General features: G+C 34.7%; 6 protein-coding genes across 7 annotated transcripts; 4 read left to right on the forward strand and 2 right to left on the reverse strand.

Moving 5' to 3' along the window:
• The first annotated feature begins 5,345 nt into the window (after positions 1-5,345).
• LOC128215082 (zinc finger protein 596-like) lies at positions 5,346-6,425 on the forward strand. Its single transcript, XM_052921807.1, has one exon. The coding sequence runs from the start codon at positions 5,346-5,348 to the stop codon at positions 6,423-6,425; it is 1,080 nt and encodes a 359-aa protein (XP_052777767.1).
• Positions 6,426-9,046: 2,621 nt separating this feature from the next.
• On the forward strand, positions 9,047-14,213 carry LOC128213003 (ATP synthase subunit delta, mitochondrial-like). Its single transcript, XM_052918459.1, has 4 exons — positions 9,047-9,235; positions 12,127-12,280; positions 13,084-13,172; positions 13,761-14,213. Exons 1-4 carry the CDS (start codon positions 9,095-9,097, stop codon positions 13,881-13,883), a joined length of 507 nt encoding a protein of 168 aa, XP_052774419.1. The 5' UTR covers positions 9,047-9,094; the 3' UTR covers positions 13,884-14,213.
• A 5,488-nt stretch (positions 14,214-19,701) lies between these two features.
• On the reverse strand, positions 19,702-24,287 carry LOC128212915 (diisopropyl-fluorophosphatase-like). The gene is made up of 5 exons (XM_052918308.1): positions 24,111-24,287; positions 23,726-23,866; positions 23,275-23,406; positions 22,768-22,984; positions 19,702-21,934 (listed from the first exon to the last, which is right to left on the reverse strand). The coding sequence occupies exons 1-5, from the start codon at positions 24,285-24,287 to the stop codon at positions 21,669-21,671; spliced, it is 933 nt and encodes a 310-aa protein (XP_052774268.1). The 3' UTR covers positions 19,702-21,668.
• Positions 24,288-24,474: 187 nt separating this feature from the next.
• LOC128213844 (rapamycin-insensitive companion of mTOR-like) lies at positions 24,475-55,971 on the forward strand. Of its 2 annotated transcripts, none has more exons than XM_052919904.1 (34): positions 24,475-24,556; positions 24,648-24,695; positions 26,943-27,102; positions 27,503-27,634; positions 28,490-28,680; positions 31,536-31,708; positions 33,439-33,503; positions 34,251-34,401; positions 34,962-35,049; positions 36,146-36,236; positions 36,543-36,609; positions 37,263-37,343; positions 37,687-37,787; positions 38,074-38,248; positions 38,566-38,676; positions 38,876-38,922; positions 39,695-39,830; positions 40,099-40,158; positions 41,288-41,436; positions 41,980-42,106; positions 42,657-42,821; positions 43,091-43,246; positions 43,698-43,804; positions 44,321-44,408; positions 45,534-45,626; positions 47,024-47,130; positions 47,377-49,104; positions 49,539-49,695; positions 50,325-50,502; positions 51,067-51,201; positions 51,508-51,621; positions 52,224-52,347; positions 52,626-52,764; positions 53,085-55,971. In XM_052919904.1, the coding sequence occupies exons 1-34, from the start codon at positions 24,496-24,498 to the stop codon at positions 53,190-53,192; spliced, it is 5,613 nt and encodes a 1,870-aa protein (XP_052775864.1). In that variant the 5' UTR covers positions 24,475-24,495; the 3' UTR covers positions 53,193-55,971. The 2 variants fall into 2 exon arrangements, with proteins under 2 accessions (XP_052775864.1, XP_052775865.1); XM_052919905.1 differs by having other exon boundaries at positions 51,070-51,201.
• A 1,753-nt stretch (positions 55,972-57,724) lies between these two features.
• On the reverse strand, positions 57,725-72,039 carry LOC128214444 (WD repeat-containing protein 36-like). The gene is made up of 20 exons (XM_052920919.1): positions 71,747-72,039; positions 69,153-69,180; positions 68,566-68,666; positions 67,997-68,114; positions 67,552-67,739; positions 66,299-66,431; positions 66,011-66,186; positions 65,588-65,708; positions 64,901-65,050; positions 64,157-64,317; positions 63,430-63,544; positions 62,884-63,049; positions 62,430-62,538; positions 62,040-62,119; positions 60,046-60,254; positions 59,485-59,633; positions 59,219-59,335; positions 58,821-58,902; positions 58,476-58,663; positions 57,725-58,133 (listed from the first exon to the last, which is right to left on the reverse strand). The coding sequence occupies exons 1-20, from the start codon at positions 71,888-71,890 to the stop codon at positions 57,984-57,986; spliced, it is 2,685 nt and encodes an 894-aa protein (XP_052776879.1). The 5' UTR covers positions 71,891-72,039; the 3' UTR covers positions 57,725-57,983.
• Positions 72,040-72,082: 43 nt separating this feature from the next.
• On the forward strand, positions 72,083-76,992 carry LOC128214445 (uncharacterized). The gene is made up of 6 exons (XM_052920920.1): positions 72,083-72,590; positions 73,255-73,418; positions 73,698-73,874; positions 74,330-74,682; positions 75,272-75,465; positions 75,901-76,992. Exons 1-6 carry the CDS (start codon positions 72,388-72,390, stop codon positions 76,079-76,081), a joined length of 1,272 nt encoding a protein of 423 aa, XP_052776880.1. The 5' UTR covers positions 72,083-72,387; the 3' UTR covers positions 76,082-76,992.
• The last annotated feature ends 67,187 nt before the right edge of the window (positions 76,993-144,179 follow it).

Genomic DNA, 144,179 nt, shown 5'->3' on the forward strand with positions numbered 1-144,179 from the left:
AGGGTTAACTTAAGAGAACCATAAATATAAAAAAACTGGTCCCAACTTCTGCACGTGCTGGGATGCTGAGCTATCTTCAACACAAAGTACCCCATTGTAAGGAATGGGATTTTGGCGCCGTATAGGAGGAAATGACGCAGGTACGTCAGAGATGAGCCGACGGTCGCGTTACGTAGGGAATCGATATACCTAAACAACAAGACCGGTCCCGACCTCCCTGCATTCGTGGTACCTGAGATAGTTTCGACATTAACTCCTAGTCCTGGTTGCGTTACGTATGGTTTAAAGAACCCTTAATAACAAAACTGGTCCCAACTCCGCCCATTCTTAATCTTTGAAATGTTACTTCATGACATTTAACTATTACTTGGAATACAACCTAGTATTGCTTCATGTCATCATACTGTCTTACAATACTACTACTACTACTTCTTCTACTACTACTACTACTACTACTGTAGCGGTCCGCTGTAGGCGGATGTGCGTTCTTAATATTCCGTATAAAGTACGTTCGTAGTACGTATGTTAACTTGGTATTATGCAAATTAGCAAAGTCCGGGATCTGTAAGAATAGAGAAGTTAGCGTATATAAAGACCAGTGGACCCCTTCAGGGTCGAGCATGCTTTTCCCTGAAGAGATCTGTTGGTGTTTGTTTCATTACGCCAGAAAGCTCGGCTATCTGGTGTTTGTTTGTTTGACGGCGCACGTTACAATTGGTGGCAGCGGTGGGATAATGACAACTGCCGGAACGGAGTTGCCTTACCAATTAGATTCCCAGTCTAAGACTCGGGACGAGTCTTCTCGGAGGGGAAAGTAACGTAACGGTCCGCTGTAGGCGGATGTGTGTTCTTAATATTCCGTATAAAACGGAAGTACGTTCGTAGTACGTATGTTAACTTGGTAATATGCAAATTAGCAAAGCCCGTGATCTGTAAGAAAGAGAAGTCAGTGTATATAAAGACCAGTGGATCCCTTCAGGGTCGAGCATTCTCTTTGAAGGGATCTGTTGGTGTTTGTTTCTTTACGCCAAGTTTCCAAGTTTCCAAGTTTATTTCGTATAACTCATGTCACAAAACATGACAAAAAGAGTATTGAAATATATATATATATAATTATATATATATACAACTATGTAAAGAACGAGAATAGTCTCAACATTTTAAGACATAATCTATAAGAATAAATAAATTCAATCAGTGTCATCCAATATTAACATTATACCTTTATAATGGAGGAGGCATTTAAAGGGAAACAAAATGCATCAATGTATGTATCATTATGAGAATCGAACCATTATCTCTTTAATAAGCTTACATAGTTTTTCAAAATGTATACCTGAATCAGGTCTTATTTGCATTACTTGTTTAAATTTAATAATATTTGGATGTGTAATATATTTATTATCAAGACAACTTTTTCTTTTACCAACAAATTCTTGACATTCCAACAAATAATGATATTCATCTCCTATGCTATTATCGTTACAAAATAAACATTTTCTGTCGTTGTATTCTACATTATTCCAACTTCCAATTTCCACAGGTAATTTGGTATTTCTAGTTCTAAATTTTATCATATATCGCAAGAGTTTGTAAGGTGTCTGTACAAGATAATTTTCAAATTCAAACTTTTCTTTATACAACCTATAATTTATACATTTTCTAGAAGTATTTATAGTAGAAAACCATTCATTAATAAAGAGATCGGACAATTTTTGATAAACAGTTTTCTTTAACCATGATCTGTTTAAAAAATCATGACTCTGCCAAATGTTAATATGCCCGCATTTAATCAATATTTCCTTAATATTACGAATCCATTGGAAATGGGACTGTCGTGGATTTTCGGAAAACATAAATCTACTTAGGACAATATTATATAAAGATACAGTAAGTTTAGGTAACGGCGGGGTTATTAATTTTGACCAAAAGTCAATCAAACGTGTATTAATGTCAATATTTAGAGGTTTAACACCAGTTTCGCCATATACAATACAGTTTGGTGTACTGATCTTGACACCTAACACATATTTCAAATACTTTAGTTGCACTTTCTCGAGAATATTAATATTACCATAACCCCAACATTCACATCCATATAACAAAATAGGTTTGACAACTTTGTGAAATAAATCAATTTGCAATTCAATAGAAAGACAATGATATCTAGCTTTCTTCAACAAAACAAACATAGCTTTAGTGGCTTGCTTTGCGATATATTCTTTTGCTTTGAAAAACGAACCACTTCTACTAAATAACACACCTAAATATTTATATTCGTTTATTTCTAATTTATCATCGCATAGAAGGAATTCGTGTTCAAACGTCTTCCCTTCGAAAAATAAGCACTTTTGTTTTAGTGGTGTTAACAGTAAGTTGCCATCTTTTACAATAATTTTCATATATGTTTAGAGCATATTGCAGATCTGTATATGATTCTGCCAATATGACTGTGTCATCTGCATAGAGCAATACAAATAACTTTTAAAAATCTATCAAACGAACATCATCATCATGTCTATACACAATTGTACCCTTAACAATATTACTATTTGCAAAGAAGCTATGTAAATCGTTCATAAACATAGAAAATAACAACGGAGAAAGGCTCTCGCCCTGCCTTACACCTATAGTACAAGGGAAATAGTTTGACTTTACACCATTAACACGTACACAACTTTTAGCATTTTCATATATTTTTTTTATAATTTGTATAAATTTCCCTGCTATACACATTTTATCCACAAGTAGCTTCTATTTATGGTATCAAATGCTCCTTTAAGATCTATGAATGCACAAAATAACTTTTTCTTTGAATTATGAAGAAGGTCTATTAACATATTTATGACAAACATATTGTCCACTGTTGAATATCCTTGTCTAAAACCTGATTGATATTCACTTAACAAATCATGATTCTTGGCAAATTTTTGAAATCTGTTATTCAGTATTAAGGTAAACAATTTACCAAAACAACTAAGTAAAGTGATTGGTCTATAATTTACAGGATCAGATGTATCACCTTTATTTTTATAAATTGGATGTATAATACCAACGGTCCAGTTTTGTGGTACGAGACCTTTATCAAACATAATGTTAAAAAGTTTAATATAAACTTCTTTGAAACAACAATAAGAATATTTGATATGTTCATTTAAAATATTATCTTCACCACACGCTTTATTGTTCTTTAATTGTTTAATCGCTTTTTCAATTCATCATATGTATCATCATTGGTATATTTTACTCATTTCCGTCAATATCAATATTTTCCATAGTATCGTCGTTCAGGTCAATATTATTAGAATTAGCGTTGGAGTTAATATTTTTGAAATGAGTATACACATCTTCTAAAGATGCATTGACATTACTAGACTGTTTAGATTTTAAAACTTTCCAAAATTCCAGAAAGCTCGGCTACCTGGTGTTTGTTAGTTTGGCTAGCACGTTACACTTCTATACATATACTTGACTCAATTGGCACACTAGAAATATATATGGAAAAGCATTGGCAAAATCTGGTCTGCCTAATTTCTGGCCTTATTTTATTCTGAACACGCGGAAAAGATCATTTTTATAACTGATTTTTTTTTCAATGACTTGCTTTGTAAACATAGTCATTTAATTGACTTTTTTGTTTAAAATACATTTTTTTTTCCTTTTGAAAACCAGGTAGTGTATATCGATAAAATTATGCAACACCCGCCATAGGCAGACAATTTTAAAAAGTGAATTAAACTTGAAATTTTAAAGTGAATTTCAGGACTGCAGTATTATGATATTAATGGGTTTTATTATCATTTAATTGATAGCCTCAAAAAAATTCTGCTTTTATCGGTAAAAATGCAGTTAGTAAAAAAATCGATATTTTCTTCCCATGTTGCTATTTAAGTAGTTCTCTCTCTCTCTTATATTACAATTTATTATATATATAATAAAATATTATATATAATAGATAAATATCATAAAGCAAAATAGCGAAAAAAAGCGTTTAAATATGCACTTCCCCTATATTTACACTTTATATTAATACAAAATACACTTTAAAACACTACACTATATTAGTACTTCTAGTTAAGATTTTACGAACTACTTCTACTGATGTACCAGCATACATCCGAGGTAGTTTTTGGTGGATAATTGCCAAAGTGTTCCGAATAGTGAATAAAAAGGCTTCCTTGCTGCGCTTGCTTCTCCCTTTCTGAATTAATACGATTTAACCATATATTTATATTTTCACCATCACGCACATTGGCGTCAAACAAGGTATCACATGTGTTTCCGCCATTTATTTCAGTTCATGTAAGAATTTATAAAAGCTATTTAAGTTTAACTAGCCCGCATTTTTTCCTTTTGTGCCTCATGAGCTTCAGGTTGCGTGGATGTTTTACATTGTTTAGGCAGTCTGAAAAGTCATTGTCACAGTAACATAACGCAAAGGCACACTTTTTGCAGCTCCTTCAGGTAGAGGAAGAATTGTATTTTTATAAAAGCATGCATAAAACCATTTATTTTAGACAACATTAAAAAGACAAGACATCCCTTGGAAAGAAACTCATTTTATGTTGTAGCATTATCATGAATTTTAACCTATACCTAATAATATGTTCCCAACTATGGGCCCAAATTTCTCGAACAAGCTTAAGTTCCTTATAACAGGATCACGCTTATTCTTGTGTTGGTATAAATGCATTATAGGTTATACTGATAGCTTATAACAACGAATTTCATTATGACCTGTATAATTGTTATATACAATTTTGTATCATTGGATTTTATAACCCTTTTGTTTAAATGTATAAACCTACTATATCTTAACTATGTTAATGTTGAGTTCAGTTTTAGAAAGAGTCCTATGATGACGAGGAGGAGGTTTATCACACCCTGATCGGGGCCTCACGTACGCTAATAGGGCTTTGATCATACTGGAAAAACATAGTACATGTATAAAAGGCGAAGGGATTAAGATCAATCAGTGTAATCAGTTTAATTACTGCAATACTTTTACTGCAATATATTCATACTATCTTATCTATCTTAACTTGGTATCTGCTGGATTTTTCAGAACTTCTTTAAAGGAGTTCTCTCAAAACATTGCAGGAGTTCTTTCCAATACAATAAGGAAGCAGCAACAAATACTCTATTTTATCACTAAGCGTTAAAACTGAAATGTAATGATGTAATATTATACTATCATTTGACTGGATTCTATGATTCTGACCTTTTTCAAAAACGGTATAATTTGTTTTAAATGTTTGAATTCAATTGTTTGGTCATCATATAAAACATATTGATAATATTGCATTCACTAAAAAAGATATGTTATCATTCGTTGTGTTGTGCAGATGGAGGCCCTGATGTCACAAATCATGATGAACGCCGCTTACCGGGTGCAGTGGAAGACACACAACCTGCCCCTAGATCTCTCCAACTTCAAGCTTTTGAATCACACATGTGATTCTCTCGTCAACCAGGAAGATCTGCGCAGCGAGACGCTTGATATTGCCTCATCGTCGCCCATCGTCCGTCGGTATGCGCCGAGTGCCGAGCCTGATGTGGTATCAGATTCTTCCGTGACCGAGAGCAGCGGACAAGTATCTGGTTTAAGCGACGACAACATTCACACCAACAGGGAGTTCGAGACACCTTCACCGCAGCTGCTTGTGGCAAATGCTCATCCGTTTTCTATTGAAGCGCTTCTTGCCGACGTACCGAATATTTCTGCTGACACACCTTCCGCTCCGGCCATCATAACCAGTGCGTTAATCCCGGCCCCGGCTTTCGTGCAACACTTCATACAGGTGACCGGGCAACCAAAGAACGAGCCATCCTTCCGATTTTACAAAGATGCAGACACATTTTGGTGTCACGCATGTAATGCCATTTGTGTTGACAACCGAGACGCACAGAACCATCAGCGTATCCACCAACTCCAGGACGTCCCGAGCGGTCTCCGAAAGTCGCTGTTCTCCATTTACGGCTATGTCACGCGACACATCCGGTTGAACGATGAGCGTTTCCAATGCGGCATTTGCGACAAAGTGGTTGCGCATTGTTTCTTCACGAAGCATCAGCGACTGCACGACGGCCACTTCTGCGAGCTTTGCAAGAAGGAGTTCAGCACCAACAGCCGCCTTCGCGATCACATGAATGTCCACTCCGGAAACACGCCGTTCATGTGCCCTATCTGCAACCGGAAGTTCTCCAAACGATCCTCGCTCACCCAACACTACCGCTACCACCGCGATCACCGCAGCTTCAAGTGCGGATACTGCGCAAATGTTTTCAACAGCAAGTACGCCTGCGCGGTTCACGAGCGTCTGCACACCGGGGAAAACCCCTTCCGGTGTACGGTACCCGGATGTGACAACGCGTACCCACAGAAGATTCAGCTGAAACTGCACATGTGTTCTCACAAAATGTGACCTTGGACTTGCTGTTTGATTTATTTGAAGGGCAACTTGTGATTGACTTGATCCTGGAGAATATATTGCAAGCCACAGTGTTGTTATGTTGTTAGCGTTATGTTGTTTTCTCGTATTCATTGTTTACAAAACATGTCAAATTATAAACGATTTAATAAATTGTTAAACAAATATGTTTTCAATGCATAAATATTACAAATTATTTGAAATCGTAGAAACTCCAGGGAATCTCGGAAGCACAAACGCTTTACGATCTCTGTTAACCACGAATATACATAACTTTTAAATTTGAGATAGAAGCTTTTACAAGAAATCACAAACAGTTTCACTTCGTAAATATACATGAACTAGTTCTAAAATGATACTGGAACAGGCTATGGCATCACGGAACTGTCAAAGCGTTATTTTTATTTTGGATCACTTGTTTTCGGAGGTATCAGCAGCCTAATTTATGTATCCTGCGTTACTATACAACTTTGACTCGTTGAGGTTCCATAGCTACTCTGGTGTTCACCAACATACTGAGACTGAATGTCGTATGAATGACCGGAAAAGTTGGCCATTTTGACTAGCTTCGCTGTTCGGTGTCATTCGGAACTCCTCGGCCATTTTTATCGAAAACAACCTCGGATGCCGGTACATCAGTTGAATTAGTTCGTTTTTTTTTAATTACATCATAAATTAAATAAAGTGTTTTAGAGTTGTATTTATCGATCTAAGTTTAAATTGATTGCCAGTGAAGTGCATCATTGCAAACATAATTAAGATTCCCAAGAATTAAGACATAAAGTTTAACTGCTAAATAAAATTACTACGCGATCTACTTGCATCGGACTAAAGCGTACCACTTTTCGAGGTTGCTTTCGATAAAAATGGCCGAGGAGTTCCGAATGGTTCGGTGCCTGCACGTACAGAGCGGAGTATTGTGGATACGGTCCCGTACTGTACCCTGCCTGAGAGAACGTCGGGGGTGTGCCGTAATTGAGATGAGGCTGTCCTCCGAGTCTCAAATTAAAATTCTAAGGTGTGAGTGAAAATGCACTTAATGTAATCAAATGGTATTCAAGAAATAGGAATAAATGTGTTAAACTAGGTAACTTTAAACATATTTATAAGGGAGTGCCACAGGGCTCTATCCTTGGGCTTGTCTTGATTAGTATTTTCATTCCGAAGTTTGGTCAACGCATGGAACGGACAGAGTTGTTGGTGCTCTTGTTGCGCTCCTTGTAGTTAAACCTTCCCTTTATTTTTGTATTGTCCCTGGCTGTGTGTTTTCCTTCTGTCATGCGTTGCTTTGCCGTGCTTTTTAGTTTAGTTATGCTTAGTATCCATTATTCTGTATTGCATCAATCATATCTATTTCGAACGATTGTTTTTATTATGAATATCCTTTGCCTTAACTTTTGCTTTGAATTGTTTTATGTGCTTGCATGCTCACTGCATAAATGTGTGTTGCAGTTTCTGAGAAGCTGGTGCTAATCAGGTCATCTTGAATCTTATTCAAGCTGATATGTGTTTTAGTATCATTTTAAGTAATGCACGCTTGTGCTACTTTTCCATTCAGTTTTTTTACTATGTTCATCTTAAGATCTTTTTTGACAACGGTCAAGATAAGCGCGAGCATCCCAGTTTTTTAAATGTGTATATTGTATTTGACATAATTTATGTATTCATGTTTTAATCATGTGCTGATTCCTTATTTAATTTAGGTAAATTTTAACACTTAAATGTGCTTACTTTTGCTGTCATACTCGTTTGTGTGTTAAATATGCTTGTTAAAATATGTTGTCGGTCAATAGCTTTTCATTGCTAATGTTTCTCGGTCATGTCATACAGACTGAAAAACCCTGGCATGTCATACCGACTGAAATAAAAATTTGATTGGATTTGGTAAAGCAAATGTTTCGGTGCGGAAGGTCTGGGTTTTCAAACCCTGGCTGTTCAAACTGAAAACCGTAAAAATATTGTACCAGAAGGTCTCTTGTTTAGCGATTGGCATTTACTGGGTAGTTCTAGTGTAACGGTCCGCTGTAGGCGGTGGATGTGCGTTCATTATAATGTAACGGTCCGCTGTAAGCGGTGGATGTGCGTTCATAATAACGTAACGGTCAGCTGTAGGCGGCGGATGTGCGTTCATAGTATAACATTCGTTAAAGACGAAAGAAGTACGTTCATAGTACGTATGTTTACTTGGGTGGTAATATGGCAAATTAGCAAAGCCCGGGTTTTGTGTGGATTGAGAATTTACTGTATATAAAGACCAGTCGACCCCTTCAGGGTCGAGCATGCTTTTCTCTTAAGGTATCTGTTGGCCTTGTTAGGCTCGCACGTTACACCATGACAATGGTGTACATAGTAATGGTTTAACCCAGAAAGTTGTATCTTGCGTATCGGTGCTTTAAAGCTGGAATCCGTTTTCGTTAAATAACAGAAGAATGTTTGTATCCAGGTACCTCAAACTTGGTATCCTGTCGAATTGCATCGGCTTTCTTTTATTCCTGTTTCAAATATTCGCGGCGTCTTTGTTGCTTTTATCAAAATTAGTATTAAAGTATTATTGGTCTTTCTGTTGTGTGCTCCGCGACCGTTTCTAAAATAAACGTTTTAACTATCTGATGATGAGTTAACTCCCTTGCGAATGCCCTTGCTCCATTTTGTTTAGAGCGAACATGTCTCTTAGCCGGCACTTTTTACGAGCCCCTAGGCTGTTGAGCCAATGCCAAAGGCTCGCGGTCGCCAGCCAGCAAAGATGCAATGCTTCAGAAGGGGTCAAAACTGAAATGGCATTTACATTTGCATCGCCATCAGATGTAAGTTGATAATAAAATTCCGTTTTGCAAATTTGAGTTTGATTATTAAATCTACCAAACTTTAGACCTTTATCTTATAGTTTTGAATAGCATTACATTTAAAGTTTATTCTTTTCAAATTTTGTTTTGAAGCCAAAAGAGTCTGTAAACTGTAACAGCCTGTTACATGGAAACTAGTCTAAAATAATAGACGTGTTATACGGGATTCTTCCCATCCCTAACGTCTAGTCCACCTAAATGGTCGTCAACCAGTCTTTTGACGATTTTTAGACTATGGCAGACTGGTGACGTCCACCATCCCAGCAAAAAGTAGCAAACGGGCCTTGCGCAGAGGATCCTCGCGGCCACAATTTTTAAATTATCTTTGTTATAAATTCAAATTTCTACGAAAATATCATTGCCTACTATCAAACACACATTTATTTATGTCATTATGCCGAAAAAACATGTTCAGATACCATAATGCACTTACATGCATCGATTGTATCCATTAATCTGTAAATCTAGGACAAATCTGACCGGTTGTGTACATGTATGAAACGGGGTAGAGGATTTCGAATATTTTGGTCGTTAATAGGCTCGGTTAAATAACACTATTAAAAATGCAACCATTTCAATGCGCTGAACGCTAACGTGTTTGATGGGTCAAGATGGGAGAAGTTGATGATGATGATGTTCGTGATGATGATGATGATGATGATGATGATGATGATGATTAGGTATCACCATTTTTGAACACTGTTGCGTTGCTCTGCACAATACATAGAAAAGCGAGGATAACTGTGACTGCGCACAGGGTTAACAATCATTGACGGATGGGTACAAATTTATTCGATAAAAATCAACATGTATAAAAAATGGTGGACTGCTACGCTCATTTCGTGACCCAGAGTATATTTATGTGAAAATAACAACTCTAACGACAAATCCAACCCAGTTAAGATCACTTTCAGGTACATTTCGAACAATTATATCATTATTATTCAACATCGATGCATAATATTACTATATATTCTTTCGCACAGTGTTAAATGGTAGAGAGTTGTAGCGTTACAGGGATACACGTATGAAATGTCAAAATAATAAAAAAGTATTCCTGATCGCTCATTATTGTAGCTACCCTAACGTCTAAACGGGAATATGCAAAAAACGGGGGTGTTTTAAAAATATTGAAATTGTTTTAAGTGAAGTATTTTATAGTTGAAATTGATCATAAAGAGTTCAATTCATATTTTACCATGTAAGTGAAATGTTATTTTGCACTAAACAAGCATTTAATGCATTAAAACAAGTTGTTTACCTTTCCAATAAAACGAAAGTTGACTGACACAGATAACAATTATGCAAAGGGGAGCAACTCGATACAATCGTAATAACTTGGCCTCCTCCGACAAAGCTTCGAGATAGACCTCGCTATACAATCGTTACAACTCGGCCATGGCCGAAATGTTCCGAGCGATTTAAAACTGTGCCCTGAAGCCTTGCAGGTGCCCTTCATGTATATATCGTTATGTTTTGACAGAATGAAAAGAAGAAAAGCCGTCAAACTCATAATTATAAGTTGAATATTTTTTGTGTGCGTACGGAACTAATATAAAATAACATTATCTGGTAATATTTCTTGTTTTTATGATATTTTATAGACGCTATATGCTTTAACCCGGAATCCTGATCGGAACAACTACCCACTTTTGATACTAAACAATTTGTATGTGAAGGATTTGCCATATCAAAAATCTAAAAAAAATCCGTCAACGTACAATTATTTGGACTACATGGAAACAATCCACTTTGGTAGCTTTCTATGGAACAGCAGACTTCAGACTAGTCCATATAAACAGCCGCTTCAGAGTCTTTGACGATTTTTGTTTTGGCGACTCTCCACGTCCATATACCACTTATTGTTTTCCTAGCCAAGAATGACAGATCCCAGCGCTAAGCATATTGAGCGGAAAGATAACAGGCACAGGTCTGCTAGATGGTTTCAAAATGGCGATGCTGTATTGACAGAAGTCGATCTAAATTAAACTAATTATTTGTGGTTCATAAAACACTTAAGTGTAATAAGTAAAAGGTATTGGCTAAATAATTAAAGTGTAACTAAGTGTAATAAGTAAAAGGTATTGGCTAAATAATTAAAGTGTAACTTTTGTGTTTTAATTTAACATTAAAGTGCTAAGTATTGTGGAGTAATAGTTGAAGAATATATTTTACATTGGTACTGCTCAGTTTACTTGTGGCATTTAGGGAACAAAATGAATATCCAAATGTTAAGAAGGTTCCCTAAATGCGCATTATTGTGGCTAACTTCAGACTTGATTGGCGGTTGTTGCTTGTATTACCTTTCAATCATATAGCCTTCCACTCTGTGCTAAATTGTCAATTTATTTAGGCCATATCGACTCCATACCCTATAGCGCATGTCCTTAAAACCGCTGAAAAAACTATTCAGACATGATTATCATGACAATTAGTAGATCAAGGTATTCATATACCATAAAATTTGGTATGCATGTTGCCAGCGACAATATAACTCTGAATTTAATATACTTGTCAAAGTTATGCCACTTGTTTGACAAAAGAGAAATAAAGCAAGCGTTTTTTTATAAGTATTATTTTAGAATAACTCTTATTACATACCTGTATTGGGGTTCTGTAATAATGACACTTAGTCTGTTTAAAGCTGATTATATATACAATGTAAATATAATTATGTATCCTTTGAAGACCAATCCTTCAAGACTAATGTGCAAGTAAATTTGTAACAAATATGGTCAAACATTAATGAAAAACTGGCCTATTCATCCACGTTTCTATGGCCAAAAACTTTGTCAGATCTGTGCTCTTTGATGTTCATAAGGATTTTGAGACATAACTTCTTGGCCTTCCAGGTTTATTATCAGTCCTCCGAGGTACGGCAAGTGGATGTTCCAAGCTTGTCAGGGTCATTTGGCGTTCTTGTAAACCATGTGCCAACCATTGCTGCCCTCATGCCTGGTGTCGTGACTGTGACAGAACTGGATGGCTCAGCAAAAAAATTCTTCGGTATGTTTGATTGTTTAGTGTGTCACACTACGAACCACATGTTTTTTTATATAACATGTTGCCGTCACGGCAGAGATTGCGCCATATTCTGCAGATATATTCTGCAGAAGCCAACGCTGTGGTAAGCATATCACCGTGTTAACCTGCTGCTACCACAAATGACTCAGAAAACATTTATTTAGCACTTTGGTGCAGGTACCATTTCACTTTTTGCAACATCCAAAAGTATGTGTTTTTTACACTCCTTTAAGTAACTGATATTTCTATAAAACACTGTGATCACTGATTAGTATATATATATATCATATACAAATATGATTCACTTGCATAGAAAAATATTTTATAGGAAAAAATACATATATTTGAGACATATTTAATAGGCTTACCTTCCTATTACAAAATGTATGTTGATAGAAAAATGGGCTAACTAGTATAAGAAATGATGACTTTCTGTCAGCTTCAAAACCATGCAACACATGTGTCTTCTGATTTATTTCACACCATTAGTTGATGATCCAATGAAGCTTGATAGATAGAAGAGAGGGCATTTCTTGATAACATAGTGATAAAATCAACTCTCTGATAAAACAAGGATACCAACACGAATTTGTAAAAAAGAGGAATCCAGTATGAAATAAGAGGACATATGCTAGTATCATGGATGGGATAAATTTGCTTATGGCAACAGTGCACTCCTTAAAGATATTCCACAATGTATTATTGGATCTAGAAGCGCTGTAAGCCTGAAAGAAAAAAACAATTTCTAATAATGTATCATGTAATTGTTTTTCTCCTTGATACAGTGAGTAGTGGAGCAATCACAGTGAACAGTGACTCCACAGTACAGCTGCTGGCAGAGGAGGCCCACCCACTGGATAGGTTTGACGTCCAGGTAAACTCTCTGACATTTCTATTCAAAGCATCATGTGTATGGTGGGTTGTGTTAATGTGTTGTAAGCTTGTCTGTCAAAAGAGTTCATGTCTTCACCCTGGTCTTGTTTGTGGTCAGCATCATGCAAAAAGTTAAACCCTGGGCCATTACTATAAGTGATCTAGAAAAATAACATGGAGCTACATAGGAGAGACAAATATTATTAAACTTGGTACACACATAACTTAGTACACACACATTTTCAATGTAATTTTTCTTCAGTTGTACTCCTTGGCTATCTGAGAAAATACAAAACAGTGTTGGAATACATATTTCTCCTACAAAGATATTAAGATTCTTAATCTCTATTAAATCCCACTAAAAATATTTTAATTTTTATGATGTAAATGGTTTCATTTGTAATCCTTGAATAAACTGTCTGAATAACAACATAACCTTTTCAATCCTACTTAAGTTGAAAGCAAAGTGTTAAATTTCTACTTTTTTTATACTTCCCGGACTTGCAGTATATTGTGCTGCATGTTCTAATCATTTTGAATATTTAATAAGTATGTTATGACCATATGTATTAATGTTGGTATTTTGCAGACTGTTTCAAGCAATCTGAACAAGGCCAACAGTGAAGTGTTGGCTGCTCGGTCTGAGGAGGAGAAGGCTGAGGCCCAGATCATGGTTGACTGTCTTACCACCCTCCAGAACGCTCTCAGATAAACACCATGATATTCTAGGGACTTGATTTACTATCATTCAGTGAAGAAGAACTTGTGTGATTTATTTGTTTTGTGATGGATTTGTAGTTTGTTGATCTTGTTTCATTTTCCAAGACTCTTGAATAGATTATAACAAGTAAATGTTGTCATTATCGAAATGTCATCTTCTCGAAAAACAAAAAGGCAAATAGTTTTTAATGTTTGAGATCAGTAACTTTCTCATATCAATATATTAAAATTGTGTGATTTGACCAATGTTTGGTATTTTCATGTGGTGTAGACATGTTCATGTATGTATTGGCTATTTAAGAAAATTAAAATTCAAACAGTTTGTTTAACTTTGAATTAAGAACTATAATACTCCAAAGAATATGCAATGAAACCTATACAGTTAAACACAATAAGCTCATTTGATATTCATCATAAATAACACTAATAATTGTAGCCATTTTGCTAAATGTTTATTTTTGGGTAAACATTTGTAGAATATTGCTTCAAAATATTTATACATAAAAGGAGGTGCCAAGGATTGTTTCTTCCCATCATTTATACATGAAGGCAGATGCCAAAGATATTAGAAATTATACTTGTTTAATGTAACACATGTTGCTAGAGACACAACACAAGGCCAATAACTCTGGCTTAAATGATTGTTGAGTTATGGCCTTTTTCGACTGATAAACAATAACAGATGATCATCTTGGTCATTTTTATACCCCTGAAGGTGGGCATATTAAAATTGATCTTCCATCCGTGTGTGTACAGCTAGATTTCCCGTGTCTGGACTGTAACTTTTCAAGGTCACACTTTATATTTGTTTTAATTTAACTTTTTAATCACAAAATCAATTAAACATTGAAAAAAGTGCTCAATAAAGCTCTTAATTTGGAAATAGTACGATTACTGAAACATTCTTTTTCCAAAAAGAGATTGTACGATACATGCGTTGATAAGGGTTAATTTTCCTGACTTTGAAGCTAACTGATACTTTTGCCTATCTGACAAGCTCAGTGTAAAAATGATGGAAGTTGAGGCAGAGTTGCTGTACTTGCCAAGAAAACTGCATATACTCAGTGTACAGCTTGTCATTCAGAACATTTACTACAAACCCTTACCTGTCAACTTGTAATGACATCAAGGTAAACAATTTATGTGATTGCAGTGTACAACTTGCCCATATCAGAAAATACACATGTGCACTTGGAAACTGTTGCGCTTGATCAAATAAACCAGACACAGATCAAAGTAAGTTGAACATCAATTGTTATAACTGGTGATTTCAACCAAAATGCTATTGCCCATCCAATAATATGCCTGACGCTCACTGAAAAAGGATTTCACTAGTTTTCTCACACCAACTTGCCAACTTGGGTATATGTGTTACTGCTTCAGTAAGAGTTGAGTTATGGCCTTTGACGTAGTTGAATATAAAGTTTGAAATCATGTGTCACCCCTCGTTAAATATATGAGCAGGAGACATGAAACTTAAGAGGAATGTTTACCAACATGACCGCTCTGTACCTAGGAAGTTGTTTGTGGCTGTGCTAAGCAGTAATATTAAAATTAGTCATATAAAGCCAGTGGTCGAAATTAACACAAGCCCGCAAGCCCTGCACTGGGCTTGTTCAAAAATTTGAAGTCAAGCTTTAGTATATGAATTCGGGCTTGTTCATCCAAAAGTCTAATTTCAATGATTGTAAAGCACGGAATTAAGTTTTACATTGATAAAAAAAAAGTGTTAATAGTAAGAATGGTTAACATTTCCAAAGAAGTCTGCATGGGTTGTTAGTTGTGTGCCTGGCGTCATGGTCAATGTTACTTAAAATAGAACATGGGGTTTCTGATTCATATTCATTGTACAAATTAAAGTACTCCCCGGTACATGTATAGGTATATTTCGAGGATTACCTTTGTATGCCACTCTTTCAATGTGCAACTAGTAATTTGATGCACATTCATCAACTATGTGCAGAATAATAGCATATGCTTATGTGACAAAGACAGGAAGTGAGGACATAGTTCTTCTCAATTCATAAGCTTTGTTCTTAACTTTTAATAACGACTTCATTTCAATTCACACACAAAATAAGCACATTAACAAATACATTATCATCTGATACTTTCAACTTACGACTAATATCTTGCAGTGGGCCCTTTGGTCTGATGTGCATCTCTTCATGGTGAACCTCTGTGCCAAGTTCTTTTAAAATCCTTCATGGTTCATACAGACTTGTCATCATCAAATTCCAGGACTTTTCCAGGACTTAAAAATATTTTTTCCAGGAGTGTATACCTTGTTCGATATAAAGGTGCTAGTGTTGGTTACTTACCCTGCCTAACATTGTTTAAGAGCTGAAACATTGTTATTTTGATCCCTCGACATGTTATTTACATGCTTATCTCCCTTCGCATGCGATTTCAGTGCAGCTTCTCCCATATTTGATATGTCAAACAGCTTATCGCAAACAATACAAAGCGCTTTTGTCTTGTCGGCCTTAAATGGACGAAGCCATCGTCTATAGTTTTCATTCGCCTCCTATTCACTTCTAAACACATTTTCCTCGCGAAGACATTTTTATCGGATTATCGGAAGTAAACAACCGGAAACATGCTATTCTGCGTGCGGCACTATAAAGGCAGTGTTGAAAAACGGGTTTAAGACCGGGAAATTACGGCGCTTTTTACGGCGTCTATTTCGTCGATGAAATTTGACATCCGATGGTCAGCAATGTAAATATTCATGATTATTTTGAATAGACAGAGTTTGTCCGACCAATTTCAAGGAGAATTATAAATTTTCATGGGAAATTTTTATTATTCAAGGACATTTCAAGGATATTTTTGACAATGTCATTTTCAAGGAGTTTTCCAGGACTGATGCCAAATTCAAGGAGTTTTCCAGGACTTTTCCTATCCTGTACAGACCTTGTCCTTTGCCCCCATGCATGATCATGTTAAAGTCTGCTTAAGTAAAATCAATTTCTGTTGACCTCCAAAGGTAACGTTATCTTTGATCTGAGTCTTGCCTGTGACATTGCCTTTACATTGTGAACATGTTTGTTTAGTTACATATAGTTTCATTTCAGTTTTTCCATAAGCCTCATGCATGATCAATTAATAGAATGGCATTGTGGCAGCTGTCAAGCTCTATGGCTGTATTTCACACTGACCCACTGGTCCCACCTCTTCAATTAGAAGATAAATTATTATGCTGAAAGGGAAATTTACCACCATCAGTGGTTGGGGTATACATCTTAAAATGACTTTAATTGTAACTCCAACTAGAAATGTGTCCATAGGACACGAATGCCCCCACTTCGATTTTTTGTCACAGAAAATAAGCCATAATGATTATTCAGGATAATCTGAGGGCCCTAACTCCTAAATGATTAAAGCGATTTCCATGGCTATCGAACTTGATAAAGATATTATGGTCACAAACATGTGTTAAAAGTTTGGTGAGGATTGGACAAACAGTTTTCAAGAATTAGATCGGAAACAATCTTCGGGACGTATTTTTCAAGTCTTTTTTTGCAAATAAAGGGCCGTAACTCCTAAATGACAAAAGCGATTTCCATGGCTATCGAACTTGATCAAGATATTATGGTCACAATCATGTATGTAAAGTTTGGTGAGGATTGGACACATACTTTTCAAGAATTAGATTGGAAACATATTTTTGAAGTATTTTTGGCAAAAAAGGGCCGTAATTCCTAAATGACTAAAGCGATTTCCATGACTATCGAACTTGATTAAGATATTATGGTCACAAACATGTGTTTAAAGTTTGGTGAGGATTGGACAAACGGTTTTCAAGAATTAGATCGGAAACAATCTTCGGGAATTTTTGGCAAAAAAGGGCCGTAACTCCTAAATGACTAAAGCGATTTCCATGACTATCGAACTTGATCAAGATATTATGGTCACAAACATGTGTTTAAAGTTTGGTGAGGATTGGACAAACGGTTTTCAAGAATTAGATCGGAAACAATCTTCGGGACGTACGTACGTACGTAAGTAAGTACGTACGTACGTACGTACGTACGGACAAGGGCAACCCTATATGCCGCCACTTTGTGGGGGCATAAAAATTTATCATACATTATTAGACACCCATTTTAGAGTAATTCCAGTCAAGCCTCCTTCAGCTGCTAACAATATAATCACCACATCTTCCCAGAGGAGCCCATGAAATCTTAACCCCATATGCCTGCGGAGATGTAGTATATCCAATAATTGCAATAAAAGACACCCTACATGGCTCACCCGAGTACACTGCGTTTTAAGCTGAATAGAAATAATGCGTCAATAAATAATTATAGGTTACTTCAAAACTCTAGTTCGCATTATTACTTACAGTCAAGATAAAACCACTTATACACTATGTTTAATATGATAATTGATTTCTTTCATATGTGACCCTGCCCTTCAAAATTGCTTGTGTAAAATTTAATTCCACAAATTGAACATTATTTAGAAATGTGGCCCTGTATGACAAACTGTTCAGGTAAGGTAGTGGAAGGTATCGCAGCGGATAAAGTAACAGAGAGCAAGATGACTATTTGCTACCTTTCATGATTGTGCATGCATTTTGATTATTTTTCTTTCGCAAAGATTGGATTAAACAAGAAATTTTTACCAATTACCCTTGAACGGACCTTGACTGGTGACATATATATTACATTCGGGTCTTGCACGCATCACATCATCATTTGTACCAAATTATTTCAATTCCCCAAAGTAATTGCCATGCTACAGCCAGGACAAATTAAAATACAAGGAATTTTGACCAATAACCATTGATGTGACCTTGACCTTTGCCTTACAGATTTGGGTCTTGCACGCAACACATCGTCTTCTAATGGTAAACATTTGTGCCAAGTTATTTAAAAATGCATTTCTAGTCCACAATCTAATAATAATATTATTTTAATATTCCAAAAAGGATGAATTAATGTCGAAAACAATGGTTCTTATGAAGGATACCGAGTATAATTTGAAAGAAATGTGCATGAAACACGGTATTTCTACCTTATGAGACTATAGTAGACTACAGTTAATCTTTTAGCATTCACCAATCATTTAATATTTTTGCTTTTTCTACTATTAAATACACATTTACAATTTTTCTATCAGTAATTAATATTTTCCATAAATGCATTATTCAGTAAGAAGTTATCAGTCAAAATTGATGTTTGTTATACATGTGTATGTATTGATTTTAAATAAGAGTGTCACATTCAAAGTCCCCTGATGCATAGCCAAGTTACAATTCAGATCACAAGCCATAATCAGACCCTTGTATTCAAAATTGTCTGAATTTCCACCAATACAATCATAATGACAAAGTTTTAGACTGATACAAATTGTGGCTCTAGAAAAAAAACACCAACTGTTTCAGATTTACCTTGTGTACTGTAACCAACTTTATATCCAAGATGTTCAAAATTTACCAAGGTTTCATCAGGACATCCATTCTGACTAGATTTTGCGTGATCAGCTGAACAAAATCAGTCTCTTATACCACAGGATTTGACTTAGTGACCTAGTTTATGACCCCACAAGATCCATACACATGATCTTGATTGAACCCTCCATTAAGATATATGTGTAAACAAGTATTTTTATATCGCCACCTGTGTAGCATGGCAGACATAATAAGGATCGCATTATCTGGCATTGTTTTCATCTGTGTCATCGTCATCACAATTTCTTGTCAGACTTTTACCAAATTGAAATTACTAATGTCTCATACATCACCACATCCCAACAGCTAACCTGGTGTAACTTGTGCTTAGGTGAGCTAAACATGAGAAACATTTATCTTGGTTACATTTAATCAACCATTCATTCGGTATAATCATATTCTTGTAAAAATAAGGTAAATACATCACAAATAATTTTCAATTTGTGTAAATCACAATTTGTAAAAGTTCATCACAATATAATTTTCATAATACTAATGTCAACGATGTAACAACATATGTAATATAATCAACATAATTAAATGTACATGTATAAGCTCTGGGACAATTCTGGCAGTTTTGAGCAACTGTATATCACAGTGTATTCAATGAAATGGCACATTTTGTGATATCATAATTGTAGAAGTACAATTTTCATTTCGAAGGCAGGTGCATACACAAACAGTAAAACAAATATGTGATATTTCAAAGTCAACTGTCCTCCAATTATGAATTTTCATAAGTACAAATTTCATCAATTTCAAGTTGATGATACAATACAATAATGAAATAAAGTGCGAGTAGAGTATATCTTTAGTATTTAATAATATTTTTCTGTAATAATGTTTTTTTTCAATATATAGCTTTAAATAAATTCATCGCTAGTATTCTGTTTAGATTAATATTTTGAAAGGTGAATAATTCTACAAATTTATTACTTTTGGCGTTACATAATAAACCTTGCGTATGTATGTTTTACTAATAGCAGCAAAAGTACATTCCGGTTCAAAATGATACTCATCTTCAAGCGCATTACACAAATGACATTTTCTTTCTGTAAAATGAAATTGTTACTGGCTAATGACATCTACCTGCCTCTACTTGTAATCTTTGTGTGATACTCTTGACAAAGCAATTCTATATTTAGCGATATTTACATTGATTAAGTAGAACTGAAACATAAAATTTGATATTCACACATATGTTCTAGACTGCTAATTCTGAGCTTCAGTTTTGAATAAAAATTAAGTAACTGCCTGCTTAAAAACATGTAAAAATATATTAATATATTCAACCCCTCAATTTAACCATGTATCATTAAATACCTAAAATTTACTTTTTGTGTGCCTATCTAAGTCTATACACATTTTATTACTCATAATTCAAACATATTCAATAGTTTGCACATTCACTATTTTCAGCCATTATGAAACGAGTCTGAGTACCACATCTGCAAAAAGAACACCAAATGTTCTCAATGGTAAATACATCGGCATAAATCTGTCCCTGAACAGCCTTGTGTCAGCTTATTGACTGCTTAAAAACATGTAATTATATATCAATATTTTCAACACCTTGATTTAACCATATATAATTAAAAACCTAAAATTTACTATTTCTGTGCCTATACACATTTTGTTATACATTATTCAAACATATTCAATAGTTTGCATATTCACTAATTTCAGCAAATAACATCTACAGTACGTTTACCAAACAATGAAAGTCTACCTAGCTTACCATAAACAAACTAATTCTGAATAGGAGTTCTTACTCCTAGTAAATCTATACAAAAATATGTAATTAACTCTTTCTATTTGCTGACTATTAGAAAGACTCAACACTTCAGAACTTGCATTATACATATATATATTATACTGGATATAATTGACTTACAACATAGTGTATTCATTACAATTATTTACGTTCAACTAAAATAAATTATTTGTACTGTTTAAACTTTAAACAGAAATATAGAGTTGATTTAATTCAAATGCTTTTTGTTTTATCATAAATATACATACATCATTTTAGTTTTTGGTTGACACATGAATTTATCTAAATCAATTACACTTATGTGATTCTGAAGTGAAGTTTGTTAATCTAGATAGCACATAGTATGTGCCACATACTATATACTGTATTGATTAGCCATAAAACAGACTGCTGAATATAATTATAATGATACAAATCCCTAATCCAAAAACAGATTATCTATTAAATCAATATTTTACCTAAACACAGACATGACTAATGACTAGTATAAAGTGAACAATTGTCTGGACTCTCGTAAAAACTAATCAAACCCAAAGTATGACAGTCTACTTGGTTTCACAATATTGTTTCATGCCCTTGCATTTCCAATCAAACCTCCACAGTCCATGAAACTGATGTTCAGTAACATATACAGTGTTGGATCCAGGCTGGAAGTGCACATTACTTGGCTTGCTGAACGGACACTGGATGCGAGCTTTGGGGTCCCCTCCATTGGAGGAGAACACTTCAAGATGACCACCACCCCAGTTGGCTACCAGCAGGTTACCTTGTTCATCGAAGTCCATCCCATCAGGACCACCCTCATGGTCACCTGCAAACAAGCTTTCGTTAGACCAAATAGAGCAGATATTTCTGTCAGGGAATTGAGCTAAGTGTTTCAAGTTTTTGAAGCATTGAATGATCATGGTTTTAACTATGCCTCAAACCATCAAGTGAATTTTCAATTGAAGTGCAACATCTGTAGCCTGAAAATTGGCCACAGACATCAAAGAAACCTACTGCCACATTCATCATTTTGACATTTACTTTTATGTTTCAAATGAAACAAACAACTTAAGAGGCTGGCTCATACACCAAAAGCATCCATATATGTACAGTTTTTGTCAAAATCAAAAGTTGTGCTGAAAAGTGATGCAGTGACAAAAAATCTTTAAAGTGTTTGAAACTGACAGTTCCAAGCTGCCGTTGGGGTGGTAAAATTCACCATTTCAATGTTGCAAAATGGCATTACATTCCTGGTTTGTTTAACTGATGCATGTTTCGCTTAGTTTACTTGCAAACAGTAGTATAACAATGTAATATTTTGTTAACAATTAATGTCCGTTTGAAGATAAAAGATTGAACTAAGTTAAACAACAGCAATGTCAGCGGATGCCAAAGCCAGTCTATTTTTTTGTGGTACAAATGAATAATTATTTTAGCAAAAGTTATGACACTTGATACACCTGATCATTTTGTTGCGTTTACATGTGCATTGTTTCTGTGTTGTTTTTTTTACTTTTATGGCCAAGCACAAACTCCTTTTTTAAGAAATTTTATAGCATTGAAAAACAAATAATACGAAAATATCTTTCAAAAAAAAAATTATGTCAAAGAATGATTTTTAATTATTCATGGATTTTATGTCAACTCTATCAACAGTACCTGGTAATTTTCCCCAAACAGTTCTCTTGCCAACTTTGGCAGGCCCCTCAATGTCATATTGCCAGAGAAGCTTGGTTGGGGTCTCTGCCACAATCAGCTTGCTGGGACGGCCATCAGCTGCATGCTGGACGGCGATACCATTGGGAAATCTCAGGTCTCCATCAATACGTATCAAAGTTTGGTCCTTAGTAAGGCAGTACACTGATCCAAATGGCTCCTAAATGACATAGTTGAGACATAACATTATTATTTCAAAACATGAACCTGTCATTGACACTGTAAAAAAAAGCCAATGTTATATTACAGAAAAGACGATAAATGTGATTTTAATGATAGCTATTGATAAGACACTTCCCCAGCAAAACATTATTAGATAATGAACAGAATTGATGCAATCTGTTGGAAAGAAAAGAAAAAAACATGTCAAACTTTAATTTAGCTCAGTTATGACTACCTGGCAGTGCTTTCTGATTTCATACTTCAATAAAACATGAATTTTAAGATCACCTCGAAGGAGCGGGCATATGGTGCAGGTGCAATATTGCCTGCAGGGGCTGTCACCCATAGGTTACCCTCGTAGTCAAATGCACAGTCATTGCAGCCCTGCATTATACGATCAGTGCTGTCCTTCTTGAAAAGCTGCAACAAGATAACACATTATAGGTGTTTACAAAAGTAAATGCGCATGTTTACCATTATTTTTTTGTTTCATAATATAAAAGTATTAATAATTGTGTTAATAATATAGGACAATTTTTAACATTACACTCTGCTGTAAACTAGCAACTTGGGGGGGGGGGGATTTCAGCAAGAGAAACAGCTTGAATCTCAAAGGAAACACGTGAACATCAGCTTTATTCCTCTGAGTAAGTGAGGAAATTGGGTTTAACTCATCAGTGTACTGGACATGTTATAAATGAGAATCAGGACCAATAGTAGAGTAAAATAAATTAAAAACCTGTGAGTATTTTCCTTCAGAATCCATGCGAAGAATACCAAGCCTCATGTCAGCTATCAAGATGTTGTTATCATGGTCACACTGACACCCAGCAGGTATTCCGCCATCGCATCCATCACGTGGACTGCACATAACTGTCAACTTTCAAAATAAAGATAATAATTGGATTACACTAAATATCATTCTGAATATCTTTGGTATCTTAATAAAAATATATATCAAAATGGGAATGAGATATATCAGTCAATTAACGTGTAGTGTAAACACCTGATGACCAAAATGAAAAAAGCCCTCAGCTAGGTGTCTGTCCCCTTAAAAAATATTCTGAATTAGTTATTGTCAACCTTAAATTATGGTAGTATGTAACCTGACACAGTATCCATACCATTGCGTTATCTAAATTGACTTTGACAACATCGCCTGCAGCATTGTTTGACTCATCAGTTCTTTCCGGTGCAACCATGTAAAAGGTTCCATTCCTGTCAAATACTGGGCCCTCTGCACCAGCAATATTTTCAACAATTTTAGTAAATTGTGGGGTAATCACTTCCGGGTTGGCCATTTCTTTGCCGTAAATTAATTTCCAGTGTCGCGAAAAATTATATACAGAAAAGACGATCCCTTTTCAACCAAAAGTGAATGTAATTTCTATTTTTGTTTCATTGAACTATTATATTGGATAAATAGGGGTTCTCACGAGATAAATGTATTCTTTTAACTAATCTAGATATTTTACGACTTGCCATAGTCCAACTGTCATATTGCCGAACATGGCGTCGGCTATGGCCCGACAGCAAAGTGGGACAAGATTTCGAAGTAGTAGATTTAGAGGTTAGTTTTACTTGGTCATATACTGCTATCTGAATTGTTTAATTATTGTTTGTCATCGGTGTCTTAATCGATGTCGCCATTTTCTTTTCAGGAAGACACGGAAGTGGTGAAGAAAATGTTCATTTGAATCCCAAGAAAGGTATAATAAATCTGATTACTTCCACATAATAGCAGTTTATTCGGATATTATTTGGACATTGTGGATATTTTGCCTGCTGTCTGTAAGGCTTATTCAGGACAGTTTTATCCTACACAGGACAGTATAGATATAACGCAAAAACATTCACAATTTGCATAAAAAAATTTTTTTTTTCAATTTACGCCAGACAAATATAAATGAAGTAAATTAAACCAAACATGTTTATTGTTTGAAGGAAACTTTAACCTTTATGTATTCTCATTCAATTTCACATGACATCTCAAGTGAGAAAGTATGCTAGTGTCAAAACACTAATTGACTGAGAGCTATAGATTGCAAGGCGGTTTTAATAAATTTAAACCACTGTTGTTATGCTTACGGACATGGTTTGCCTCGGAAAGGAGGTTTTCTTTTATAAATTGAGACATCTTAAACAAATTCAAATAAAATTTCACAGGAGGTAGTTGGGCTCCTGATCTAAAAGTCAAAGTCCCCGCTATTCCCCGGACCGGGGGGGGGGGGGCTGTGGTTACAATTGACTGGTGCATTAGTAAATTGTAGTTACTCAAAACATCTAAATAAATGTTACCAATAGACAACAAATAGTTAATTATTTCTATTTTCTATCAAATAAAACATCTTGCTCTGTTTAAACAAGTATTTTGGGTGAAATATTGTCTATTTTTATGAATGGCAATTTGCAAAAAATCAATAATCCACGTTTGAAGAAATATGGTTGATGTTAAAAATATTGTGCAAATGCAGATTACACAGAGTAATATTGGATAACTTTTTGGTAGTCTGAATACCTTAAAACAAAACAAATAAAGTACTACATCCACGAATAAGAACACCTTATGTTCCAAATTGTAAATAAATCTGCATAAATCTGTCCTGGAAGACCCATGTGTAAGCTACAGCAGAGAATGCCAACAAAGCTCCAACGGTTTGAAAAGAAACCTTGCTAGCTGTCCCTGGGATATTACACAGTACAGAGCTACTAATCATTAGTCAGACAAATAGTTGAGTACCACATGTATGCAAACCAACATCAACCCAATTGAGGCTGTTCAATGGGGGGCTGCAGAGGTTGACAAGTGTCATAACAGGACAAGAAGTAGCACCAGCGCAGTGATCTTGGCCAGCTTACTATCCAAGAATGTAGCTCACACTCAAAGCTGGTTACTGCAATCTTAACATCTGCAGGCACTCCTTCTTTCCCTCAGGCACGCAACTGTGGAACAGCCTACCAGAGCACACTTTCACTTTCAACTGACTAGCAGCCTTCAAGGAAGAGCAGGCCAAAATACACACTGATTTTATGTGTTATACTATGAGCCTTGATATACACCAAATTTGTATGAGAGTGCCCCAGAGTGGAAATTAATGTATGATAATTGAAGATAAAGAGAATATTATTGGCTGGATTGATATATGTTTATGTGAGAAGAATTCATAACTGTTTGTGGATATAAAACTTAATGATACTTGATATGTTTGGCATGGGATTTACAGTTGGAAGTTGTGGCATTACAGGGTCGAGTGAAAATTGCAACTGGTAAGCCCGATGGCCAGTGACAGTAATTAATATTAAAATCAACATATTGTTAGAAATTGAGATTTTTTTTATATATGAAGCTGATAAAAAAAACATGAAAAATTTACCTATGCACCAGCTATGACAAGACCTGCTTAATGTTGTACAATCTGCTGTTCAATTACTTGGAATACTTTTTTTATCTTTATCTCAACTATCTACATTGTATGACGTAAGCATAACATGGCGGCACTGTCAAAATCTGTTTTTTCTTTGCCTGAACAAGACCATTGGTTTTAAAAAAAAATGAGAGTTAAATATTTGATTAAGGATTGGTCACACTTTTTTGTGCGCTTATTTTCTATGAATGCTGTAGTGCATGTGAGTAATTTCCATGAAGCATTTATATATACTAGTACGGTAATTGTTTTCTTACCAGGGAACAGACTCAAGCTTGATGATATGAGCTTTGAGTCTAGTGCTAACTGGTTCATAATCAAACTAAAATAGATTAGTGTAGACTAAAGAAGCTTGAATAATTATTTATTTACAGAGGTTTTATTGATTTAATTATGAAATCAGAGTTTTGTTGCTGGCAAATTATGGTTATATAACTTAAAAATAATATATTGATCGGTTATTTTGTACCTCCTTATGTACAAAATATAGCTTTTCTTGTTATTTTTTTCTGGTATTAATTTTTTTTTCAGATCCAGCAGAAAATGTTAAGGAAGTACTGACGTATGCAGTGAAACAATCTTCCTATTCTAAAGCCAAAAAGCTAGGGTATTTAAATGCATTTGTTCGGCTTATTGACAAGTGTGGGGACAACGAAAAGCTTGGATTGCCTCTGCATGATATATTTATTTGGTAAGTTTATATAATGTATACTGTAGGTATGGATTTTTTTATATCATTATTATGTGGTGAGGATTCAAGCAGTTTCAATTTCATTATTTACACAGTGGTCAAAATTAGCACAAGCTAAGATTCTAGTAAGGCATTGTTCAATTTCTGAATGTTATAATTTCTAAGGGCTAGTTACATATTTGTTCCTGTTTGTTGATCCAAATGTCTATTTTCTATGACAGTTTACACCTTAACCTCAGCCAGTATAATTATTTGACCACCTGCGTTTGGACTATCATATAAATTATGTCAAAAGCTATATATTTAAAAAAAAAAAAAATTGAATTTTATGATTCTTTTTTTCAATGTCTATACTAAATGTGAACATTTTTAGTTTATGGTCCCTTCCTTGTATTTTAAGTTTAAGTGTGAACTTGATCCATGCTCCAAAAGAGGTGCGTGCAGGAACATTGCGGGTCATTAAACACTTAATCACAGATGAGACCTCACTACAAGTATTGACAGATCTGCACCTAGATGTATACATGGCTAGGTACATCATACATGTAGTTATTGTTTCTTTGGTTTTAACATGATTTTAAACACTTATTGTATCATCATCTTGTTTTTAAGTCCAAAAAAGAGTTATTGATTAATAAAGGGCTTCCATTAGTTTGGAAGTATATTACTCCCTAGAAATGGATTAAAACTTCCAAAATTGATTCCTTGGAAGTACAAAAACTTCCATAATTTTAAAGAAAACTTCCAAAGTAGAAAGCTTGGAAGTTCAAAATATCAAAACTTTGTGTCAATATTAATTTTATGGTCACAGTTTCAATCAGTCTTTAAGAAAAATGAATTATTATAATAAAAGTCCTTAAATTTGGCAAGTTAAAGTTGCAAATTACTTGATTTTTAACATATTAGTTGAAAAATAGTGGAAAAAGATATTGTATTCGGTACAATTAAACTTCCACATTTCAGTGAAAAACTTACAAAATTTATGGACAGGAAGTTCATACTTCCAGTTTCAAATTCTTAATGGAAGCCCTGTTAATATTTTGACTCTCTTGACAATTAAGTTGTGACTGAGTTCATATTATGAATTCATTAATTTATTGAAAACATGTTTGAAAGGAATATATAGTAATATGTATGTTGTTGGTACTCGTAAATTTAAGTATCATTGAAAAATGAGAAAAAATCTGATTTACTGATGCATAGCATGTACATTTTATTAAAATTATTAAATGCACTGTCTTCAAGATAAATCATCCTTAACCATCAGATAAATGTGAAATGTAATAAAAATATGCTTATTTGATGTATTAAAAAGCTGTTTTACATGCATATGCCATTAATGTATATTAGAGCATATGTTCAAGCCTGAATTGATTTTTTTATCTAGAGCTCTTGACATATGTCTGGAGAATGAGGTTGAGAGAATTCATGCACAGAAGCTTGTCCGGAAGCTGGTGGTCACGGTGGCGAGCAAGGTTCCACGCTCTCTGATCCACCCCCTCGTTGCCATTGGCAGCGATGGTAACAGTGAGAGGGACAGGATGGTCAGAGCATCAATGGCATGCCTCTGTGAGCTCAGTAAGTTGAAAATGAAGATTCATAGAGAATTTACAACAACATTGAAGTGCTTTGCACTTGGAATATCACATTGTTTTGAATATGTGTGGTTTGAATAACAATCATATATTGCATATCAATTGTTAAATTAATATAAATGTGGTTACTATTGAAGTAATGTAATGACATAAAATATGTCTGAAAAGCTGATGGTCGTTTTGTGTTAAAAGTTATTCTTTTTATGCCCCCGAAAGTGGGCATATTAAAATCGCACGGTCCGTCCGTCCGTCTGGCTCAGTAACTTTCCCTTGTATGGACAGATTTTAAAATAACTTGCCACATGTGTTCCACATACCAAGACGACGTGTGGCGTGCAAGACTCGTGTCCCTACCTCAAAGGTCAAGGTCACACTAAGTGTTTATTCACAATGGAGTGCTGCATATAAGGACATAGAGTATAGGTTGTCGTGTCCGGGCTGTTACTTTCCCTTGTATGGACAGATTTTAAAATAACTTGCCAAATGTGTTCCACATACCAAGACGACGTGTCGCATGCAAAACCCTTGTCCCTATCCAAAGGTCAAGGTCACACTTAGTGTTTATTCACAATGGAGTGCTGCATATAAGGACATAGAGTATAGGTTGTCGTGTCCGGGCTGTAACTTTCTCTTGTATGGACAGATTTTAAAATAACTTGCCACATGTGTTCCACATACCAAGACGACTAGTCGCGTGCAAGACCCGTGTCCCTACCTCAAAGGTCAAGGTCAAACTTATTGTTTATTCACAATGGAGTGCTGCATATAAGGACATAGAGTATAGGTTGTCCTGTCCGGGCTGTAACTTTCCCTTGTATGGACAGATTTTAAAATGTGTTCCACATACCAAGACGACGTGTCGCATGCAAAACCCGTGTCCCTACCTCAAAGGTCAAGGTCACACTTAGTGTTTATTCACAATGGAGTGCTGCATATAAGGACATAGAGTATAGGTTGTCGTGTCCGGGCTGTAACTTTCTCTTGTATGGACAGATTTTAAAATAACTTGCCACATGTGTACCACATACCAAGACGACGTGTCGCGTGCAAGACCCGTGTCCCTACCTCAAAGGTCAAGGTCACACTTAGTGTTTATTCACAATGGAGTACTGCATATAAGGACATAGAGTATAGGTTGTCATGTCCGGGCTGTAACTTTCCCTTGTATGGACAGATTTTAAAATAACTTGCCACATGTGTTCCACATACCAAGACGACGTGTCGGGTGCAAGACCCGTGTCCCTACCTCAAAGGTCAAGGTCACACTTAGTGTTTATTCACAATGGAGTGCTACATATAAGGACATTGAGTATAGGTTGTTGTGTCCGGGCTGTAACTTTCTCTTGTATGGACAGATTTTAAAATAACTTGCCACATGTGTTCCACATACCAAGACGACGTGTCGCGTGCAAGACCCGTGTCCCTACCTCAAAGGTCAAGGTCACACTTAGTGTTTATTCACAATGGAGTGCTGCATATAAGGACTTAGGTTGTCGTGTCCGGGCTGTAACTTTCTCTTGTATGGACAGATTTTAAAATAACTTGCCACATGTGTTCCACATACCAAGACGATGTGTTGCGTGAAAGACCCGTGTCCCTACCTCAAAGGTCAAGGTCACACTTAGTGTTTATTTTCAATGGAGTGCTGCATATAAGGACATAGAGTATAGGTTGTCGTGTCTGGGCAGTAACTTTCCCTTGTATGGACAGATTTTAAAATAACTTGCCAAATGTGTTTCACATACCAAGACGACGTGTCGCGTGCAAAACCCGTGTCCCTACCTCAAAGGTCAAGGTCACACTTAGTGTTTATTTACAATGGAGTGCTGCATATAAGGACATAGAGTATAGGTTGTCGTGTCCGGGCTGTAACTTTCTCTTGTATGGACAGATTTTAAAATAACTTGCCACATGTGTTCCACATACCAAGACGACGTGTCGCGTGCAAGACCCGTGTCCCTACCTCAAAGGTCAAGGTCCCACTTAGTGTTTATTCACAATGGAGTGCTGCATATAAGGACATAGAGTATAGGTTGTCGTGTCCGGACTGTAACTTTCTCTTGTATGGACAGATTTTAAAATAACTTGCCAAATGTGTTCCACATACCAAGACGACTAGTCGCGTGCAAGACCCGTGTCCCTACCTCAAAGGTCAAGGTCACACATAGTGTTTATTCACAATGGAGTGCTGCATATAAGGACATAGAGTATAGGTTGTCGTGTCCGGGCTGTAACTTTCCCTTGTATGGACAGATTTTAAAATAACTTGCCACATGTGTTCCACATACCAAGACAACGTGTCCTGTGCAAGACCCGTGTCCCTACCTCAAAGGTCAAGTTCACACTTAGTGTTTATTCACAATTGAGTGCTGCATATAAAGACATTGAGTATAGGTTGTCGTGTCAGGGCTGTTACTTTCCCTTGTATGGACAGATTTTAAAATCACTTGCTGCATGTGTTCCACATATGAAGACGATGTGTCGTGTGCAAGACCCATGTCCCTACCTCTAAGGTGAAAGATACACTAAGTGTTTATTCACAAGGGAATTCTGAATATAAGGACATAACAGTGTAGGTTGTCAAGTATGGGTGGTATTTTTTTATGTTCAGAGGCAATTTAAAATAACTTGCCATATGTACTTGACACGTAAAGGCAAGATCAACTTTTCATGTACTGTCCTTGTTCGTAGGTCAATGTCACATTCGGGGGCATTCGTCACATACTGTGACAGCTCTTGTTATTCATATTTCCCTAAACATGTACAACTTGAATTGTATTATATGACTCTATTCAATTTTTTTGTCTATTCTGTTTACTCTTTGTTAATCTTCTTCAGCGTACTCAAACCCTGATCTAGTTGCCCACTGTGGGGGAATCAGCATGCTGCTACGAAAGATCCTTGACTGTCCCCAGTACCCGCGCATCAACGAGTCGATCGTGGCCACCATACTTCACCTAATCAACTATCCTGCCACACGACACTTTGTGCGCTTCAGTACAGATCTTGAGGTGCGACCTGATTACATGTTGTAATAAATAAATGTTAGAGGGAAGCTCCTGTAGTATATATTTTAGTTGTTTTGTGGTCTAGTGATTTAAGGTGTTCATCAGTCATAATTTTAAGCCCCCGTGGAGCAATTTTGCATGGCCTCTCAAAAATGAAACCAATACTGGTACCTACCTTGAAAATCAGACTCAAATGTGATTCTATAAGTTATCATGATTCATCCAAAATCAGGCTGAAAATAATTTGTAATAATGCTATTAATTAAACCATGGAAAAGGTTATTTTCTATTTTCGTTTTATATCACTAGCTTAAGATACATTTTTACTTCTTTAAATCAGTCATTATTCATTAGCTCGACTATTCGAAGAATAGGTGAGCTATACTACTCGCCCCAGCGTCAGCGTCGGTGTCCGGTTAAAGTTTTAGAGCAAGTTGGGATTTTCACTTATAAATCCAATACCCTACATTCAATTGACTTAATACTTAACACAGTTGTTCAGGGCCATCACATGATGAGGTTAGATAACTCCATATTATCTTTTATACAAATTATGGCCCCTGATTGACTATGGAACTTGGGTTAAAGTTTTAGGGCAAGTTGGAATATTTATTAATAACTTCTATATCCTTTGTTTAATTGACTTAATACTTCACACAGTTGTTCAGGACCATCCCACAATGAGGTTACATAGCTCCATATTATCCTAAATACAAGTTATGGCCCCTGATTGACTTAGGTTAAAGTTTTAGGGCAGGTTAAAGTTTTAGGGCAAGTTGGGATTTTCACTTAAAACTCCAATACTATTCATTCAATTGACTGAATACTTCACACAGATGTTCAGAGCCATCCCATAATGAGGTTAGATAACTCCATATTATCTTTTATACAAATTATGGCCCCTGATTGACTATGGAACTTAGGTTAAAGTTTTAAGGCAGGTTGGGATATTGTTTAATAACTTCTATACCCTTCATTCAATTGACTTAATACTTCACACTAATGTTCAGGACCATCACCCAATGAGGTTACATAACTCCATATCTTTAATACAAGTTATAGCCCCTGATTGACTTAGGTTAAAGTTTTAGGCAAGTAAAAGTTAAGGGCAAGTTGGGATTTTAATAAAAAAAACTTCTATACTGTTCATTAAATGCACTTAATAAAATTCAAAATTATTTACGACCATCTTACAACAAGAAAAATAACTCCGTTTTAAGCCTAAATACAAGTTATGGCCCTTGATTTTTTTAAAAAATTTCCTTTGAAAGGCATATTTGTATAATCTTAACCACATTTTCATAATGGGAAATCAAGTCATTTGAATGACTTGCGTCATTGTTTGGGCGGGCTGGTTGGAGGGCAGCATCAAAGTCACCTTATGTATCAAATAATTTTAGTTAGGTTTGACATAAAGAGACCAAACTTGGTATTATTACATTGTTATTGTATTCTAAGTCAAAGCGGCGTAGTCGAGCGCACTGTCTTATGATGGCTCTTGTTTTGTTATTGTAATGACTAATTTCAAACAGAAACGTCTTTGATATTGGGATATTTTTATTTACTATATATACATTGTAGCTTCATGTAGCTATTCTTTACTGTGACGTCTTTATGCTACTTGAACATTTTTTTTACTTTATCCCAGTCTTCGATATTGGCCTCACATATGATTGCTCTTTTATGTTGGACCATAATGTGTGGAGACTTAGTTTCTGTTTTCACCGTTTCAGCAACTGATAGCACCATTTACAGACTGCCATTTTAGCTACACAGGAGAGGCAACAGACCAAACAAAGTATTGCGTAACATACTATTACAAATAATATTCAAAATCTTAAAGCACAGTTTATTGCCATTAATAATCAAATTGAAAATTTGTATGGGAGATGTTTATATAACTGTGAGTTGCCCAAAAAAGTATATAACTTCTCAGTTGAAATTTGCAGTTAATTCTTGTACTGATGTTCAAACTAAAAAGTTGTTATAAATAAATTAATTGGCACACATGTCTACAGTTACAAGTGAATTCTTCTTAAGTAAATGTGAATGTTACATTTTAAGCTCGAATATTTGAAGAATAAGGAGGGGTATACTACTCGCCCCAGTGTCAGCATCCATTTAAAGTTTGAGGGCAAGTTGGCATTTTCGCTTGTAACTCCATTTCCCTTCCCATGCTTGTTCAGGTTATCACTCCGTTAGGTTACATAACTCCATATCATCTTTACAACAAATTATGGCTCCTGATAAGTGATTGATTAGGAAATGTAAGTTAAGTTTTAGGGCGTATTGTGTCTGGTTAAGATTTAGGGCAACTTGGGGTTTTAACTCGGGTCTCAAATACCATTCATTCATTGTGCTTCATACTGCACACAGTTGTTCACGGCCATCACATAATAAGGTTACATAACTCCATATTATCCTAACCTAGGCACATATTACATCATTTAATACATTTATTTTTAAAACAAAGAGGCGTTTATTTGAGTGCACTGTCCTTTACAGCTTTTGTTATAGTTGCAAGTTTATTTCTGTCTTGTTGCAGGGAGGATCGGGAGAGCAGGTTTGCGGCCAGTCGTATGGCGATTGTTACAGTGATGAGGTCCTGGCCAGGCATTATCCGCTTCTGTCGGCCTGACGGGGCAGGCCTCCAGTCCCTTGTGGGCATCCTGTACCTGCCCTTTCAGGAAATCAGAGTATGGCTAGAGAATAGAACCTGCTCATCTTTAACCTAAAGTATTGCACCAACACTCATGAGGAGTGTTGGTCATCAGGAGTTGTTGCGTGCCTGCCATTTCTTTCAGTTTTCAATGGGTCTTAAAAGAGTAATGGCCATTAAATTTTGTTACATGTAGAGCTTAAAAGTATAACACTCATGAAACTTCATAGGAATGCAAGTCAGCATGGGCTTTGGTGTACTTGCCATTTGCGACTTATTTTGACATTTCCATGGCTAATGCCACTACTCTACATTAAATCATTCCTGTGTCCAAGATGTGTCTGGGGGCATTCATCAACATTGTGATAGGTTTAGTTTGTTCTAGATCTAGAGAATACATGAAATAGATGTTGTGGAACTTATCTGACTTAATTATAGATGTCATCCCACAAGATTTGTTATTGGTCAAGAAAAATTGATTAAATTTACATGTACATGTTCCTATCAGATGCTTAAATAGCTGTCTGGAAATGTATATCATGCATCATATATTCTACCATGCATTTCCCTAACATTTTCAATGTGTCCTACTTTCAGCAAGCAGTTGTTGAGCTGATATTTGAGTTATTTCGACTACCTTTGCCGGACTGGACAGAAGATTTCACCGAGGCCCTTATCAGTATTGGTATGTAATAAGTGTATGCATGATTGTGTTAAAATGGTCTGCTGTATTTGCAATAAATTTTGTGTTATAGGACCGAGTATCAAATGAAATTATCGATATGATATTTGTATCGATACAAAATGACCGATATCTGATATATCATACAATATTTTGTCTAGAATTAAAATTTATAATAAGTGAAGATTGTATGATGAACTATCAACAGCTTGACCTTTTTATTCGCATACTATGATATTAGGCAACACAGGTGAACAAAAACTGAACATATGATCACATAAGGGCCATTGGTTGCATTTTGGTTGGTAAAAGCCGTGCCGATGTGTACATTTAATTTATTTTAACCTGACGCAGTGAGCTCCCCAGTCATTGCAACTTTAAGTGAGCTGTACGATCTAGAAATCGTACATGCTGAAAGTCAAGCGATACAAATTCAATATTCTCGTCCCACTTCATTGATATTTATATCTAGAGTAACCTCAAAATGATTGTATTGACTTTGTAATATTGTTTGTTACAACTTTCAATAATTTAATACACGCCATTTTAGGTAAAGTTGGACATATTTTGTTAATGAATTATAACAGATGAATAGGGATTTAAAGTTTGAAAACAATTTCTTTTTAGTTTAAAATGTAAAAGTGTTGTAGTTTCAAGAATGTTTTGTATCAAGTTCTGAAGTTAAGGCACCTTATATACTTTCATTTATTTTCACGGACCTGTTGGGGACGAAACTGCCAGCATTACCGTACTAGATACGGCACAATATTGTGGAAAACCAATAATGTGGGACGCATGGATGAAAATGATACAAAATAAATAATGAAAACAAATGTTTTTCAAGCTTTTATTTGATCGATATTTTGACTGATACGCGGACGTGTGATACGATATATCAACCAAACGTCTAATACTGGTATTCGATTTGATACTAGAACTGGTTCTCATAGATAGGTACACAATGCACATGATGTACATGTAGGTTGTTCTGAGCTCTATTGAACATGTCATCTAAACCCATGGCTTGTTACTATAGTACTGGTATTGTTATTGTGGACTTAAGTGAAGAGTTAAGTATTTCTCTAACCATTGTTTACAGATCCATCCAAAATGCGGGAAAATTGGCATCTAACTGAAGGTTTTGTGGCCAATGAAGGAAAGTCCATATTGCCAAATACAGCATCAATCAGGTACTGCAGACAAATACTGAAGATGAATTGATGAAGTTATTGACTGCCGTGAATCAGTTATATTTGCAATTATGGACCAATTATTATTTGGGAAAGTATAAAGTCTTTTTTGAACAAACTTAGTTTATAATTTTTGATAATGCCTGATGTTGAATAGAATATCTTAGGCCTGTTTTGAACAAACATCGTTAGTCATAATGGGCAATCCTGTAATTTTATAATAATGTACATAAATATGCCTTTAGATAAAGTCAACTGTTATTGTGAAAATACCTGTTATCATTGTCTGTACCATGTTTTCAACAGGCCCAACCTGGTAGACAATCATATAGCCCTGTTGTTAGCAGCCTGGATTGGAGCTGGAGTCCTTGATGTGAGTAAATTATATTGCAAATCTTTTTTTATTGAAGTTATTTTGAACATTTAGTTGAATTTGTGTCATCTGCAATTGATACCCAGTCACTGGCAGTAGCATGTGTACCGTAAATGACTGGTTATAAGACGCACTTTTTTCCTCAGATTTCAAACTAAAAAAATACCTGCGTCTTACAAACAGAAACAAGCATTTGACTTTTTTTTTCTGAAGTTGATTTCAGGCCGAATTTGGCTTTTCAGAGAAATAAATAAGGAAAAACTGGTTTGTTTACGTTTTTAGAAAGGGATATAACTCAATTAAACTGGATTGAGTTTAACCAGGTTAAAACGGCAGTTGAAGATCGGGATACGGGAGGGGGATTAAAACGTTTCTTATTTTAAAATTTCATTATTGTACGATTCAAATTATTCGATATAATTTTGTACTTTTTCAGGAGTTTTTTTGCCTGCGTCTTATAACGCCTATCATCTTATATCCAGTCATTTACAGTACATTATTCTGTTCATGATTTACATGTTTATTTTTATATGCATAGCCATTTGTTCCCTTAAAAATATTGTTGCATTCCGCCATACTCATGTATATGCAAGGATATGAAAGTGTTATTGAAAGTCACAAGGTCTTGTTTTACCTATCAACATTGATTTCAGGCCTTGGTTGAAGTGATCATAACTGAGACAAATGAACTGTTTGTCAGAGCTGTCATACTGCTGGGGGAACTTTTATACATGGTAAATTTTGAATTATCTGTCTTCATGTTTACTTATCTATACATGTTGATTTACATTGATTTATTGTATATGTGAAAGACATGTTCATCAGTATTTTTGAATATAATATCTATTTTGCTCTATTGATATAATTTGCAGCCTATTTGTATTGCTTGTTACAAAGAATATGGCCGTTTAATATGACTGCTATATTAACGTCAGTATTTCTTATGTCATCACTTAATTTTAGTTAAATTATTGCATTTCCTGAATTGTCAGACCAGTTATTACTGAAAGAAGTCCATTACTTGCTGGCAGAAAAAAACAACAAAAAACATTAGCTAAGTTGTTATTTTGTTTGCAGGCGAACCAGTTGATGCCAGCAGAATGCAGCAACCACAGTCACTACCTGCCCACCCTGATGGCACTAGCATCCTCCTTTGACATAGACAACTCTCAAAGATTGCAAGTTCCATACTTATACTGAAGTTGATGTTTCTTACTGGCCTGATATTGCCTCATATATGTTCATTTTCACCCCATTTTAACTGTTTATAGAGCTATCAAAGAAGTTACAGCTTGTCAGAAAAGATCAGCATATACAACAATGATTTAATGAAAAGACAGTGTATTTACTCAACAAAAACTAAAAACTTCAAATAAACTTTTTTTTTTGATGAAAAAGATTATTCAATGATCAGCTCCAGTTATATGTATTTTGATGTTAATACTTGTCATACAACTCCTTCAGGCAAGCAAGTATAGCTGTGAGTTACCTAGAGCGTATGCACACCCTGAAGAAGCGCGGTCCAATACCCTGTAGCCTCTATCTGGAGCAGATAGTCCGCCAGTCTTTACTGTTCAAGGATAGGTCTCTCTCTCTCAACATGCAGAAGAATAAGCTACTTGATATGCATGTTAGGAAGGTTTGTAAAAGCTCTTTAGTTTCCTCCGAATTGTAAAATAAAATACAAAGTATCTTTGCTGTTTCCTACACATACACTTAATAGTGATAAACAGATTTTCGCCAGTTCTTGAGATTAACTTAAGAAAAAAACCTTTTTAGAGTCCACTTGCATTTGTTCACTTCCTAAAAATAACTTCCTAAAAATAAAATGGAGTCTATTTGAAGTATTGTTTTGAACATACTCTTCAATATTAAGGTACCATCTTTGACATATCAGTAAGATGATTTTACCTGTCAAATATTTCACTTATTCCAATGTATGTGTTTGTGTTTTAGAGGGCCTCGTCCTCGGAGGAAATCTGTATGCAGACATTGCGGGACACCCAGGTGCTCTTCACAAAGGTGGCCAAGAATTGGGACTGGGACCTCATAGAATATGTCCTCAAGGTAACTGTCAGTCTGTTCAAATGATGGCTTTACAATTCCTTGTGTACGAACAGACAATAATGGAGGTACATTTATTTCAATAACAAGTACTCAGGTTCCGATTTTTGTTTGAAAAAGATACATGTAGCATCTTGTTTCTATTTGAAAGTTTTCAACCATATTTATTTCAATACTATTGCAAAACGTTTTCTTCTTTCAGTGGCCAGATGAAAAACTTCGGAAACTTGAAGACCAGATATATCTGAGGTAATCTACAGTGTCAACTGTCTATAGTAGTATTCAGTTGTATATCAAAAGCATACATACAATACTTCTGCACTTTGGGATTTTTTCTCATTGAGTTTTGATTTCGAACAAGCATGTTTGGGACTGTCATAGGCTATGACTCAAATATAAAGGAAATAAAATTCTTTATTTATAACGGATTAATTTTAGGTAGATACATCAACAAATACACATCAAATATTGCAATGTCTCATTTTGTAACTTTAAGTCTTGAATCGAGGGACACAATAACAAAACAAGCTTTGTATTGCTCCTTAAAATAAAAACTTAAACTTCAAATCAAAGCGTCACGGAAACACTCCTATTTTTGAGATTTTTGTTCCATATTTTTCAAAGCGATTACAAAACTGAAATAATAGCAGTGGCCAAAAATAAATTGCATACACTTCATTGGAGTCCGTTACTAGCACCTTAAGGGTTTAATTACGGCAAAGAAGATATTTTAATGAAATAATTTTGTACAGCTTTAATACTAATTCTGCCATTTAAATTACATCGACATTGGTTACTGCTTCTACAAACTAACATTTCTCAATCTTCCGGCAACTTATATCCACAGAAAACTTATTTGCTACGGATTCATTTTGTTACACGACTTTTGTATGTATTAACAATATGTGTATGACCTACATGAACAAATGAAATTGAAAACACAGAAGCTTACATACTGCCTTAATGTTCCACTTGTACTGCTGTGATTCAACTTTCATCATTCATTTCTATCTTCATGTAGATTTCTGAAGCGGCTGTTTTTCTACTTCTCGCCAACCAACCACGAGTTTTCCCGCTTAGAGGCAGACCATGAGATGGGGAGCAAAATTGCCCTCGTTGGATGTCAGCTCATTGACTTCATTGTCAAAGCAGACCAGGTATCATGAAAATTCTCACTGGTAGATAGTCTTCAATGTTGGTGTAAACAGCAACTATGTGTTGCTGCAAAATATAAACTTTATTTGTATGCTGTTTTTTATTCTTTGATACTGTCTTCGTATATTTAACATGATTAAAGGATGCATAGCAGTTTTTTGTTTTTCATTTTTGTCCTGCATATTACATTTTTAGCATAATACTGTTGAATTTACAAACTGTATATGCTCAACAATCAGACTTTCTGGAAAAAAATACCTTGTTTTTCAGGAAGAAGGTGTGAAGCTAATGAGAGAATTCCTCACAGACATCTCCCTGTGCTTGTCAGAGGTATAAAGATGGTTTTGTGTAGACTTTTGTTGACTTGATAGATAGCAAATGTTTTAACCTTTGTAAATGTTTTAACCTTGTAATTACATATTTATAAGTTTTCTGATCTTATAACTTATATGTTTTGCTTGTAAATTGCTTCAAGTATGAACAAGCATTAAATTGATTTATACACTCAATGTATTTACTCTAATACTCATACAGATATACATATGTGCCATATATTCAAATGTGAAATTTGATTTCAGCTACTGGCAGATTTTAGAAATATGGTTTCAATTTTCATGTACCATGTTACATGTATTTTACACAGAGATCAATCTGGCTATGGATTAAAGGATTATATACTCTGATTTCCCCATTGTCAGTGTTGCCATTCTTGTGATTGTAAGGCCATGCCAAGTTGATTCTATGTTTAGCATTATAGGGCGGGTAGGTTTTTACCCTAGAGAATTGGAACAAAAACAAAACATTAACCAAAATCTAATTTATGCAGAGATTTGAGTGAAGAAGTATATCGTGTACAGAGCAAAGTTAATTTTCTTGATGTATGAACCTGCAAATTTATATGGTGATTTGTATATAGATTTCATTTGTGAAATCTGCTGTCAAGGTAGTTTGTTGTAAAGGAAATAAGATTTTTATACTTTTGTTTTTTCTATTGCACTTTGTTTGTGTTTTCCTGCCGGTTAGGTAAGTTTTAAAGTTAGAACCTGGCATAGCTAAACATAGAATCAGTTTGGTATGGACTAAGTTGTCCTACCTTCCCTCCTTGTATTCAGTATCAAAGAAATAAAACCATTATGCAGTGTGTAATTGACAAAAACAATTTGGTTGAAATTGCTAGTGTGCTGATTATGCACACAATTTATGCTGATGAACATGTACATTGCTGACATTATTATTGCTTTAATATGTTCATCCTTATAGTATGTGTAATTTATATCATGATATAACATACTTTGTGTAGGAGATATTTATTACATGTATCTTAAATTTGGTAGAAGCCTGTAGCTTTATTTGTCCAAGAGACTCAATATCTGTTTCCCATGTTGTTAAGTTTGAGTGAATACTAGCATAACACTTCTACTGAAATAACAACTTACTGATGATCTACATCACTATATAGGTAGCCCTGCGAAGAATAGCCCCTGAGTCTGTTCTCAGCCCGGGTAACGTGATCAACACTCTGTCCCACTACTATTTCCTGTTTGTGGGCCGGTTCTCTGTCAATACACGGGGAGATAGACATGTCGAGAAGGCTGGGATTTATCAGCAGTAAGGACCTTATATCAATGATCTTTCCTACATGTACATTTAAGATGATTCATTCTTACTCGTGTGCATAAATGTTTATAAAATAATGTCAAAGGATTTTCTTGATTGGCAACTGGAAATTCAGAAACGGCCACCATTTAATTTTAAAGTCGGTATTAAAACGTTAATATTTTTTAAAATAAATTTAGTGTTTAAACTTTGAATCCTTTAAGTGCATGAAGTTATTTAATAAAATTGCCTTCGGCCACGTGCCAATACGACTGCCTTGGCAAATAACAGGGCAAATATCAAATCACTTACTTATTTACATATAATATTCACTCGTTCTGGTGTGTTAAAATGGTTTGCTACTCTCAAGAACCTGTGCATATGTTGTCATATAAATTCAATAACATATCCACGTTAACTTTTGAACTTTGTCTTGTCTTTTGGGCCAATATTAATACTCTTTCAAGCAGTGCAAGTACTTAAGAAAAGAAATGGTAATACTTTCTCATTACAAATATTGATACAATTATGATATTTGTACACAATATGTTACAGTTTTCTGGACATCATATCTGCAGCCCCGCAGGACAGCTATGTGAAGCTGATCACGTCCAGCCTACACTATGGAAGAGAGGGGAACAGTAGGGCTGTACTGACAAAGGCACTCTGTGCTGGACCAGAGGTGAGTCACATCTATGAAACTAGTGTTTCACCCGTGAAATTTGTTGTACCAAGTGTACAGATATGTTTATAGTTAATGAGGTAATATAGGAGTTATGAGTATAGAATTTCTTCAGAATTTGTTTTTGTACATGTACCTAACATAATTTACAAGCCAAGATGACAAGAAAACATTTTTTAGTATTCTTTTGTCTACCTAAATAATGAAAGTGAAAACACAAAGATTATGTTTGTGGATAACCCTTTGACTACTTACTGAATAATCATTAATGCATTTATGGAAAATATTAATTACTGATAACAAGATTATAACCGTGTATTTAATAACAGAAAGCGCAAATATATTAATGATTGGTGAATTCTAAAAGATTTACTGTGCTTTACTATAGTCCCATGAGGTAGAAATACCTTGTTTTATTCTTATTTCTTTCAAATTAAACTCTGTATCCTTCATAAGATCCATTGTTTTCAATATTTTTTTTGGAATATAAAAAAAACATCTGGGAGTAAGAGTGCATCTTCAAGTAATGAGGAATTAATGAATATTTCAGTCTGGTCGTATGTATGCAACAAAGCTGATGAGAGTGTTGTTGCGGGCGAAGGTCCAGGGATTCTCGTTGTGGGGGATTGAGAGTCTTGTCAACCAGCTGTATGACCAGAGTCTCGGTGTTGCCATGACATCTCTAAGTATCCTGGAGGAGGCCTGTGAACTCAAGGTTAGAAACATGAGGAATTTAACCTGATAGAATTATGCTGGTTTTTTCTCTTTCAACATATTTACATTTACAATCCAAGTTAATATTTGTTAAAAAAATTAACCTTACATATACTGAACCTTTGGCAGTTGTGTAATAAAAGCAAGCAATATGGCAGAGGGTAAATTAGATAATGGCAAACCAGAACATTTGTAACCTTACTCCCTAACTATGTGAAAGCTGAGCGGTTTTAAATATATGTACAATTGAATCCCCTCTCATACCTACAGGAGAACCTGGATGCAGTGATAAAGTTGAAGCCTAACTTCCTGCACCTTGGTGAGAAGGGCCAGATGATCCTGTGTCGCTACATGTCCACCCAGTCAGGCTTCCGCTTCCTCACAGAGGCAAACTACACCATGAATGAACTCAAGAAGTGGCACACGGTATGGCCTGTAGTTTGTTTTAAGTTTCCTGTTTAAGATTTTTTTCATTTTAGTAAAAGGAAATGACAGGCTTCATTTTATTGCCATTGAAGTCTCAATTATGTTTCGCAAATGTCAATTGTAAAATCAGCTGTGTTTGCAGAACCAACAGGGAAAGCTTTAAGTTGTGTTCTTAACACTGTTTTGTAAGTAAATGTAATTTAGAGCAAGTTTGCATTTTCACTTAAAACTCCAATCACCTTCATTCAATTAACTTAATACTTCACATAGTTGTGCAGGACCATCACATTATGAGGTTACATAATTCATTATTATCCTAAATACAAATTATGACCCCTGATTGACTGAAAACCTTGCTAAAACACTTAAGTTACAATGAATTTTGATCAAATATCCAAATTTGTATCAACTTCCTTTTCAATAGATTTGAAACAAAAAGTCTTATTTTCAGTCCTTCAATACCTGCTATGTAAGAATAGTTGAAGAGCTTCTTAATTGTGCTTTAACTACGTATGAAAAGACCTACCAAGGCTCGTACACGAGGCGCTCCAGCAAGAAGTAAGTAATATTAGATTACAAAAAGTTTGACTGTTTTCATCAAATAATTTATAATGCATTTTTGAACAAGTTCCGTGATTTAAATAAATTTGTATTTTGAATGTAATGTTGTTTGCTTTTTGTTTGGAAGGTACGTGTACAATGCATGTATAAAATGTATTGATTTACATTTCATTTCCTAAATTAAATTATAGTTACTGCTCCCATATTTATTAAAACAATACATAAAGTGTGAATTGTATAATTTTAGTCACAAGGATATTTGGTGTAGTAACTGTTTTGTACATAATGTCAAGGACAATGTTAAATAAGTAACCTACATACAAGGGTAAATTATTGTAAATTATCTGCACGGTTAGACCTCTCTCTACTGTCTTCCATTCTGATATGAGATGTCATAAATGAAAACATAGAAAACGCTTTTAAATGACAATATGGTACAAATCTATTTGAAGGATTTTACAGTTATCTTGATATAAAACCATAGTGAGAAGTTTGTGATACTTTATTGATAAGGCGACAGAAGAGGGATGTGTACCTGCCCTTCCATCTGTATGGTGAGCTGGTCCAACACAAAGAGGGATTCCAGCTACTTAGACAGCAGGTCTGAATTGTATTATTTAAGCATCTTAAGAACATTTTAAAACATTTTAACCTAAGTGTAAAAATGAATTGGTATTTTTCTTGAATATATATATATATATATATATATATATTATATATATGGCAACGAGTAGTAAAATTGGTACTCGAGACCTCGGACAATCTTTCGATGGAGTATTCGGGTAGTCGATTACTCAGAAAAAATGAATTCGTTTTTGGGAAAGACAAGATGGTGTATACATGTATCATTCATGGCGTATATTGTGTGTGGTCTTATTACTATTGGTCATTTTCATCTTTAAATTAGACTTTCATTATGTACTTTAACAGAAAACTAAATAAAAGGAAAACAAATGTTGTTTCATGCTTTTAATTTTGTCTTCACTTTCACTTTAATGATTTTATATATAAGTATGCACTGCAAATTAGCTACAATATAGCTGGAAAGTTAAACCCGGATTTTATTCGAGCATCTAGATAGTCTAGATTTATAATGAACATCAATCAGAATTACAATGAACAAAAATTAATAGCATGCATAAAAATAATGAGCGAAATACTTTGTACTGTATTATTGTTGTTTACCTCATTGATATTCATAATTCTTGATTTAAACTATCAACCAATCAATTGTGATAATCATTGCAAAAATAGTTAAAATATGCCTATTAAGAAATCAATGCTCGTAACGGTATCGTCCATTGTTTGGTGAAAGGTCTTTCATTGGTAAACAATAAAATTGTGTAGGTGAAAGTTCCGCTATCAAAACTTCGCTAATTGACATCAGTGCTAATTGGAAATAGGGGCCCTTTGTTGACAGTTTGCAACTCTCAACAAATTTATTAGGGTCAATTGTGTACACAGCGGGGATTAGAGGGACCGTAAATTGTCCTTTTGGCAACTAACCAGATCTGTTACTTCATCTGTAAATCGTAAATTTGTGATTTTTATAAAAAAAAATCCGAGTACTCGAGTAGTGATTTGGTACTCGACTACTCGGACGTTCGATCGAGTACTCAAGTGCTCGGGTACTTGTTGCCATCCCTAATATATATGCAAACATGTGTTAGACAACTGATTATTTCTGTATAACATCGAAGCCATACGCATTTTCCTCGCCTTCCAGACATATCTTGAGGGCTACTTTGACTGCATTCGTACCTTTGAGCCCCAAACTGAGAGTGAAGTCCTGCAGCTCAAAACAGCACTATGGGCTGTGGTGAGTAAACAATTTACTTTGAGAAATCAATTGAGGAAAATTTACTTTTTACATGTATTATTATGTTTTCATGTCACTTACAAGTCATGTTCTGAAAAAAGTTTTCAGACTAAGCTTGTATCTTTGTATAATCAAATAACATCAATCATGGTGTAGATACATCTTTCATTACTTGAACTACTGATTTTTAAATAGATAAGACGAGAGGCAAGGGAGAAAATGTATTATTATCACAACCCATATAGTGTTTCTCAGAGCAAAATAACAATTTCTGTAACATGGTTATGATTAAAAAATACACTTGAGTATTCTTTAGTGCATGTGCCCATCTGGTTTAGGCCTTTCAGACTGTAACTTAACCATGCATAAGGGATTTTTTAACCTAGTTCTTATTTTAACTATGAGAAAATGGCCTGTCAAGTACAGAACCTATGACCTTATCAATAGGTCAAAGGTCAAGGTCACACTTCAGGTAATTGGTTAAAATTCCTTGTACACTGGCTTATCCGGGTAGTAACTTGTCCATGCTTTGGGGATTTTAACATAACTTGGCACAAATGTTCACAAGACCCATGTCTACAGGTCAAAGGTCACACTCATAAGTCATTGATCAACATTCATTTTATTTTGGCTTGTCAAGGCAGTAAATAGGCCATGCATTGTGATACTTCAAAATTACTTGGCACAAATGTTCAACAAAGAAAGAAAATTCAAAGTGTGGTGTGCCCATGTCTGTTTGTCAAAAGTCAAGGTCACGCTCAAGAGTCATTGGTCAAAATTTCTTGCTTTTTGGTGCTTGAGTGTAGGTTAGCCATGCTATTGGGGATTTTAAAATAACTTGGTACATTTGCTCACCTTTGAAAGACGACATGTTGCGTGACATTGGCAGGCTTGACATTGTTGGCATTTCGCTGACATGCTTATTAGTATTTAACAAAAATATTCATACTTATTTTTGGACTGTATCATATTCTTATGACCTACCCTGAGTTTTTATCAGACACTTATAATTGTTCAATAATTACAGAGGGGGGATATGGCAGTCTCTGACTGCTTCTTGTCCAATTTGCACTTCTCTTGCTATTTTATTCCACAAATGATATGAACCACTTAGATTCACTCTCAACATAGAACTGAATTGATGATGATCAAGCTTCTGAACATAACTAACTACTTTGCCACATGTTTAACTGGTAGTTTAAAAAAACAACTGACTTGAGAAGTAATATTTTCACAATTTGTACGCTGACAGGGGCTAACATCGTTGCCAGTGATAGCCTTGTAATTGTACATAAGGTACATCTGTCGTATATGTATGTATTTGGTATGTTAGATACAAAGAACTGTTTTCAATGCAGATTTCAGGCAAAAAAACCTATTTCTTGCCCATTTCACAGGGTCACATCAGCATGTCATCATGGGGTGTGAGCTGGCTTCAGGATGAAAAGATTGTCCCTGAAATAATCCGCAAGGCTGAGGAATCTAGCGTATATTCCATAAGAGGGTAGGCTCTCATATTTAAGTATTGTTTCAGTATCTTTTTATGCATGAGCACAAGCATTTTTATTGCTGATGGATATGTCTATATAAACTTACTGCAGTGTAAATTGTTAGCAACTGACAGTTGTCTCCCCTGCAACTATAAATAGACATTTGAAAAATATATGCAATGACCTTCTTTGATCATAGTGTAACATGCCGTTATATAATTACAATTGAACACACATGTACACCTTTTTTACTTATTCAGGACAGCCTTCTTTGTGTTGGGGATGATATCCACAACGAGGGAAGGGGCCGAACACCTGTCTCAGTATGGCTGGGAGTCACGTTGGAACACACGGGCTGAACGCTGGCCACTTGTGGAGGACCACTCTTCACTCCTAGATGAATCTATGGATGAAATGCAGTCGGAGATGGGGTTTTCCATGGGTGCCTCTCGACTAGAGCTGGGCAGTCCTGTGAGCAACCTGGATTTTATTGCTGAAGAGCATTTTAAACTTGGGGCTACGGGGAGGTCGTTACCAAATGGTGATGAAGATGAAGATGTTGATTGTGATGAAGACGAACAGGGGCTAAATATGCCTTTGTTTAGACAAACATCATTGACTTACAGCCCTGAGTTAAGGCATAAAGGTGTGCGATTAAAACACAGGACATTACCCCTGCCTGGAAAAGGCAATAGAAGTCAGACTGTACCATCCCGGTCACTCACTATACGTAGTCAGGCCTTCAGCGAGGGTGTGTCAGACAGGACTCGTAGTGTGGAGCACATATCAGCTGGGAGAAGGGATTTTAAAATATCTAGTGAACAAAGGAGTCGATCATTTAATTTAGATGATAAATTCAGGAATTATTCCAAAAATAGTGCCAAAGCTGTGATAGACAGTGATGGAAATTCTTATGAACATAAGAATGAAAATAACAATATTAATAGTCAGTCTGATGTTATATCTAAATCTTCCACGGATAAAGATAGTGATGAAACATGTAAATGTGATTCAGATATCGAAACTATATGTGTTCAGAGTGATTGTTCATTAACTTCGACATCTCCAAATAATGCCAAAGACAACCCTGACAATCAGTCAGAACAGTCATTATTAACAGGCTCAGCACAAAACCAGCCAAGTTTAAAACCAACAGAACAAAGTGATGTATTAATAAGTGTCACAGACACGGATCAGGTCACAAAAGAACAAAAGGATGAATCTGATATTAGTGAGTCATCTAAGAGAAAGATTCATGATGATGAAGCAGCATTCAAAGCAGATAAGAGCAATAATGAGGATGTTGCAGTAAACCATGAGGGAACTGATGTGGTTCAAAATGACAGCTCAGCTTTAATTGTAGAGGGTAATGAAGGTTCTTCTGAAAAAGGGCTTAAAGCAACAGATTCAGATGAAATGTTCAGAAGACCGTTGCTTAAAGCATCAAAGGAAGAACAGAGTAGCAGCAGTGAAAGTGGCAGAACTACCAGTAGTAAAAGTCGCGCTGATAGTTTTAACACTGACACGAACACTAGTGGTATAGGTTCTTACGATTCTGGTCACCATGGTGTAATGGAGTCTCACTCCCTTAGTCCGATAGCCAGTACAAACTCTCTTGAAATAGGGGAAGTTCAGATGAGACATAAGGATAGAAAGGATTCTCGTGAAAGCAACATGCATCATTCAGTGATGATGCGACGTATGTCGAACCTTACCCGTGTTCCGAGTGTAAGACGTCAGTCTAGTCCAGGGATAGGTATTTTGCCAGCTTCCAAATATTTTGACTTTTCTGAGAACGCCATTATGTACACCACAGCTCGGGATGCGATGGGATATGCGACTCTCAGAAACTTGATGAAGAGCAGACAGATCAGCCTGGATATGGAGTCGGACTATGGAATTACCAACCTGTATGACAGTTTTGGGAGCTCTTCAAGCTTAAACAGAACCTCAAGTATAGACAGCACTGCATTACAGAGGCCAACCAGGTATATTTTGTGATTTACCACTCCTATTTATTGCATGTTACATCTATAACTAGGTCATCTAAGTAATAATTACTGTACTCTTAACCAGAGTTATTAAAATAGTGATATCAATTATAAGGGAAGTGGGTGAAGTACTTGTTTGTACTGCGTTGTCAAGGACAACATTCAATAACCAGCATGTGTGTATAAGTAAACAGCGTTGTAATTTATCTGATGATAGTCATAGCATTGATAAGCTCCGCCTTCTTGTTACTGTTCAGATGAAAACAAAAAATCACTATCCAACATGGTATGAAAGAAAATAAATATTATGTATAAAAAAGGTTCAAACTCAAAAGAATGATATTAAAGGATGAAATGCCTAAATGGAAATAGATGCAAATCTGTATTTTACTCATTTTATCTTTATTTATACAATACTGTTGTGTTTGCAGCTTAATGACTTACAATCTAAGTGGTATTTCCCTGAGTGAAATGGACGCTTCAGGGAGTTACCCTCCGAAGGCGCGGCTCTACCAGCAGCGCCCCCACACTGGACAGGCAGAGTTCAGGGGACTCACCCTCCCTGTAGACATACACATGATGTTTGAGGTATGCTGGCTGTCTCTTTTGTATCAATTATCCAAGTTTGGTGAGCAGACATGTTTGTGAATTTTTGTTGAAAAGTGAATAATTATGATTTTTAGCTGGACTATTCGAAGAATAAGGAGAGCTATACTACTCACCCAAGCATCGTGGTCGGCGTCACACCTTGGTAAAGGTTTTGCATGCAAGCACCTTTAAGTCATTATCACAGTAAATACATCATGTATTGCATTGAAACTTTAGATATGTATTCCCAACTATCTAACCTACTAAATTAATGAAGTTAGATAACACTTATTTGAATTTAATGCAAATAATGGGCCTTTATTATTTGACTTAGAAATTCTGGTTAAGGTTTTGCATGTAAGCACACAGAGGTTAATATCTCAGCAACTACTTGATGTATTGCATTGAGACTTTATACAATGGTACTCAACCATCCAACCTTCCTAATAAACCAAGTAATATAACTCTAGTTTGTGTTTAATGTAAATAATGACCCTTTATTATTCGACTTAGAAAATCTGGTTAAGGTTTTGCATGTTTAATCTTAAACCAATCAGTATTTTTCTGTACATTTTTTCTGTACAGGCCAGTGAGACAGATCTTAAACCAATCAGTATTTTTCTGTACAGGCCAGTGAGACAGATGACAAAGAGGGCTGTATTCTGGGAGAAAACATTTCCCGCCAAGTGTCTTTCATGCAACAGTCTGAATCTGGAGGAAGCTTGTTTGTAGACAGCACAGAGGGGGGTAAACTGCCGAAGAGTGAGAGCGGTCAGGATATGGGGGCTGTCCGGCAGGAAATTGAGGGTTAGGCTTATATTTAGTTATTTTGATGTTCGTGTATGGCAAACTTGTTTATCTGAGGTGAATATTCCTTATTTGGTGATTTTTGTAGTAATCAAAAATGACTGGCATTTTGCGACTTTGAAATTCTTTTGTGGAGGATTCTTAAGTTTAGAAAGCAGAATGTTGTGGTCGAAATTAACATGAGCCCCCTAGTCCTGCACTGGTAAAATATCTTTCGAGCTTGCTGAATTTTTGAATTTTATTTAGCAGGGTTGTTAAAAAATCAAATGCCAAGCAATAGTATAAGAAATCGGGCTTGTTCATCCAAAAGTCTAATTTCAATGACTAAACTGAGTTTAGAACAAATTGTGACAGAATGCAAGAGATTGGTAATCGTCCTTTATTCAATCCCATGTATTGGAACCTTCTCATGGTCTCTCATAATGGACATACATGTTAACTATGGCCAAGAAATGGGCACTCGTATGATTGGTATCCACACAAAGCTGTCTGTACAATTCAGCTAAAATAAATATTCTAAAGCATGAAGATCATACCAATTAAAAATATTGTTTGACCTTCCAGCAGCACGGGGTTCCCGTTCCCGAGCAACATCGAATGTGGATGTGACACCTCAGCCCCTGTCCAGTGAACACCTTGTGGACTACTGTGTGCTATGTAGGGGCCGTCGCAGTAACAGCAACATGCACACCACGGATGGTAGGCTGGGTTGAACTGTAATAAAGCTATGAAGATATGTTGGTTTTATTGAAAAAAGGAATTCATAGAGAACAAACAAGTTCACACACAAAGATGTAAATTTTTGTTTTTATAACAAGTATAATGTATTATATTTATACTTGAATATTAAAAGTTCAGAGGAAAATATATTTTTTGTTGTTTCATAAAATATGCATGTATACCTTGCACAAAATAGATTTTCTTCCTCTTGATTACATTTGAATACTGGTACTGATAATTTTCTTTGACATTTTAAATTATACTCTACATGTATGTATTTTTCAGAGGGTGATGTAGGTGAGGTGGGTGGGGCTGGACGTGGTAGGGGCCGGTCTAGCAGCGTGAATGAGGCCCTGGTAGACACCTCCAGTAGCCTCAATAGTACCGGGTCTGACTCGTGTAAGTAGCTTCTCGGTGTGAAATGACCTACAAGTGAACATGTTTTAGTAGAAGTAAATGCATTTGGCTCCTTTAATTAGGACTTGCGATTCCTTTGGACATTATACTGGGCAGTCCAGTTTTTTGAGAAGTAAATGTGATTGGCTCTGTCCATTACCAGAAATACAGGTAATTGGCTGATGATTCAGGACATTGGTAATTAACATCATTTCTTATTTTAAACGTGAACTTTTTGATGATGTGCTTATATATTGAAATAAAACGAGCACAGCTGAAAATTGTTTGTAATCTTGTTAAAAATACTGCAGATCACAAGTGTATCCATTGTTAACATTACCAAAGTTCTGAACAATCATAAGTGTAATAATTTCGTGTGTGTTTACTGGTCCATGTAACTAATACATGTGTAGATGAACTTCTTTGGATACTTTTTCCACCAAAGAAAATCATTGTACATGTTCATGAAGTTTCAAAGCTTCTTCAGTTACAATATCAAGCACAATGTTTGCAGTCTATGCTATGGCCTACACTATCATATTGGAAGAAATGCACATTTAATATATACGCTATAGATAATAACATTTTAACTTTTTTGCTTTCAGCTGCCTCCAAGATGAGTTATGACACGCCAATGGGGAGGACGCTTGTTCGTAAAGAGATGTTACGATTTGTCATCAACCTCAGCAGCTCTGTGGGAGTGAAGGGAGCGGAACAGGGATTGCTGGCGTAAGTTGTCTCCAGCTTCTCAATCTTTATAAACTCTAAGGACTTGACAGGATGCAAGATGTAAGGTACATTAATGATTCCAGTAGTCATCATTCCAGTCTTGACAAGAGCTACATGTATATTAAACAGATTTAATACTTATTCGGTACACATACATGTACTGAAGAAAGATAAATGTGGGCAATGTTCAAGATTTAGTGAATATTGAGGCAAACCTTTAAGGCAAATATTGAGATGTGGTAATGCCATATTTAAAAGATGACTCGACCATGTTGCAGATTGAAGCAAAAGTTCCCTAAGGCGTTCCAGGATCTGTGTTTCTACTCAGACGTGTCCCATCTGTTGGGAACCTGTTCATTTCGCCTCACGGCTCGCAGATTTGTACAGGAACTATTTGAGGAACTCAATATAACAAAGGTAATTGTAAATATAAATTGAAATTTTATGTGAGTCTTTTTAGGTATTTGTTCACTTACATGTTTTTATTCAATGGCAGTATTTATAAAAAAAATAACCAATGATCAAATTTCGATCAAATTGGACAGCTGCCTGCTGCTGTAAAAAATTCACAACATGCTGATAAAGGATGATTTTCATATTGCTGATGATACCGGTAGTATTAATTTTATTCTTCTTCATTCAATGCATTTCTGATCTTTAATCTTAAATCATTATCAAGATACATGTAAAGTAAATCAGCAGAAAATATTTCTCACACCTCTTCTTCTTTCACCCAGTTGTTGGATGAGGCGTGTGACATTCTGGGTATAGATGATACAGCAGAAAAATCTGTCGTCGACAACACCCTCCCAGAACAGTTCGATGGTTTCGATGACTTCAGTTGACACCGACTTACAAAATGCGAGACTTGTCGAATTTACCAGGTTTATATGATTGGCCTAATGAACTTTGTATATGCCAGTCTGGTTAGCATTGGCTTGGTTTCAAATTCCAGCCAGGGCTTATGTGATGTTGGTAACCAAGTTGTATCACTTCCTCCAAATTCTTATGTATTCCTTTTGGTTTTAAGACCACAGTCATTGTGCCAATTAATATTGTGTCCAGATTATAACGTTGTAACAGGATTGTAAACATGATACATACGATACAGGTAATTCCTGTCTAGGAAATCTATTATTATGCAGTGGCAATGGTGTTCAGATTATCAAGATTAATCGAACAGTTTGCTTATACACAAATTAATATACATATGTACATGGTGATTAAAATCAGAATTTTGGATAAACACGTCCAAATTCTTACATAACTGCTTGGCATCAAAAGTCATACCAAGCCCTGTATATGAAATCAAAAATTTGTTCAAGCCTTACACTCATTTAACCAGTGTAGGGCTTGAGGGCTTGAGCTTATTTGCAAATCACTTATGTATGTGTTACTGTATATGCAATTAATTTTCAATGTGAGTCATCCCATACAGTCCACTGTTTTAATTATGTTAAAGATGGACATTAAATGCGTTTGTCTGTATTGCTGCTTTTATCTTGAGATGAAGAAACTACCTGTATGCAGTCTGTACACCAAGAATGTGGTCATTATTTCTCATAAACATATCCAAGCTTTATCATTGTAGTTAATGTTTACACTTGCAAGTGGACTCCTTTGTGATGAATGGTTACTGAAAGATGTATTTTTGTAATTATATACTCAAGAATTGTTGACTTATTTATTAAATTGTTGAGATTCATGGTATATTGTACATTGATGTATATTTATCCTGATCTAGGGTACAATTTGTTGCTTGTTAAGCGATTGTAATGTTTTGTTGTTTTGAATGTTAAAGATTTATTCCAAAGTCTGTTGTACGAAAACCGTTACCAGGTAATTTTGTTCTATTTTACATATTTATAACCATTGTTAACTATATGATTTGTATATATATATATGTATGTTAATTGGATCGGGATGAAACTGATAGAATAATATTTTTATACACTTCTTTTTAACTCTTTGAATTGATTAAAATTTTATGCTTAAGGGAAGGCCTATTGTAATAACAACATGATAAAAAGACATGCTTGTGTCCGTCCAGTGCTGATGAGTTTTAACTTAAAAGGTTAACTATCAGTGGGTTAAGTGAATCTGCAAAGGTTCAAGTTAAGTTTATTAAGTCTGCAGCAAAAGATTGCAGATAAAATGATGAAAATGCCATTTTCTTGTGGATAATTTCACCCGGCAAGTGGTATTGAATGAATACTCCCATGAAGTCATTATGCCCCCTTCAGACTCTACTGTGAGTGTGTTTTCCTTTAACTTGGTTCTTTATTTCACTTTGTAGATGTTGGAACAAAATGCTTTTATTCACCACTTTTGGTTGCAGACTACAAAAACCTGACTTGAACCTACGTAGATTCACTTTAACATTGATCCACACAAGCTGTCCACCTCAACTTTAAATGCTATTGTCTTAAACTTCCTTACCTCAAGCGAATCTTTGTCACGATAACCCATAAATGTTCAAAAAGATGGTTAATTTTTTGTCTGTCTATCTCCTAGGATTGATAAGGTCCTACACTTGATATGCATACATCATTCTCTGTCATAGCCTAAGTCAAACTGTAGATTTGCTATATTTAGGGAGGGATAAATGATATAATATGGAAGCAATCCATATGTCCATGTCAAGGTGAAAGATTAACTCACAGAATTGGTCTAAACACAAAGACCCTAAAAAATCCCTTGTGAATTAAAGCTGTCTAAAGTAATCAATGATTATTCCTGAAAATCATATTTGTTTACGTTATCTTTTATTATTGGTAGATTAATCGGGCAGTTTTGTTACGTTCCTGTAATTCAATAGACTGATCACATCAGTGCTGATGAACCATTTTGATTCAAATGGACACATGGAAGTGGAAACAATTACTTAAACCACTGGTTAGATGATTAACATTATATATTAAATATAGGTGGTGTGTAAGCTTATTTATATTCGCACTCGGGCAACGCCAGTTTGGCGATTACTCCGATAAGATTGTTAGTCATTTTACGTTTTTGGAGCATAGTGTACAGACAGAATGTAACCCTGGTTGGAGCTACCCTAGTTATTTAATGTGCACCAGCCTGTAGCACTGTCACACTGGACCCCCATTTAAGGTCCCTCCTGGAAGACTATTAGTATTATTTATATTGTTGCGACGGAGAATCAAACCTGCAACCCCTGGATTAACAGTCAAGTGTGTTACCATTAGACCATGGAGCCAACACACATTATATATACATTGTATTTAATTGATTTTTGCATTTTCTTTGGTCAGTGTTATTAGTCGTGCAATAAACAGATTCTAAATGTATCGAGTTTCTAAAAGCACATACTGGGTTAAAAGCAAAACCAAATGAGCTACATGTATGTTTATAAATTCAGAGTTAATGTCTGACCATGACTTTTAAGTACAATAGAATATTGTTGACGCCAAGTTCACTCACCAATATAGAGTTGTGTCTATTGTTTACATGGTGTTTTTGGTTGTGTCATTTAACCAGTTTTCAACTCCATTTATTGTTGTAGCTAATATCATTTGTTTTAATTATTTATTATAAACAGTATATCCATCTTATAATACAAGTGTGCAAAAAGACTATAAATGAAATAAATGAAAAAATATTCATATTTTGTCATATCTTCCTATACATTGTTGTTCATATATCAAACTGTCTCTATCTGTCAATCAGACTGACAGACACATCTGAAATGGAAGATAGACATATTAAACGAGGTGTTTGTATACATTATGCCCACGTGACTGTGATCTTTGGTGACGATGAAACAAATTAGCATAATCTATTGGTCTAGTACTAGCTATGAGTAAAGAAGCATGGTCCAAAGTTCACTGTCCTAAGGTTTTATGCCAACTGACTTGGAAACAATAGGAGTCATCTACCTATGAAATACAGCAGCATTTCAAGGGCCGTAATTCAGTCATGCATTGGCAGATCTGGCTGATTTAAGACAAGAACCGAGCTCTCATGGACATCTAACAACTATATAAGTTTGATATCAATTGTTTACAGACGCACAGACACTGCCTCAACCCATTTGGCCAGTCAAGCTAAAAAACAGGGGTCATCTTCTGGTCATGTTCAACTCACTACTGAAGTTTCATGGTCCTAGGGAGGAGTGCAGTGTGTGTGGGGAAATACATCTAACCTCTTTGTTGTGTCGCCTGTAAAGCATGGCAGCGGTTGTTTGAGGTGATATTTCACTACTTTATGAAGTAAACCTCTGGGTGTCCACATAATGCTTCCATAGTTTCTTTCTACGAAACATATTTTAATCCGATCAAACAATTGTTATTTTATGGTTTACATAAGATATTTCAGCTTCAATGAGTTTGTAACAATAGCTGATAGGTTGACCCAGTTTCAAGTTTTGACCTCTGAAGTATGACCTTGACCTATCTAGTTGAGGGTTGGGTAATGCAAGTTCAATACCCCCAAAATACAGATGCACTTTTGTAAGCATGTTTAACATTCATGTTCTTCTTACTGCAAGTAAGGCTTTCTAGGCCTAAGAACACCTCAACACATGGCATACTATAAATGTCCTATTAAATGCACCAGGCATGCGTCTTTTTGTGAATCCTGCGCACTAAGCAAGAACTTATTTGCCTCATACAGCAAACTTTAAAATCCGCTATATTCAATGAAGAGTCAGGCATAGAGTAAAAAAATGAAATACTGATTACACTTGTCACAATTACCCATCATCTAGATGGTAGGCGGAGTCGAAAGTCTCTGAATAACTAATCAGCAAAGTGGCACTCTGGGGTGTAAATCAATCAATTGGTCCCCTGAGTATGTGTCTTCAATATATAAATAAACAACTTTTGGCAGAAATGAGGGATGCTTGTTTGTTGTCAGAGGCAGAAAATGTTGCAAGTTCAAGACAAAAAACATGAATTTAATGTAACAATCACGTATTTTGTGGAGAAAATTGCAGAGAACCTTCAAATTTTGAACTTTTTATTTCATTTAAATATCAAACTGACTCTAATTTATCCCGCAATTACTTAGATCGGTGGCACATAAAACAACTTTGTTTAGTTGTCACCTTTTATGCTGCCTGGAACTCACCACATGACAAATTCATTATCACATGACTTCTATCGTCTACTCCTGTCATTGGGTAAGGCTTTACCATATATGCATGACATAAGTAGCCTGAGCAGGTACTCTATAATGGCGCAGATTTGAAGCTTTTTATCAGATCAAATTGAACATTTTGGAGTTTAAGAGTAAAAGTTAGCCTTGTGCATGTCACAGAATCGGAAAATAAGACTCACAAAAGACCCCTGGCGTGTCTACTAGGGCATGTGTGATTACTAGGACATTTATGGAATCAGGAAAACACAAGACTAAGTAATTTTCATTATTTATTCTATAACACTGAATGTATGTGTATTGAAGTGTAATATTTATACAAATCAATCAATTACAAAACATTCTGTACTCCTTTCATTCAAGAGAAAATTCCATCATTGAACACATGTGACAATTCTGGCTCAACAATGTCATGCCAAAATACTTAATAATTTCTCACGATTGCTACAATGTCCTGCCCTGTTAGTAAGCAGAGCATGCAAGCACTGTCCAGTATTTAAAATGTCTCCCCATTCCGTTCACAGTACAGCAGTTCGTAGGTAGTTGACGAGACACAGTGTTTGGTTAAGTGAGTCCTGCACAGAACTCCACGACGTGGCCTGTATTCCTGCCAAGGCCTCCAGGTCAGGAACCAGGTCCTTCTGGCTGGACAACTCATCCCCATGCACCTGGGAAAAAGGGAAATAATGAGTTTGGTATGTGTGAAGATTTAACAGATATTCAAGGACTGCAGAAAAATGTGAATAATTGTTACACTGAAGATGACTGTGTAATTTTGTTAATCTCACAAAATAACAGATGTTGACTGAAAGCGTGAATAAGGTTTGAGGACAGTCAATTACCATTTAAAGAAGTTACCTCATTCCTTGATAGACCAATTATTAAAACTGATTTTTATTATATATGTATACTGCCTTGTGAGTATCTGACTTGTTTTTTATCTATTTGTCATTTAACAAGGCTTCCCTTGTAGCTGCAATCACATTTCAACCTTTCTTTCATGTCCCTACCTTCAAGAAAAGTCCCAAGTAAGCCTGTATTATCTCGAAGTTCCTGTTGGTCTCAAGTGTGGCCTTGGCAAACTGTATGAATGCCCGCAGTACATCCAGCGAGCCGCCCATGTCAGGATCCAGGGAGCGAATTTCAACATCCACTGCTGATGGGCTTAATGATTTAATGTAGTCCAGGACAGGAGTGTCTGAAGTTAAACAAACCATTGAAGATGTCATCCTTGAGTATTTTTTATTTTTTTAAATACTGTGATGTGCTTAGCTTTCAAAAGAAGAATAAATATCTGATACAAAAGATCTGACACAAATCATTATGGAAATATATATCATTAAAACTTCACTCACAGTTGTGTGTGTTGGCGGCCTCCAGCAGTAGTTTACCCAGGGTACACAGGGGCATCAGACTGCCTGCAGCTACCTTACTGGTCTGAAAATAGCAGACTATATAGGTGTTTGCAGTTCACAAGAAACAGGCAATATATTAGATACAGTACAAGTTTTTCTTCAAAAGTGTCCTCTTACAGACGTAAGAAGCCATTTTGCTAGGCCGAACACCAATTTTGTCCGAGGTGAGTACTTCTGTACTTTTAAATTTATCATGCCAATCAAGGATTTAAGGCACCGGCCTTGACATCAAAGTATATAAAGTTTGCCATTCGTCTGCATCCCTAATCGAACTGATCAGAAATGTGTTTATCTGAAAAGGCATTATAAGTAATTTAAGCAATCAACTAGCCACATACCTTGCCTGACGTTTGGTTCTCTGGAAGGGCAAACTTGGGTTCAAGCCCCGCCACAGTGGGCAGGAAAAATGGAGCTGCTTTAGGGGCCTTCGGTGGCTGCTTAGGTCTGTTCCTTTGCTGTAAAGCACCAAAAACATACACATTATCAACATCAGTGCATGTACACAGTATCTAGATACACCAGTGGGCTTTTCTCAGAACTATCCAATCCGACATTAAAATTTGCAAGTTAATAGTACCGGTATACCAGTAACAGTGATTCTGACCTTAACAATATCCAGATGTAGGAGATTCTGCCATCGTGAGTTTGGCAGTAGGGACAGTGTGACAAGTTCACTGCTGATCTGTTCCGGGGACTTGAACTCTGACCTCACAAACTCTTCCTCAGCCCCGTCCGCATCCTGGTCGGACTCTCCTGGGAAATTAAATGTACATGTAAGTGGCTAAAGTTTATCCATCTTTGCAATTCATTTGAATATCACCAAATATCAATTATCCGTAAATAACCATTTAGGTTCTTTTAGTTCCTTATTAAGTGTCCAGTGTATTTCTTCTTTCTATTAAAACTGTTTGATAAACATTTTGATTTTCAGATTTATTTTGTATTAACAGCTAAAATTGACTATGAATTTCATAACATTTCCTTCATTAATTGGCAAACATGGACAAACTTAGAATTCATTTCTGTTCAAATATTTAAAAAAGAAATGTTTAACTGATTTAATCACTTGTTGTAATCAACTGCAATATATGTCAGCAAATATCTCATTTGCCTAGTAGCCATATCTGTTGAAGGTACAATTTGTTCCAAGGTTCCAAGATCCTACCTGGTGTTTGCCTGCCAGTGGAAGGCAGGTCCACCAGCTGGGGTTCATAGTTCTCGGGCAGGGCTTTGAGGGCGACATGTGAGAAGAGAGTCTTGTTGGACCAGAGGTAGACCCCACAGTCGTCCAAGTGCGAGGTAACCAGGAAGTCAGAGGTTGGGGACAAGGTCAGGGAGGTCACTGCACTGTCCACCAGGAAACAGTCTATCAACCTGCCAAGGGAGATAAACTCAATTCTGTTAATTGAAGAAAATTCAACTCTTTATGCTTGGAAAGTGAGCTCATAACTGGACACAAGCTGAAAAGAACTATTGCCCAACTAAACAGTATTTAGCTATAATTTTTTTTGGAATTCATACTTTTCTGAGAATACAATCATCACACTTTATTTTACTTCAAGCATGCCAACCAAATTAGGCTGTAACTTCATGATTAAATTTCATAATTAAATATTAATAAAAATTGTAATGTCAAGTAGTCTGTCAAACAATTGGAAAATAATTGCTACCAGTAGTTAAAATAACTACTTAATGTTATCCTTTGCAAGTATATTAATTTGTTAAATCCAATGAATATGTTTACCTTGTGGACCATACATAAACTTTATCAATAATTTTATTTCGCAGTGACACTGATTAATGAAATAAAACGTTTTATAGGTGTGCATGCTGAGAGCCATTCCCTGGGTCCATCAAGTTGATGTAACCAAAACGGTAATAAAACTATAAGGAAGTCATTTCTGGGCTATTTTGGGCTAACATAGTAAAAAACTAGGGATGGCAACGAGTAGTAAAATTGGTACTCGAGTACTCGGACAATCTTTCGATCGAGTACTCGGGTACTCAATTACTCGGAAAAAATGAATTCGTTTTTGGGAAAGACAAGATCGTGTATACATGTATCGTCATGGCGTATATTGTGCGTTGGTCGTATTATTGGTCATTTTCATCTTTAAATAAGACTTTCATTATGTACTTTAACAGAAAATTAAATAAAAGGAAAACAAATGCTGTTTCATGCTTTTAATTTTGTCTTTTTCATTTCACTTTAATGATTTTATATATAAGTATGCACTGCAAATTAGCTACAATATAGCTGGAAAGTTAAACCCGAGTTTTATTTGAGCGTCTAGAGTCGAGATGCATAATGAACATCAATCAGAATTACAATGAACGAATATCAATTGCATACATAAAAATAATGAACAAAATACTTTGTACTGTATTATTGTTGTTTACCTCATTAATATTCATAATTCTTGATTTAAACTATCAACCAATCAATTGTGATAATCATTGCAAAAATAGTTCAAATACGCCCATTAAGAAATCAATGCTCGTAACGGTAGCGTCCATTGTTTGGTGAAAGGTCTCTAATTGGTAAACAATAGAATTGTGTAGGTGAAAGTTCATCAAAACTTCGCTAATTGACATCAGTGCTTATTGGAAATAGGGACCCTTTGTTGACAGTTTGCAACTCTCAACTAATTTAAAATTAGGGTCAATTGTGTACACAGCGGGGATTAGAGGGACTGTAAATTGTCCTCTTTGGCAACTAACCAGATCTGTTACTTCGTCTGTAAATCGTGTATTTTGTGATTTTTTTTTTAATTGATTTTTTTCCGAGTACTCGAGTAGTGATTTGGTACTCGAGTACTCGATCGAGTACTCTGGTACTCGTTGCCATCCCTATAAAAAACATTTAATTCCATATCAACTATTTCGATGTAAAGAAGGTCAACACTTTGGTGCCATTGGAAGATAAAGCATTCTGGATAAGTTGATATTGTTTGCATGTGTGTTTTTTTGCAAAATTAAGTTCTTTTAAAAAGAGCTTAAACCAGATCCAAGAACAGTTCGTTTCTTGTATCATATGTGGCTGGAATGATGATAATTGACTTTGACATATAGAAAAAATAACATTTAATTCTAGAAAAAGGTGTTACTGCACTTAACAATGGGCTTCATTTTCAATGCTGAGTAATATAAAACAAGCACCTGCCAGTCGGAAGGTCCCAGACTCGGAGTGAACAGTCCATGGCTGCTGTGACCAACCACCGCGCATCACTGCTGAATGCCTAGTGACAGGTAATAGCAAGATTAATTTCTCTACACTTGAAAAATTTGACATTTTTTTTACCAAAATCAGATCATGTATTTAAAAACAGGACAAAACCTATCAATAATGGCTGAATAATGGTCATTGTATTGAACACCATTTTTTTATTAACAGGTTTATGCTTATATGTCTAAATACATAATTACAATTTCATGTCCTGCCAGTTTTTTGATGAAGGAAACATGTCAATATCAAAAGGCACCCTTATGGAAGCAGATATGTGACAAAAATGCTGGCTATAAGCCAGTACAAAGTTCATAAGTCCTTGCCATGTCTGTTATCCTGTTTTCATGGCCAGTAAACTTCCTGACCACCTTCTGGCCGTCTACATCGACAATGTTCACATGGAAATCATCACGGGCAACTGCCAGCATTGCACTGAATAGAAAAAATGAAGGATAGAATGAAATCAACTTTTTACATAACCTTAAAACAATAGGACTTAATACCTTAATGCATGCAAAGAAATGTTAATAGGAGAACATAAAATGTCTTGTATTTTCTTAACTTCTCATGATGTACGAAATCAATTGAGAATATCAACATAAACATAATATACACAGGTACTTTCAAATTTCACTTCACTCTTTCAATTGTTATATCCTGCAACTCATATTTTCTTATAATGTTTCATTAAAAAACAACCCACTATCAAACAACAACACCATTTTTTTATTCTATAACGTCTACATCATACAGCAGAAAATTTTCAGCAGTCCCTACCTCTCCCTATGAAGCAGTATACTGGAGACAGGAGACTCCAATTTCACCGTCTCGAGGAGTTTTTTTTGTTTAAAGCTCCAGAACTTCAAATCCCCGTCCCGCCCCGATGTCAAGGTAACCTGGTTTAGCCCATCAACCACCACACCCTGTACACTGCTACTGTGGGCTGTCATAGTAAATAAATGGACTTCTTTAGACAGATCTCCTAGTCAAGGAATTTTGTGAAAAACACAGAATATAATTTATGGTATTTTATCTGCACAGTTTGGTGGAATACGCTGATGGTTATTAAGAAGTAGAAATCTATTTTGATTTTTGTTTTCAAATACAAGTTTTAAATCTGTACCACCGTCCCTAAACTGTTTAATAAAGAGTTTTATTCCAGGCCATAGGCTGTTCAACTACCGGTAATTACAGACATTTGGACTTTGCCCAATAACATATTCAAAAGAAACTTCGATATAAAACAAAACAAATCTGTTAAATAGCTAACTGAATTATCAACATTGATTTAAACAAACAATCTATGGGACACTACATCCCTACCTCTGTCCTCTCCATAGCTGCCCCTTTGCAGGCCGGATTGCAGGTTGTACACGTCCACGTGGCCAGAGCTGTAGCCAATCAGGCCAAAGTTTCCACATGATGTTATCTCCACACACTGGAATAGGAGAGTCACTGACATTAATCACTGTACATGTTTATTTGCTGAAATGACAAACAATACTAAATCTCACCCACAAATAGTTTAATGAATGAAACCAACAATATCAAAACAAAAATATGTTGTTTTTTTTAATTTTATAACATAATTTTACTGGGTCAATGTAAAATCAGTTATTGTCAAGTTACATTGAAGTAAAACTGTGACATGTTCTTTAGACAAACCCGACCTGTTGTTTAGACTGACCTGTTGTTTAGACAGACCTGTTGTTTAGACTGACCTGTTGTTTAGACAGACCTGTTGTTTAGACCGACCAGTTGTTTAGACCAACCTGTTGTTTAGACCGATCTGCTGTTTAGACAGACCTGTTGTTAAGACCGACCTGTTGTTTAGACAGACCTTTTGTTTAGACAGACATGTTAGTTAGACAGACCTGTTGTTTAGACAGATCTGTTGTTTAGACATGTTTAGACAGACCTGTTGTTTAGACAGGCCTGTTGTTTAGACAGATCTGTTGTTTGGACAGACCTGTTGTTTAGACAGACCTGTTGTTTGGACAGACCTGTTGTTTAGAAAGAGCAAACATGGCAAAAAGGAGACTACAGAAACCTGAGCCACAGTGTTCCTGTGATTTGCGGCATCCTCAGTGAACCTCTGATGAAGGAACTTGTGTTCTCCCATGGTGGAGCGCTGGTAGTTCCAGGTCGTCACCAGATTAAGGCCGCGATGGTACGCCAGGATGTTGTCCCAGTCACTCTGACGAGATGGCTCTGTGGGACAAGGTGGTATTAATGTTAACAAAATGGATTTATCATTGACGTACATGTTAGCAGATCATAATGGGACGTATTTAGTTGTGTGAGCTTAGCCCTTTCATGAAATATCAACAATCATGATAGGAATTATTGTAACTGTTTTCAGTGGGTTAATGTTGCTCCAAACATATGATGGTTAAGGTTAAGGTTCAGTTAAAAAGAAATGCCATTTATATAAAATGCTTTTAAAAGTAAATCACACACTCAAAAAATGTTAGCTCAGGAGCAATTAATGATGAATGATGAAACTCCCGCAGTTGAGGGTAAAATCCCCTGAATTTCTGAGCAAAGGTCTTCCATAAATATGGCATGCATGCATGCAACATATAGGCACAAATTATAATTGAGGCTGAATTTATCAACATTGCAGCAAAAGTAGATGACAGTCAAATGTTAATACTTTACACATGAATTGAACATCTTTTTTGTCAACTTTTTTGCTATCAGGCACAAGGATAAAAAGAAACACTTTTAACCAGCAGCGTTTCCCCAGGATCCTTATTCAAACACAAAAAGTGTCCAGAACAAGCAACCATACCTGCCACAAAGTTGACGATGTAAGGCATTCTGTGTTGGTCGTACTTCAGGGTCTTCTTCTTTGTCTGGCTTTTATGATACGAGGCTCGGCCCAAACTTTTGTTGTGTCTCTCATGAATGGTTGAGAAGGATCGTAGAGTACTGTCTTGGCCTTCAAAACAAATTGAAAACAGTTATATTAAAGGTAAGGCTTATGTCATGTTTTAATGATGAACAAGTCCCATTTAGCTTTTATAGCAACAATACAGTGGTAAAATCTGCTTAATGCATGCGAATTGGAACCACTTACCATTCCTGCTCATCACTGGACAAGCTCTGAGCAATATTTGGGAACATTATTACGTGTAGATTTAGTTAAATACCTAAATAATTGTTTGTTTATTTTGCTAAGCACAGGGTAAGAATGAGATAAACAGTTGCAATTGTAAAGCTAAAGGGTTTACCAAAAGCACCATTACTGTAACAGAATGATTTATATATTAACTGTCCCTACATACAATATATATTGCGGTTATTTGTTATATTTTACTGAAACAAATATTTGGAAATAATAATCAGGTGGTCTCTATTATTTAAAAGTGTACTAAACATCTACATCTTGTTTATTGCCATGTAATATTCATAGTATATAACAGTATGGCGAGCCCACATGGACTTGGCATAATCCAAACAAATAAAAACATCTAACCTGCAGACAGAATATTTCTGCCATCATTGCCATAATGACGAAGCTTGTTGACTGGAGCAGAGTGACCTGATCTCTCCCTTAACAGACGACCACCTCCGTCCGGCATGTCAAATATCCACACCTGCAAGGGGGAATAACATTAATATTCTAATATAAGTTTACATTTACTTTAACAGTAATATTACCAGGTAGTTTTATATGTAAAAGTGATCGGTTTCCATGACTATTTATCTTTTAAGTTTTGACAGAAGTGTACATCAAGGCATCAGTGGTAAATAATAAATTAAGGCTATAAAACTTTTCCTGCATTAAAGTTTATTTAAAATATAATATTAAAAGCCTTTTTGATTGTCTGCTTTGGAAATATTTGCTTGAACTTCTCAATCAATGCAGCAATACAGAAAGAACAGCAGCCCCTCCCACCTTCAGAGTGTTATCAGCTGCAGATGTGACCATGAGTGGCTCGGAGGGGAGACACTGCATCCCCGTAACTGCACCTGCGTGTGCCTCCCTCATCTGGCTGCGTAGCTTTCTTTCTTCAAGGTCCCATAGGGCAATGTGACCACTTGCACTTCCTGTTGCCATTATCGGGTGCCCATCTAAAACATAAAGGCAATTAAGATTATATGACAAGAATAATATTTTGTTCCAAAGTTCAAAGTCTTATTGACCTATTCAAAGAGAAAACTATTTAATTTTCATTGTTCTCACCAGTTCTGAATGAGATTGAAGTGACCGGTCCCCAGTCCTGCAGGAACTTGGTGATTGTCTCATCCACCTTGAGGTTGTGCAGGATTATCTGCCCATTCTCCAACCCCACAGCAACCACATCCAGAGCTGGGGCCTGATTATAACATACATTATAATAACATGACATATTATCCCTACTTGAGGTTGTGAATGGCCAATATCAACTATAATAAATCAAATATCTTTTAGAATAGAACTGATGCAATTTGATTATGAATATGAAAGTGTCTACATATACATGTAAACAACAGGTTTAAATATTTTATTTTTAGAAAGGATTTTACAGCATTTTAGAATTTGGTGATCTCTAAATATTTTAAGTTCAATGTGTTTAAGTATCTTATTTCATTTAGCAAAACAAACATAAAAATGGCCTACGAAAAGGCCAAAATTTTAATGAACCGAAGAAAGAAAAGTGAAATTAATTTTACAAGTAATGACACGCATCCGTGTTGCAGAGGAGTGTTACTGGGAACTGTTTTTTACAAGTTTACAGGAACTTTACATCCAGTCAAGGCCAATAGCAGTGACAAGGAAGTGTTCTGTTAAAAAGTTTTTCTTTAAATACTTATTCTGCTAAGAAATGCTAATTATAACAGCAAAATGGCTAGGGTCATATGAACAAGCTTTTCAGTCTCCTGCGAATAAGGAAATTATTAAATATTAGTTTCTTTTCCTTTCAAAGGACCTAAAACGGCTGAAATATCAATCCTTAGGGTGTAAATATGTATTGCAATAAATCATAATATTTCATACTGATCTCTGAATGTGATGAACATCAATGATTTCTGAGTTCAATTATCAAAAAAAACTTTACATCATATAATTTATTAGGATGTTGAAAATGAACCAGTAACACATGTAAAAAGACTTTCATAATTTTTTTATTTTTTTTTACTTTTGATTGGGATTTTTTTCTGAAGATTGGGAAAAATATCTTATATTTTGGTTTGGGAATGTGTCCGATAGTCAGACATGTGGGTACTATAGAAAAAGCCCTGAATTATAATGATGCTTGACCAATAAAAATTATATTTTGTCAATAAATAAAAGCACAGTGTTATATAATCCAATCGATAACTTTGACCACTTCTGACAAATAGCCTCTGACAAGTGACCAGGCAGAGCTATACCCCATTCCTGGCCCATATATGGTAGACCATCTGACTGAAATTGGACATGTACATTTTTTGAGCCTGTGACACACAAGTTACCTGTGTAAGTACAGTGACAGGCTGTCCCCAGCCCTGGAATGTATATACGAGCTTGTTGGCCTTGACATTCCACAATTGCAGTTCTCCTTGCCGGCTCCCTAGCACCACCTTGTTCATGTACGTACTGGGGTGCAACAATGATGTCACTTCAAAGCTTCCATTATTGAATTGCAGCTCCAGGTACTGGTCTGCAGGTATACATTAAGAGTTGAGGAAAATGGAGATATTGGAAGCAAACCAAATTATATCAATGAAATATACAGTAAAAACAGTTTAAATAGCAAAACTGGGAAAATAGCCACGTACCTAAAGTCATATAGTATTGCTTAAACTTTCATAATAAATGCAGAGAAATAAACACACTATAGTCATTATAAAATATGTCTGTAATTATTAAATTCACATGTAACTAGCAACTTAGTACCTTGTGACTGTATGTTAGTACCTTGTGACTGTATGTCCCAGATGATAACAGTACTTTCCCTGTCCACGGAGATCAGGTGCTGACCAAAGGGTAGCAACAAGTGGACATCATGTTTGTGACCCTCGTATGTGTACTTTACCTTGAAAGTTATTTAATGACTTCTTTGAGTTTGTGGCAATAACTTTTATTCATTGTTCACTTTTAAAAAGAGGATTGTAAAAGTACAGTGTACAATAACCAATACATTTAGAAAACAAATTCTTAAAATACATAGCAAAATGATATATAATGTATAACCAGGTATACAATCTGTAGTGGCACATATAATTTATTAGCTAGCTTTTACAGCAGTAACAAAGTCGAGTATCCCTATTCGCACCAGATGCATAGTCTGAATAGTCCATTGTGGCACATTGCTGCCTCGGTATAAGCTAGCTATTACAAGAGTTATGATGTAGAGTATCCTGATTCCTGATTCCAACCAGATACACTTAGTTTGAGCAGTCCACATATTGTGTAAAAGAATAGAAGATTGAACAAGCAAAAACACCGGTATTATATTTCGCATCAAATGTATATAATCATCAAACCTGTTTTCCCCTTGTAAAGGCTCGCACCACATTTCTACAAGCTGTGAATGTGAGGGCCCGATCTACACCAAGCACACTTATCTCCTCTGGGTGGCTATCGCCTGGTATAAAATAAGTGAGAATGAAATTTATCCTAAGTAAAATAAAGGAACTATTACTGTCAGAGACATATTTCTAAACTTCCAAACCAACATTAAGGAGTGTATACCCATTTTTAAGAGTATATATTATTACACACATTCAAGGTTGTATACCCACATCGAGGAATGTATACCCACATTGAAGGGGTGAATACAACACTGAGGTGTGCATACCCTCATTGAAGGATGAATATTCACACTGAGGGTGTATGGCACCATAAGTTTTTGACTGCGCTTCTAGGTAAAAGCAAATAAAATGCACTAACTAGTATCCCTTTGAAGCTAGATATATGGTACCATGAACATGTTACTTTCCCTAGTAATAGTACATTGATACATATTTAGGAGTTTATGAATTATATTTTTGTTATTAATGGTAAGGTATTTCAAATGTTCAGAATACATATTAATGTGATATTATACAACAATATATAAAAACACACTTACTGACGCTTACAATACCGAGCTTTGAACACTGTAAAATAGAAAATACATACTTCACAGATATTCAACTCCAACCAAACACTGAGTCAATTTATTTTTTATCAACTAGTGATAGCCATAAGGTCAATATGATTGTTCAGCTTGACATGACTTGACCAATCACATACACATACCATTATGTTTCAGATTAAATTTATTTAACATCTTCGATTATGAGTTCTTACTACACTATACAGATATTATGTGATACTACAACATACAACATGTACAATCTCACAAATGAAAATATAAACTCAAAAATTCACATTATCTGACATAACATTACATCCAAAATGTCCTTAATTTAGCCAGCAGTCAATCTTTTAACGTTCACCAAAAGCTGTATCAAGGATATAGAAAGTTTAGGAACACTACATATTCCTTAAGCAAACAGTAGAAGCTCAAACAGTCATAGCACTGGTTCATAACAATCATGACATTTTCTTCTCCTTAAGTATATGCATGTATTGTAAACAAAAACATTAAAAGAACAATTTTAACATTGACTGAGATGTGTGCAACTGTTTTAACATTTACCACTTAATCTGAAATTAGTCAGGCCAACCCCTGCTATAAATATATCAAATGTTTTACTAGTCAAAGCTCATGTCCAGCATTAGGACCAAAAAAAGAAGATACAATAATGAGCAATAAGGGATATTTTTGCATTGACATTTTTTATGAATCTTTGTCTCAAGTCTGCAATAGTAAAAAAAAATGTCAAAAGACTCGTTGATAGCCATTTAGGTGGATAACAAAAAAAATAATGAAAAAGGCCAATTTAAAAAAGAGAAGCTAAGCAACATACACTGACAAATCACGATGAGCTTTCTGTAAATGTAATCGACTGTGATGACTTTAGGTCCTAGACTGTTAGACTTAAATCAACCAATTTTTCTTAGTAATACAAATTTTAATTGACATTTGTATTACAAAGGCTGAAAAGATCAATATTTGCACTAGCTGTGTAGAAGCTTAGTCCACCTAAGTGGCCGTCAACGAGTCTTTTGACGATTTTTTACTACGGCAGACTCGTGACGTCCACTATCCCTGCAAAAAGTAGCAGATGGTCCTTGCGCAGAGAATCCTCGCGACCACAATTTTGGAATTATCTCAGATATAAATTCAAATTTCTAATTTTTAAAATATTATTGCCTACTATTAAACACATATTTATTTATGTCATTATGCCAAAAAAATGTTCAGATATATCATAAAACACTTTCGATTGTGTTGATTGTTTATTAAGTATCCCTATATCTGTAAATCTTAGACAAATCTGACAGGTTGTGTACAAAAAGGGTATTTGTGACCCAGAATATATTTATGTGGAAATAACGACTCTAAGGCCTAAAAAAATAAATTGTGTGGTTCGGGTAACATGGTCCCCAAGAATAGGTAGGGTAGGTCGGGATTTTTATTTTTTTATTTTTTTTAGTTTGGTACAGGTTTGCTTTGTTTTTGTCCTTTTTCAGCAGAATTTCAGTTATATAAGGACATTGCTGAGCATCGCTGCAGTTAGGTGGCGTGTCATTGCTAGTTTTGTTGCCATTCGTCACACACCTTTCGAAAGCAAAACATATTGATAATTAAATGTGACAATACTGACCTGCTTCAGCATCTCAAAAACATTTCTCTGCCATTCTCCAAGAAGTAAAGTTAGGAATAATTTATAAACTGTACAAATGGCAACAGACCCAGGTTTCAGTCCCAGTTTAAAAGAAAGTCACATTTTGTCAGGCACTAGCCTATGTCAGAACTACTCCCAGTATTTTATAATTCCTTTCTATATAGATACTAGTAGTATGTTTGCCCTGCTGCTGTTTTATTTAAACTATTTTTTTATGATTGCATCTGACAACATGACTAGTGAAAAGGGTCATGCCTTGTCCTGCAGTGGTGGTGGGGTATATTAAAATTAGACCGGCATTCAATCTTATGTGTGGGAAAACTTATCCTCTTATCCACAGACATTTTGTCCCATTGTATATACCTTACTCTGAAGAGCGAAAAGTCCGAGAATTTCCCGATAAATTATACGACAGGAATATCGTACAGTTGTTCTTCATACAAACAGGTCCATGGCCCCTTGTCGGATGTTGACATGTCAATCTCGGATGCAGATCCCGGCTCGAACAAAAACATTATCTCTACATCTTCGAAACTAATCTTGGTTGTTATGAGCTTAAACTCCTGACGTTCTGGAGTGTGTGTTTTTTCGCAGGTCGCTCCAAAAAAACAGTAGGGTTGGCGATATTTTCCAGGTAGGGTCGGTGACCCGAACCACACCATTTTTTTTTTTTAGGCCTAGTGACAAATTCAATCTAGATAATATCACTGTCAGGTATATATTGAACAATTTTGTCATTATCATTCAACATCGATGCATAATATAAGTATGTTTTCTTTCGCCTGGTCTTAAATGGTAGAGAGTTGTAGCGCTACAGGGATATATAAGAAATGTCAAAATAATAAAAAATAGTATCTCTGATAGCTCATTTTTGTAGCTAGGTAGAAGCTAGAAGTATGACTTTTGATGTTTACATTCAACAACTTACATTATATGTATGGAATGCCTTTCCAACGGCTGTCACTACATAATTCTCCTTGTGTTTTTGATGATACCTAACTGCCAGTGGTACTCCACTGCTGACAAAACCAAGTGCTCTGTAACCTGCAAATATTTTACTTGCTTCTGACATCTCGGCGTTCAGTATAAACAATTACGGTTAAGGAATGTTAGCAAGACCGTTTTCGCTCATTTTAAAGCCAGTTTGAAGTAAGGATTTCAATATATCTGGAAGTAAACAACAGTTTGTCGAACAACACGTGTGAAATATTAACCGGAAGTGTCAAGCGTTTTGTTTGACTAAGATTGCAAGCTCCTGCTAATACAGACGCTTATGTCACAACAAGTCACAAACAAACGGTTTTTTAAGTGAAATACATGATTAAAACATTTTTAAATCATTGAGCTGTTTAGACTTGTTTCTTAACATTCTAAAACATGATGATTAAAGATAAAATTAAGATGTAGACAATTGGCTTCAGAATGTTGTGACATGCAATATTTCGGATAAATAACATCTTTCGGATAAATAATACATACACCAACTAACAACGACAGAATAGTACTTATTGTAATAATCATCTGATTTTGGTTAATTGTTATTATATTGGACATTTTGGAAGAGGAAACATGGATGGCTTTTGTAAAAAGTGTTGTTTGAAGTCTTGTAAAATACCTGATGGAAATTTGGATAGCCGTATAGAAGTAAAGACAGTATTGCCTGAAGCAAATAAGTTCTCAGAAATGAAGCAGAAAATGCTTGTGAAATGGAAACTCAATGGTGAAGCTGAATTTCATAAAAAGTGTTGGGAAGAAATTCTCATTCTTATGCGGTAATTGTATATTAGAAATGAAATTACAAGACTATTATTCTTTAAATGAATCACTGCTTAAATGGGAATACTGTTTCATAAACTTTACTAAAAGATTATTTTATAAATTTTTTAGCTTGTTTATTACAGGCACATGTACCATGGAATGCAAACAGTTCACTTCCTTTGCTATTTAGTCTAACATGAATATTATTAGAGATGAGGTTTTTGGTAGAGAGATTTTGTTACTACGAGAATAAAGCCAGTTTAAAAACAGGAGATACACTCTGACACTAAATTTGAACCCAAAGTGCACTGAAATTTATAATATAACAGTCATCGAAATTAGACTTTTGGATCAACAAGCCCGAATTATTATACTCTTGCTTGGCATCAAATTTTTTAACATGCCCTGCTATATAAAATTCAGAATTTGAGCTACTAAGCCTGAAAGACATTTTACCAGTGCAGGGCTTGCGGGCTTGTGCTAATTTCAACGACTGATATAATATATATCTGTCTATAAAAATAATAATAATAATAATATAAATATAAAGGCATGTTCATTATTGTACAAACATTATTTTGTCGATGGTAGTAATACATCTAAATACTCAATGTATCACAGTCATCGAAATTAGACTTTTGGATGAACAAGCCCGAAATCTTATACTATTGTTTTCAGGAAGAGGAACAAAACACAGCCTGTGATGACCAGTGATGAAAAGAAAATGGTTAAAATTGCATCCGAATCAGAAGAGCAGTTTGACAGTGAAACATTAATCAAAGATGAGGCCAGGCAGGCAGCACAGTGGATCAAATCTGCTAAGCACCTTGTGGCATTTACAGGTAATTATTCACATACTTGCATGTACATTATTTTATCTAATTGTAGACATTTAAAGCATACATGTGAATTTATTTTGTCTGGCATGTACCCCATTACTGGCTGGTTTCCATGAATAATAATATTTTTATAAGCAAAGAATTATGATGGACAACTTTATTTTGAAATTAGGTCAAACTTAAAGTTTTGTTCCAATAGGTTTTGTTGTGGCATTAAAGATAAGAAAAAAATATAATGCAGGAAGAAGTTTTATCATATATTTTATAATTCTGTACAAATAGGAGCTGGGATATCAACATCAGCTGGCATTGGTGATTACAGAGGCAAGGCTGGTAAATGGACAGAGGAAGACCAGGCTGTTGCCAGGGCAACCACATCTGAAGAACCAGCAAAGAAGAAGAGTAGAACACAGGAGGCATTGGAACCAAAATCTGAAAAACAGAATGAAACATCTGATGGTACAATTTAGATTATCTCAATTATTATTGGAATATTTCCTGCGGTCATTATTAATTGCTTGGATTTGCACAATGACTGTCAGTCATACACATATTATTACTTTTATTTATACATGCATGTTTAATGTGATCAAAATAGTTTTTCATTTTTATCAATGACTGTTAATGGATTTAGTGCATATGTAAACCTTATAAAATATTATGTATTGGCAGTCCCATCATCTCATGTATTTGTTGGAAAGTGATGCATAATAATATTATGATGTTTGTATTTTGTTGCAGCCCTGTATGGCCTGACATTTAATTTTGAATGGAGAACAGCCTATATTAAACTGTCAAATTGATATTTTCGCTGAAAGTGTGAAATATCAAGATATAATTAACAAATAAATCGCTATAATCAACTGGAAAGCGTTTAATAAGCATGTTTAATTATCATCATTTCCTACTCCCAGATGGTGTTCCTTATGAGAAGTTGCGTCCAACCTACACCCACGAGGCTCTTAATAAACTGCGTGAGGATGGCTTCCTTAAGTTTATAGTCAGTCAAAATGGCGACGGTCTTCACAGACTGTCTGGAATACCAGTTGACGGCATTGCAGAGCTGCATGGAAATGTGTTCATAGAGTACTGTGAAAAGTGTGGGAAAAAGTATGAAAGGTGTTCCTATGTACTCGATGATGAGTCCAGCCAGTACTATGAGGAGTTGGAGGATTATGGTGAGACCAAGGCAAAGAAGAGGAAATACGCTGCACAATGTGAGCTCTGTGGTCTTAGCCATAGGACTGGGAGAAAGTGTGATGTTAAAGTAGGTAAACATTTTGGGCAGTTATGTTTTCAAAATATTTATATAATATGCTTTAGATGTCATCTTAAATTCATAATAAAACATTTCATGATGTCAGATTGCATGATACTCAAAATAATTATTACAGGGTACCATAACTGTGGTCTATCAATTGTCATTTACTGTCTGAATGTATTTTTTAAGTTTTTAATCCAATCTAAGTATATCTCATGAACATTTAAGATTGCATTTTTTAAAAACAGTATAATCCTATTTGTAAAGTGACTCAATACTAATATTGTTGTAGGTGGAAAAGATGTTTACCTCATTTGATTCGTATTCTACATGTTTCTGCCCTTAGGGCTGTTGCGGACTCCTCAGGGACATAATAATCAACTATTCTGGAACCAAGTCATCCTAAAAGTAATATATACAAATTGTCAAACAGCTCATACCCCACATTTTGCGAGCTCCCAGGGCTTTTACAGACTCCTTAGGTACACAATAATCAACACTTCCGGAACCAGTCCACCTAAAAGTCAAATATACAAAATGCAAATCTTATGAACAAAGCACTACAAACTTATAATCCACCTTTTGCTGCTCCTAGGGCTGTAGAGGTAACCTCAGGGACACAATAATCAACTTCCGTGACAATCTGGAGGTGGAGATCTTAGGGGAGGCAGAGGAGATGTGTGCTTCATGTGACGTGATGCTGTGTCTGGGCACAACCCTGATGGTGACCCCTGCTTGTGACCTTGTTAAGAACATGACATCCAGGGATAAACTCATCATCTGTAACAGGTTACTTTACTTTGCTGTTAAAAGATCATTGAATTGATGTCTTGTATTATGGACAGTTTGTGACGTCTCAACATTTCCAAATTTCATGAAATAAAGATCTTGTGTCGCCTGAAAAGGTGACATGATATAAGTACTACCTCTTGCGTAAGCGTCAGCATTGACTGTATCAGCTAATCATTTTAGACAATTTTTGAATCGATTTTTACCCAATCATGATGAAATACCGTGACAGTGTTTATAGGCATAATGTATAGGTCAATTTCCGGCTGTCAATTTCGATAGTTGGCTCCGTAACTCTAAAGCTCAACCCTTTTTACACCATAAAATAATAGGTTTATAAATTGTGCAGACAATACTTGAGTATTTGTTATCCAACCAAAATGCAAAATTTGTGACATCTGAATAGCTGCTAAATAGTCTTCCATATATTTGCAGGCAGGAGACCCCTCTAGATAAGCAGTTCACTGGGAAGAGGCGTCGAGGGTGTCGTGTGTTTGGTGACTGTGATATGTTTATGCGTGAGGTGATGCACAACATCTATGAGCCGGAGGATATTGCTATTTGGGAGAGTGACAGGAAACGCAGGATGGACCTATACAACAAACTCAGGGAATAAACAAAGCTGTGTTAGCTTGATAGGGAAAGCAGGGAAACAAACTCAGGAAAATAGAGAAGGAGTTGGAGATTTATTTCATGTAAACAATCAATTGCTTGTTTAAATTCGTCCAAAACTTAGATGTGCTTGATTGGACTACATGTACACAGGTTATTTTACACAAATGTTTTAACAATTAAATCATGCACATGTTTGTAAATCAATATTAATATGCTTAAATCATGACACAGGCTGCTATATTTTACCTCCTCTGTACATTTTAATGTACACTGTACATAACACAGACAATCTTAATTAACATTTACCATGTTAGAAATAAAATCCTAAGATTTTGTAACTAATTGATATGCTCATCAGAATGTTAAACAGACAAAGAGTGGTGATGCTTTCATTTAATGCTGCATCCAAGGAAACAGTGCTAAACTTGATTTAAAAGGTTTAAGGCCTTGCAAATATAGACATCTGTAAAGGGAGCCCACATACTTCTGTATTAAAAGTTATAAAAGATATGAGTGAATTCACCATCTCTTTATTACAAAGGATATTAGGTAAAAATATCAATCATGTGATATTTTAATTTACATGTAACTTAATATTACAATTGTGAATTTTTATGTTCTTTTGTATTTACCAATGGCAATATTTTGATAATCGTGTAATTTGTGTTGCCTTGTTACTCAGTGTCTCTCGTTTATAGTAAATTTGGCCTTTATTCTTGTGCCTTTTATCAAGATCTTGGTTACATTGTAGAGTACTGGTTTTGTCCATGTGTTTACCATTGTTCTCCTTATCCTTCTTGTCTTCTGTGGTCATACTTTTCACTGTGATATATTTTAAATGCATATGATATATATGTATATATAAATATATAGATATACACATTGTATGCGATTTTATAACACGTTCATGAATAAAATGAGTGATTAAACATTTTTGTATTCATTATTTACATTGTATCCTACAGGGAAACCATTATTCTTATCATTAAAAGTCTGAATCGTCCACCATGATGGGGCCCATCTCTGATTATGAAGCCATTATTTAAATATTCATTGTAGAGGACTTCTAGGCAAGATGTTGTGCTAAATGCGTACAGGCCTGTGTGGTTTCAGACAGGAATAAGTTTAAAGTTTAATTTCAATAAAATCTCATAGGCAGACAAATAAGCACTGGTGTGCGGCATAGCTTGATGTTTGGTGCATGATATGAGCGACACTATGGTAGAGGAATACCAGGCAATCGTTCATACAAAAAACCTTATCCACACGCCTTTTGACTCAACAATATTTTCAGCTTGGATAAATAACACATTTGACAGGGATTTGAGGCATGCTAAAATTCAACTCTTGTGACTGCGAGGATGGTCCATGTATTAAAAATGTTGCTCTAAAATCGACTACCATGTTTATTTGAGTTTATCAAGGTCTGCCCGCGCCCACTGACTGCATTATGGCTTGACCCCGCCGTGACGCCATCACGACTTAAATTGTGTTTAAATGTGACATGAGATGGAAGTGACAGCAATTCGCAGTCAAATCCAGACATTGGAAGACTTGAAGAAACAGAATGAGATACAAGAGATCCGGGTGCGATACCCTAGTTCTTTGGGAACAGGCCTCTTGGCTCGGTGTAAAGCACCGATACGCGGGATACAGCTTTCCTGGGATGAACCAGTACTCAGTACTCCACTTTTCTATTAGACACTACCTTTTAAATGCCAAGCGCCTGGCAAGGGCGCTACTTGTACCAACTTTTAACGTTTTTCGGTATGACGCGGCCAGGGATCGAACCCACGACCGCCCGGTCCGTAGGCGGACGCCTTACCACTAGGTCACGAAGACGGTAAACGACAATCCTGTTCTCGGATAAACTTTTATTTAATTATATACAAATTTCTTATATAAAGTAAACATTTGTGAATATTAACCGAACAGGTTTGATTTTCAACCCGGAGGCATGCTTAAAGGTATATTTCAAAGAAGTTAAGTTATTGCACTTCATACAAGCTTTTCAATCTGTTGATAGCGATCTAATATTGATATATGTTGTGGGTTTTTTGCTAACAAATGATAAATGTCAAGGAAGTTAACGGTTTGAAATATGGATCACAGAATTATTTTTCTTCAAATGGGTACAAATACATTTTGCGATCATAATTTTCATCAAACAAACCTGTTTGTCAAGAGGGGCAATTTGGAATCAAATGGATAGTTATGTTTCGTGCACAGTCAATATTACCATTAAACAATCATTCAATTTTACTGTTCACTTGAAAATCACATTCTTTTCATATCTAAGGCGGCAATTTGGTAAAACTAGAACCAGGAGTTATTGTTTTTGTACCAAACACACAATATCACATTGCCATGTACTGATACATTAAAGTCATTCAATTTCATCCAAACTTATTTCAAATTCTTATTAAAATAAATTCATTTGCTTCATTTTATGTCCAGGGAGGAAATTTACGAACAGTAGGCCACAGAGTAATGGTTGTTTAATGTACACAAGTGAAACATATATTCCATTCATCAATACATGTATATCAATTTCCAATAACCATTTTAATTATAAATTAATTTCCTCAAACACTTTATGGAGGCAACTTTGGAACAAAAAATGGTCATAAAGTTATGCTTCTTGAAATATGCATGTTAAAGCTATATTTCCATTTTAACATATTTCAGTTACTTTCCTTTTTTAAACATTTATTGTGCATTTAAAGCTGCAATCTCACAGATTGACCATTATAACTCTTTATTTTTTGTCTTGGAACGAGCCGATTTTTGCGAAAATCCATGGAACCAGTCATATAAGACGGCTGATAAAAAAATAGATCGCAGATTTTTATGTGATATAGTGTGCCTTAACTATTATGTCAACATAATTCAATAACACAGCCATGCACACTATGATACTCTTTTTAAAAAAATACTGTAAATGCACTATCATCCTATTATTATTACATACATGACTAACCTTAATCACATTCTCAACCCAACTAATAGGCAAAAACGAAACATTAGAAGTGTTTATAGGGTATAGCTATGTCGGTCTTAGTGCTGTTTTGGATACCATTTTTTATGCATGGAAATCTTTTTACATGGAAATCTTTTAACATACGATTGCACGTAGACTGTTAACTCACTAGTTATCTATACTTGAACATATGTTGTTGTTTTTTTCAATATATATTTTCGATATATACAGCTGTGTTTTTGAGAATTTTGCATTTTCAGAATCTAACATAGAAACTGCCTTAAACATGCTTGTTCTCTCCCTATGCTATAGTAATTCTTAATAGATTTACATCGTAATTTTATAGTCAATTGAATAAGAAAACCTATGGACGGATAGACCCATAATGCCTTGATTTTTTTACAAAAGGGTATAATTGAAACAAATATTTTGCAAGCATGATCAAAGTCATTGCTCATAATCCCATCCACGTATAGGTACTAGGACCAGGTATACATTTTATATCGCATACGTTATGATTAATTTGTGAAACGTTTTCGCAAATTGTGCAAACTGATACGACGGACGACATATTTCATAGAGTTTTATCTTTGCATTTTTCAAATTTTCCAGTTTGTAGTTATATGAATCTAGATAGTGTGTTAATGCTTAATTGTTGTTATAATTTATATCGCTGATTTCCAGAAACAATTGACGACATGGACCAGTTTCTATCGTTTACTTCTTGAATGCAACTAAATTGTAATTAAAATAAATGGTTTAATTAAAGACGAAAATTGGCTCCACTGTTTTGAATGGCGATCTAATAAAATTTGTTGATTTTATCCATAAAAATCCATGCATTTCAGTATTTACTGAGCCCATTTACATTTTAGTTACGAAAATTTCGGCTCTCTGGGAGAAAACGTTGGTAGGGAAAGAAGGCTTCGCATGGAAGGTGCTCGATGTAACGGACTCACTGGCCACAGCGCGGGTGTGCACCTACATGTCTACACACAATACATGTTCAAGATAATAAATAATACAGAAATTAGTTTAAGATGTCAAACATTAGTAAGAACAATTTAACAATTAAAAATGTCCTACACAAAACTCAAAATATTATTTCAATCAATCAATCAATCAATCAATCAATCAATCAATCAATCAATCAATCAATCAACCAACCAATTAATCAATCTATCTATCTATCAATCAATCTATCTATCTGTCAATGTGTACCTAGACATGTATGGTCTGCATGATGAAATTTATGTTCATTATGGAAAATGGATGATTTAATCACATATAAATCTTAACATTGAGTTTTTTTCAATTGAACAGATTCAACAGACCTTCTGTCTATCGGGCGGACAGCACAGAAAGGTAATCAACCACTTGCGTCGATATGATTTATTGGTTGCTGTAAGCTGTTTACGGTGGCATTTCAACATGCTAATTAACAATCAGTGATATAGATTTTCCGCTATATAATACAAATCGTTACAGTCTGTCATGAAAACAAGAACAGGTAAAAATATAAATCGTTATTTCTTAATATATGGTCTTTGAATGATAACATCTCATCCTGCTCTTATGACGTTTCAATTAAATTTCGCGAAATGATGTCAATAAACTACATTTGTAGATCATTTGTCGGATTGGTTTCAAACCCAGATAAATCGCAACATTGTTAAATAATTATTCGTGAATCCATAAATAAACAGGACAAAACTCTATATCCATTCAATTTAGAATGAAATAATCGTTGGCCGAAAAATGGCAGCGACGGCAACAAAATTCATATATATATATATATATATATATATATATATATATATATATATATATATATATATATATATATATATATATATATATATATATATATATATATAATTAAGAACAGAAATACATAAAAACGTCGCGGCCAAAAACATGAAAAGAAATACGTATACATGCAATATAAAAAAGGTAGGGGACGATGTGGGGGTATTTTTGAAAGTCATATAAAAAACGTCCTCACGTGACTTAACAAAACGGAGCTGATAATCGCATGGGTGACTGTGCAGAAAAAGCAGTGCCATATAACTAGACCATTTCAAGATGAAATGTACTGAACTGTGACTAAGCATTCGGGTTCAAATGTGTTCCAGATTTTGTAACGCTTACGGAACCATGGAAATAAGTGTAGCCCTTCTTCTGACCGTGGGCACTGTATCTTAGATAAAAATAAATTTATAATGTCAATTGAAATACACCATTATTACCAAAATGAGTCTGCAAACAGATACCTCATTCAAAACCGTTCCGGGACAAAACACATAACAGTACATGTATACGAAACAGTATTTAAGAATGAAAAAGAACTAAATAAATACGTATATTTTACTCTATTCTATCATGATTAAAAACAAATGAGCTACATTATTTTATGGATGCTGCTTTTAATAAAATCATGTTATGTTTCTTTTCCCGACACTGTTCTTTTGTGGGCCTTAACTTTACAATTAATTATTTTATAAAGTTCAAAATTGTTTTTAACAATGATTGTGCTTTGCTTAAAACATCGCTACTGCTAAAATTCATAGTTCTTAACTCGTAATAAATTCATGACAGAAAACAACATAACAAATACTCGATAAATAATCTTGAAACTGCAAGTGTAAGTATAACAATATATGGATTTTGGGATTATATTTTATGATATGCTTTTCAGTGGTTTATAGACATTTATCAGTGAAATAAAAATAATAATTCACTGTTTGAAACATCGAAATAACAATTTGATATTTTCACTGTTTTCAAAGTTAAATTTATTTCACCTCGTGAACATCAAACGTCAATATTTAACGCGTGGCTATGCCACTCGTGCAATATAGCTTTTGGTGCCGATCGGTGAAATATATTGTGATCTTACACTAAAGCAAACCATTCTCCTCTGTTAAGTGTATGATTTCCGCCGGTTTATCAGTTTCAAACCGTGAAAAATGTGACACAATTTCAACGTTGTCATTTTCGAAATGGCATTATAGTCACATACGATTTGGCGTGCCTTTCTGAAGACTATATAATTAACTGTTCAGGATAATTGTTTGTTTTAGTGCAAGATTGAAATACTTTCGTACGTACGGTACGCCAGATTTTACTAATAGAGCATAGATGACAGTAACACGAATGACTTCTGTATACAATGTTTAAATATATCATAGATATGGCACCGTATTGTTAGAATATATAAACTATTACAAAGCGGGCAAATTCTTTGTTCCAAAACTGTATTATTCCACCTACCAACTTCAATATTTAATCGATGCGACGTTAATCTGAACTGGCTTAAAGCAATTCTGAATTTCTGTACATTAACAGACAGACAGACAGACAGACAGACAGACAGACAGACAGACAGACAGACAGTTTATTTCGACTTGTACAATGTACATCGTCAACAACACATATATTTTTATAATTATCAATGTCAACGTGTATGCATAGTAACAAACAATATAGTACACACGAGTATACATGTATATACAAAAAATAAAAAGTTACAATAAATTGGTTAACTATTGTAATATTAAAATCCAATCTAAATCAGGGGATGAACAATTTTTACCATATTAAGTTCTAACATTTATTAAAGAGGATCTTACTTTAAGAGAGTCTTTAACAAACATACATAGTTTAATAAACTCAGTTCTATTATTTGATTGCAGCAATTGTAAATATTTAAATACAGACGGTCTTAAATAATAGCATTTCTTAATATATAGCTTTCTCATATCATTAAAAGATGGACACACACAGACAAAATGAAATTTATCTTCAATATCGTTGAAATTACAACATAGACAATATCTTTGATTGCGTACAATATTATTTCTGGCGTATCTACCGGTTTGAATACGAAGTGGGTGCACAGATAGTCGTAGTCTACAAAAGAAAAATCGTAAACTTTTTGGCAGAATGTCCAGATAACTTTCATATTCAAGACAAGTTTTAAAATGTCTATACATATCTAACACTGTGCTGTTTTCTAGAGTACCATACCAATCTTGTTTAAAGGCATCGTATATTCTACACCTGAAGACCGTCATAAATGTATAAACATTAATATTGTTAATATCATCATAAACGTAGCTAAAATCATAATCATTTAGCATTTTTCTAATGTTATACACCCAATTACGACAACCTTTATTACAATCATACTTTGCTTGTAAATAAACAGTTTTAATAATAATATTATCAGTGGTAGCAACCTTAAACCAATATGACAACATACGTACATATCGTTGAATATATAGCGGGTATCTACCTAATTCTCCATAAACAGTCGCATTGCAAGTATTGGTTTTGACTCTTAATACTCTTTTGCAAAACTTAAGATGAATTCTTTCTAATTCCTTAGATTTGGTGTACCCCCATACCACCGCTGAATAATTTAAAATTGAACCAACAAATGCGTCAAATAACTGACACAATATTTTTGGTTTTAAGTCATACTCTTGACATTTACAAAATAAAACATTCATTGCCTTAAGGGCTTTACCAATCAAGTGTTCCTGGTTAAGGGTAAAATTGCCAGTATAATTAAACACCACACCTAAATAGTTAAAGTCGTTAACAACGTGAATATCCTGGCCATCATAAGTCCATTTTTCATTGGGCAATAACCCGCCTCTTTTACGAAACACCATAATTTTGGTTTTATCGGTATTAACTTTTAATCCCCAAGTGTTGCAGTAATTTGCTAAATTGTCCAAATGGGTTTGAATTTCATCAGGAGATTTACGTACAATGGCCATGTCATCGGCAAATATTAATAGAAGAAGAAGAAAGTTTATTCAAAAGCAACATACAACACACTACATATTTGAAATAGGCCAATATGACCCTTGATCAAATTATTACATAACATAATACAATAGCTTATGTATACATGTATGGCGAAGCATATTTAATTATTTATAAATAGGTTTATCTATATCGCAATGTTAACAACTGTATCTGTATGATTCAATATACTTTTCTAAGTACATTAACTTTGAAATATTTTCTCTGTTGTATACCCATTATAGGGAATACTTCCGCTTGTATATACATATTTAATTACGAGCAGATGGTCCATGATCGAAATTAAGAAAAATAAATAAAATCAATGAAATTCTTAAACAAATGGACAGATCATAAGACAACAACTGTATTCAGCATACCAATATGATAATAATATAATGTTTATAACCTTAATAGTGAATAAAGATTTTGATGAAACTGGTTAAATATCTTGGTCGAGCAGCATTAAGAAAAAGAAAAAAAAAAAAAAGAAAAAAAACAACAAAAAAAAAACAACAACAACAATTTAGGTCTCCTTTAATTGTCCTGGATTAGGGTGTGTGTCTTTCTTATTTCAAAAGCATTAAAGATAAATACAGCTAATTTCCTCACAACATTTGCGTTGTTGGATTTTAACAACTGAATAGTTTTGAACATACTTGGTCTTTCTCTATAGTAACGCTTGATATATTTACATCGTATATCATTATACAATATGCATTCAAATAAGAAGTGATATTCGTCTTCTAACTTATTACACGTAGCGCATAACCGTTCTGCTCTTGGCACGTTTCTCCATCGACCAGTCTCAATACCGAGCCGGTGTGAAGACGAACGTAATTTTGTAAGTGCTATTCTATACTTCTGAATATTGACTTGGTTAAGATATGACTGCATTTCAAAATTTGCGAATACTTTATAAAAAGTTGCTCTAGTTGAGTTTTCTAATCTGCTATACCAAGTTTGAATAAAAGTATCCTTAACTGGACGTTTAAATATGCTAAGAAAATTATTATCGTTACCAACACCCTGTGCAATCCAAACGTCTTGAAACCCGAATGTGCATAACATGTTTTTCACCATAACCGCCCAGTTGTTTTTACCAGGATTATTTTCAATTTCAATTAACATGCTTTTATATATAATACTTATGTATTTTCGTTCACTACAGTGTAATATCTTAAACCAATATTTCAATATAACTGTTAATCTCATCGAATAAAAATCAATCCTGCCTAGGTTTCCATATATAAAATCGTTTTGTGTAGAAGTTTTAACACCAAGTAAATTCTTGCAAAACATAGTATGTATTCTTTCTACGTTGTTCGCACGGGAAAATCCCCAAACTTCACATCCATAGAATAAAATAGGCTTAACTAGTTTATCAAATAAATCTAAAACATGTTCAGTCGATATGTTAACAAAGCCTTGAAGGTATTTTTTCATTTTAAAAATTGCCTTATTTGCTTGTCCTGACAATGTTTTCATGCATTCAATAAACGAGCCTCCAGACGTAAACACAATTCCCAAATAACAATATTTTGGTACAATTTCAATTTCTGAACCACCATAATGAAAATGAATATTTTGTGCTAATCTACCGCCTTTTCTGAAAACAACAATTTTAGTCTTATCTCTATTTACAGAAAGCTTCCATCTTCTACAGTAGTTTTCTAAAATGTTAAGATTAGTTTGCATTTCAACACTGGTCTTTGCAAAAATTACGATGTCATCTGCATACATCAATAAAAAGAGTTTAACCATGTTTAGATCAATACCTTTGTCTCCATTTAGAAACAACTCGTCTTCTAAATCATTAGGATACATAGAAAATATAAAAGGGCTTAAACACTCCCCTTGCCGGACACCGAGAAAACTTTCAAACATTTCACCAGTTTCACCATGAAGTTTAACTTGTGTTTTAACACTGTTATATATGCCTTTTATAACACTAAACAATTTCTCTCTTAGGCCTAATTTATATAATTTAAACCATATATTCGGCCTAACCAAATAGTCAAAGGCTTTAGAATAATCCACAAATAAACAATACAGTTGTTCATTCATATTTAAAACCTAATTTATCAAACTATGCAAGACAAATATATTGTCAGTTGTTCCCATTTTGGAGCGAAAACCTGCTTGAGCTTCAACATATATGTAATTAGTTTCGGCCCACATTGCCAAACGTTCATTTATACATCGTGTAAATACTTTGCCTAATACACTCAACAATGTAATACCTCTAAAAATTTTAACATCCGATAGGCTACCCTTTTTATGAATAGGAACTAAATACCCATCGCTCCATAATTCAGGAAAATGGCCTAATGTTAACAGTTTGTTGAACAATAATGATAAAACCGGTGAAAATGTGTCTTTTCCATAATACAAAAACTCATTTATTACTTTATCTGGGCCTGCACTACGACCAAGATTTAAATTTTTGATGTTTCTGCTAATATCTTCGACAGTGAAAGGTACATCCAATTCATTAAACATAATCTTCATCTCGCTATCTAAAATTGCTTCATTAAAATATATGACATCTTCATCCGCCTGAAAAAAAACTGTCATCTGGATTGTTAATCGCTTTAAAATAATCCGTGAAAGAATTTAAAGAAATATTTTGAGGTGAGTTAACACCAGAAGATTCTTTTAATAATCGCCAATACAACTTTGCATTCTTAAAACGTGCATGTAACAACGTATTTGTTTTAGTTTTTGCCTTTTCATAATTAAAGGTCCGTACGCTTTTCTTATAAATGCTCCTAGCTCGCACCATTTCTAACCTATTTAATTCAATATTATCTTGCCTAAATAAATTAAGCTTATAGTAAAAATCCTGTCTTTTATCCCGCACAACATCATCAAAAATTCCCGAGGCGTTTTTATTGACATAACTAGAGTTTTCGCTCGTCGCCGATTGACCACTGATCCGTTGGCAATAAAATCAATACAATATCATCTATGTGTAATCCTGAATTAATATCACTTTGCAAATATAACTCAATATCTTCTACGAATAGGGAAAACAATAAAGGGGACATAACTTCCCCTTGCCGTAAGCCTACAGCATAACTAAAATAATCAGAATATGATGACAATGATTTAACACATGATTTAACTTTTTGATACATGTCCCGAACAATTCTAAGTATTTTTCCTTGTATTCCACATTTATACATTTTCAGCCATAATGCATTTCTATAAATAGTATCAAAACATTTCATCATGTCGACAAAAATAATATATAGCCTTTTATTTTCAAACAAATAATTTTGTATCAGAGATAACAGTATAAATATAGCATCTGTTGTAGAGCGACCCTTTCGAAATCCGAATTGGGCATCCGAAATAATATCATGTTGTTCACAAAAAGTTTCAACACGCTTATTTATAACGGTAGTAAATAATTTTGATAAACAGCTAACCAAAGTAATTCCCCTGTAATTATTAACATCTGTTTCTGAACCTTTTTTATGAATGGGGATTATAATACCTTCAGTCCATTGTTCGGGATAATAACCCGAATTCAATATATTGTTAAACAAATCACATAAATGCGAAGATAAAATATCTACAGTTTCAATAAAATATTCGTTCAACATAGATTCACTACCATAGGGTTTACATCGTTTCAATGACTTAACAGCATTTATAATTTCTTGAAGTGATATCGGTTCATCCAGTTCAGGTAAGGAATTATTTGGTTCATTAAAATCATTATTATTATTAAAATCATCTGCCTCGTGATTAATACCACCAAAAGTGTTATTACTGAGGGTTTCAAAATATTCTCGAAATTCATTTAGTGGTATTTTGTTTGATTTATTAGAAGACTTAGACTTAAAATGTTTCCAAAACTCTCTAGGTCTGCTCTTTCTTTAGTTTTCACACTTAAAGTATGGTTGGAATTTATAATTAGAATTATTTCTTTAAAATAACGCTCTTAAACATAAACGTCTTGTATTCTTTGCTTTAAAAATGACATAAAACTTGAAATATCACGAACTCATTGTGCAAGCCACACGAGATGAAACCCCATATTACTCAATATTGATTTAACATTTACTGCCCTGTTTTTTTTTTATTTTGGAAATTTTACAACATCATCAAGCATTACATTGTAGATAATTTTTACAAATTTATCATTCGGCATACTTAAAACTTAAAGCCAGTATTTAATAATATTGATATTGCAATGCGACAGTAGATCTGGTATGCCCGTCTCTGCATTCTCTTCTGTTGTTTTAACCGATAGTACACACTTTATTAATTGGGTTTGTATCCTTTCAATTGGTAATCGGTTTGAAAATCCCCAAACTTCTGAACCATTTTATTTAATAGGTCTAATAAGTTTGTCAAAAGGTTCCAATTGATGTTCGGGTGTTAAACTAGTAAATTTATTCAAGTATTTGAAAATTGCTTTATGTGCTTAACCAGATAACGTTTTGGTAGCATGCATAAGTAATCTACCTGAGCTAAAGACTTTACCTAAACATGTAAAGTTATTGACTAACTCCAATGGTGACCCCTGATAGATAAATTGAAGATTTAAAGTTAACCGCTTTCCTAAAAAAAAGTATCTTAGTTTTGACTTTATTAACCTTAAGTTTCCACTGGTAACAAGCTTTCAATATTCCTCTAATATATTAAAATGAGTATTCGCGTGCACTTCTTCTGCTGAATTAGCAAAAATAACAATATCGTCTGCATATAAGAGTAGAAAGAAATTAGCTGCATATTCATCATAAAACAAAAGATATAACCTCAGTGTAACATCCAAATCACTTATATGATAATATGCATGGATTTTAAATGTTTAAAAAGAAAGAACTCTACAGAAATAAACTGAACTTGTTCATTAAGAAATAGGAAAAAAGTATTGGCAAAATATTTTTAACCTGGCGCGCCTTTAAAGAACTTTTGAACTTACTAGTCAGCTCCCAATTTACCTTTACCCAATTTTTGGCCAACTTGTGAATTTTGAATATTTATTTCCAAAGTTTTCCATAAATATTATTATTCAGTAACTTCATCAATAACGTGGTTCTATCAACACTGTCGAACGCCTTACAATAGACAATAAATAAACAGTAAATTCGTTTGTTTTTTGATAAGTGAAAAGTCTACCAACATTTTGAGATAACTATGATCAATAGTACCATTCTTTGCACGAACACCTGCTTGTACCTCAATTAGCAGGTTTGGATCTTCTAAAAAGCAATATATTATATCACTTATGACTAAACTAACAATTTCCCAAAACAACTTAATTGTGTTATCCCTCTAACTGTATGTATCATCAGAAGTATCCTAACTGTTATAAATTTGAGGATGATTCCAATACACCAAGAATCTGAAACTTGACCCGAATCTAATAATGAATTAAATAACTTACAACATATAAGAAGCGTTTCCTGTTTCTCGTACTTTATATATTTATCGCGTACTTTATATATTTATTTAAGATATGAGTCGAAATAACCCTTTGGTATTTATTTTGACTTTCACGATATGTTTTTGTTAAACTAACAAGCATTAGCAAATCATGGTCTTGAAAAATGCTTCTTTTTATTATCAGGTCGAACCTTATTACGCGTAAGATTGCAATTACATGCATCGTCTGTTAAAATGACTCAAATGCTCTTATTTATATCGTTGACAAATTTGTTACATATTAATGTAATCATTAGCATATCAATCTCAGTACATATTCGACTTAACTCATCAAGATGAATACTTTCCATAAAACATATCAATGTACCTTATGGCCCCATATATAATTTGGAGCCCTATTAGCATCAGTTTTAACTAGGGATGGAAGCGAGTATCCGGATATCCGGATATCACGCAAGTATTCGGATACCAAAATGGGTATTAAAATTACAATGAAATAGCTTAGTAGAGACATAGCAATTGTTATAAAACTTTTCAGATGAAATATTTCAGGTGATTAACAGTGTCTGTCGCGAAGCGGGTATGTGTCACAAATCGTCTGCTAATTGGGTGTTTGCACAAGGCGTGATATTGTGTCCTTGTGCAGAACCCTCTGAAGTTCTATGACCTTGTTTACAATGACAAGTGTTGTTTTATGATCTCAGATGTGCTTAATTGACACTAATTGGCACTAGTTGATATTAAACGGATTGATCATTGATCCGTAGGAATTGATCGTCCAATCACAAAATAAGGGTCGTGCAATCAAAGCTATTAATGACGAATCGTATTTTTGATGAATATGCATGAAGAAATTATTGCTATCTGAACAATAAATACAAAAACGGCCTCAACAGTAACATGGTGGAAGCTATCTTGTTTCTGAACAAGAACATGCATTCGATTAAGTGCGACATCGAATGAAAACTGTTGTGAAGTATTCGAACATTTCGGACTTGAAAGTAGTGAGTGTATAGTGTTTAATTAAATTATCAAAAATATAAATTATTTATTTCCTATTTAATATTTATTCACGTTTTATTTTGTGTAGTGTCTATTATTTTTCATACGATATGTAAACATGTTACGTTTATTGATAAATAGAAAAAGTACACGCATGTAAATAAAGAAAAATCAGATCGTCTTTTTGTCTTCTTATCTTTTCCGCAATTATATCCTTCATTTCAAAACACCGCAGATATTGTAGGTATTGCATTAAATCAAATAATGTTGTGAAATAAAAATACAATCGACTATCAAATAATCATAACATAACATAACACTAGCATTCTTACATGTGGTATTGTCGATGAATACATCATTGCCTAATGCACCATTTATAGTGTGAACATCAAGGGTTTTGCATAAGTCAATGAAAAGATACCCATATATATTTCAAACATTATCTTTTTAGTGACAAACTGTCACAAAGCCTTATACAATATTATTCATATTCAATTCACATTGGGTCTGATAGTCAAAATAATTATCAGTTATAATATCATCTACTAAGACAAAATCAGATATATGTCCTGTACGAGCATTTTAATCAACAAGATGACATATGCTTTAACCCTCAACTGAAATCATGACTAGATTTTACATCAATTTGAGATGAAATAACATGGCTATTGTCTATGACTTATTAGTGGCATCGTCAGATATGTTGTGTGAGGTAACACACGGGACAGAGTTTATAGCGTTCACAACGTCATCGTTTTGGAGTATCTTTGTTGATTGACTGGGCCGCATTAACGATAGCCAATTACAACCTCCTTCGTTCTTAACGACATTATGAAACCTGATGTTTTCCTCCCGAGAGTATTGCTCATTGATCACGTCCATCTTGCTTTATATGAATTCTAATTTAGCGTCCATCTCCTCTGCTGACAGTTTATTTTGCCATTCACCTGGGGCCGTATTCAATATGTATCTTAGATTGGTTTCATCCTTGGATTGGTCGTTTTGTTCTTAGATTCTCCCTCAGTGCTACCAGAATCAAAGAATTGGACTTAGTAGTTGCAAAAATCTGAGATGGAATCCAGCGAACCTAGCCTCGGAATACGGAATGCCTTCTTATTTGACCCGGCACACTAAATAGTGTGTGTGTGTGCGTGCGTGCGTGCGTGTTTTTTGGGTGAAACACCCTCTTAATTCCCTTTATACCATTCAAAGCTGTAGGTAATAGGGTTGTTTTCAGCTGAAGTCGAATGTACGAAAATTTAATATTTATAGTTGTTCGCATGCTATTTTTGGCCAGTTTGCACATTTAAGTGGTTTGATTTGATGATAATTATTGGATAAAATATTGGTCAATAAATAAACGAGTGAACCAGATTTATACAATTGTCTGCCGGTCTTTAAATATTTAGCCACCGTTTGAAGTTCATTTCATGTATAACGTAAATATTGTGTTGCCATGGCCACAAGTGCCGAAATGACTCAAGTTTTTTGACACTATTTTGTCTATGAATAATGAATATGGAGCCAGTTATATTACGTGTGAGACAGAACTTTGTAGGGTCGTCTTTTTATGATGGTGGTTCAAATATATTCAAATTAAGAACTTTCTAGTCATGGAAAAATCTCCAAGTCATATTATCGTAATCCCAAGGGAACAGTAATTACCTAAAGAGAGATATTTGCATGTTCATAAATACAAAAAGCGTTCCTTCATAGTGTATATGATGTGCACACGCTATTTCAGTCATTGATATACAAGACTATTGTGTGGCTGAAATATCTTGTCGTATGCACTATCGCATTTCCTGATTCGATTGTGGGCGATTTAAAAGTACAAATCAATGGTTTCTGATTTTGATTAACAGTATCCACTAGACTGTTCCCGGAGTAACAAGTCGGAAAGTTTGTAGATATAACTATTACTTACGAGAAACACGCGTTGTCACAATGTTGCGGGTACTAGACGTTGTTTTGAAGCGTTCCAAGCGTTATCAGGCCACACAGACGGCACCAGAAGACAGTCTAGACGGTCCTGTCTCTAACTGGGTCAACGTCAAGCTCAAACTGAAGCCCTGGCAAAAGGACGACATCAAAATAATTTTACAGGTACTTTTCATTATTTTAATAGTAACAATATAATTGATGTTAATGTTCATGACATCCTTTAATCAGTTTCGTATATTCAGTCTTAAAATCGCAAAACGTATCGATCGCCATTTACTATTTAGAGATCAATATATGATCGCGTGATGCCAATGTGATCGGCCGATACTTCGGGCCATTATCTGCCGATACTCGTGGCCATTATCGGTATAAACTTACTAATAGCCATATACAGCCGATGATAAAATCATTATCGGTCGACACGAAGGATCTGTCAATACTGAAGGCGAATATAGGTCGACTCTAAGGGCAATTATTGGCGGATAATAATGGCAATTATCAGCCTATTCTGATTGCCATTATCGGCCGATACTGAGGGCCATTGTCGACCGATATTGAGGGCAATTATCGGCCATTAGGTGCTGTAATCTCTTATTGACACAGAGACAATCTCAATACACATGTGCATATTTCTTCAAGGTCTATCTGTGAAAAGTCGGGAGGTATTTACTATATCTTTTGCATGTTTAAGTTTATTACCGCACCTTTAAACGTAAATTTGATAAACGCAAAGGTGCTCAAAGGTGAACTATTTTTAACGTCAGTGTACATTCCACTGGCTTTTAATGAGGGTATAGTGATATGTTCGGGAGGAATATTTATCTTGATTTAATGTTACTATATGTATTAGTACGATTGAATGTTGCTCTTTGGTAGGTGCCTCCATAACCTCGGCGCATGGCTCAAATTCTGACACGTCGGTGTGTGTTGCCATTGTTGTTTGACTTCCCTTGCAGATATCTTGTTCCAACATATATACAATCAATACCTCATATTGTTCAAGTGTTTGTTAATTCAAAACACACTAGTATTAATGCTAATGGTTAATTTTATAATGAATTAGTGCGAAATATTAATACGTGCCATTTATAATTTGAATCGGTTTAGATTACATGAACTGCTCCTTAATAACTACACGCAAACAATACTTACACCGCCTGCATGAATTGACCCTAAATACCTACACGCAAACAATACTTACACCGCCTGCGTGAATTGACCCTAAATACCTGCACGCAAACAATACTTACACCGCCTGCATGAATCGACCCTAAAAAACTACACGCGCACAATACTTACACCGCCTGCATGAATCGACCCTAAAAAACTACACGCGCACAATATTTACACCGCCTGCATGAATCGACCCTAAATACCTACACGCAATCAATACTTACACCGCCTACATGAATTTACCCTAAAAAACTACACGCGCACAATATGTTCACCGCCTGCATGAATCGACCCTAAAAAACTACACGCAAACAATACTTACACCGCCTGCATGAATTAACCCTAAAAAACTACACGCGCACAATATTTTCACCGCCTGCATGAATCGACCCTAAAAACTACACGCAAACAATACTTACACCGCCTGCATGAATCGACCCTAAAAATCTACACGTGCACAATACTTACACCGCCTGCATGAATCGACCCTAAAAAACTACACGCAAACAATACTCACACCGCCTTCATGAGTCGACCCTAAATAACTACAAGCAAACAATACTCACACCGCCTGCATGAATCGGCCCTAAAAAAACTACACGCAAACAATACTCACACCGCCTGCATGAATCGACTCTTAATAATTACACACAAACAATATTAACACCGTCTGCATAAATCGACCCTAAATAACTACACCCGAACAATACTTACATCGCCTGCATGAATTGACCCTAAACACCTACACGCAAACAATACTCACACCACCTGCATGAATCGACCCTAAAAACCTTCACGCAAACAATACTCACACCGCCTTCATGAATCGATCCTAAATAACTACACGCAAACAATACTTACATCGTCTGCATGAATCGACCCTAAATAACTACACGCAAACAATATTTACACCACCTGCATGAATCGACCCTAAATAACTACACGCAAACAATACTTACACCGCCTGCATGAATCGGCCCTAAATAACTACACGCAACCAATACTCACACCGCCTGCATGAATCGGCCCTAAAAAACTACACGCAAACAATACTCAAACCGCCTGCATGAATCGACCCTAAATAACTTCACGCAAGTAATACTCAAACCGCCTGCATGAATTGACCCTAAATAACTTCACGCAAACAATACTCACACCGCCTGCATGAATCAGCCCTAAAAAACTTCACGCAAACAATACTTAAACCGCCTGCATGAATCGACCCTAAAAACCTTCACGCACCCTAAAAACATTCACGCAGACAATACTTACACCGCCTGCATGAATCGACCCTAAAAACCTTAACGCAAACAATTCTTACACCGCCTGCATGAATCGACCCTAAAAACCTTCACGCAAACAATACTTTCACCGCCTTCATGAATTGACCATTAATAACTACACGCAAACAATATAAACATCGCACGAATCGACCTTAAAAACCTTCACGCAAACAATACTTACACCGCCTGCATGAATTGACCCTAAATAACTACACGCAGACAATATTTACACCGCCTTCATGAATCGACCCTAAATAACTACACGCAAACAATACTCACACCGCCTGCATGAATCAACCCTCAATAACTACAAGCAAACGATACTTACACTGCCTGCATGATTTGACCCTAAAAACCTTCACGCAAACAATACTTACACCGCCTTTATGAATCGACCCTAAATAACTACACGCAAACAATACTTACACCGCCTGCATGAATCGACCCTTAATAACTAAACGCAAACAATATTAACACCGTCTGCATGAATTGACCCTAAATAACTACACCCGAACAATACTTATACCATTTGCATGAATCGACCCTAAATAACTACACGCAAACAATACTTACACCGCCTGCATGAATCGACCCTAAAAAACTACACGCGCACAATATTTACACCGCCTGCATGAATCGACCCTAAATACCTACACGCAATCAATACTTACACCGCCTACATGAATTGACCCTAAAAAACTACACGCGCACAATATGTTCACCGCCTGCATGAATCGACCCTAAAAAACTACACGCAAACAATACTTACACCGCCTGCATGAATTAACCCTAAAAAACTACACGCGCACAATACTTACACCGCCTGCATGAATCGACCCTAAAAATCTACACGTGCACAATACTTACACCGCCTGCATGAATCGACCCTAAAAAACTACACGCAAAAAATACTCACACCGCCTTCATGAGTCGACCCTAAATAACTACAAGCAAACAATACTCACACCGCCTTCATGAATCCACCATAAATAACTACACGCAAACAATACTTACACCGCCTGCATGAATCGACCCTTAATAACTACACGCAAACAGTACCTACAACGCCTCCATGAATTGACCCTAAATAATTAACCGCGAACAATACCTACACCGTCTGCATGAGTTGCCGCCAAATACAACCTGCAAACAATACTTACGCCACCTGCATGAATTGCCGCTAAATAATACACGTAAATAATACTGAGACAGACAGACAGACAGACAATTTATTTTGACTTGTACAATGTACATCGTCAACAACACATAATGATATAACATATAATGTCAACGTGTATATAAAGTAACAGATAATGCAAACAAATGAGTATATATAAACAAATATATATGTACAAAAGTATTCAATACTTCTAAGTAATTAAATTAAATAAACTAATATATATATATATCAGAGGATGAACATTAAATAGAATTATGTTCTAACATTAATCAAAGCGGATCTTTCTTTGAGAGCATTTTTAACAAACAGACATAAGTTAATCAGTTCAGCTCTATTGTTAGATTTCAACAGCTGCATATATTTAAATACAGAAGGTCTTATAAAGTAACAATTGTTGATATATTTCTTTCTTAAATTGCTAAAGGATTTACAAACACAAATAAAATGATATTCATCTTCGATGTCATTAGAGTTACAACACAAACAATATCTTTGGTTGCGTACAACGTTATTTCTATTGTATCTACCAGTTTGAATATGGAGTGGGTGCACGGACAGCCGTAGTCTACAAAAGAAAAAACGTAAGCTCTTTGGTAAAATATCTAAATAAGGTTCATATTCCAGACAGGTTTTAAAATGTCTATACACATCTAACACCGTGCTATTTTCTATAGTACTATACCAATCTTGTTTAAAAGTATCGATAATTCTACATTTGAATTTTTTTATGAATGATTTAACATCAATATTGTAATTATCACCAAACACATAACTAAAACCATAATCATTTAATATCTTTTTAACATTATACACCCAATTACGGCAACCTTTATTACTATCACTCTTAGCCTGTTTGTATACAGATTTTATGATAATATTATCACTGTTAGCAACCTTAAACCAATAAGACAATATACGCACATATCTATGAATATATAATGGATATCTACCCAACTCTCCGTAAACAGTGGCATTGCAAGTGTTTGTTTTAACGTTCAATAATCTTTTACAAAATTTCAAATGAATTCTTTCTAATTCCTTTGATTTAGTATACCCCCAAACCTCTGCTGAATAATTTAAAATAGAACCAACAAATGCGTCAAATAACTGACACATAATTTTGGGTTTTAGGTCATAATCTTGACATTTACAAAATAATACGTTCATTGCCTTAAGTGCTTTGCCATTCAAATGTTCTTGGTTCAGGTTAAAATTTCCAGTATAATTAAAAACAACACCCAAATAATTAAAATCATCAACAACTTGTATATCATGGCCATTGTAAGTCCATCTTTCATTGGGAAATAATCCGCCTCTTTTACGAAACACCATGATTTTCGTCTTATCAATATTCAACTTTAATCCCCAGGTATTACAGTAATTTGACAAATTGTCCAAATGGGTTTGAATTTCTTCAGGAGATTTTCCTACAATGGCCATATCATCAGCAAATAATAGCATAATTATGACAATATCATCTATTTGTAATCCTGAATTAATATCATTTTGTAAATACAATTCAATATCTTCCACAAATAAAGAAAATAACAAAGGGGACATAACTTCACCCTGACGCAACCCGACAGCATAGCTAAAGTATTCAGAATATGATGACAACGATTTTACACAAGATTTAACCTTCATATACATATCACGCACTATTCTAAGTATTTTTCCCTGTATTCCACATTTATACATTTTCAGCCATAGGGCATTTCTATAAATAGTATCAAAACATTTCATCATATCAACATATATAACATAAAGCCTTTTGTTTTCAAACAAATAATTTTGAATAAGAGATAACAATATAAATATAGCATCAGTGGTAGAGCGCCCTTTTCTGAATCCGAATTGGGCATCCGAAATAATATCATGTTGTTCACAAAACTTTTCAACACGCTTATTTATAACAGTGGTAAATAATTTCGATAAACAACTAACTAAAGTAATTCCCCTATAATTATTTACATCAGAATATGATCCTTTTTTATGTAAGGGGATTATAATCCCTTCAGTCCATTGTTCGGGAAAATAACCCGAATTTAATATATTGTTAAACAAATCACATAGATGTGATGCTAAAATGTCTATAGTTTCAATAAAATATTCATTCAACATATTATCAGTACCATAGGCTTTACAACGTTTTAATGCCTTAGTAGCATTTATTATTTCTTGTACAGATATTGCCTCGTCAAGTTCTGGAAAACAATTATTTGGTGCATTAAAATCATAATTAATATTAAAATCCTCTGCGTCATGATTAAGGCTGCCAAAGACAGAGGTACTGAGATTTGCGAAATATTCTCGAAAATTATCGAGTGGAATTTTAATTTGAATTGTTTGTAGTTTTAGACTTAAAATGTTTCCAGAATTCTCTAGGCTTACTCTTTCTCAAATTTTCAATATCTTCCATTCTCTTTCTATAATCAATATTCTTTCTCTTACGAACTATATTCTTGTACTGTTTTTTCGCATTACATAATAACAATCTATTTGCATCTGACCTATCAGTATTAAAAATTCTAAGAGCATCTAAATACAAATCACGTGCTACAGTACAATCATGATCGAACCAATTCTTATTGTTATGGGTATAATTCTCAAAATATACATGATCTGAATAAAAACATTCTTTTGAAAACAATGGTTCAGCTACACTCTGAATAGTGTTTGTGAAGGAATGTAGCATATTGTTAACTGCGTCTCTGTTTGAGCAATCAACATTATGAAAAATATTATTGAAAACAGGTAAATTAGAAATAATCCTGGAGCGAAATTGCTCCCGAAAAGAGACATCCCATTTAAATTTAAGCTCCGAGTACTTTGTAGTATTAGGTTCAATAGTATTGCATAGCAATGAAATATGTAACGGAGCGTGGTCACTCCATTCATTGAAAGATTTAATAGTAAATTCTTTAATCTGTGAAAAATTACGCTCGCTTGACAATAAATAATCAATCATAGAACAACCGTTATGTGACAAAAATGTATACTGATCAGTGTTACCAATACGACCATTAACAATACGAATACTTGACCCTTTACATATATCTAATAATTTTATCCCATGGCTATTACTTGATTTGTCGATAGAGGCCCTATCGGGGATACAGTCAAAGTCATAATCAGGGCTGTCAATATTACAATTATATTTATCATGTATTACATAGTCCTTTTTATTACTCGTTCTACTATTAAAATCACCACATACATATACACTACCAAGACTGTCATATAAAGACAAATCATGTTCTAAAATATCAAACAAATCAACATTAACAGTGTTATATATAGGTGAATCTTCGCCCCAAATATATGCACCACATAAATATATATCCTCAACTGTGTTAAAAAAATTGTGGTCAAACTTAAGCCATATAATTGTGTCAAAGTGGTTTCTAATAATTTCAATTCCCTCGCTTAAACAATCTTTATAATACAAAACAATACCCCCACTATTTCTTTTAGCGTTCCTATGCTGAAATTTACGATAAAAATTATGCGATTTATACCCCTTTAATTCAATATTGCTAGAAGAATCACACCATGATTCATCCAAAAATAAATGTCATATTTATCTAAGATATTTACAAAGTCGCTGCTCTCCTTTTTGTCCCTAGTGAGACCGTGGACGTTCCACGAGAGAACTGACAGTTCACCCCCGTCGTGTCCCTACGTCCGCACCGGTTTGCCGTCCACGTACAGGGTGTCAAAGATGATCCACGCACGCTTACCCTCCTTCCTGGCGTCCTTCATCTTGGGCACTAAACGTCGTCGTTTGTCCATCACTTCCGGCGGAAACTGTTCATACATTTGGCAACCGGAGCCAGCCAACTGCTTCCACTCGCGACGTACAAGTTCCCTGTCCTTAAAAAACGTGAATTTAGCTATGACGTTGCGAATTCGCCCTTGTACCGGATGTCCTGGAGAACGGTGGATGCACTCGAAGCGAATGGACTCAGCCGTCTCCTTCGCCAGCTTGAGCTTCTCTTGTAGGTGCTGTCGTAGTTTAGATTCCGTAACATCGGCTGGTTCGTTCCCGGAAGTATTATCCTCTGGGATGTTAGTAAAAACTAAATTGTTTCTCATAGATTGAGACTTTAAGTATGCTAAGTCATCCCGTAGATCATCACGCTGCTTTTCCAACCTGCTGACCCTCTCAGTCATCAGCGCCGCCTCCACGTCGTGCGTCTCGATCCGGTCTACAAGGCCGTCCAACTTCGCGTCTGTACATTTTATACGATCCTCAATAGCTACCCACATCTTGTTGAGTTCCTTCTCAAAACTAGTAACCTTCTTTTCAAGAATGTCTAAGGAGTTCAGCTTTTTCTCCATAGTAGAAAGCTTATCCCCCATGGCCTTCATACAATCCAGCAGATCCTTGTTGGTGGGTTCGCGGCTGCTTTCCGCCATGCTGTTACTGTTTTCCGCCCCACAGAATACTTCACCAACAGTGTCCTTGTGCTCTGAGTTGTTTACATCCGGGAATAAAACAGCCGAAGCCTTACCCAAGATTTCGCTGATGGAAAAACAATCGTCAGAGTCATCAGACGGGCCTCTCTGTTTCGTTTGTTTACACTTGTTCCTATTGTCCGAATTATTCCCACTGCTGTTTCGATCTTTTCTCTTTTTAGTCATTATTTATTAAACACATATTTAATCCGTATTAATGCGTATGATAAAATGTAATTAAGTTCACTTGTTTTAAAGTAAATCCAAGCTCAATTGTTGAATTATAACCAAAAAACACAATTTTTTATCCCGATTCAAAAAACGCGTCCATTACCCGCCATATCACGTGACCTATTACTGAGCAAGCTTGTTTGACCCAATATTTTACAATTTGTCAAACAAATCATTGTTTAACATTATCTTTGTTCATTCCATTGTGTTCGACAATCGCAATGCGTTATTTCAAATTAAAAGCAAAACATTAACACGAACTTAATTCTGTAGTTTCATATTGATTATCTGTAAATGTGGTAAACTTGGGACCTTCAGAACCACTATTATTACTATTATTATTATTTCTAAACGATTAAGCCCGCAGACCGGGTGCGAGCATTTTTCTGAATAACACATTTGATAAAACAAATCAATGACTAAATGAAAATTTGACGGTTGTAATCTGCTTAATGGACTTTTGTTTGTCAGACCTCTTCTAAATGATTAAATATGAAGCTGTCTGGTGGTCACACTGGCAGCGACATGAATCTAAACAATAAGTGGTATTACTTTTCATCAGTAGGTCCATTCAGCTTTAAAAATTGAAGTCATCTTTTTAGAATCGTAGTTTGCAGTCGATAGCGCCACTGTACGTGTTTATCGGCAATTGAATGCATATTTAGTTCATTTAATTAAAAGAAATAAATATTCCATGTAACTTGTAAAAGAGTTAAAGGAATGCTGGGTGCGAAGCTTCTTTAATTACTATGCAATTTTATCCCCCCCCCCCCCAACACACACTCTAGATCGTTAACACTTATGACAATATCATTGTTAAAATTAATGAAATATACCAAAATACACAGGTTTGGACTGCTGATGCTAATAGCCAATTATTTCTTGGGACTCTCCCCCATCATTTAAACGATTAAATCCGGATCTGGGTAGATTTCTCATGTCAGCATGCGTAAACTGGTCCCTTTTAACGTAAAATCTTGGACCCGTCCGTGAAATTTGCACCCGCTATCAAAGACATTGCCACAATGGGTCAAGTTGAAGAGAAACATAAACAATAACAAGGTGAATTTTAAGTCTTTTTAAGATTTAATCTTTAGAATGCATACATGTTAAGTTGCTTGGAGTGCTAAGCAAAGTTGAAGAACGATAAAATGAATAGTTTAATGTGCCATTATGCTCGACACTATACAAACAAGAATGTCATGTGGCTTAGCTGGGATTGCTTCTTCGTTTTACAAATACATTTGCAGTATGTAACATTCACCAAGAAATCACACGACAATGTTGTTTGGTAGTATAGATTGAACATTTTGGCACAAAACATTCCTATTGTTAAAATAATTTCCGTTGTATTGTAAATCTTTAAATAGGATATTCCTGTATAAGTGAAAAGCAATGCGCTCAACTCCTTAAAACACCAGTACATGTTGTAACGGATATATATTTTACCCATGTGATCATTGTGCCTGATTCAAGTCCAAAGTTTATTTTCTGCTTATTATTATTGTTATTATCATCATTACATGTATTCATTATTATTATTATTATTATTATTATTATTATTATTATTATTATTATTATTATTATTATTACATTTTTTAAATATACCAATGTCGACTAAGTCGATGCATAGTGTTGCGACCACGTCGGAGGCGTTCAGTATGATAAACCGTATTACACCGCAGCTTGGTATGCTTTGGCACCCCCGACTTTGGTACTCGATCTGCAACACCTCTCGTCGGGATTAAAAACAAAAATGTTATCACGAGTGAGCAGTCACTGAATATTTATTTTTTAACCATGGGCAAAATGCTCAATATATATGTTATGTTTTCTCTATTTCATTCCATTACATGCCAAACATTAACAATTTAGTATTTACCTTAAGAATAATAACACACAATGAACACATATATAGTTGTGCCACATACGGGATACTGTATTCGGGCTTGTGATTGACAGCACCTATCTATTGCACATAGTTTTAAAGCGCAATAAGTCAATATTGCATGAAAAATACAATAATGGAAGTGGTCAGAAGAAACCCAGTTTATGTCATTCAAGAAATACACGTAATTTCTTTTTAAAGGTGAGTACGTCAGATCAATATCTCATTCAAATTGTCCACAAATGAAACATTGCGCTTAATCGGCAATCAAATTAACACCCGCTCACAAAGATATGCTAGGCCAGAGAAAAAACAGAGTTCAATCTTCAGCCCATTTTTTGAAATGTAAACGGCTCTGGAAAGCTGTACCCACCACACATTGCAACGAGAATGAACAAATAATGCACTTATCCCGTGTGTGTTCAATATTCACATATACAGAGCGACATCAAATTTAATGCACGTTTATAAAAATTGTCCATAAATATTTTTGAACTATCTATGTTTAAGTACAAACGAACACTTGAAAGGTTGAAATGCGCAAACGAAGTGCTAAATCATGGTAATTGATGTCCCTTGATGTATGAGATGTCTGTGACTTTTAGCGTAAAATCTGACGTCGCACACTTCGTCCGAACACGAAAGTTTCCGTCAATAAGGTAATGTCAACTTGGAATGATTGCTTCAATTGAAACGAATCTATTTTAACCATTAAAACACTTGTTATGGTCGTCTTCCTCGGCATTATCAACTGGTCCCCTACAAATGTTAGATAACACCCGCAATAATGTTAAAATAAATGCCAAAACTGAAAAGATTAATATACATGAGACTGAATTCAAACATTCAAACACGGGGTTTAGCCACTGACCGATAACAACTACTTAAGAAAAAAACAAAACAATAACTCTTTTTCAAACTATTGAAAAACAATCATGTAACTCATCGTAACTATTGTCACCGCATAACTCTGATCGGATTTCGTCGATTTTTGAGGTTGAACTTCGAAAATTTCGATGTAACCGATTTAACCGGTTGTAAGCAATGTAACCGCGTAACCCGGTATTTGGAACAAAAAGACCCCCAACTGTTTTCATTTTTTTAAATATCTGCTGTAACTCATTGTTACTATTGTAACCGTATATTTTTGATCGGACGTCGTCCTGAAAACTGATGTTTGAGGTTAACATTTGCAACTTTTGTTCAATGTATAAATTGTGCTAGGAATTTTTGCCTGTAACCCGTGTTACCATAATGGTGTGTGGGATGGGTTACACAATTCGAAGCTCTCATTTTATGGGCCGATTATGGGCACTAATTGTTTCATTCTAAAGAAAACTGGCGGGATCATGCTTCCAGAAGAGGCATGTAAAGTAGTGCGCTCCCTGTCTCACAGTTAAGTAGTAGGTGTGCCACATCGCACATTAATGTAGCATCTTCCGAGAAAATAACAATGCAAAAGAAGGATCAGTAAAAATAACACAAAACACAATTGATGATGAAACAAGTAAAACAAAGGAAACCGTAAAAACTACACACTCAAAAGATCTTTTAGGATACTGATACAAATATTTTCTTGAGCAGTGAACAAACACAAAAAGGGATCCCCGTGGTAGGCGCTGGTCCAAGTCATTTAAAGGAGCATAATTGAGCTGTGCAACAAAAACCCTACATGCCCATGCCTACAGGCAATTTTCTTGTTCAAAAACAATATTTATACCAAGCCAAACAACTTTAATACTTTATAAAAACAGCAGCAAGCAAACGCCAGGTATAAGCGACGATATGCTCAACTGGGCGAAGAATGAGTAGGACATGCAAGGCATTTCGGATGATAGCAGAAATGGTGGCTTGTTTTTTTTTTACGTAATGGCCATCCAGTATGATATACAAATAAGCAAGGAAGGGGATGTGATTGTGACTGGTTGGTTTTACGGACAACGGCGAAATGTATCTATAAATGCATTTTATGCGACATTTTCAGTTTGTTTTATTGCACCCTCAACTCAGTTATTTAAACTAGCAATGTGTGTGTCTGGTGGAAGAAAACTTCTGCAATACTGAGGGTAAGGGCAAGATAACAAGTTTGCACCAATCTGTCAATGCCATGTTCAATAGCTCTCATGCACTAAACCTGACTAGCATTGCCAATTGGACCACCCCATAGTTATTGAAGATTTCTCATTTTAACTTTTTGTATAATGTCAGCAGCATATCGTGTGTATATCCGGCAGCATGTTAGATCCAAGGCGGGGTTATATTATATTTACTATATTTACCGATATTAAAGATATTTTAACCGAACAAAGACATTTTTATGAAAATTAATACTAATTCAGACGCAAAACAAAAGTAAAATTAACTTTTGATGCTCCTCTTAAAACATTAGACAATGAAGAAAAACTAAAATGTGACGGGGTGTAAACTGAATCCGAATGCACAGATGCATTAAAAGAAATGAGCTGAATTAAAAGTCCTGGCTCAGATGGGTTACCAATCGAATTTCATAATGCATTTTGGGATATATTAAAAAGCATTTCGTAAAATCTATAAACTTCTCATTTGAAACTCAAACACTAACTGAGCTACAAAAACAAGGTCTTATTTCGCCTATACCTGAGCCAGGTAAATATCTTAAATTAGTTTCAAATTGGCGTCCAATACGTCTTCTCAATATAGCCTATAAAACTGCAACTAAAGCCATTGCAAATAGAGTGAAAAAATAATAGATGCAATAATATCACCTAATCAAACCGGTTTTACCAAAGGAAGATATAATTGGAAAATATGAGACTATTATGCACCAGTCAATTGTAACCACGGCCCCCAGGTCCGGGGAATAGCGGGGACTTTGACATCCAGGGGACGAACTGATGGTAATATCCCCGCCAAATACCCCCGCACCTAAGGGACCCTTGGTAAGGCCCATTCCCCGCTATATTTTGCGCGAAGACAAAACCACCGCATTCACCCGGCACTGCGGGGCCACCTGAAAGGTAAAAACACGGCTCATTTCCCCGGCTATCCCCCCGGACCTGAGGGGGGGGGGGTAGGGCGTGGTTGCAATTGACTGGTGCATTACAAGAAGTAATTGAATATTTAAATACATGTAACACAAACAAACCAGGACTGCTGATATTTGTCGATTTTGAGAAGGCTTTTAACAACATTGATCACGAATTCATAATAAGATGTCTTCATTAACTCAATTTTGGAAATGAAGTAATTAACTGGATAAAATTATTTCACAGTGCTACTTTTCTAAATAATTGTCACGTTTCTGAAAGTTTTGCAAAACAACGAGGAGTACGACGATGATGCCCATTGTCTTCATTTTTGTTTCTCATGTGTATCGAAATACTCAAATTACATTGATTATTGCCTAGAAATCGAAAGAACCTTTGTAAAAATCATTCAAATAAAACAAACCTTATTTGCAGAGGATACTATATTTTTCAAGAAGTTAAAACATTCAATTAACTAGTATGGAATGACGTCGGGCTTAAAACTTAATGAATCCAAAACAGTTGTATTTCAAGTCAGAAAATATAAAAGAAAAAAGGAAAGACAAATCAGTGATAGAAATCGTTTTGCATGGACCTGTACATCAGCAAAAACAGTAGGAATCACATTTACAAACAATAAATCATTTTAGCCAATAATATTATACCTAAATGGCCAGAATTAAAAAAAAATCAAAAGCAGTGGCAACATAGAAACTTAACCCTGCTTGGAAAGGTCTCCGTTGGTAAAACTTTCGCTCTTCCAAAATTAGTTTTCCCTTTCACTGTGCTATCAAATTCACCAGATCAAATGATAGACGATATCACAAAATATATCTTTGCCTTCATTTGAGATAATACACCTGATAAATCCAACGAGAACAAATATATTGCTCCAATAAACGGTGGACTTAACCTTCCAAATGTTAGACACTTCTTATATGCTATTAAAGCAAGCTGGGTAAAAAGACTCACTGATGAAAATAACCAAGGTTAATGGAACATATTTGTCAACAAGGAAGTTTTCTATACTTAAATGTAAACTTGAAGAAAATGACATAAAATCACATGCGGTCATAACGTTTTCATTCACAACATCTTGCACTCATGGAACAAACAATATTGATATCAGAAAATTCATCATCTGGAACAATTAATCTATACAATTCTATAATAAAACTTTATGTTATAAAGAACGGCATGAAAAGGGAACTATACCTCGAACACATATTCGACTTAAGAGGAACTAAATCCTACTCATTTGATAACATGCAAAGACTATACAAATTCCTAACGGTGAAAACATTCACAATTGATTTATAATATACCACAATAAATGAAAAATGATCTAAAGTCTTCAAAAATTACAATTTAAGTAGAATATACGTCAATGCTTAAAATAAAATCTATAAAAAATATATCAAAATTTCAATATAATACACAGATTACAAATAATAATATAGAATCAAATCACAAACCAAAATTGGATTTAAAGGAGTTAAATTGGGAGGAAACATTAAGTCAGATGATATTTGAAAATATTGTGTGTGTTTTTCTTCTGTTTATGATGTACCATGTTTTGTATTGATATTGCTGTTGTCTACATATGAATAAAAAAAAAGATATCCAAGGCGGGGTTTCCCGATTCCATTCATGAACTCGATCACTTCTGTTCGAGTGTTGATATAGCACCGATGAGAGTTGACGTCAAGTAAGCCAGAACTTGACTTTGACCGAGATTGTGCGACACACATCGCTATACCGACTTGAATATATCTCGACATTCATTCTCCATTCTAAATTTAATTTGAAAAAGCGCTTTTTGAATAAATAATACTGGCATTGTTATGCAGTTGGTATCCAGGGCTCCCATAATACTTAAAATTTAAGGGATATGCTCTATATCTGTTCAGAGTTCATGGCAGGGAATCCACGTGACCAAATGGTTGGTTTCAGTGCAAGATGGCGTCACCAAAACGCTCGACTCGAGCCAAAAATAAAGGTAATACATATAATTATAATAGTTTCTTGAATTCTAAACATAGCCTATCATATGCTCACCTACCTAGTGTGTATTAGCATATCCATGTTGTACTTGAATGAGAAAACAGAAACGTGTTGACGTGTTGACGTATATCATGGAATTTGCCCGTGTAGTTCGGCCTTATTTGTTACTACATGTCTACAAACTTAAGTACCGCAAATTGAAATCAGGTACTGTCAGATCTACTTTTTGACATGTCATATGAAAATAATTAATGCGTCGGGCCTACAACCTTTCAGCGCTTTCAACACTTTTTTTGTTCTGTTCGTTCCTAAGCGGTTACATTAATATGTTGTAATGAAGACATGTTGATGCATACATTTAGTCTGTCTTCGTTGTTCAAGACTTTGCGTTTCTGTTCTTTACTGTCAGAAAAGCCTTAATCACGTGTCTCTAAACAATATCTTCGATCTTATTGCATTAACCACGTGTTTCATTAATTATTTTCCTTTTTGACTTTAAACTTTCTCAAATCAACGGTTACTGACATCCAAAGTTGTTTATACAACATTCGGATTGTTTCTTTTTGCATCAGAAAGGTTTGAAATCAGCGTGACCTTATGCAGGCGTTATCTGGAACATTTCCTTCAACAGCCTTAACGTTTAGCACTTAATATCTTCGTCGTTCGTATCACGCTGTAAAAGCATCAGGCATTGAATATTTGAACAATGTGGAAAGATATATGAGCCATATTTTATAACGGGACTTGTAGAGGTCTTAATTGCAATGCATTAGCAAAGTCATATTAATTTCATCATTCATTTCATATTATAAAACCCATTTGGATGCTAAAGGATTGGTTGTGATTAACGTGTTATAGCGTGACATGTTCTAGATGTTTTACAGTTTGTAAATAACATCTTAATACGACGGTGGTTGCTACATTTTTTCAACTATAATTAAAAGACAATGTGTGATAACAAATGTATCATCGGAGATACTAAGAAAAATTTAATATCAAAATCACGCTCAGAAACTATGATAGAAACCAACGGTCGTTCAAGACTGAGAACTGCTCTAAATGGTTTAAAAGTGGTGTCATTCTTAAGAAAGAACTTCAATAACTCGCGTGCTGATACTGATGACCTCCCTGACGCTAATACCATAAACATGGAAGCCAGCTCGTGCAGTATACTTGACAGTCCCTTTCTCATAATAAAGGTAGGATACATATTAGTATAAGTACGTGTAAATAGTAAAAACTATGTATAAGCAGAGTAGAAAGATATTGCATACATTGAAAATAAAGTTTCGTTGAGCGTGTGCAGGTGGTAACATGTGCGTGACAATTGGCGATGCGCTAACACTCTGCGCGTGTTGTCTTTTTAAGTTGCTTGTCTATACTGACTTCAACGGTGACTTATTTTGTAATACCGCAAGAATATGAGTACAAGTATTTGCGGTGCTGTTTACTTTGCAGACGAAACCAGCTCTCTCTCTCTCTCTCTCTCTCTCTCTGTGTGTCTCTCTCAATGTTCTAGGCAACAGTTTATCCATACGATGTTAATATATCAGCGTATTACAAGTATACAGAAAAAGGGATTTAACAGATACGTTAGTGCTATATTAAGACTTCTCTCCCTTTTCTTTGGTTTAAACAGTATTCTGTAATAGTTTTTTACGTTGATATTTTAGTGTGAGCTTCATATATTGCCAATGAATATCATTGCTAGCAGACAGAAATAATATCCATCAGAATCCAGAAGACGTAACGAAAGCTTTTTTTGTATAAAACAGTTTGAGAAGTTGTGTTTTCATGCATTGATTGTTGGTTTAACTGTCGTTGTGCCATCTGCCTTGTTGGAATACGGGCTTCATCCACTGTTACCCGACTGTTGTGATGTTTGATTTTTTTTTGTGAAAGCTCGCTGCTGATTATTCTTATGAAGTACCTCAATGTGCAAATAAATTCAAAATTACTTCAAGAATACGACAGAGTAGCGTAAAGTACACCACTTCTATGAATATATGTTTCTTTTATAAAAATTATGTTTGAAAAAGTGCAAGTATGATATAGGTTTATAGCAAATAAATAAAAATATTAATAATATATAATTTACACCTACTGTCGAGACTATCACGATGAGTTACTTAAGTTTATGATAAATACATACTGAAATAAAACAAGCACACTTTTTGGTTTACAGGTCTAGCTCTGTTCTGGAAACCTTAAACAAAGGGAAAGGCAAATAGTACTTATGTTTTTGTTTATCATGTACATAAATATAGTGCGTATGCTTTACATCATACAAGTTTAGCGTTCGTGTATTATTTCAATAACTTGAGTAATAGATACAGTAAATATTACATACAAAACATCAAAATAAAGGATATAAGGTATTAAATACACGCCCCTTTCAAACGTTTCATGTTTGTCCCTATCCAGGAAATGTGTACACGTAATGTGGATGAAGGCATGTCTTGTTATTTCAACATATCTAGTCCTTCATATATTTTGTATTTTTTGTAAATTAAACTGAAACATGTAACCATTGAAAAAAGATTTTAACAAACTTGACCACATTTAAATCGTAGGTGTTGTTTTCATGAAAAACGTATTGAATTGTTGATAACATATTCAAACTATTAAAGGTCAGTGTCATAATAATATTATTTTGAATTTTTAAATATTGTGTTATCATTGTTAAAGAAGTATGGCACTGTCATCTTCGATCTACCATTTTTTTGCGATTAAACCAAGAAATTCAACATGTAGAAATGCGATCATACTTAATTTATATATCAAATATTTTATAACAATGCCAACAATATTGAATCGATAAGTCAAATATCATGAAAATACTTACATCCCTCTGATTCGAAAATAGTTTATCATTCAAAAACGTAACGTAAATAAAAAAATATGTTTAATCAACACACTCTACTTTCCTGCCATATTCTTAATTGGAAAATTCTTTTTACAAGACAAGATGGATTCAAGAGTTTTCCCATTTTTTTCAGTAACGAAACGTTTATTTCGTACATCTGTTTATCAAATGAATGATTGTTTTCTTGATCTCTGACCATATATAAATATAAATTTTAGTCTATCGTTGCTCGTCGTTCCAAGTCCCACCCGAACTATTTTCAAGCCTTTCTTTCTTTCAAAGCACAACATGAAAATTATTACGGATTACCTTGCGAAAACTATCTCTGATTATTGACCGTGAACTGAACTGGCTATTATTGCAAACTTGTTTAAACTGAAATGGTATTCAGGATTATATAGATTTTGAAACTCATACCTTCAATGATATGAATTCGCTGTATATGTACATTTTCTTTTAGCATTCAAGCACAGTTTGATGTAGTACAAAGATACTCACGCAGGTGGGGCTCAAAATAAAAGCCAGGAAAACTATAATATGTATTTTTAAAAAAGGAATAACAATGAAGAGTTATGTTTGGTATATTTATGATGTACCTGTTGAAATTGCTGACAGATTTAAAACCCCAATAAATTTACATTTTACAGACCGTTCAAAGGCGGTACCAAACAATCCTTGATAAACATACCTAGTTTTTTATATAGTATATATGCGCTGTGCTATTTGTGGAGTTTTGTGCTGTTATTCCATGATTCTTGTTTGTGTGTGTGTGTGTGTGTGGGGGTGTGTGTTTTTTTGTGTGTTCTATGTCTTTGGCGTTTACCCTGTGACATTAAACAGGGTTTATGTTTTAACTTTTGACTACTGAGCTTGTTTCTGTAGCTTTTCACATAAGTATTGTTATTTGTATGCACAATTCAATCAGAATGTGAGTGTGATAAATGCTGTAAAGGCGTCTAGCTTTGAAAGCAAAAAAAACAACCTTTTATCAATTTTCATTAGAGTTAAACTCAATGTAAAGACCATTTTGTTACTGTTCGACTCTACGATTGCTCCTATTTTTTTCTTTGCTTGTGAAGTTTGAAATGAAAAAGGTAGATAAACTTCACCTTAGATTGTGTCAACTTGTTCTAGGCGTTCGTTCTCAAACTTCAAATGCGGCGGTACAGGGTAAGCTAGTACGGTTTCAATCAATTGTTGTGCCAATGAAAATTTCCCCAAACTCGCTTATAAATACAATCTTTTGCAAACAAATTAATGATATCAGCTTATTTTTTAGACTCCGTTGGCTTTTAGCTGTCTGGTATTGTGTTCACACTGAATATTTATGTTCTGCATTTTAAAACAACGACTTTATGACGCTTTGCAATCAAATTAATATTTAGCTTCACTAATTGCAAGGCGAAGGATAACTGGTCTAAATCTATAAATAATGTATTATTCTTGATTGGTTTAAGCTATTTGATACTATGATCACGCTGAACAATTATATTTTGAATCATTTAAACAACGACTCCATGCAATTAACATGTTTGTCTAAATACATTCACCAAGCTATGTTAAGATGTTCCGTCAGGACTGATGCAGATGCTTCGTAGTCCTTTATGAAAAGGCGAAGGATAACTGGTCTAAATCTATAAATAATGTATTATTCTTGATTGGTTTAAGCTATTTGATACTATGATCACGCTGAACAATTATATTTTGAATCATTTAAACAACGACTCCATGCAATTAACATGTTTGTCTAAATACATTCACCAAGCTATGTTAAGATGTTCCGTCAGGACTGATGCAGATGCTTCGTAGTCCTTTATGAAAAGTTCACGAATTATTTTGTTTCGCGTATTTCGTACTTGTAAAAAAAAGTATGTTGTATTTGTCTCCCTTACAATTTGTTTATGTCTAATTCTTTATTTTTGTGCATGACCTAAGGCTTATATATTATTGATATTGAAAATAAAACTTTAAACTTCAAATAGCAAACTTATAACTGACATTGACTGTTTTCGGTCAACTTATGGTCTTTTTCTGAAGTCGTTGGTTGCCTTGCGTTGCTTGACCTTAAATTGTTTTTTTACGGTTTAGAATGTAAACAACACAGCTGCTAGTAATTGATGAACTATTTTGAACTGAATATTTATGTTGAATAATATGCATTTAAAATAAATACTAAATGACTACTACATGTGACGACGCAGCTGCTCACAGCTGACTGAAAATGGCTGCGAAAATGTATAAAACACCGTGACTTTGGTTGAATTTTCAGGTAAGTTGTATGTCTTAAACATTTCTCATAAATGCTGACGCCCTTGCCGCTCTGCTATTATCTGTTAGGCATCGCTCGTTTTTTATTCATAAAACCGTTGTTGAAAACCGAGAAAATGTGACATGTGTTATTTAACAACTGTTCGCCGTTATCGGAAATTGCTAAAACAAGACCGAAACTTTACTCAGTGTGTAATTTAAGTATCCATAAACTGTCTTGGCTCGCCCATTTATACAGATGTGTCATGCGTGCCAGTTAATGAACAACAACATTAGTATACATTTGTTTTGGCCATGAGAAAGATAATTATCGCCAGTCTCTCTGGGATTTAACCTACGAACATTTAGGTCGTGATACATTCAAGTCGATAATGACTCTGATTTTTGCAGACTATTCAACAAATTTGTTTCCTCTCAGTAGTGAAAATTACACATATTATATTCCAATTGATGTGATTGTGTACTAAATGAGTATTTTATCGAAACTATTGATATATCTTCGGCACTCGTATGTGATATATACCACTGTAATTTTAGTACGACCTAAGACCAAAGTCGTTATGTCAATACATTCGTTTTTATCTGTTTTGATTTAAGCACGCGAAATGCACCTTGAAGGTATAACCAAATACTTGCAATGCCTGTTTTTATAATGAAGATTTCCGTTATATGTTCATAGACAATTAACGTAAAAAAATAAATATTGGTTTAAAGTAATACATACTGATAATATTATTCTAAAGTCTGTGAATGAACTAGAGTTGGCTTATTGCTAAAGCGGTAAAAAGGACATGGATATCAATGTTAAGAAATGTTTAGGTGAATATGATTTCTCACTTATTGTGGACATTTTTGCCAAAATATTTATAATATCATTATTCGTATAAATAAAGAGATAGAGTGGTACCTTAGACAAGATTGGTACGGTATGCCCAAAAAAGCCCTGTTTTAACTATGTATAAATTATTTGATAATACTTTTAAATACTTTAGAATATGAAAAGTAATTAGATATTTTGCTGTAAAGCATACGTTTATACTTCAGTAGGCTTGATTAGCTTACATCCACATGGAATTCAGAATGGTAGAACGTTTAAGCCCGTTATAGTGGAGGACGAGGAAAAATGTATTAGAAAATGCGTTAAGAGCGATGTCTGGAAAACCTCAGACATACCCATTCAGCAAAAACGTGTTATAAATCATAAAATGAACGATGCGATTACGTTAAAATGTTGTTTCAATTCTGGTTCTTTCCCGTAAAGTTTACCTAATGGGCATGGCTAGAAAAAATGTCATTAAAAACATTATGCCGCGCCAAAGAACTTTTCAAGGTATGACAATGGTTTGTTTCGCATTGTCCGAAGGAAATAATAGCATTCTAATTAGCACATTTTTATCATAAATTATATCAAATATTTTCTGGAAGTGTATGCCGACGTTATACTATTATCAATTGCAAGTTGTCTGCCGACCTACTTTTCCTAAAGCGGCCATCATAATAACATAATTGCCGTACTGATCATACAATCAGATAGCTTCGTCCGGTATATGACTTGAAAGGGTTTCTTGGCCCATATATACTAACGTATTTAGCCTGAATTCAAGACTGAGTCTCAATGAGAAAAGTGAATTTCTTTATGTTTCAAAGTATCTTAAATGTAATTTATTTTATAACAAGATGTGTATTTTTTGTTAAGTAACTGCAGCATGTTTTACCCTAGCTTATTGGTCTTCAACGACAGAGCTGTTTTACTGTAAAATAAATATTTACAACATCTCAAATCTCAGGCTGAAGAAGGTAACGAACATGGAGCCAGTTATATTACGTGTGAAACAGAACTTTGTCGGATCGTCTTTTACACAATATTCAAATTAAGAACTTTTAAGACTTGGAAAATATCACGACGTCATATTTTCGAAATCCCAAAGGAAACAGTAATTGCCTATAGATAAGTTATTTGCATGTTCATAAATAAAAACAACAACAACACAAAAAACAACAACAAACAACAACAGTGTTCCTGCATAGTGTTTATAAAGTGCCAATCGCCATAAAAGATGATTGAGTTGCGTAAATATCTTGTCGCTTGCACTATCGCATGTAGGTATTCCCTTGTGGGTAGTTTTAAGTGACAAATCAATGTTTTCTGATTTAGATTAACATTATCCTCTAGACTGCTCCCGGAGTAACAAGTCGGATTTTTTTTGTAGCGATCATTACGTACCAATCCAGCACAAACTCGTATAACTGGAAACAGTTGTTGTCATAATGTTTCGGGTATTAGACGTTGTTTTCAAGCGTTCCAAGCGTTATCAGACCCCGCGGACGGCACCAGAAGACGGTGTGGACGGTTCTGTCTCCAACTGGGTCAATGTCAAACTCAAACTGAAGACATGGCATAAGGACGACATCAAAATGGTTTTACAGGTACTTCATTTATTTGTATTATTACAATATGAATGATGTGTGAATGTTCTTGACATCCTTTAACCAATTTTCATCAACAAAACTAGCATCACCTGGAAGCTGTGAAGGATATTGTCTGCTCCAATAAAGTTTCGCTAATTGTCATGGGATAATATTTCCGTATTTATTCAGAATGTTTACAAAACAAGGTTGCTATGTAACAACATTACAACAGCTTCACCGTTTGAACATCAATAAATAAATATATATTCGTAATGTTGAAAAAATAATTTTGCCATGTAACATTTTAACAAAAGCTTGACCGTTAGTTATTCAATTTGTGAGTACCTTCATTTGAACATAAATAAATATTTATATTTATATTCAATAAAACCTATTCAGCCGCATCGTTGAGGCGTTGCATCCAAATTCGTGGTGTGTTATTCTGATATTCATTGTCTAAAAGCCTCAGGGTGTACTGCCCTTGGTAAAAGTTAAAGCGCTGATTAATTTTGCTTCCGATGGTATGTCTCGTGTTATACAGTTTTGAGACTATAACATAGACAAAAATAACAAGGACTTTATTTGGGGAAAACACATGATGTTTGCAGCGCTTTTTTCGTCCCGATTGACATCATCTCGATTATTGATGCGTTGAGTATTGTAATGTTACCGGAAAGCACCACTCTGAAGTACCCAACCATGGTATTTTCTTCCGTTAACCTTCATACAAACCTAGGGAAAATGAATGTTCAGGGGGATAATTCTTCTTTCAATGAAATCGCATGTTACAATTTAATACTCTTCAATACCCATGAACTGTCAGTTGTCTCCACAGGCGAGTGGTCTAAGTGGCTGATTAAAAAAATGGTGTGTTCAGGCGGATAAGTTCAGTTCAATTCGAGCTTTCGCCAGAATATTGTTTTCTACGGGAAAACATTAGTTTAGTGTCTGCGCCACGGTAAACTATGAAGCATAGCGCAGTAGGGTATCGGGGGTATCCGACAATGCATGTTTTCTAGTCATTTATGTCTTTTGTCGGCCTTTACAGTTGCAATATTTCATACCTGAAAGACCTCGCCCCGATTTCTTGAAAGTTCTTAAGCGTTACCAGATTAAGTAGCTTCTTTCATTGAAGCAGAATGTCTTTCTTAATCCTGATTTTGCCAAATAATAATTAGCTTGTCGGATTACCGTAGAGAAAATTTCCTTTTAGAAGTCCAAAAATAATTGAAAATATTAATATATTTGAAATTATGATTATTAAAACACAGATAACTGCTTAGAGGGTCAATATCTTTAAACATTCTTCAAAATGATTTCAGTCTTATGAATTTATTAATAAGATCGATCATGGCCTGTAAATAATAGTATCGTATACATATTTATGCTATTTCAAAGTATTAAGTGTAATTAAAACCCATAATTATATAAATGCTAGGAATCATGAGTTTTTTTTGTCCTTAAACATACTTATAAAATGTATTTAAGATTTAAAATTTAAAGAAATGTTACATAAGCTTAAATAAAGATATATTTGGAAATTAACAACTTTCCGTTTATTAGAAAAATGGTTATGCCGTTTTTCAAACGTTTTCTTGATCTTAAAGCTAAATGTTCGAAAATTTGCTTTCATACCAAATAAATAGAAAACAACTGTTCGAACATAAATAGAATGTTATATCATCGATCAAATCTTGTTATATCCAATGATTATCCGCAATTGTTTTGCTAACACATTCGACCTTTCAAATTTCCATTCAATAAATGGCGGCGTAGTAATTTGGTTATGTATTCATGCTACGCTTAAAATAAAAGTGTTTTCGTTATTTTTGGAACAAAGATGCACTAATAAAACTTCCTTATTGACTGTTCATAAAATCTTTGCTCTAAAAAACGAGCGAATAATTAACTATGAATAAGAATATCAGAGAACTTTTTCTCAACAAACCGGAAATAGAAAATTGACAGCTACGTCTCTGCTATTATATAAATAGAATTTGCGTGAGGGGCGTCCCACGGGTTACGGCGTAATAGACACCCTTTTCAAAAAAGGGGGTTATTAAGAAAATAAATTAAAATACTAATAAAACTCCGAAAATAAGCATTAAAGAAACAGAACATTTGTTTATTTCAGTGTAAGATCGTATATTTTATTTCACTCGTGATCATAGAAAAACTATATTTTCACTCTTGGCTTCGCCACTCGTGAAAATATGTGTTTCTATGACACTCATGGAATAAAATATGATCTTACACTGAAATAAACAAATATCCTCTATATCAACCATCCACAGATAATTAAAGAAACACATCCAGATGATCATTAAAAACTAGTTCATCAATATAAAATTGTCACTCCAAATATCGGCAATAATATATGAAAGACACTATTTCGTAATTGAATAATCTTTGCACTTATACGTCATTTATACAATTTACAAGTGTAATTAAATATTTGAACTAAATGTTTAGGACATATTTTTTTGTAAAAAGATTGCGAACCTAACCGTGTAAGTCCACGTGTAATTTAACTTGTTGAAGAACATTCGTAGCAAAACATGTATACAGTATTTTGAGAAAGGATATGGCGATAGTTACCTCTCTGCGTATTTTCAATAATGAAACAATTTCCGTAAGGATATTATTATTATTATTACTATTATTATCATAATTATTATTATTATTATTATTATTATTATTATTATTATTATTATTATTATTATTATTATTATTATTATTATTATTATTATTATTATTCTCAAATCAGTATCGTCGTGAGTGTCTGTTAAGTCTTTACCATGTGTCTCAAATCAGTATCGTCGTGAGTGTCTGTTAAGTCTTAACCACGTGTCTCTTATCTGTATCTTCGTTAGTGTCTGTTAAGTCTTAACCACGTGTCTCTTATCTGTATCTTCGTTAGTGTCTGTTAAGTCTTTATCACGTGTCTCTAATCAGTATCTTCGTTAGTGTCTGTTATGTCTTAACCACGTGTCTCTTATCTGTATCTTCGTGAGTGTCTGTTAAGTCTTAACCACGTGTCTCTTATCTGTATCTTCGATAGTGCCTGTTAAGTCTTTATCACGTGTCTCTTATCAGTATCGTCGTGAGTGTCTGTTAAGTCTAAACCACGTGTCTCTTATCTGTATCTTCGTGAGTGTCTGTTAAGTCTTAACCACGTGTCTCTTATCAGTATCGTCGTGAGTGTCTGTTAAGTCTTAACCACGTGTCTCTTATCTGTATCTTCGTTAGTGTCTGTTCAGTCTTTATCACGTGTCTCTAATCAGTATCTTCGTTAGTGTCTGTTAAGTCTTTACCACGTGTCTCTTATCTGTATCTTCGTGAGTGTCTGTTAAGTCTTAACCACGTGTCTCTAATTAGTATCTTCGTTAGTGTCTGTTAAGTCTTAACCACGTGTCTCTAATCAGTATCGTCGTTAGTGTCTGTTAAGTCTTAACCACGTGTCTCTAATCAGTATCTTCGTTAGTGTCTGTTAAGTCTTAACCACGTGTCTCTTATCTGTATCTTCGTGAGAGTCTGTTATGTCTTAACCACGTGTCTCTAATCAGTATCTTCGTGAGTGTCTGTTAAGTCTTAACCACGTGTCTCTTATCTGTATCTTCGTGAGTGTCTGTTAAGTCTTAACCACGTGTCTCTTATCTGTATCGTCGTTAGTGTCTGTTAAGTCTTAACCACGTGTCTCTTATCTGTATCTTCGTGAGTGTCTGTTAAGTCTTAACCACGTGTCTCTAATCAGTATCTACGTTAGTGTCTGTTAAGTCTTAACCACGTGTCTCTAATCAGTATCTTCGTTAGTGTCTGTTATGTCTTAACCACGTGTCTCTAATCAGTATCTTCGTGAGTGTCTGTTAAGTCTTAACCACGTGTCTCTTATCTGTATCTTCGTGAGTGTCTGTTAAGTCTTTACCACGTGTCTCTAATCAGTATCTTCGTAAGTGTCTGTTAAGTCTTAACCACGTGTCTCGAATCAGTATCTTCTCAAATGTCTGTTAAGTCTTAACCACGTGTCTCTAATCAGTATCTTCGTAAGTGTCTGTTAAGTCTTTATCACGTGTCTCTAATCAGTATCTTCTCAAATGTCTGTAAAGTCTTAACCACGTATCTCTAATCAGTATCTTCGTAAGTGTCTGTTAAGTCTTTACCACGTGTCTCTAATCAGTATCTTAGTGTGTTTCTGTTAAGTCTTAACTACGTTTCTCTAATCAGTATCTTCGTTAGTGTCTGTAAAGTCTTAACCACGTGTTTCTAATCAGTTTCTTAATGTGTATCTGTTAAGTCTTAACCACGTGTCTCTTATCTGTATCTTCGTGAGTGTCTGTTAAGTCTTAACCACGTGTCTCTAATAAGTATCTTCGTGAGTGTCTGTTAAGTCTTTACCACGTGTCTCTAATCAGTTTCTTAGTATGTTTCTGTTAAGTCTTAACCACATGTCTCTTATCTGTATCTTCGTGAGTGTCTGTTAAGTCTTTACCACGTGTCTCTAATCAGTATCTTAGTATGTTTCTGTTAAGTCTTAACTACGTGTCTCTAATCAGTTTCTTCGTTAGTGTCAGTTAAGTCTTAACCACGTGTCTCTAATCAGTTTCTTAGTATGTTTCTGTTAAGTCTTAACCACGTGTCTCTTATCTGTATCTTCGTGAGTGTCTGTTAAGTCTTAACCACGTGTCTCTAATCAGTATCTTAGTGTGTTTCTGTTAAGTCTTAACTACGTGTCTCTAATCAGTATCTTCGTTAGTGTCTGTTAAGTCTTAACCACGTGTCTCTAATCAGTTTCTTAGTATGTTTCTGTTAAGTCTTAACCACGTGTCTCTTATCTGTATCTTCGTGAGTGTCTGTTAAGTTTTTACCACGTGTCTCTAATCAGTATCTTCGTGAGTGTCTGTTAAGTCTTAACCACGTGTCTCTAATCAGTATCTTCGTTAGTGTCTGTTATGTCTTAACCACGTGTCTCTAATCAGTATCTTAGTGTGTTTCTGTTAAGTCTTAACCACGTGTCTCTTATCTGTATCTTAGTATGTTTCTGTTAAGTCTTAACCACGTGTCTCTTATCTGTATCTTCGTGAGTGTCTGTTAAGTCTTTACCACGTGTCTCTAATCAGTATCTTCGTGAGTGTCTGTTAAGTCTTAACCACGTGTCTCTAATCAGTATCTTCGTTAGTGTCTGTTATGTCTTAACCACGTGTCTCTAATCAGTATCTTAGTGTGTTTCTGTTATGTCTTAACCACGTGTCTCTAATCAGTTTCTTAGTATGTTTCTGTTAAGTCTTAACCACGTGTCTCTTATCTGTATCTTCGTGAGTGTCTGTTAAGTCTTAACCACGTGTCTCTAATCAGTATCTTCGTGAGTGTCTGTTAAGTCTTAACCACGTGTCTCTAATCAGTATCGTCGTGAGTGTCTGTTAAGTCTTAACCACGTGTCTCTAATCAGTATATTCGTGAGTGTCTGTTAAGTCTTAACCACGTGTCTCTAATTAGTTTCTTAGTATGTTTCTGTTAAGTCTTTACCATGTGTCTCTAATCAGTATCTTCGTAAGTGTCTGTTAAGTCTTTACCACGTGTCTCTAATCAGTATCTTCGTTAGTGTCTGTAAAGTCTTAACCACGTGTCTCTAATCAGTTTCTTAGTATGTTTCTGTTAAGTCTTAACCACGTGTCTCTTATCTGTATCTTCGTGAGTGTCTGTTAAGTCTTAACCACGTGTCTCTAATCAGTATATTCGTGAGTGTCTGTTAAGTCTTAACCACGTGTCTCTAATTAGTTTCTTAGTATGTTTCTGTTAAGTCTTTACCATGTGTCTCTTATCAGTATCTTCGTAAGTGTCTGTTAAGTCTTTACCACGTGTCTCTAATCAGTATCTTCGTGAGTGTCTGTTAAGTCTTAACCACGTGTCTCTAATCAGTTTCTTAGTATGTTTCTGTTAAGTCTTTACCATGTGTCTCTTATCAGTATCTTCGTAAGTGTCTGTTAAGTCTTTACCACGTGTCTCTAATCTGTATCTTCGTATGTTTCTGTTAAGTCTTTACCATGTGTCTCTTATCAGTATCTTCGTAAGTGTCTGTTAAGTCTTTACCACGTGTCTCTAATCAGTATATTCGTGAGTGTCTGTTAAGTCTTAACCACGTGTCTCTAATTAGTTTCTTAGTATGTTTCTGTTAAGTCTTTACCATGTGTCTCTTATCAGTATCTTCGTAAGTGTCTGTTAAGTCTTTACCACGTGTCTCTAATCAGTATATTCGTGAGTGTCTGTTAAGTCTTAACCACGTGTCTCTAATTAGTTTCTTAGTATGTTTCTGTTAAGTCTTTACCATGTGGATCTTATCAGTATCTTCGTAAGTGTCTGTTAAGTCTTTACCACGTGTCTCTAATCTGTATCTTCGTGAGTGTCTGTTAAGTCTTAACCACGTGTCTCTAATCAGTTTCTTAGTATGTTTCTGTTAAGTCTTTACCATGTGTCTCTAATCAGCATCTTCGTAAGTGTCTGTTAAGTCTTTACCACGTGTCTCTAATCAGTATCTTCGTTAGTGTCTGTAAAGTCTTAACCACGTGTTTCTAATCAGTATCTTCGTTAGTGTCTGTTAAGTCTTAACCACGTGTTTCTAATCAGTATCTTCGTTAGTGTCTGTTAAGTCTTAACCACGTGTCTCTAATCAGTATCTTCGTTAGTGTCTGTTATGTCTTAACCACGTGTCTCTAATCAGTATCTTCCTTAGTGTCTGTTAAGTCTTAACCACGTGTCTCTAATCAGTATCTTCGTTAGTGTCTGTTATGTCTTAACCACGTGTCTCTAATCAGTATCTTCGTTAGTGTCTGTTATGTCTTAACCACGTGTCTCTAATCAGTATCTTCGTGAGTGTCTGTTAAGTCTTAACCACGTGTCTCTAATCAGTATCTTCGTTAGTGTCTGTTAAGTCTTAACCACGTGTCTCTAATCAGTATCTTCGTTAGTGTCTGTTATGTCTTAACCACGTGTCTCTAATCAGTATCTTCGTTAGTGTCTGTTAAGTCTTAACCACGTGTCTCTAATCAGTATCTTCGTTAGTGTCTGTTATGTCTTAACCACGTGTCTCTAATCAGTATCTTCGTTAGTGTCTGTTATGTCTTAACCACGTGTCTCTAATCAGTATCTTCGTTAGTGTCTGTTATGTCTTAACCACGTGTCTCTAATCAGTATCTTCGTGAGTGTCTGTTAAGTCTTAACCACGTGTCTCTAATTAGTATATTCGTTAGTGTCTGTAAAGTATCAACTACGTGTCTCTAATCAGTATCTTCTTTACTTTCTGTAAAGCCTTCACTAACCGTCACTTATTTGTCTCTAAACACTATCTTCGTTACTGTCTGTATTACCTTAACTACGTGTCTCTTATTTGTCTCTAAACACTTTCTTCGTCAACATACAGGCTTTTAGGCCTGTCACTATAGTTTGTATTGTTTTGTACGATAAATTATATCAACAATACCGCATTTTTAGACAGTATCATTTTCTCAAATAAACGGTTACCGATACCCGAACTTGTTTATACAGCACGCGGGTTGTTTGTATTTTTGCATAAGAACGCTTTCCCTTAGCAAACTTAATCTGGAACATTTCGTTCATCAATCTTTACATTTAGCAATTAACCTTTCGACATTCGTCAAAAGCTGTAAAAAGCCTGGTTTTATCAGGCATTCAATATTTGAACAATGTGAAATGAATGTTTGTGTTATATTTTATACTGGGCTCATAATTTGTAGAGATTGTAATTGTCGTGCATTAGCAAGCTCATTTATTTCATTCATATCAATTTATTGGTTATAAAACCGATTGGAATGCTAAAAGATTGGTAGTGATTAACGTAATAAAGATGTAACATGTTCTAGATGTTTTACAGTTTGACCATAACATCTTATTTCGACGGTGTCTGTCAACTATTATTAAACGACAATGTGTGATGAAAAAAGTATTAACGGAGATACTAAGATGAACTTAATATCAAAAACGCGTTCACAAACTATGGTAGAAACCAATGGTCGGTCAAGATTGAGAAATGCTCTAAATGGTTTAAAAGTGACGTCATTTTTAAGAAAGAGACTCAATAACTCGCGTGCTGATAATGATGACATCAATGACTCAAACAACATAAACATGGAAGCGAGCTCGTGCAGTATATTTGACAGTCCATTTCTCATGATAAAGGTAGGTCAAAATAATTTTAAATGTTAAACAGTATGTATATGTAGCAAAGACAAATATTGCAAACAATGACAATAACAATTCGTTGCGCATGCGCATACGCATGTGGTATGGTGTGCGTCACAAAAGGCGCTGCGATAGATCTTTGCACTTGCTGTATTTAGTTAGAGTTGTGTGTCTAAACTAAGGCTCCCACGTTTACAGATTTTTGTAAACGTGTACACGGGACATAAAACCCCAAACGATTCCGTTTATTAAACGTCAAAGTAAAAAAATACTGCCTGTAGGCACGTACATGTATACAGTAGATAACTCATGTTTCATTGACTCTTTGTACAAGTTGTACGGATGCATTAGCATCCACTAGTATTTTAGTATGCATGTATTAATAGGTAGTATCCGAATTGAACTTTCTGTTTACCTGTATATCATAAATCTGTGCGCAATTAATCTATTTTTTTTCCAATTGTTCATTCATACTTACATTCATATACACACATGTCGTGACGTCATGATTTTCTATTTTTATTTTGGGGTACTCTCAAGGGGATTTATGTAAATCACTAGAAAAATATTTCTTTAGAAATTCTTGTCAGCTATTTAACTTCATGAACAAAGCAAATTATCGGCATGCTATAAGACGGCATTATTAGTGACTGTTTACATTAAAAACACACGACGGTTTATTGTTTAAGAGATTTGTGGACGTGCTTCAAATGATTCGTCATTGTCCCTGTATTTCCCCCCGAATATTAAGACAATCCCCTTCCGCAGAAATTGCACTTAACCTTCGTACAACGACCTTTTTCAAATTTAGTGAAATGTTGCCACACTCTGGACCGTTTGCCTGACGAATCTGACATTGCTACACACGACACGGCAAATATAGGAAATATTTTCGCACTCTTTTAAAATATGTGACCGTTTCGGTTAAACGTTTACAGCCGGTAAACGACACGACGCCGTTTACACGTGTAAACGTGGGAGCCTTAGTCTCAACGCACTTCAACGGTCACTTATTTTGTAAAACCGGTTCAATACAGTTTCAATACCATATACAAAGAAGCTTACAAAATACAACTTATACTACTTTTACTAATATATGTTGCTTTAAAAGAAATCTTATTTGAAATAATGAAAGTATGTTTTAGGTTCATAACATATATATATAATTCATACCTACTACCGAGACTATCACGATGTCTTACGTAAGTTTGTGATAACATTAACTCAAACCAAGCAAGCATACTGTTTTTGTTTATAGGCCTAGTTCTGTTCTGGAAACCTCAAAGGCACAGCTATGGCAAATATTAGTTATGTTTTTGTTTCCCAGGCACATATTTAAAAAGAGGGAAGCGGCATTTTAAACTGTTTTAAACGTTATTTCATTTCAAAACTGAAGCCATGTATGGACATAAAGTATGTCAATACACATATTAATGTGTTCAACCAAATAGTTCGTATGCTCTACCTCACACGAGTTATTCGCTCCTGTATAACTTCATTTACTTAGGTAATGGGTACAAGAAATATTACATAAAATATCTCCCAAAATACAATAATGTATAAAATAGGTGCAAAGAGTTTACTGGCAAAGCACGTCTCTTACAAACGTTTTATTTTTCGCCCCTATACCGTGTGTACACGGAATATGAATGAAGGCATTTCAACATATTTAGTAACTTAATATATTGTGTTTGGTCGTTAATAAAAATGATATATTTTACCTTCGAATAATGTTTGGATTTAAACATACTTTACCGCATTGAAATCGTGTTTTTTTGTGGTTGTTTAAGCTTCCAATGGCCTTTCTGTCACGCATGACAGCCACGTGGCGTTGTTTTCGTCATAAACAAATACCTATATATGGAACATTAAATGGACACGGTATAAGACAACCCTCATAATTTAATACGGTTCTTTAAAATACAACAACATCATTTCATGATAATTTAACTGGCAAAATTAGCTGTTGACTTGTGCCCCTTCACCAACGGGCGAAAGCTGGCATCTGCATGCAACGGTGTGTTTTTATTTATTGATCATCCGTTTAAACTTCTAAAGGCCAGTGTCATAACAATAGTTATTTTAAATTAAAAAAAAAAAAGGTTATCTAAGCAGTTCCACATTCTGGCAAATACCCACGTACTGCTTACAGCTAACTGTTTTTAAAGTATTAGGCATTCGCCCGTGAATTACCATTTTATTGGCGATTCAACCAATATATACAACAAGTAAAAATGCGATAAATATTTAATTTTAAGTCGAACTTTTTGAAAAATACTGACATTCCACAGTTTCAATCAATATCATATAAAAATGTAACGTAAATAGAAATTAACGATTAAGCAACACACACTATTTTCCTGCTATATTCTTAATTGCAACATTCTTATTACAGACAAGATATATTCAGATTTCCCCCATCTTTCCAGAGCATATATGTGTATCAAATGATTGATTGCCATCCATATCTCTGATTATATATATATATATAAGTATAAATTACGTTCCATCCTTGTTTGTCGTTCCGAGTCTCACCCAAAATATTCTTAAGCTTTTTTTTCGAAAGCACAACATATTATTCCGAATAACATCGAGATAATTATCACAGATTATTGTACTATGAAATGGCTGTATTTGCAAGCATCTTTTAACTGTAAACTCTGTAATGTTAAATTGTGTCAAATTGTCGTTCTCTTTTGAAAAAGAAAACAGAATACTTTTTTCTGCTGCGGTTCAAATCGACATATACAAAAACGTTCGTTACAGTTGATTTTGTTAGAATTTCAATTCAGAAATGGTTTATCTCCTTTTTTGTGAATGCGGAGGTTCATACATTTATTCGTATGTGATATTGGATGTCCAGATAGAAAACCGTAGATGTTTTGTTAGACACACAATTCACATCTCACATTATTTAAAGCATGTGAAATATGTGATCACGCAATTCACACATCGATTTGTGAAGAAAACAAACACGGTCAAACATGAAGGTCGCATACCCAAGCACATTTGTCACAAACGTTGGACATTTGTCATTTTATGTTTTTGCGTTTCATTAATTCAAAAGTCTGTCTCTAATGAGTTATTCGCCCGTCTTTCCGACTAAATGTGTGTCGGTCTTGCTGTCTTGTTACATGGTGATACGTTCAATCATACTTGAATAATAATATACAATTATTGGCCAATGAGCCATTTGATATACGTCAATATGACTTTCTTCCTCATATTTAATGGCTTACTAGTCAATCTTTTAATATATGATAATTTATTTTTAAGATGCCAACTCATACAGCCTTGTGTGTTGTTCCAATTGCTTTTAAAATATGGTGTATGCTAGCTTCATATTAATATAATATAATTTTATGCATCTATAATTAACTTTGAAAGATCTTTGATTCCGGAAATGTCAATTGATTGGTTTCCGTTTGAAAACGATGATGAAAACTAGGGACCAAACCGGAAACACTTTAAATTGATTAAATTGATCCCAAACCGATTAAAATATGATAGAAAATAAAAATCAAACCGGAAAAAACATTGAATTCATTAATAGAATGTCATTCTATAATGACATTTTAGATCAGGTTTGTGAAACCCCCCAATTAATTATGATATAATTATATTTTTCTTCGTCGATGGCTGTCTGGACCAATGAGAGACTATCTTTGTATTGGTCATATGTATTTCAGTAACGTTTGTATGCAAAGTTTAAAACATAATATTAAGATATATATTGCTTTAGTTGTTCAGATCTAGTTCGACTGTGTGGCTATATCCCTTTTACGCGTCTTTTTGTTCATCCGGTCTCCCTGTCAGTCAATAGTCTTCAGTTTTAGTGTGCACCCTGGAACGCACGCCCTTTTTCTTCTAAAGTTTATTACATTCGCTTTAAAAATTGATTTTGAAAATTTGAAAAAAAGAAATGTTTGGCTGATTTTATTACAGAAGTGTGAATTCTGATCAGTTTTATTTGATATATTTTTAAAATATATTGGTATTTGAGCTCACTTCGAGAATTGATAGGGGGGAGCCGGGTGCATCCCTTCTAGCCGCTAGTAAGCATGAGAAATAGCGCTCAAGACCTAGGCCATATCTTTTACGGGTTTCATTACATTTCGGCTTTAATTTCTTGATAACGTTTATATATAAACACTTTTGGCAAAGATCATCAGCAATCTAAACAAAACTCATAAAAGTCGATGACACGTATATATCAAACATGTGAAATATGTGTTCATTGATCTACAAAAGATGGAAAATGTGTTCGTGGACGAAAGCAATTGTGAAAAATGCGCTCGTTCACGACAAATAAACAAAATATAATTGTAAACTATAGGCTTCGATACCTGTGGAAATTTCCCTATCGAGCTTAGAATCAATAGTTGTGAATAATGTATTTTGTAAATGTTGTTGTCTAACACTGGTTGATACTGGTGCATATCTATAATTGGTATTTCAACTCGATGTGACAGAAATAACTTAAAAAAGCACTTGACCTCACTAACGAATCGTACAATAGTGTGTCTGTGAAAACAAAAGCGAATGGCATGATGAATAGCATTAAATCAAATAAACAATGACGACGGGATTCATTTTAATTATTTGCACAGAGCGTTTGATCATGAAACTAAATTATATAAATGTTTTAATGTTTTATAAAACAATTTTAATTAAAAGGAAACAAACAATACCTGTGTTATTTGCTTACACAACAATGCTCACTGCTTTATAACGGGCGTACATTGTCGTTAGAAATCAATTACTAAGTAGGATATTACTTGATTGATATGCGTTTGATATTCCTCTAACAAAGAGGAACAAAAAAGAACACCAAAGAACGGAACCATGCCTCCGTAGGAACTTTATCTATTAAAACAATAAATTGGGGACGTCATTAAAATTGAAACTATACACACACATTTTTACCAAAATGAGTTTGAAAACGTAAGGCATATTTAAAACAGCTGGGATACAAACATCAAACATCAATTTTCTGAATCAATATTTATACTTTTTAATTCCGGATGAAATCTCCTTCTCCAAAAGAGAAATTCAAAATCTCTTCAGTTTGAAACACTTATATGGGTTAAATGAACGTTTTAGGGAATCGGTTCTTTGATTCTAAGACTGTTATTCTGTTTTGATAGCATTGCTTATGGTATTCGTCGTTATAACCTCCTTGGTGTCGTTCTTATCATGACTTTAAAGCCAGCGGTCAGACCTAGTAAAACGTATTTATCTTCAGTGATATGTTAGCATACCTGATGACAATAAGTATATATTACTAGTAGTGTACCGTTACCTAGATCATCTGGTATTCAAATAGTTTTTGGAATAAACTGTAATTGCTCTGCGTTCGTTCTCAAACTTCAAATGTAGCGATACTGAATGGGCAAGGACATTTTATTATTCTTTGCTATGCAAAAAAAGCAATCAATGTTGATGCAAATGCAAGATTCCTTTAACTAGCCTGTAGAAAAAAACTTTTGAAATCAAATTAATGATATTAGCTTCATAAATTGCAAGGCTAAGATAAGCCGGTCTAAATTTGTAAATATGTTATTAAACTCACTTGGTTTTAGATATGTTTGGTATTGTGATCACATTGAACAAATATGTTCTGCATTTTAAATCAACAACGACTTTGAATTAGGTACTCTGAATTGTATTCCTCCGTCTTCAGATAGAGTTGGGATCTCTAATCATTGAAGTACTTGGGGTTTACCTATTAGTTTATTATTATTTGTTTTATTATTAAGTTTCCTCAAGTTAATGCATACGATGATAAGATTTACCTTTTACGTTTTTTCTTTATTCAGGATTGTTGGGATAAGGGTAAGGTTTGTGCACATAAACTGGTTTAAACCCCTAGTAAATTTACATTTTACTGACCGTTCCAAGGCGGTACCTAACAATCCTTGATAAACATACCTATTTTTTATATAATATATTATGCACTGTGTTGTTTGTGGAGTTTTGTGTTGTTGTTCCATGTTTCTTGTTTGTGATTTTTGTATGTTTTTGTGTTCTATGTCTTTTGCTTTTACCCTGTGCCATTAAACGTGGTTTATGTTTCAACTTTTGGCTACTGAGCTTGTTTCTGTAGTTTTTCACATTAGTGTTTATGATGTTTGAGACGTTTCTCTTAATATATTTACAGCGCTATGTTAAGACGTTCCTTCAGCATTGATGCAGTTGCTTTGTAGTCCTTTATGAAAAGTTCACGAAATAATTTGTTTTGCTTATTAATATGTACTTGTCAAAAGCATGTTGTAATTGTCACCTTTACACTTTTTTACATACAATTCTATATATTTTGTTCATGACCAAATGCTTATGAATCGCCGATATTGAAAATATAACTTGAAACTTGAATTATCAAGCCTATTAGTTGCATTGGCTTCGTTAGTCAATTTATGATTTATGTATTTAAAACACCAAGGGAACCCGTGTTCGGTTCCCGACCTGGGCGCATTTATGTTTAGTTGGTAGTTACCAAAGCAGACAAGTGTTTTTTTTCGTGAATCCGGATTCCCAAATAACACAAGACCACACTCTCGCGCAACATCGTGACTTAGAAGAAGTTAATATACCTTCACAATCGTTGTAAAATAAATAAAGTTTAAACTAAATTAAACGTGTTGATTTGATATGCTGAAGTGAAGGAACATTATAAAAGTCAAAACGCATATTTCATTGTTTGATTTTGGAATTTAGAGTGTTTTGAAAGAAAACAACACTGCTACTAGTTTTTGATTTACTATTTTGAAATTGAAAATGTATGTTGAAAAATATGAATTTCAAAACAACTATATGACTAGAGTTCCGTCTCAGTTGGTTTAATACTAGAGGCTGATTTCTAAAATGGCTGCGAAAATGTATTGTTCGGCTATATTTTCTGGAAAGTTGCATTAATTCAATATGTTTTATGAATGATGGCGTCCTTTCGGTTATGCTGTCTACTTTTAGGCATCGCTCGGTTATTATTTCAAGCATGTAGATTCATAAAGGAACACCTACAACTTTTTCGCTCAAAAACATATTAATTTACACTATGTATAGGTACTCGCTCATGTTTTTGGACCAAACATTAGTTTTCCTATTTTTGCGTCTGAAAACACATATTTTATCCTTAATTTACTCTATGATATCGAAATTGCAGAAACAAATACAATGCGAGTATATAAAAATAGTTTGGTTTTAGTGCGAACCCACGCCGGCAAAGTAAAGAGAATATTAGAAAACCGACGCTTTAACCAGTATGAACAGAGACTTAAACATTAGAGATTGATATTTTGAAGTTTTAACAATACATTGTTTACGTTACGTGATAATGTTAATCAATCAACCACGCAACAACACATCGTTAGTAATGCTATCGGAAATTGTAGTCCAGCGGTCAGTATAGTAGTTTTAATACTCCTAATGATTTCCCACATTTTTTGTAATCAATCCCTTAAGGCGTCATGTAAAGTAAATCTTTAGGTCATTTCTAATTTTTGTCCTGCTTGAATTAGGACCATTCCTGTAACGCCGATATATACGGATTTGTCATGCTTGCCAGTTATTGAACGACAACATTGATATACATTTGTAACTGTTTTGTCATGAAAAAGATAATTATCGCCAATCTCTTTGGGACCAATACCAATGCGCAAATTAATTTGCTCTCAGTAGTGTAAAGTACACATAGTATTGTTACGACCTAGCCCCATGGTCCGTCGACGCTATCAACTGTCCCTTTTAGGGTGACAAAGTATTTGAAGTGTCCCCCTCGTGACTTCCCCTCAGGTACTGGTAGCGAAACCTCTCAATGGCAGTTAAATTTCATGTTGTCTAACCATTGCGTGTCAAAAACTAGTTCACCGGGACGACAACTCAAATCGATGTTTACAAGTTTAATGAACGTTGAAAAACAGCACACCAGCGGAATAAATCGTCATTTAAACATCAGAAGAAGAAAAGGTACACAGGAAAACGCTATATCATCGTGTTGAATTTTACAAGTCCTTAAAACATTAATTTTCCGCTAAGTTATATTTAATTCTTTTTATATTTTATCAAGGAGACAAATCATTAAAATCGTGTCATTTGTTATCGTTTACTTTTTCCAAATAAATGCCAAAATCAAATGTCAAAATGGACGAAACGCCCGAGGGTGTGCTTCAAGCTATGGCCAAGTTACGTCTCCTCCTGATTCTGGAAAGCCCCTCCTTATAAACTCATATGATCAAACGACTCGAAATCATGGTCGAATATGACCCGACCGTATATGACCCGACCGAAAACGACCAAGATTGGGTCAAATGACCCAAATATTGGCTGACAGCCAATTCAAGATGGGGTCGTCATAGATCGTCATAGAGGTTTCACACCACCATTGTCATTTCCTCTATAATTCAATGCGAAATGATTATTTTTAGACAACATTTAAAGGCATTTCGAGCGAATGCAGACTATGATAAACATATATATTCTTAAAGTACAAGCTTTAAATTACCTTTTAAGCCAATAAAAAAGGGGGGGTCAAGTTATTCCTAAGAAAAATCTCTCCACTTGAAAAACAAACTCTAAAAATTGCACATTCCGCCATGACAGTTCTTCCAAAATGACCTTTCAACTATAGGGCAGCAGTTTATGCTTAAATATCTATTCTAAATGATAAATCAAGCAATAATAGATACTCAAGGTATAAAAGTTTCAGGAATAATGATATTTTTGATTTACAGTGTATTGAGCATGTGAAAACATGTCTATCAGTCATAAAATCATTATTTTTTTATTGAGAATTTTCCACATAACGGAAGTACATATGACGCAATGGTGACGTCATACCTAGATCGTGAACTGTTGAAAAGTTAATAAACATTCTTCTCTACATGAACGCGTGGATATTCACGTCGAATTTTCGGTTTTCTGTGTCTTTACCCAAGTTTATCAGGTTTGTGAGCAATGAAATCTGAATAAAATAAATATAAATAACTTTAGCATTTGTACTAACTTTTATTCCTAACATTTTACATTGCTAAATCAAAATGTGGAATGATTGCTCACTCGGCGGTGGCAAAATTCAAACAAGGCTGGCGCGCCTGGAATATCGGGGCGTTGCTAGTTTCTTGTGTGATTTGCCATTGACCGATAACAACAACAAAACATATTATACAAAGAATTAAGGTAAGTGCATATTCTTTACATAACCATGTATAGATATCTATGTGTACTAAATGAATATTTTATCGAAAATATGGTTATATCATCGGCAAACTTATGTAAGACATTCATTTGTATTTTTAGTAAGACCTTAGTCCAAAGTATTGCTTAACAAGATTTACCAAACTCCCATTCAATTGGAATGTACACCCGAATAACAAAAAAAATATCAAAAGTTTTAACAGCGATTCATCATTTTTCTCTTTTCAAAATAACATTTCAGAATTCGCATATTCTTCATAGCTTTAACTAACGCATTGAAACTGGCACATAGTGATTTTGAACATTGCCATTATTTTACTACTTAAACCAGATATATAACAGTAGCAAAGGCATTTTCATTGTCAATTCAAGCGCGTCTAAAATTGTTTGTTTTTGTATTTTCTTACTTTTTTTATTTTTATTTTACTTTTCTCTCTTTATTTTTTTTCAGGGAGGGGGGGGGGGGGTGCTTAAACCTTTTGAACAACAGTTTGAAGTCAAACTAAATAATCTGTAGCATTGGTTTACTTGAGGTTTCACACCATTTCTTTTATTCGGTTTGTCAACGTTAGTGAACATAATGTTGGCAATACTATTAAACATGCACTCTTAATCCAAAATAAGATTTACCAGAATTAAAACAATTGTTTTCATTTACCAAAAAGGATGAATAAATGTCGAAAACAATGGTTCTTATGAAGGATGCAAAGTTTATTAAAAAGGTGCAGAAAACACGTTATTTCTACCTTATGACACGATTGAAGATCAAAGTAAAACATTCACCAATCATTTAATATTTTTGCGTTTTCAGCTATTAAATACACTGTTACAGTCTTGTTATCAGTAGTTAATATTTTCCATAAATGCATTATTTAGTAAGTAGTTAAAAGTTTATCATTCAAAATTTATGTTTGTTATACACGTGTTTCTACTGATTTTGAATAAGAGTGTAACTTTAAGCAGTTTAATACCTCTTTAATTGGAAGGGTTTGTTTAATAATACTTTTTTATGGATGGGCTCGATTACACTCCAGGCTGCAGGGTATATTCCATTGTCAAAAACATGATAATAAAGTAACTTATTATGAAGCAATGAAGTGCTTTGCTTCAATGAATCAATAAAAAAATCAGCAACATGCATTGCCGCAACTATCATAATTGTTTTGTCCAGACAAAGAACTAATGGTATTACAAATGTATTCAGTCGTAAACGCACATTCAAGGCCACCTCCTAGGATTTTTTCACAATCATCAACATCATTATTATTGAAACTACATTCATGTGGTGAAGAGGACATATTTGTTAAATGCTCTACAAACGTTTCTTAAAGTACATCTACCAGAGTACTAGTAATTTTGTTATTACAACGTTCTCGATTCATTTTAACAAAGTTTGGCGTTTTGAACGTTCCCTTTCCGAAGTAAAATAATCTAACGTTTTGATAAGGAGAACAATATTGTGTTTTCTTTGCATTAAAAACTCATTTACTAACATGAGTAGGTAGCATATTTAAGTTAAAAGTGCCTCTTAGTATAACTTAAAACCCATCCTGGCTTGTCTTCACTCAGTATTAAACAAGGGAAATTTATTTTATCTATTCTTTATAATTTTTAAGTTTCATTGAAAACGTTTTACCGTGTAACTTAAATGAAATATTACAATGTATATACCATACCCGACATCTATTTCACCAGATCTTAATTAAGCAATCATTTCTTTATACAGTTGCATTTTTGAAAATGTTTGTGAAATTTGGAATCATCCCTGATCAATATTTCATAAAACATATCGTTTGGATCTGAATGTATGTCACTTACATCAACAAATTCAATGGAGCGATGTGTTAAGGCTAAATCGTAATAAAAGGGGTTTTGTCTTAAAATAACCCCCGGTGATTGGAGAGCCAATCGGTCCTAGGCTATGGTGTTTCTTACCCTTCCATGGTTATGTAACTTTTTTGTTTATACGGTTTCAAGCAACATTTCACCAGAACAAAATAGAAAAATTTAGACCGTAAATAATTGGATAGATAAATACTTTCTTATTCTTCTATAATTGAAGAGAATTACGTATGTTCAGACACAAAATGTAGTGTTCAAGCTCATGCCTACGCGAAAGTGATCGCCGGGTTGATACACATTTAATCGTTTGGAAGAGCTCTGACAACTAAAAATCGATATATCCATTTAGTCGCAGAAACAACTACTAAGTACCTATTTAGTCATTTCTTTGTTTAATTGAGTGAGTAATTAACAAGCTCGTGGACACGCGTTGGCTGGTATAGAGGCATTCGCGGAGCATTTCTAGCTAGACAATAAGATCGTGAGCATTGTTGGTCTTCTAACCAATTAGTCGGCCGCTGGTTTGATTAGTCGTTTAGAAATCCAAAAATATCAGAAACATTCTTCGCAGTATTTTAAAATAAAACAAATATTGCATTCATACTTGAACAACATAAATCATCCACAATGCAAACAAGTCTCGGAAATACAGTCTGGATAGAACAATTAAAGAAATTAAATTGAACGTGTTTAAATGAAGGTAAACGTGCCACGGAAGTGTCAATAATAAAGAGAGATGAGATAAATATTGGTATTGTTATGTGAAACAATTAAGGCATTATATAGCAAAACATACTAAGTTCAGTAGGTTCCTGTGTTCTTGATCTTAGAGGTAGGACCACGGGTTTTATGCGCTACACGTTCTCCAACTATTATGGTCAATTCTGCCAAATTATTTTAAAATCCGACATTGCATGACAAAGATATGAACCGGACACTACCTATTAGCATAAGGATTATATAGCAAAACATACTAAGTTCAAAAGGTTGATGTGAATTAGACCTTGTTGGTAGGTAGACGTCCTCATACAACGGGGGTCATTTCAAACAAATAATTTTAAAAACCGACCATGACTGAGAAAGATATGGACCGGGCACAAACTTTTATGATTAAGGCTTATATAGCAAAACAAATTAAGTTCAGAAGTTTGCGGTGACCTTCTCCTTAAGGGAAAGGACACGGGCCTTGTGTGCGACCTATCCTCGAGTAGAGTGTTGAGTTCTGCCAAATAATTTTAAAATCCGACCCTGAATGAGAAAGATATTGACTGTTCATAAATGGGACAGACCGACGGACTTTAACTAATTCAGAAGATTGTTATGACATTCGACTTGAAGGTAGGGACACGAATCTAGTGCGCGTCACATCCTCATGCTATGTGGGTATCTTCTACCATATAGTTAATAATTTCCGACCGTGAATGACAAAGATATGGACTGGACGAAAAACCTGGACAAATTTACACAGAATGATGCACATTACTTTCTAAGATCAGCATAACATTGGCATATACAAATAAAATGTTATTCATATTTTATATCTACAGTACTACAAACCAAACAGCACTGTTTCTTAGCGAGGCGTTCGGGCATATCTACCAGTCTGATGCACAGGGATTCTAAGCCTTGTGTATTGTAAACGTGGGACTTAATATCTAAATACATTTTAATTTTTTAAGTATTTAAAAACGTTTATTATAGTTAAAACAGGGTTATTATTTCACATACCGAACCAATATTGTCTAAGGTATCTGGCACTCACTCTGTCTCTAAATTCATACGAAAATATATTATAATCTTTATAGGCAATATTGTCGACCATCAAGGTGAAACCATAATCATCTTTATATTTCTTAATATTGTTATACATGTCCTTTTCTACCTATATTTCAATCAACGAAGGCTTAATCATTCAGATATTTTAGAATAATAATATCAGTCTTTATTACTTTAAACCAATATTTCATATATTTCATATGTCTATAAAAATTTAACGGATACATCTCATGTTCATCATAAAAACAGGCATACCAAGTATTTGGTTATATCTTTACCAATCTTTTTCAAAATTAAAGGTACATTGTGAGGTTTGCGAAATGCATGATAAGAAAGAGGTAGATAAATTCAACCTCAACATGACGTTCGTTTTCAAACTTCAAATGCAGCGATACTGGGTTTGCCAAAAAAATGAAATCAAATGTTGGTGCAAATGAAAAAAAGCCACTCGCGTGATGATTTTATATGCTGAAATGAAGGAAAATCTTAAACGTTAAAACACACAATATGTTAATTGAAAGAGGATGGTTTTTACTACAACTATGCCAAGTTAGGTGCTTGTTACTGAAAGTGCACAATTATTTCACATAAACAGTGATTACATCAAGTGAAAATGCCAATCTGCGAATCACGCAACAAAAAATCGATGAAAGCCTTGGTTATGAATGGTATATCATTTAATGCTAAATACATGGTGTGTTTTGTTATGTTATGATATGTTATGAAAGCCTTAAGTAACGCTATTTAAAATTGTGGTGCTCAAAGACGATATTTTAGCAGATAACAACATATGCTGAAGAGTTCCAGATGTCATTATCTTAGTTTTGTGCCGCGTGGACGACTCTTAATGACTCCTTCCCGAGATCTAAAAAGGATCAAGAAATGTGTCTATTTCCTCGTTTTATTATGCGATGAATAACTTCGAAGTCAACAGTAAAAGTGAAGTACATATACATGTATCATAAGTATTAACAACATTTCATAATACAGAATAATAATGATTTCAATATTGTCAAATAATAAGTTTCTCTTAAATTACAAATTAATCTTGATTGACAATTAGCAATTAGATGAACAAACAATGCATTGCAAAGTCTCACATCAATTTCTGAGTTAGTTGGTTTCAAAAGTATACAAAGAAGCAATATACATACATGTCAACATCTTTTGCTGTCTTAAAAGAATCAGATAAGCTTAAAACTTTTTCACTGACAAATTTCTGCTCTTTTTTTCAATCGCTTCCTGATCATAGAACGTCTAAGTTAACTATCTAACGAAAAGCGAACAATGCAGCCAAAAGAATGACCGAAAAGTGTTCAACGCTTAGATGTGACTTGGGTGTATAAGCCATAGACAATAATACGCTTCTTACATAAATCAGTTATACCTAATCAGAACATGATAATTATAAGAAATGTATAAATACATTTATTAACATATCAAGACTAATTTTCCATTCTAAATTATCTTTAAATACTTAATACAATATCATTGAAATAACTTTATAGCATGTTTCTAAAACGGAAACATTTAAGTCTCAAATACAACTGTTAATCATTAAAAAAGATAGAACAACCTTACACAAATAAGCAAAATTCTTACCTAAAAAGGATCAAGAAATGTGTCTATTTCCTCGTTTTATTATGAGATGAAACACTCCGAAGTCAACAGTAAAAGTGACTCGAGCGAGGAAAGACACAACTTTTAGAGAATTGCAAAAATTATCATCATCCAATGACAAAGGATGTTACAAAACGTCATGGCAATACATGGCCAATGAAATTGAGACAATTAATCCAGGGGACACTAGGGGCTGGGCCCTAAAAATGTCACTGTCTGACTTAATCTCAATTATCAGTTAAGCCGGGCATTCTGTTTATATTACAATCTAAAGTTTCGCAACAATCTTTAGATGTAGTGATAGGTTGTCAAGAAAAATAATTCCACAGACTAATTGATAATAGAAATGCTATACGCTGTGAATACTATAATATAAAGTTTGACAACTATGTTTGAATAGAGTAATAAATGTCATGAAATAATTTGGCTATTATCAAAATTCACTTTAAGCACTAGAAATGTATGTTTCTTACAGTACATCTACCAGAGTACTAGTAATTTTGTTATTACAACGTTCTCGATTCATTTTAACAAAGTTTGGCGTTTTGAACGTTCCCTTTCCGAAGTAAAATAATCTAACGTTTTGATAAGGAGAACAATATTGTGTTTTCTTTGCATTAAAAACTCATTTACTAACATGAGTAGGTAGCATATTTAAGTTAAAAGTGCCTCTTAGTATAACTTAAAACCCATCCTGGCTTGTCTTCACTCAGTATTAAACAAGGGAAATTTATTTTATCTATTCTTTATAATTTTTAAGTTTCATTGAAAACGTTTTACCGTGTAACTTAAATGAAATGTTACAATGTATATACCATACCCGACATCTATTTCACCAGATCTTAATTTAGCAATCAATTCTTTATACAGTTGCATTTTTGAAAATGTTTGTGAAATTTGGAATCATCCCTGATCAATATTTCATAAAACATATCGTTTGGATCTGAATTTATGTCACTAACATCAACAAATTCAATGGAGCGATGTGTTAAGGCTAAATCGTAATAAAAGGGGTTTTGTCTTAAAATAACCCCCGGTGATTGGAGAGCCAATCGGTCCTAGGCTATGGTGTTTCTTACCCTTCCATGGTTATGTGACATTTTTGTTTATACGGTTTCAAGCAACATTTCACCAGAACAAAATAGAAAAATTTAGACCGTAAATAAATAGATAGATAAATACTTTCTTATTTTTCTATAATTGAAGAGAATTACGTATGTTCAGACACAAAATGTAGTGTTCAAGCTCATGCCTACGCGAAAGTGATCGCCGGGTTGATACACATTTAATCGTTTGGAAGAGCTCTGACAACTAAAAATCGATATATCCATTTAGTCGCAGAAACAACTACTAAGTACCTATTTAGTCATTTCTTTGTTTAATTGAGTGAGTAATTAACAAGCTCGTGCACACGCGTTGGCTGGTATAGAGGCATTCGCGGAGCATTTCTAGCTAGACAATAAGATCGTGAGCATTGTTGGTCTTCTAACCAATTAGTCGGCCGCTGGTTTGATTAGTCGTTTAGAAATCCAAAAATATCAGAAACATTCTTCGCAGTATTTTAAAATAAAAAAAATATTGCATTCATACTTGAACAACATAAATCATCCACAATACAAACAAGTCTCGGAAATACAGTCTGGATAGAACAATTAAAGAAATTAAATTGAACGTGTTTAAATGAAGGTAAACGTGCCACGGAAGTGTCAATAATAAAGAGAGATGAGATAAATATTGGTATTGTTATGTGAAACAATTAAGGCATTATATAGCAAAACATACTAAGTTCAGTAGGTTCCTGTGTTCTTGATCTTAGAGGTAGGACCACGGGTTTTATGCGCTACACGTTCTCCAACTATTATGGTCAATTCTGCCAAATTATTTTAAAATCCGACATTGCATGACAAAAATATGAACCGGACACTACCTATTAGCATAAGGATTATATAGCAAAACATACTAAGTTCAAAAGGTTGATGTGAATTAGACCTTGTTGGTAGGTAGACGTCCTCATACAACGGGGGTCATTTCAAACAAATAATTTTAAAAACCGACCATGACTGAGAAAGATATGGACCGGGCACAAACTTTTATGATTAAGGCTTATATAGCAAAACAAATTAAGTTCAGAAGTTTGCTGTGACCTTCTCCTTAAGAGAAAGGACACGGGCCTTGTGTGCGACCTATCCTCGAGTAGAGTGTTGAGTTCTGCCAAATAATTTTAAAATCCGACCCTGAATGAGAAAGATATTGACTGTTCATAAATGGGACAGACCGACGGACTTTAACTAGTTCAGAAGATTTTTGTGACCTTCGACTTGAAGGTAGGGACACGAATCTAGTGCGCGTCACATCCTCATGCTATGTGGGTCTCTTCTACCATATAGTTAATAATTTCCGACCGTGAATGACAAAGATATCGACTGGACGAAAAACCTGGACAAATTTACACAGAATGATGCACATTACTGTCTAAGATCAGCATAACATTGGCATATACAAACAAAATGTTATTCATATTTTATATCTACAGTACTACAAACCAAACAGCACTGTTTCTTAGCGAGGCGTTCGGGCATATCTACCAGTCTGATGCACAGGGATTCTAAGCCTTGTGTATTGTAAACGTGGGACTTAATATCTAAATACATTTTAATTTTTTAAGTATTTAAAAACGTTTATTATAGTTAAAACAGGGTTATTATTTCACATACCGAACCAATATTGTCTAAGGTATCTGGCACTCACTCTGTCTCTAAATTCATACGAAAATATATTATAATCTTTATAGGCAATATTGTCGACCATCAAGGTGAAACCATAATCATCTTTATATTTCTTAATATTGTTATACATGTCCTTTTCTACCTATATTTCAATCAACGAAGGCTTAATCATTCAGATATTTTAGAATAATAATATCAGTCTTTATTACTTTAAACCAATATTTCATATATTTCATATGTCTATGAAAATTTAACGGATACATCTCATGTTCATCATAAAAACAGGCATACCAAGTATTTGGTTATATCTTTACCAATCTTTTTCAAAATTAAAGGTACATTGTGAGGTTTGCGGAATGCATGATAAGAAAGAGGTAGATAAATTCAACCTCAACATGACGTTCGTTTTCAAACTTCAAATGCAGCGATACTGGGTTTGCCAAAAAAATGAAATCAAATGTTGGTGCAAATGAAAAAAAGCCACTCGCGTGTTGATTTTATATGCTGAAATGAAGGAAAATCTTAAACGTTAAAACACACAATATGTTAATTGAAAGAGGATGGTTTTTACTATAACTATGCCAAGTTAGGTGCTTGTTACTGAAAGTGCACAATTATTAAACATAAACAGTGATTACATCAAGTGAAAATGCCAATCTGCGAATCACGCAACAAAGAATCGATGAAAGCCTTGGTTATGAATGGTATATCATTTAATGCTAAATACATGGTATGTTATGTTATGTTATGATATGTTATGAAAGCCTTAAGTAACGCTATTTAAAATTGTGGTGCTCAAAGACGATATTTTAGCAGATAACAACATATGCTGAAGAGTTCCAGATGTCATTATCTTAGTTTTAACACTCCTAATGATTTGCCACACTTTGTTTTGTTAATTATGTTCTGCATGAATTAGGACATTTCGTGTAACGCCCATATATACAGATTTATAAAGCTTGCCAGTTATTGACCGATAACATTGGGATACATTTGTAACTGTTTTGTCATGAGGAAAATAATTATCGCCAGTCTCTCTGGGATACAACCTACGAACTTAGAGGTCGTGAAACATTACAGTCGATAATGACTCTGATTTGTTCAGACCAATGGGCAAATTTGTTTGCTCTCAGTAGCGCATTTACCATGTTCACATCTTATCTTAGAAAAAATAGTCCAAAGTCGTTATGCAAATTGAACATCTAATAAGAATTCAGGTTGGTAGATATGCGCGAAATCGAACACCTCGTGTAGAAAGAGTACTGTTTGGTTTGTAATTCTGTAGATATTGAATATGAATTTCATTGTATTTGTTTATGTCCATGCTATGCTGATCTAAGAAAGAAATGTCCATAATTCTGTGTGAATTTGTCCCGGTTTTTGTGCGGTCCATATCTTCCTCATTCAGGGTCAGATGTAAGACTTATTTGGTAGAAGAGACCACCATAGCATGAGGATGTGTCGCTCACTGGACTCCTATCACTACCTTCAAGGTCAATATCACCGCAACCTTCTGAACTTAGTATGGTCCGTTAGGCCGTCTGTTTTTGACCGGTCCATATCTTTCTCATTCTGGGTCGGATTTTATAAATGTTTTGTAGAAGACACCAACGTAGGATAGGATTTGTCGCCAATTAGACCCGTATCCATTCCTTCGAGGTCAATATCGCAGCAACCTTCTGAACTTAAAATGGTCCATCAGTCCGTCCCGTTTATAACTCGTTATCATTCATGGTCGGATTTTGAAATTATTGGCAGAAGTGACCACCATAGCATGAGGGTGTGCCGCGCACAAGACCCGTGTCCTTACCTTCGAGGGAGGGTTAGGTCACAGAAAACCTCTGCGCTTTGTATGTTTTCATATAAAGGCCTTATCATAAAAGTTTGTATCCGGTCCATATTCTTTTCATACATTGTCGGATTTTAAAATTATTTAATACAAGTGACCACCGTATCATGAGGACATGCCGCCCTGAATACTGATCTACCAACCTACAACGTCAATGTCACACCAACCTTCTGAACTTAGTTTGTTTGCTATATAACCCATTCTGATAATAGTTCCTGTCCAGTCCATCTCCTTAACATGCAATGTCGGATTTTAACAATATTTGGCAGACATGACCACCATAGCAGAAAGACATGTAACGCACAAGACCCTTGGTCTTTGTGTCAAGGTCAAGGTCACATCAACCTTCTGAGCTTAGTATTTTTAAAATATAATGTTGGATGGCCGAACAGTGCATGTTTGTTTGTAATATGATATATACGCAAGTCTGAATGAAATATTTATTCTGGTCTTTAAAATACTGCGTATAATATAGTATTCAGTATTGAGGATTAATTATGTGTGCCATGTGTAATGCTATTGAAGGCCTTATTATGTCCCAATCGTTTGTTTATTACTAGTAACATTGCATTATGCCAGTTGTAATTTTCTTGATGTCTTAGTATATATAGCTGTATTTTGTTCATGCTTATACTAATTACGCAGCGCAATACTAAGCGCATTTATCTATCCATTTATATACGGTATATTTTTCTGGTAGAATATTGCTTGAAACCGTTTAAACAAGCCAAGTGGCATAAGAAAGGGAGGGTAAGGCACAAAGTATCCAAGAACGGTTTGGCTCTCCAATCGCAGTTTTTTTGTTCTGAGACAAAAACCCGTTTATTACGATTAAGCCTTAACTGGTATAATGATAAAGCAGCATTTATGGGCGCAGTAACCCGTGTGATGATATAAATTCCTGTTTTGTTTAGTACCAATAGGACTTTTTTCCTTATGACTTAAAATAAACAACACCCTCTCTTCCCTAACATAGACATTGCATTTATATATGTTTATATTTTAAGCTACTATGCTTTAATGTTATACGGGCTCTGGGTAGCGACGTTTTCATGTATTTCTGTATTGATCTGTAAAGGTTAATTTACTAGTGTTTGCAGTCATTTTTCGACAAAATATTTTAACGTTTCACAAATTTTTAAAAATGTTTTCGAGTCACTTATAATAACTAGACGACTAATAGCGACACATCGAGCCCGTTTAAAGGGCCTTTGACAGAAATATTCTGCTATTCCATGCAACTGCAACACAAAATTACATCGAGTTGAACAACGTGTACCTGCGAAACAACGCCTCAGTATGGTCGACCTCCATGGCATGTTTCTGAAAACCCTATAATGCATGGTGAAATACAGCTCGGATATTAGACTCAGTCAAGATCAGTTCTATCAACTATTTTTGCAAAGCCTTTTATGCATGGTCAAGATAAAGCCCGGACAATGATCATTTCAACCTTTGATCTTAAACTTTAACTTTGAGGTTCAGACCTGAGTGTGTTGTGCACGACACTCCACCTCATCATGGTGATTCTTTATGACAAGTGTTTTGAAAATCCTGTAATGCATGGTTCAGATACAGCATGGACGGACGGACAAATGCACGGACGCACACCGATACACGGAACCTCCATTGAGACAACAATGTCTCACTCACCACAAGCGGGCTTGACAATAAAACTAAAATCGACAAGACATACATAGTTTACAATTGGTACTGTGCTTCATATTTTAGGTATATTCGAAGGCAGAGGTAAATCTGAATCTTCGAATTTAAGTTTGTCTAATTGCATAGTTTTAAGATGATTTACAATTCAAAATATATAACCAATTACGATAATCATGATAAATAAATTACTATAATACATTTCATTTAATAACGCACTGTGTAATGTGATCATCGCATATAATGCTACTAATGCTACTAATCGTGACGTCAGCACAACAGTCGTACACCACTTAACTGAAACACACGTTAGTGCCAAAAACACTTATA

The sequence above is a fragment of the Mya arenaria genome, chromosome 13 (assembly GCF_026914265.1).
Source record: "Mya arenaria isolate MELC-2E11 chromosome 13, ASM2691426v1".
Taxonomy (NCBI): Eukaryota; Metazoa; Mollusca; class Bivalvia; order Myida; family Myidae; genus Mya; species Mya arenaria.

Excerpts from the sequence above, each read along its gene's own strand:
- LOC128215082 (XM_052921807.1), top strand. The coding sequence starts at position 5,346 with ATGGAGGCCCTGATGTCACAAATCATGATGAACGCCGCTTACCGGGTG.
- LOC128213003 (XM_052918459.1), top strand. The coding sequence starts at position 9,095 with ATGTCTCTTAGCCGGCACTTTTTACGAGCCCCTAGGCTGTTGAGCCAA. Across the intron at positions 9,236-12,126 it reads CATTTGCATCGCCATCAGAT|GTTTATTATCAGTCCTCCGA; the intron begins GTAAGTTGATAA and ends TTGGCCTTCCAG. Across the intron at positions 13,173-13,760 it reads TGGATAGGTTTGACGTCCAG|ACTGTTTCAAGCAATCTGAA; the intron begins GTAAACTCTCTG and ends GGTATTTTGCAG.
- LOC128212915 (XM_052918308.1), bottom strand. The coding sequence starts at position 24,287 with ATGGCCAACCCGGAAGTGATTACCCCACAATTTACTAAAATTGTTGAA. Across the intron at positions 23,867-24,110 it reads TCAATTTAGATAACGCAATG|TTGACAGTTATGTGCAGTCC; the intron begins GTATGGATACTG and ends TTATTTTGAAAG. Across the intron at positions 23,407-23,725 it reads CTGAAGGAAAATACTCACAG|CTTTTCAAGAAGGACAGCAC; the intron begins GTTTTTAATTTA and ends ATCTTGTTGCAG.
- LOC128213844 (XM_052919904.1), top strand. The coding sequence starts at position 24,496 with ATGGCGTCGGCTATGGCCCGACAGCAAAGTGGGACAAGATTTCGAAGT. Across the intron at positions 31,709-33,438 it reads GCTTCAGTACAGATCTTGAG|CAACTGATAGCACCATTTAC; the intron begins GTGCGACCTGAT and ends TCACCGTTTCAG. Across the intron at positions 42,107-42,656 it reads CACTCTGTGCTGGACCAGAG|TCTGGTCGTATGTATGCAAC; the intron begins GTGAGTCACATC and ends TGAATATTTCAG.
- LOC128214444 (XM_052920919.1), bottom strand. The coding sequence starts at position 71,890 with ATGTCAGAAGCAAGTAAAATATTTGCAGGTTACAGAGCACTTGGTTTT. Across the intron at positions 67,740-67,996 it reads CTGGGACATACAGTCACAAG|ACCAGTACCTGGAGCTGCAA; the intron begins GTACTAACATAC and ends GTATACCTGCAG. Across the intron at positions 59,336-59,484 it reads TACATCTGGATATTGTTAAG|CAAAGGAACAGACCTAAGCA; the intron begins GTCAGAATCACT and ends GGTGCTTTACAG.
- LOC128214445 (XM_052920920.1), top strand. The coding sequence starts at position 72,388 with ATGGATGGCTTTTGTAAAAAGTGTTGTTTGAAGTCTTGTAAAATACCT. Across the intron at positions 73,419-73,697 it reads GCACCTTGTGGCATTTACAG|GAGCTGGGATATCAACATCA; the intron begins GTAATTATTCAC and ends CTGTACAAATAG. Across the intron at positions 74,683-75,271 it reads GGAGAAAGTGTGATGTTAAA|GGCTGTAGAGGTAACCTCAG; the intron begins GTAGGTAAACAT and ends TGCTGCTCCTAG.